Below are 144179 nucleotides of genomic sequence, written 5' to 3'. Positions count from 1 at the left end.
AGTTTTAGAGATGTTCAGGACCAGTTTATTACTGGCCACCCATTCCAAAACAGACTGCAACTCTTTGTTAAGGGTTTCAGTGACTTCATTAGCTGTGGTTGCTGATGCGTATATGGTTGAATCATCAGCATACATGGACACACATGCTTTGTGTAATGCCAGTGGCATGTCATAGGAAAAAATAGAAAAGAGTAGAGGGCCTAGAGAGCTGCCCACATTTGACATTAGAGAAGCTTCCATTAAAGAAAACCCTTTGAGTTCTATTAGATAGATAGCTCTGGATCCATGATATGGCAGAGGTTGAAAAGCCATAACACATACGTTTTTTAACAATAGGTCGTGGTCAATAATATCAAAGGCTGCACGGAAATCTAACAGTACAGCTCACACAATCTTCTTATTATCAATTTATGTCAACCAATCAACAGTCATTTGTGTCAGTGCAGTACATGTTGAGTGCCCTTCTCTATAAGCATGCTGAAAGTCTGTTGTTAATTTGTTTACAGAGAAATTGCATTGTATTCGGTCAAACACAATTCTTTCCAACAGTTTACTAAGAGTTTGCAGCAAGTTTATACAGTGGGGCAAAAAAGTATTTAGTCAGCCACCAATTGTGCAAGTTCTCCCACTTAAAAAGATGAGAGAGGCCTGTAATGTTCATCATAGGTACACTTCAACTATGACTTCAACAGTTTCCTTGGAAACTGTAGGAACAATGAGGAGGGCTGCATCTTGTGACCGAAGCGTACGTGTAGGTTTGTATGGCAGGACCAAATCAGCGCGATAGGTAGGATCAAGTCCATATAATGCTTTGTAAGTTATCAGTAAAACCTTGAAATCAGCCATAGCCTTAACAGGAAGAAAAAAAAGAAACAAAAGGAGGCTAGCTGAGGTAATATGATATTTTTTATTATTCTAATGAAGATTCTAGCAGCCGTATTTAGCACTAGATTAAGTTTATTTAGTGCATTATCCGGGTAGCTGGAGAGTACATCATTGCAGTAGTCCAGCTAGGTCCTTCACAGTTTTATTTGAGATGACTGTACAACCATCGAGATTCATTGTCAGATCTGACAGCAGATCTCTTTGTTTCTTGGGACCTATAACTAGCTTCTTTGTTTTGTCTGAGTTTAAAAGTAAAAAATGTGCAGCCCTTCATTACGAGGTATTGGTCTTTGTGGTTGAATTAATTTTTTTAATTCACTGCTTGACTGCGGGACATTACAGATAATTGTATACAGTATGTGGGGTACAGAGATGGCGTAGACACTCCAAAATAATCACACTATTATTGCAGACATAATCCATGCAACTTATTATGTGACTTCTTAAGCAAAATTTTACTTAAAATAAATTAAAAAACATAATTCCACTTTCACATTATGGGGTATTGTATGTAGGCCAGTGACAAAATAAATCTACATTTAATACATTTTAAATTCAGGCTGTAACACAGCAAAATGTGGAAAAAGTCAAGGGGGTGTGAACACTTTCTGAAGGCACTGTAGCATGCATAGGTCATCACCGGTCTGTGGAGATCTTCACAATTGCTGTAATAGTCTGTGCAGAATCTCAAATAGCATTGTTCACTTGCACCATGTACTTTTAGGGCTCCTGGGTGGCACAGCGGTCTAAGGCACTGCATCTCAGTGATAGAGGCATCACTACAGGCCTTGGTTTGATTCTAGGCTGTATCACAACCGGTCGTGATTGGGTGTCCCATAGGGCGGCGCCCAGTTGGCCCAACGTCGTCCGGGATAGAGTTTAGGACATAATTGTAAATAAGAATTTGTTATTAACTGACTTGCCTCGTTAAATAAAAAAATTAAAAAATGATGTAATATTCACTGCAAATCCAGGTAATTTGGTTCTGCTATTGGATGAAGTACAGTGATAACACATTAATCTGTTGTTTAAATAAACAAAATATCTGACATTCTTTTTCCATTTTAAATTGGTTGTGCATTTAGATTGTTGAAACCATAGTGATAACAATTTAACTAACTTTTGGCTGTCTTTTTGAGAGGGTGAATATAGGTTGTAATCTCATTGATTAACGTCTCATCCAAATATTACCCAATAATCCACGTTGGAATGATGTGGTGTGCCCACTGTGTTAAAGCAATTTTGATTGCTGTTTATCTCCTCACCATATCCTTAAGACACATCAAAAAATAGTTTGTTCTTAACTGACTTGCCTAGTTAAATAAAGGTTAAATAAAAAATAAAAAAATAAACCCTCTCAACCTTTTACTTGAAGGTTGTTGGTAGAGTATGTGATTGTTTTTGTAGACCTGGACAGAACCTTGTTGTTTGACCTGAGCTCTTCACAAACATGGCATCACTGTGTGACCCCTCTCACACTCTCTCACCCCACTGGGTTGAAGTGTGCTTTCACAACTCTAAAGTGCTTTTTGCTTGATTGTCCTTGCACTCTGTGTAGAGAGCCACTCGACAAGGTTCTGCTGCTGTAGTACAACTCCTCCACCTTTCTCTCTCTATAATAGGCAGAATATCAGTGGGCATAGTGTAGTGTTTACATCCCATCCTCAAGACCTCCTCATCTGGCAACATTTATGTCCTGGTTCCTCTGTATAATTACCTATAGGAAGAGCATGATGGTGCAGAGGTTGATTTCACACGGCCAGGTTGTCAGGCTCTCTCTCTCAACGCCAAGCAGCTTTTAATGCCAAAGATGCTATTTACTCACAGATCAATAAGGCCTGTTAAACATCATGTTCCAGGGGTCCTTCAGATGTCAGTGAGTGTGTGTGCGCGTGTGTGTATGTGCACGTGTTCATGCGTGGGTTCCTGTCTGCGTGTGTTCTTGTCTGTATGTGTTTCTGTCTGTGAGTGTTCCTGTGTGCATGGGTGTTATGTATGTGTGTGTGTGTGTTTGCCTCCGCAGTACTCGGCTGCAATCCGTCTAACACCAGCAACAATCAAATCTGCACAAAAGAACACTCCCTTTCTGACTCACTGAACAGTTAAACAATTGTAACAGTGCCAAGGAACGTTTAACGCTGTCTTCACTAAACAGCAACTAGAACGTTTTTCATGCCCTTTTCCTTTCTATTCTCCTCCACTGGAGTGTTAGCTCCTCGGAGCGCTGCTGTCTCAGGCTGCCAAAGCCATCATCTACATCATTCCCTGCTCCAACGGAACACAATTAGTACATTTCTATGGAAAACGCGAAGACATAATGGGAGCAATATGTTTTTTTTTTCCCTCTCTGCTGGCTGTGGGGAGAGAGTGAAACATGAAGGCACAGGCCTGGAATGACAGATGCTAATTCCATTAGCGACTCCTGAGGAGCACTTTGGGGAGTCCTCCGCTGGATTGAAAGAAGGTCATGAGGTGTAGAAGACCTATCTGAGTAAGAACACGGAGGGTGAGTTCTAGACCGACTAGGTGAAACGCATGTCCAGTTGGCCCTCCCACGCATGCTGCCTGCCTCAACTGGGACCACTTTAGAGATACCAGTTTTTTTTATAGTCAAAAGACTACAGTAGCCACAAGGCTCTTGACAATCAAAGAAACCATTACTGCAGTTGTGTAACATAGGAGTCAACCTATTTCCCTAGTGTCAAAATGAATAAACATTTATATTATGTAATAAAGTTTGTTTTCATTTCAAATGGAGCACACTTTGTTAATAGCATGTATTAAATTACATGAAATAATGTCTCACTAGAGCTGGGCAATATGGACAAAATTCCATATTGCTATAAATTGACACATTTTGGGGGGATAATGATAAATCAGTGATAAATTATGCTTATTAATACTTTTGGGGGAGGTGCTAGAGGTGGGCAATATGGACAAAATAAATTTAACTATTTTGCTCAGTAACAACAAAGACAACAACAAAACATTTTTTATCGACAGTTACTTTTATATAAGTGGGAGGGCTATAGACAATTTTATTCCAGTGCCAAGTAAGACAACTGAGATGGTAGACTATGAATGAACAAGTAAGCTATTTAATGTAACACACCCAGGAAATGCATGATTGATATTTTGATGTGCAACTTGTCAAAATAGGATCCAGAATTTGCTCTTCAGAGAATTTGCCGACTCTTTTGTGCATATTGGCCTATAAGGCTATACTATTCACCACCTGATGAAGTGGGAACTAGATTGCTAACTCTAAATGTGATATTGTTGCTAGATAGCCATGTAGGCAAATTGATTAAGCTGTCAATAAATATCAGCTAATGTCCTACAAAAACTTTCCAGCGCTAGGCCTAAGTTACTTGATGTACTTGATGAACCTTCACTGCAAATGGCTCACTCTGCTCGGCTCCTCTACAGGAGCGCATCAAAACCATACTAACTACAGCCTACTGTACGCCTCCATCACACCTACAGCGTCATTGCATTTTGGTATACAAAAAGTACATTCATTTCCTAAGGAAAGCTGCATTTGCCTTGCAGCATTGCGTTGCAAAGGAAGTTGCAGTGCGTTCTGTGTAGTGCATATGTTGGATTTATAAACTGTATGCGTAGACGGCTTGACAGAAATGTTAGCAGAAATGAATGTAGAACTTTTGTTGCACACAGATCCAGATGATGCTGCATACCATTTCTCGTGTGATCGAGGAGCTACTCCGGTTGTAAAGTGGTGCCATGACCTCATTATTAAGAGGTGAGAAATACATGATATATGCCTACTCGAAGAAAGCTGTGACACTTCTCTCTGTAACTAGAACAACAGTAGTACTTTGAAAACTGTATTTTCCCATAATTGCATTTTGAATAACGGTCATATGCTTGTGCTTCTCAGAATGCATCTCTCCCACCTCCATCCACACAGTCCGGAGAGTGCACACAGTCTGGAGTGGGAGTGAGAGTCGGCAGCTGACAGGCAGATACTTTCATAGCAGGAATCAACATAATGCATAGGCTACTACTGTTAAGTCAGGCTATTACAGTGTTGACCAAATAATGGTTTTAGAACACTCTATAGGAACTGTGTGTAGCAAAATCACAGAAAATTACAGATATAAGCAAAATGCTTCGGTAAGAGGAAGGCAGTGTCGGTGTCGTTCATTTTCAGCTTATTATACCAGTTATATGACTCACCCACATAAATTTACCTGGATGCACATGTATTAGCTTAGAAGTTTGTTTTATTGTTTGGGCTAGTGGCTTCTAACACCTGAGCACATGGTACTTGGTAAAAGCCTGCAATACAGACCTCCCATGTAATAATTAATATAACTCAGTGTTCATTGAGCAGCTTTGCTGCATGCGCTAGGCAGTGGAGACCAACTTCAGGACTGCACAATTTGCGGCAGACGCAGGCGGTGACTCTACTTCCGCCTACGGCGTCATTTTCCCCTGACCGCTGGGACACTTTTTTTAGCTATGAACCCAGCGTGAACCGGCAGAGTTCGCCCATTGGTTGTTTGCATCACCTCACCTTAGCTGAGGAACGGACCTAAACACTGTGAAGCAGGATGTGACGTCCCTCTGGTGTTACCTCTCCATGTCAAAGTTTCCAATATAAAATATCTAGAATCAGCTTCACCTTAGCCATTCATGACTTAACCATTGTTAAAGTAAAACACAAAACTGACCTTAGTATCTGGCAGCAACGCCATAGGACTGTTGTTACTGCTCTGGGTAGGTCTTGTTAGTATGCACTGATTTAGGATCAGTGGACCCTCCCCCAAATCCAAACTTTCACCACTGTGACAAAATATCTACCAAGCTGACATTAGATCAGTGTCTTGGGGGAACTTAATCCTACTCTGGTTACTGGAGTGAAGAGGAAGCACAGTATCATTTATGTCTAATAACACTGCTATCCTGGCAGGCCACTATGATTATTCACCCTGCCCCGTCTCTATGTAATTCCTCTCTCTCACAGTCTTCCATCCATTGAAACACCAGGTGGACCCAGCAATAGTTCCAAAGCACACTAGTACTAAATCCTCATCAATTGCCTTACACATCCATCCGTCCAAACAAAGTGAGCAATAGTTTGATTATAGCAGCAGAAATATGTTTGTATTTTTTATGACAATGTTGGGAAGACCTGCCTGAGAGGTAACATATGATTTATTTTAATTTGCCTACAGTGGGTGTCAAAGCTGTGCAGTCTGAAAGTGTTGCAAATGAAACACAGCTCAAATGGGTGATGAGACGCTAGGAGAATAGCGCCGACTTTAAAAATGTACCAGACATCTATTCAAAACGTTCTATTCTGGACACAATACATAATTGATTTGCTGATAATGCCCAAGAAGCATCTTTTCAGCACTGTGTTGTTATCTCTTATTGTGTGTTATTATATTGTGGAACCGGTGCGGTAGTTCCTCTAAAAGGTACACTTGTTCTCAAACAGGGATAATGTAAACTCCGTTATCACCATTTACTGAGTGTTTCTGCATAGACTGCACATTTAAAAGCAAGGGCTAATGTGTCACATTAAAATTGCATGTGGTAAAATTTCACTTTTTCCTGGGCACCACAAAATGGGCATAGAAGTTAGAAAGAATGACAGTGCAGGACTCCTCTTACATGCTTTGCATAGGCTGCCGTAAGTGACAGACTCAATGATTGTCAGTGATTCCAGCACTTTCTCAGTTATTTCAATGCCTCCGCTTTCAGTGATGTAAAAATGCATGTATCCTGTGAAAGAGCAGTAGAGTTAAAAGAGAACAGGGAAAATATCTCACCGTTTAAGAAGTGTCAGGCTGTAAAGAAGTGATTCCAACTATATCTAAGTTTCATAGACTAAGTTGCTATGTAGGACTTTTCTCAGCAAGTCTTTTGCGTCAAGTGAGTGTGCTGTCATGTTTAATAAAAACACTAACTTACCCTGACACATATTCCTATGAATACCCAATTGTGAGTACTTACTTTGTTACTTGTTGTAGCTGCATCCTCCCACAATTCTCTTGAAAAAGCTTACAGGTATTTTGCTCAATCTAACAATTCTCAATTTACATCAACAACATAGCTCAGGCAGTAGGAAGCTCTCTCATCCATTTATATGCAGATGATACAGTCTTATACTCAGCTGGCCCCTCCCTGGAATTTGTGCTAAACGCTCTACAACAAAGCTTTCTTAGTGTCCAACAAGCTTCCTCTGCCCTTAACCTTGTTCTGAACACCTCCAAAACAAAGGTCATGTGGTTTGGTAAGAAGAATGCCCCTCTCCCCACAGGTGTGATTACTACTAATAAAATGAGCCCTTAATTGATAATTTCCAAATCTAAGTGGAGTAATGGTAGAAGGTCACCACGGAAATAGCCCCAGGTGAGAAGTGGTCAAGTTGCGAGAGTCTGTCTATCAGAACCTGATCTATTTGCAGGACCACTCAAAAGAGGTGACTTTCAATCCCCAGCAATTACTCCAGTAAATGAATCAAACGCTGTGAGTGATCATAACCAACAGCAGAGCCAAAGGGCCTGCAGGACAAGTGTTGAAGAAACCTAGGTAGTTAGCTTAGCTGGCTAGCCCAGATGTTTAACTAGCTAGTTTAGCTATAAACAGGAAGATTGGTTGGAATGTAATACTAGTCTGTCACTTGATTCCAATAGTCAGCTAATCAAATCAAATCAAATGTTATGTCACATGCGCCGAATACAACAAGTGTAGACCTTACAGTGAAATGCTTACTTACAAGCCCTTAATCAACAATGCTTTAAGAAGTTTTAAGAAAAAAAAAGTGTTAAGTAAAAAATTTAATATAGAAAATGAAAGCAAACAAATAATTAAACACCCCCTGTACCAGAACGGGTACCCCCTCTACTGGTACAGGGGGTACCAGTACAAAGTCAATGTGTAGGGGCACCGGTTAGTCGAGGTAATTGAGGTAATATGAACATGTAGGTAGAGTTAAAGTGACTATGCATAGATTATAAACAGAGAGAAGCAGCAGCATAAAATGGGGTCTGGGTAGCCATTTGATTAGCTGTTCAGGAGTCTTATGGCTTGGGGGTAGAAGCTGTTAACCTCTTGAGAATATAGGGGGTGCTGTTTCGACTTAGTGAAAATTGGTCTCCAAATTAAACTGCCTAGTACTCAATTCTTGCTCGTACAATATGCATATTATTATTATTATTGGATAGAAAACACTCTCTAGTTTCTAAAACCGTTTGAATTATGTCTCTGAGTGAAACAGAACTCATTCTACAGCACTTTTCCTGCCAGGGAGTGAGATTTCAGAAATCTTGGCCTCTGTTCCCAGGTCAGTTTATAAGTCCCTGTGAATGCTGTGGGGCTACAAACACTGCCTACGCCTTCCTCTAGATGTCAGTAAGTGGTGACAATTTGAATGGGGTCGATTGCGCAATCTGGGACTTTATATAAGACCAAGATGCGGAAGTACCTTTCTTTTCTGCCCTGCGCTTGACGCACGATGGACGTCGGACTGGCCTCCTTCCAAGCTTTGGTTTAGCCAGTAATATATCTCCGGTCATGTTTTTACTCGTTATAGGTGTTAAAGACATCATAAGGTAGTTAATTTAAACCGACTTATAGCAATTTATATCAGTTTATTGCGATTTTCTGGCATTTCTTTGTGACGCACTTTCAAGAGTTGGACACTTTTCCGGTACATGCCGAACGTTAGTGGCCATTTCGACAGGACAAGAGGACATCTTTCGACCAAAAGACGATTAGACCGGAGAAAGGACACATTGCCCAAGATTCTGATGGAAGCTCAGCTAATAGTAAGAACTATTTATGCTGATAAATCGTTGTTCTGTTGAAAAATGTTAAACGCATAAGCCGCCATTTTTTGGGGGGTAGCTTCGCTTTGGCGCACCCTGTATTGTGCAGTAAGGTTAATTTTAAAAATGTAATTCAGCGATTGCATTAAGAACTAATTTGTCTTTCAATTGCTGTCCACCCTGTATTTTTTAGTCAAGTTTATGATTATTTATTGATTAGACTAGGTCACTCTCCAAGATGGCGCCTGACATTTTCTGGCCAGTTTGGCTACTTTTCTCATTGTATAACCACGATTTTTGTGGCTAAATATGCACATTTTCGAACAAACTCTATATGTATGTTGTAATATGATGTTACAGGAGTGTCATTGGAAGAATTCTGAGAAGGTTAGTGAAAAAATTAATATATTTTGGTGGTGATAACGCTATCGCTCTTTTTGCCTTGAATCAATGCTGGGGTAATGTTTGCAAATGTGGTATGCTAATATAACGATTTATTGTGTTTTCGCTGTAAAATACTTAGAAAATCTGAAATATTGTCTGGATTCACAGGATCTGTGTCTTTCAATTACTGTACGCTGTGTATTTTTAAGAAATGTTTTATGATTAGTAATTAGGTAATACACGTTGCTCTCTGTATTTATTCTAGTCGAGTTGTGATGGTGGGTGCAATTGTAAACTATGATTTATACCTGAAATATGCACATTTTTCTAACAAAACCTATGCAATACAATAAATATGTTATCAGACTGTCATCTGATGAAGTTTTTTCTTGGTTAGTGGCTATCACTATCTTTATTTGGTCGAATTGGTGATAGCTACTGGTGGAGAGAAAAAATGGTGGACTAAGAAAAATGGTGTCTTTTGCTAACGTGGTTAGCTAATAGATTTACATATTGTGTCTTCCCTGTAAAACATTTTAAAAATCAGAAATGATTGCTGGATTCACAAGAAGTGTATCTTTCATCTGGTGTCTTGGACTTGTGATTTAATGATATTTAGATGCTAGTATTTACTTGTGACGCTATGCTAGGCTATGCTAGTCAGCTTTTTTACTGGTGGGGGTGCTCCCGGATCCGGGTTTGGGAGGAACTAGAAGTTAAGAAACGTTTTGGACCTAGACTTGGCGCTATGGTGCCGCTTGCCGTGCGGTAGCAGAGAGAACTGTCTATGACTAGGGTGGCTGGAGTCTTTGACAATTTTTAGGGCCTTTCTCTGGTCCTGGATGGCAGGAAGCTTGGCCCCAGGAGGCCGAGCAGTTGCCATACCAGGCGGTGATGCAACCAGTCAGGATGATCTCAATGGTGCAGCTGTAGAGCTTTTTGAGGATCTGAGGACCCATGCCAAATCTTTTAAGTCTCCTGAGAGGGAATAGGCTTTGTCGTGCCCTCTTCACTACTGTCTTAGTGTGTTTGGACCATGACCATTTGTTGGTGATGTGGACACCAAGGAATTTGAAGCTCTCAACTGTTCCACTACAGCCCGTCAATGAGAATGGGGGCGTGCTCGGCCCTCCTTTTCCTGTAGTCCACAATCATCTCCTTTGTCTTGGTCACATTGAGGGAGAGGTTGTTGTCCTGGCACCACACGGCCAGGTCTCTGACCTCCTCCTTATAGTCTGTCTCATCGTTGTCGGTGATCAGGCCTACCACTGTTGTGTCATTGGCAAACTTGATGATGGTGTTGGAATCGTGCCTGGCCATCCAGTCATGCGTGAACAGGGAATACAGGAGGGTACTGAGCACACACCACTGAGGGGCCCCTGTGTTGAGGATCAGCATGACGGATGTGTTGATCCCTATCCTCACAACCTGGGGGCGGCCCGTCAGGAAGTCCAGGATTCAGTTGCAGAGGGAGGTGTTTATTCCCAGTGTCCTTAGCTTAGTGATGAGCTTTGAGGGCACTATGGTCTTGAACGCTGAGCTGTAGTCAATGAATAGCATTCTCACATAGGTGTTCCTTTTGTCCAGGTAGAAAAAGGCAGTGTTGAGTGCAATAGAGATTGCATCATCTGTGGATCTGTTGGGGCAGTATGCAAATTGGAGTGGGTCTAGGATTTCTTGGATAATGGTGATGACGTGAGCCATGACCAGCCTTTCAAAGCACTTCATGGCTACAGACGTGAGTGCTACGGGTCGGTAGTCATTTAGGCAGGTTACCTTAGTGTTCTTGGGCACAGGGACTATGGTGGTCTAATTGAAACATGTTGGTATTACATACTCAGTCAAGGACTGTTTGAAAATGTCAGTGAAGACACTTGCAAGTTGGTCAGCACATGCTCGGAGTACACGTCCTGGTAATCCGTCTGGCCCTGCGGCCTTGTGAATTTTGACCTGTTTAAAGGTCTTACTCACATCGGCTACGGAGGGTGTGATCACACAGTCATCCGGAACAGCTGGTGTTCTCATGCATGTTTCAGTGTTACTTGTCTCGAAGCAAGCATAGAAGTAATTTTTCAAATCAAATCAAAATGTATTAGTCACATACACATGGTTAGCATATGTTAATGTGATTGTAGCGAATTGCTTTTGCTTCTAGTTCCGACAGTGCAGTAATATCTAACAAGTAATCTAACAATTCACCAACAACTACCTAATACACACAAATCTAAATGGATGGAATAAGAACATGTAGATATAAAAATATGGATGAGCGGTGGCCGAGCGGCATAGGCAAGGTGCAATAGATGATATAAGGTACAGTATGTACATACGAGATGAGTAATGTAAGATATGTTAACATTATTAAAGTGGCATTATAAAGTGACTAGTGATCCATTTATTAAAGTGGCCAGTGATATGTAAGCAGCAGCCTCTCTGAGTTAGTGATATTTAGCAGTCTGATGGCCTTGAGATAGAAGCTGTTTTTCAGTCTCTCGGTCCTAGCTTTGATGCACCTGTACTGAACTCGCCTTCTGGATGGTAGCGGGGTCAACAGAAAGTGGCTCGGGTGGTTGTTGTCCTTGATTATCTTTTTGGCCTTCCTGAGACATCGGGTGTTGTAGGTGTCTTGGAGGGCAGGTAGTTTACCCCCGGTGATGCATTGTGCAGACCGCACCACCCTCTGGAGAGCCTTGCGGTTGAGGGCGGTGCAGTTGCCGTACCAGGCGGGGATACAGCCCGACAGGATGCTCTCGATTATGTATCTGTAAAAGTTTGTCAAGGTTTTAGGTGACAAGCCAAATTTCTTCAGCCTCCTAAGGTTGAAGAGGCGCTATTGCGCCTTCTTCACCACACTGTTTGTGTGGGTGGACCATTTCAGTTTGTCTGTGATGTGTACCCCGAGGAACTAAACACTGTCCACCTTCTCCACTACTGTCCCTTCAATGTGGGTGGGAGGGTGCTCTGCTGTTTCCTGAAGTCCACGATTATCTCCTTTTTTTCGCTCGTCTGGTAGGTTTGTGTCATTGGGCAACTCACGGCTGTGCTTCCCTTTGTAGTCTGTAATTGTTTGCAATGAGCAAACGAGCATCGGAGCTGGTGTAGTACGATTCAATCTTAGTCCTGTATTGAAGCTTTGCCTGTTTGATGGTCCGTCGGAGGGTATAGCGGGATTTCTTAAAAGCTTCCAGGCTAGAGTCCTTGAAAGTGGCAGCTCTACCCTTTAGCTCAGTGCAGATGTTGCCTGTAATCCATGGCTTCTGATTGGGGTATGTACGTACGGTCACTGTGGGGACGATGTCATCGATGCACTTATTGATGAAGCCAGTGACTGATGTGGTGTACTCCTCAATACCATCGGAAGAATCCCGGAACATATTCCAGTCTGTGCTAGAAAAACAGTCCTATAGCTTAGCATCTGCTTCATCTGACCACTTTCTTATTGACCGAGTCACTGGTGCTTCCTGCTTTAGTTTTTGCTTGTATTAGGTAGAACAGATTTGAGTTTCCCTGCATTAAACTCCCCGGCCACTAGGAGCGCCGCCTCTGCATGAGCATTTTCCAGTTTGCTTTTGCAGTATACAGCTCATTGTAGTGCACTCGGTCTTAGTTCACTTAGTTAATCTTTTGACATGTTCTGTTCATGTAATACAGTATCTCTATGATCAGACAATTATCTATCCTTTCAATATTGTTATGACGTGACCCATAATACCATCTTTGATGACTTGTGAAATCTTACTCATAATGGTGTTACAAATAATCAGGGAATTAAGGGCCTATATTTCAGAAGTAGAGCAGGTGTTTGGAAAGGAGAGAGAGCAGTGAATGTTGTTGGTGGAAGAATGAATTGTCGTATATTTATTCATGATGACATCTGTGTCACAATCCATATTTACCAAGGCTGCTTGTGTTTAGACCAGCTCTAAATCCTGTCGATGGAATATCACTCTAATTGGTAGTTTTCAAACCCATATCAAAATAAAAAATGAGCCCTGGAAGGATTCACTGTCAATTCTAGCTTAGATATTCATATAACAGGTTGGGGAATTGTCTCAGAGGTGAGATTCACACAACAACACAACAAAGCCAGGAGTAAGCCAAAGCTTTAACCTTTCTGAAATTCACCAATGCTCTTGTTTTGATGTTCTATCTCTCCAACATAAAAAATGGTTCCAAAAGGGTTCTTTGACTGTCCCCATGGGATAACACTTTTTGGTTCCAGGTAGAACCCTTTTTGGTTCCATTTAACCCAAATGGGTACTACCTGGAACCAAAAAGGGTTATTCAAAGGGTTCTTCTATTGGGACAGCCGAAGAACCCCTTCACAGCTTCTTCTTGGAATCTTTAAACATTTCTTTAAAACAGCAATGATAACTCCCCAGATGTACTGTATTAAAACTGTAGGCTACATCGCCATATGCAAGTCGAGAAGCTCAGGAGCATTGTGTCTCGTGCTACAGGCTTATTAGGGATTTCCCTTTATCGATAAAAAATCATGAACCCAAGCACCTGAAGCTCCACACCACCACCAACAACAACACCATGCATTCCCTGGTGTCTGTGGGCTGTCTTCACTGACCACTTATTAAGATGCTGGATGGGCCGTGCCTGTTAAACAATGATTACTATTATTCATCAGCTCTGACCACGCTGTGGCTGGGAGGGGGAGTAAAAGAAAGTGCTGTGTAGGAGAACCTTTGTGGTTATTTCCTCCCTTGCTGGACGGACTGGCAGGCCACAGCATATTAAGTGGAGGAGGGGAATGTTTTTTTTTCCTTCTCTTTTTACAGTCCTTCTTTCCTTTCAGAGATACCCCCCCCCCCCCCCATACCCCCTCCCACCCTCCAAAAGACAGACACACACACACACACACACACACACACACACACACACACACACACACACACACACACACACACACACACACACACACACACACACACACACACACACACACACACACAGCCCTGCCTGTAACTTCCCACATGTGTCTGGGTTTCTAAATCTGGCTGGTGACCAGAAGGCTGTAACTCAGCACTAGAAGCCAGTGTGGTGCAGAATCTCCAGTCCCCACCAGTAGCACAGCAGAGCGGAGTAGAGTAGCCTCCAACTTAACCTAACATAGCAGGCGTAAAAAGAGCCTCCAATGAGATGGCTGGGATAACAGAGTGCGCGTAGTGTACAGGAAATACCTCACGACTTGGGCAGGGACTTGGCTGGGGAGTGTGTTATTGGAAAAGCTGACAAGGGGGCTGCCTGGAGTCTGTCAGAGGAGGCCTCATGCAACTTTTTAAGAGGAGCTCAATCTCCTTTTATCTGCCTGACACTCCCTGACTTAGTGAAAGCTCACTGAGAGCCCTGAGAGAGAAAGAGAGAGAGAGATAGGAGAAGGAGAGAAAGACAGAGGGAGAGGTAAGTTTAGTTTTCGCTCAGTTCCTGTCCTTTGTTTTAGGGGGACATTTAAGTTTCCTACTCATAACTGTTGACTGGTGGGAGGGGGAGTATGCATGGAGAAGCCTGTTCTTTACTTAAAACACTATTGCATCATTGTTCTGAAGAAACTAAACACATTTTGCCTTTATCTTTTGAAAATAGTATTTTTAGTTTAGTCTCAGTAGCTCTCTGTTTTTGCTTTAGGTTTTTCCCGTTCACAAAAGTATATTTTAGAACCGCTGTTTACGGAGACCTCTGGACTGAGGCTGGAAATGAATGTGTTGCCAGGAGAAGTTACGAAGGTGGAAAGCCACAACTATTTAATAAAAATGAATTGCAAAAAAGATTTCCAAGGGAGTTGATCTGTAACCCTCGCGGCTGCTAGTGAGTGAACGCTGGGGCTGACCGGCCCACTTCCCCATATCAGTCCTGTCGGCATCACATTTGGTTTCAATTACTTTGCCCCTCTGGGATACGTGTTGCTATAAATAAGTAACAACGCACTTACTGTGGAAAGAGTTCAGACAGCAGCAGCCTTACTGTTCTGGGGGCCTACTGAGAGGGGCTACATACTTTATATTGACTAGTTTCAGCAGGGTAGGAGGGGGTTATGGCTACTGGTATGTCTATGTATAGCCTATGTGTATTGGCAGGGTTAGGAGGGGTGGTCTTTGGCAAGACTCTTCCCAAAATAGTGTTATGAACAACAGCTGCTGTGTGTCCATGGGGACAGTACTAAACCCTGATATAGCAGTAAGGATCCAAGCAGGTGTTGAGTGTTTATTCGCATTGTTGATATTTCCTGTGACCTCGTGAGTCATAAGCAGAGCGGCCGGTGTTAGGAATCCAAGAGGAGGCAGGATATGTAGATATTTTCTCAGAGAGAGAAAAACACAGTCAACTGAGATGACAGAGATGGGGACATTACTGTTATTCATTCTGTATAAAGCCACTGAATAAAATCACCCACATATTCCTACTGGACACACTCACACAATATATCACTCACTTTCTCTTTGAACATCCATACACATGTGAACACCTATTTTTGGCTCTCACATGTACAGTACTGTCATGTATTGTATGTTCTGTATGTACATTCACACATGCACAGTATTTCCTTAATGCGCAGTCTCAGCTGTGCATTGCAAACTATATTGTGCATTTTACTGTGACTTCCTGCATTTCTGTGAGCACACAAGCCAAATAGAAGGTGTCCATTCCTCTGCATCAGATGTGAATGGAAGGCCTATGAGATTCAACAGCTCCTTTCCAGTCTGCCCCAGAGACGGAGTTTACTGAAAATGTCTGAGTTTTTCTCACAAGGATCTATGCCAAGGCTCAGTATATAACACAGACACACTTCAAAGGGAGAGCTCCTTCTCATCTGCTTAAAATCTAGCTTGACTGTGCAGTGATGTTTTCTATGCTCACTGGAAACCAGAGTGCGAGAGAGAGAGATGAGAAAAGAGAGAGAAAGAGAAAAGAGAAAAGAGAGAGGGAAAAGTGAGAGAGAGATTGAGAGGGAGAGGAGAGAGGGAGAGATGCAGAGTAATGCTGAGTGATAATGTGCGGATTAGGCTTTTTAATAGGAGCCAATTGATCAGTGGTGTAGTGCTATTTTTATTTTAGGTTAGGGAGCAAAAATGTCTTTAAAAATTGTACCAACAGATGTAGCCAATTGAATAGCCTAGCATTATAGCTTATTATCACGGCACAGGCTGAGACCCAGATGCAGACACAGGAGGCAGATAGTACGAGTCTCAGAGTTTATTACAGTACAAGGGGCAGGCAATCGGTAGGTCAAGGCAGTAATAGAGTCGTAATCCAAATCAGAGTCAGGCAGGTGCAGGATCAGGGACAGGCAGAAAGGTCAGAACTGGAAGTTTAGGAAAAGCAAAAACTAAAGCACAGGACAACACGGTAACACGCTGGTAGGACTAGACGGGACAAAACGAACTGGCAACAGGCAAGCAGAAAACGCAGGTATAAATACACGAGGTAATGACAGACACCTGGTGGGGGTTGGAGACAATCACTAGACAGGTGAAACAGATCAAGGTGTGACACCTGGCGTCCTACCCTGGGACATACCTGGTTGACCGGGGTGTAGACGGTGGAAGTTCACAACGAGGGCTCGGACCAACGATATTAATGGTGGGGACCCAACTCCGGGCCATAACCCTCCCAGTCAACCAGGTACTGGAATCCACTGCCTGGAAACAGGACATAAAGGGCTGTGAGATAGGGGTTTAATTCTAGATACATGGAAAGTGGGATGTACATGGAGCGTGCGAGACAACAGAAGGCCAGCTGCAGAGGTATCTGGAGATGGTCTTGAGAAGAACGGCCCCGGCTGTCTTCCAGGTATTACGACAGCGAAAGACGAACATCTGGGCAGAAGGTGTGCTGACCTCTTCCTCTTGTTCTGGTAAGAGTGGGGGCTGATATCCCAAGGAACACCCAAAAGGCAAGAGACCAGTACCAGAACAGGGAAGGGTGTTGCAGGCATATTCCACCCACACGAGTTGCTGGCTCCAGGTGGTGCGATTGGTGGAGACGAGGCAACAAAGAGTCATCTCCAGGTACTGATTGGTTCGCTCCGACTGGCTGCTAGACTGGGGATGAAAACTAGAGGACAGGCTGGCCGATGACCCAATGAGGGTGCAGAACACCTTTCAGAACCGGGATGAGAACTGAGGACCGCGATTGGACCATGTCGACCGGAAGTCCATGGATCCGGAAGACGTGCTGCACCATGAGCTGGGCCGTCTCCTTAGCTGAGGGCAACTTAGGAAGGGGCATAAAATGGGTGGCTTTGAAAAACCTATCCACCGCCGTAAGGATGGTGGTGTTGCCATCTGAAGCAGGGAGACCCGTGACAAAGTCCAAGGATATATGGAACCATGAGTGGTGAGGAACAGGGAGTGGTTGAAGGAGCCTTGCAGGTTCTTATGGTCCATCCACACCAAGAATAGATGTTGTGCCCCTTCTAACCAGTGCCTCCACTCCTCCAACGTCATCTTAAGATGATGGGAAAGGAAGGCTCAGGAATGCAGCTTCTGGTCCTGGGCAGAATGCTGGGACAGGACAGCCCCCCCCCCCCCCCCCGACGTCCGAGGCGTCAACCTCATCCACGAACTGACGGAACGGGTCCGCATGGATTAAGATGGGAGCTGTAGAGAATCTCTGCTTGAGGTCTCAGAACGCCTGGTCAGCTGCTGGAGACCATATGAACGGAACATTGGGAGAGGTGAGTGCAGAGAGGGGGGAAGCAAGGGTACTGTAATCCCGGACGAAACAACGGTAGAAATGAGCAAACCCCAGGAAACGTTGCAGCTGCTCTCTGGATGTGGGTTGAGGTCAATCCACCACCGCTCTCACCTTGCCAGGATCCTTCTGAATATTCCCTGCAGTGATGACATATCCTAAGAAGGAGATGGTGGAGCGATGGAATTCACATTTCTCCTCCTTCTTGAAAAGCTGGTTCTCCAGGAGAGGCTGGAGGATCTGTCAGACATGGAGGATGTGCTCTTAAACTGACTGGGAATAAATGCGGATTTCATCGAGGTAGACAAACATAAATCGGTTCAACATGTCACGGAGCACATCATTGACCAGGGTCTGGAACACTGTGGGAGCGTTGGTCAGTCAGAATTGCATCAACAGGTACTCGTAGTGCCCGCTAGCCGTGTAAAAGGCTGTCTTCCACTTGTCTCCTTCCCTTATCCGAACCAGATGGTGGGCGTTCCGAAGGTCCCACTTGGAGAAGATGACCGCCCCCTGGAGAGGCTCGAAAGCCGAGGAGGTGAGTGATAGCGGGTAACGTTTTTTTTATCGTAATGTCATTAAGACCCGGTAGTCGATACATGGATTCAGGGTCTTGTTCTTCTTCTCCACAAAGAAGAACCCTACGCCGGCGGGGGAGGCAGATAGACGCATAATCCCTGCAGCGAGAGAGTCCTCAATTTACCCTTCCATCACTTTGGTCTCCGGACCCGACAGGGAATAAAGTCGCCCCGAGGTGGTGCAGTAACCAGGAGAAGGTTGATAGCACAGTCGTAGGGCAGAGGAAGAGATGTGGCGCAAACCTCCCGTAAGTCCTGGTACTCCGCGGGAACGGTGGAGAGACCCGAAGCTTTACCCAAGCGTTTCTGCAGCCTGGAGGAGTTATTGTCTGCGCCGACTGCAGACAATGTGCATAGCAAAATGGACTCCAACCCATGATGGAACCCGTAGCTCCATCGATAAGGGGGTTATGCCTCTGGAGCCATGAAAACCCCAAAACTATGGGTACATGAGGAGACTCCAGGAGCAGAAACTGCATAGCCTCACAGTGGTTGGCTGACATTCGCAAGTTGATAGGAACCATATTGTCAGTGACTCTGCCAATAGAGCGCCCATCCAGCACTATGACGTCCATCTGGATGGAAAGAGGTTGAGTGGAGATACCCAGCTCTGACACCAGGGTAGTGTACATAAAGCTCTCGTCGGCGCTAGAGTCAATACGCACTCAGATGGACTGGTCTCCCCACAACAGGGTAGCATAGAGGGAGTTACGAGTAGTGAGAGATTGGAAACTCACCAGTGTACTCGTAACAACTGATGAGCCAGGTCTTTTAATGGCAGGTAGATAACAAATGTCCCGTAGCGCAACAAAACAGACATCTCTTGGTGGAAACAATCTAGCCCTGCCCAGTTGAATGGGCTTCAGAGGAGGTGAGTCGACAGCTCATTGTGATTTCCGAGGGAACTCAAGTGATACATCTTTCCGGATGGTCAAGGCTATGAGGGATTCGAGGTTCATGGGCAGCTCTCGGGCTGTGAGCTCATTTTTATTCACCTGTGATAATCCATGAAGGAACGTATCGAACTGGGCTTCTGGGTTCCAGGCACTCTCAGCCGCCAACATTCGGAAATCTACCGCTCAGTCTGCCACACTACGGGAGTCTTGATGCAGTTGGAGCAGCTTACAGTAGTTTTTCCTGTAAAAGTTGTGTCATTCTGCAGCACACCTTGCGAGCTGCCGCAGAATTCTATGGCACGTTATTTAATTGTCAGCCATTAACTTCTACTTGGTACTCATCCCGGATCCGGGAGCATCCTCATCAGTAGAAAAGCTGACTAGCATAACCTAGCATAGCGCCACAAGTAAATACTAGCATATAAATATCATGAAATCACAAGTCCAAGACACCAAATGAAAGATACACATCTTGTGAATCCAGCCATCATTTCCGATTTTTAAATGTTTTACAGCGAAAACACAATATGTATTTCTATTAGCTAACCACAATAGCAAAAGACTCAACCGCATATTTTCACAATTTTTTTACCGCATAGGTAGCTATCACAAATTCGACCAAATAAAGATATAATTAGTCACTAACCAAGAAACAACTTCATCAGATGACAGTCTTATAACATGTTATACAATAAATCTAAGTTTTGTTCTAAAAATGTGCATTTTCAGGTATAAATCATAGTTTTACATTGCAGCTACATTCACAAATATCACCAAAGCAGCTAGAATAACTACAGAGAGCAACGTGAAATACCTAAATACTCATCATAAAACATTTATGAAAAATACATGGTGTACAGCAAATGAAAGACAAACATCTTGTGAATCCAGCCAATATTTCAGATTTTTTAAGTGTTTTACAGCGAAAACACAATATAGCATTATATTAGCTTACTACAATAGCCAACCACACAACCGCATTCATTCACCGCAAAGGTAGCGATCGCAAAAAAACAGCAAAAGATATAAAATTATTCACTAACCTCGACAAACTTCATCAGATGACAGTCCTATAACATCGTGTTACACAATACATATATGTTTTGTTCGAAAATGTGCATATTTAGCGGTACAAATCGTGGTTTTACAATGTGAATACGTAGTCAAAATGCACAAAATTGTCCGGAGAAATCTTGGACAGTCACCTAATCTAATCAAATAACTCATCATAAACTTTACTAAAAAATACATGTTGTACAGCAAATGAAAGATACACTAGTTCTTAATGCAACCGCTGTGTTAGATTTTTAAAAATAACTTTAGTATGACATACACCTTACGTTATAGCGAGACAGCGCCCAAAATAAGGGCGGAAAATATGACTAAACATTTTCAACAGAAATACGAAATAACATCATAAATTGTTCTTACTTTTTGCTGAGCTTCCATCAGAATCTTGTACAAGGAGTCCTTTGTCCAGAATAATCGTTGTTTGGTTGTAGAATGTCCTCTTCTCCTGTCGAATTAGCAACCAAAGCTAGCCATGTGGCGCAAACGTGCCCAACTTCACATAACGCAAAGAAAAGAAAATTCAGAAAATCGCAATAAACGTTCAATAAACTGATATAACTCGGTTTAAAATAACTACTTTATGATGTTTTTATCACATATATCAAATAAAATTAACGTCTAACGTCTATACCGAAAGCTTTTCAGAACGCAATCTGGGGTTCCTTCTCGTGCCTTCCAAGACAATGAAAATTCCAGACACGTCATTCCAAAAGCTCTTGTTCGGCCTCAGATCAAGCTAGACACCCCATTCCACCTCTCACTGCCTGTTGACATCTAGTGGAAGGCGTATGCAGTGCATGTAGATCCATAGATTTCAGGCAAATTAATAGGAAGGCCCTGGAACAGAGCCTCGATTTCAGATTTTTCACTTCCTGACAGGAGGTTTGCTGCAAAATGAGTTCTGTTTTACTCACAGATATAATTCAAACGGTTTTAGAAACTAGAGAGTGTTTTCTATCCAATAGTAATAATAATATGCATATTGTACGAGCAAGAATTGAGTACGAGGCAGTTTAATTTGGGCACGATTTTTTACAAAGTGAAAATAGCGCCCCCCTATTGACAAAAGGTTTTAATGCTAGTTAGTGCTAGTTTGAACACTAGAAGGCATCTTTGAGAAGCATTTGACAGTCTTCAATATTGGCTGTAGTAGAGAATTGAAAACCTTTTTTTGTAAGAACATAGTATATGGGATTGAGATATGTAGCTTAATTAATTTAATTAATATTATGGTGTTTCTATTCCAAGAAAAACGAAACCCTCAGGGTTTACGACATGAAAATATGGCGTTGTACAAAGTGACCGGTCGGGAGCAGGCTACAATACTAAGAGCAAATAATCCTAACATTTCCACACCTTAATTGTAGTCTAACTAGATTGTAGATTTCGTAAAAATAAAAAATCTCATTGATTTATCAAGACCAGTCCCCATGCTTGTCTCAGAGCAGCGCGAAACAGTGCTAAAATAGTTGACCACACGCGGGTAGGCTATTGCTTCAAATCCTATTGCTTCTAACTTCAATATGCTTTTAATGCCACAATGTCACAAATAATTTAACACACACAATTCTTAAAACTCTAATGCTTTAAATATTTAATAACTTCTGCATTCCGAATTCATATTCATTACATAAATAAGCCCACGTGCACCTTGATATTGGGGGTGAACCATGCGGCCAGTGCCTAACCGGGAAAAGGGGTGCACCATGCGGCCATGCCTAACGGGGAAAGAGGGTGTGCCATGCGGCCATGCCTAACCGGAAAAGGGAGGATGGAGCTGGTCGGGCGCAACCCAGGCGAAATGGAGATGAGGGGTCAACATACGTCGGCTAAAGCGATTTAATTCATGAATGCATTTGAAAGTTTTTAGTATTGTGATAGTGAGGAGAAAAATTCCTCTCAAGAGAATTAACCTTACAGTTACACCAACTGGTAGGCTAATCACACAATTGTACAAAATGGTAAGAGAAATGGTGAGGAAAGTTACCCCTCTACATACACATTTCTTTACCGGATTCTCAAAATGAAAATACTGGCAGATCAATAAAATGCCCTTGTACAGTAGTAGATCTAATTAAATTTAGAGGATTCTAAATTCATATCTAAGGGGATTTTATACAATTACAATGCAGGGTTAATAAAAAATAACTGTTTTAAAATGTATATGTATCTCAGAGCAGCGCGAAACGGTGCTGAAATAGTTGACCACGCATGGGTAGGCTATTGCTTGTTGGGGAGGATTTTCACACAGTAACCGGGCTATAAAACTAATTGTTGGATAACAGATCGGCTCTCGGAACTCATTAACACACGCTACTGTGTGTGTTTTGATATATTCTCTCTCTCTCACACACACACACACACACACACACACACACACACACACACACACACACACACACACACACACACACACACACACACACACACACACACACACACACACACACACACACACACACACTTGCTCTCTTGACCTCTGAATGCTCGGCTTTGAAAAGCCAGCTGACATTTACTCCTACACTCTAAAAAGAAAAGGTTCGTGGAGTATCCTTTAGGTGCTCTTCAAATTGAAACTGTGGGGGAACCCCACATATGTTCTTTGAAGATCCTTTGATAAAGGTTATTCGAAGCACCCCTTATAAAGGTTCCTCGAAGTACCTTTTGGGGGAAAAAAATGTAACTCCCTGTCCACCCTCCCTCCATCATAAAAAATATTTTAATAATAAAAATATTGACAGAATTGACTTAAATAATTCATTGTTTATTTAGTGGCACCACAAATGTGAATTAATATTTACAAAACAATTTACTGAACAAAACACATTACATTACTTAACCTTTATTTAACTAGGCAAGTCAGTTAAGAACAAATTCTTATTTACAATGACTGTCTACCCTGGCAAAACTGAGATGTGCAAGAGACATCACTGTAGGCTACTGTAGGCTACACAACGAGAACATATGGAAAAATAAATAAATAATGAAAAGTTAATTATTGAAAGCAGCACGTGTCGGCTCGAGTCCGATCATCATCAAGAGATATGCTGGACCCTATGTCAGAGAGATGTTTTTGGGACCACATCATGTTTATTGTCCTGCTAATAGCCCTTGTGAAAATGTGTACGGCCTTCAGGGCCGACTGAGAAGTTCCTTACTTTTCCCCCCTTCCACTTGCCTCATTTTATGTCATTTTAAGCGATTGATGCGCCCTTCGTAGTGCTGAAAAGACCGCACCAGGATCGCTCAATTTTGTTAAAGAATATGAACCAACTTGTGGTGCTGAAGGATAGCTGAAGGACAGCTTGGCGCATTTGGCCAGTTCATGGACAAACAAAACAATTTGCAGTAGGCCTTTAGCCTAATTATCACGCCCTGACCTTAGAGAGCCTTTTCATTTCTCTTTTTGGTTAGATCGGGGTGTGATTTGGGTGGGCAATCTATGTGTTCTATTTCTTTGTTGGCCGGGTATGGTTCCCAATCAGTGGCAGCTGTCTGTCGTTGTCTCTGATTGGGGATCATACTTAGGCAGCCTGTTTCCCACCTTAGTTGTTGTGATCTTGTTTTTGCATAGTTGCTGTCTAGCCCTGCAGAACTTTGCGCTCGGTTTTGTATTTTGTTGTTTTGTCGGAGTTCAGTATTAAAAATCATGAACACTTTCCACGCTGCGCTTTGGTCTCATTCATTTGACGACGGACGTAACACTAATAGGCCTTTGATTACATGGTATAGATATTTGTAGGATATAGCCTAATGTAAGGGAGAGCTTTACTGCGAGTTGGCATTTCATTGTATTGCGTGATTTGATTAGCTTCAACACATGGTTACAATATACCCTATTACAGAATACATATACAACAGAAAGGTGAGCTATCGATTCATACACTAATTGTGACTCGCCACCTGGATTTGGTCTTATGTAGCAAAATTTGAAATTGTGTTTTTTACATTAGATAAATGGACTCAGAGCTACAAAATGGTATATCATACACTGCATTTGAGGAACAACGGGAAAGTAATTCTGTTTTGAAAGTTGATCAACTTGTAAACTCACTTTTGAGAAAATCGTCTTTGAATGTTTTGCTATCTATTGTTCACACCCTCACCCTAAGCTTTAGCACCACCCATCTCTTTCACTCTGAAAGTGCACACTTGATGCTCTGGCCGATGATTTGTTTTCCTCTGGATAACATGAAAACAGCCTAACCAGCTCTGCTGGCAACAATTTCCTTACGCTTTTTTGCAGACGTTTACTGACACTGGCCATATTCAACAGGTGTTGTACACATGTCACGTAACGTCAGCTAACGAGCCAGCCAGCCAATGTTAGCTAGTTAAACAACAATGAACAGTGCCAACAATGACACAGTGCTGGGAGCTAACCAAATCATGATCAATGTTAGTTAGCTAACATTAGGCTCTATCTAGAACTGCAAACGGCGCTGGGAAACAAATAATAACGTAAGCTACGGAGCCAGCCAGCAAACATTAGCTAGCTAGCTAACAGTACAATTTAGCTTAAGACATATAGCTAGCTAGCTAGCTAGGTAAACAATGTACCTAGCTAGGTAAACAAAGTGTAAGTTCACACACGTCACGTTAGCTAACGAGCCAGCTAGCTAACGTTAGCTAGTTAAACAACAATGAACAGTGCCAACAATGCCACAGTGCTGGGAGCTAACCAACCATGTTCAATGTTAGCTAGCTAACATTAGGCTCTAACTGGAACAACAAACGGCTCTGGGAAACGAATAATAACGTCAGGTAGGGAGCCAGCCAGCTAATGTTAGCTAGATAGCTAACAGTACACTTTAGCTTGAAATGAAACCACTTTCTGTCAAAATTAGAAAACGTGTAATATCTGAAAATGTAGCTAGCTAACACTAGACTATCTTACCTGTATACATCATCGTGCATGCACGCGTCTCCCTGTCAGGAATGACATGCCCCTAGTTTGAAGATGTAATCCGGAGACAGGTGTTTTCTCCATCTCTTTAGCTATCATACTCTAATTCCACTGATTTCAAAACTTGGTCCTCCAGAAAGTGGAGAGCAACACTTATGCAGCTCCACTACACAATACATTTTTTTTTTTTTAAGTTGAGTTCGACAGGATTACCAACACAGACTGATGAGCTTCTATGGCAGGCCAATCCGAACTCCTCTCTCGGCATGTCCAGCCCACTCATTATCTCAGCCAATCATGGCTAGTGGGAAGGTTGCTCACTTTTTCTGTGGCTTAACCAACAAGGCTTGTAATTCTACAATTTATTCGTATTTACAGATGGCATCCAAGTTTTTTATTAAGGCACATTAAAGTTCACATATTCGAGAAGGCATTTCTGCCAATAAACACATTTTGATTTTTTGATTTTTGATTTAAAAAAAATAATTGCAACTAGTTTCCTGAATCGGGTAAGTTTTATGGAGTTTTATGAAGTGGAGTTTTGTGGAGTTTTATGAACATCAAGGCAGACACACTGGGAACTTAGATTTTTTTTCAAAATCAATAGACTTTATTTAGAATTTATCAAATAGATTTTACAGAAATAGTTTTACCAGCTCTGTGTATTCTCAAATTGAAAAAAGTGAGAGAGTGCCGCTCCTCTGTGCTACGGCAGCACTACGCCCTTGCTCTTGATGCACATTGCTTCCCTGTCAAGTTTGGCATCTTGCTGCAAAAGTAGTTCCTGTGAAAACAGCTCTAAACTACCCTCTTTTTGAACTACAGTACCAGTCAAAAGTTTGGACACACCTACTCATTCAATGGTTTTTCTTTATTTTTACTATTTTCTACATTGTAGAATAATAGTGAAGTCATCAAAACTATGAAATAACACACATGGAATCATGTAGTAACAAAAAACATGTTAAACAAATCAAAATATATTTTACATTTCAGAATCTTCAAAGTAGCCACCCTTAGTCTTGCACACTCTTGGCATTCTCTCAACCAGCTTTTTTATATATTTTTATTTAACTAGGCAAGTCAGTTAAGAAAAAATTCTTATTTACAACGATGGCCTAGGGACAGTGGGTTAACTGCCTTGTTCAGGGGCAGAATGACAGATTTTTACCTTGTCAGCTCAGGGATTTGATCTAGCAACATTTCTGTTACTGGCCCAATGCTCTAACCACTAGGCTACCTGCCTTCCCAGCTTCTAGAGGTAGTCACCTAGAATTTATTTCAATTAACAGGTGTGCTTTGCTAAAACGTAATTTATGGAACTTTTTAATGCGTTTGAGCCAACCAGTTGTGTTGTGACAAGGTAGCGGTGGTATACAGAAGATTTGGTAAGAGACCAAGCAAGACCAAGCGGCCAGCAGTCGCAAAAACCATCAACCACTATGATGAAACTGGTTCTCATGAGGACCGCCACAGGAAAGGAAGACCCAGAGTTACCTCTGCTGTAGAGGATAAGTTCATTAGAGGTAACTGCACCTCAGATTGCAGCCCAAATAAATGCTTCACAGAGTTCAAGTAACAGACATATCTCAACATCAACTGTTCAGAGACAGCATGAATCAGGCCTTCGTGGTCAAATTACTGCAAGGAAACCAGGACTAAAGGACACCAACAAGAAGAAGAGACTTGCTAGCGTGAAGAAACACGCACAATGGACATTAGACCGGTGGAAATCTGTCCTTTGGTCTGATTTTTGGTTCTAACCACCTTTGTCTTTGTGAGACGCAGTATAGGTAAATGGAGGTTCTCCGCATGTGTGGTTCCCAAATCAAATCAAAGTTTATTTGGGGTAAAAACTGTTGAGAAGCCTTTTTGTCCTAGACTTGGCACTCCAGTACCGCTTGCCATGCGATAGTAGAGAGAACACTCCATGACTGGGGTGGCTGGGGTCTTTGACAATTTTTAGGGCCTGGATGGCAGGCAGATTAACCCCAGTGATGTACTGGGCATGACGCACTACCGTCTGTAGTGCCTTGCGGTCAAAGGCCGAGCAATTGCCATACCAGGCAGTGATGGAACCAGTCAGGAAGCTTTCAATGTTGCAGCTGTAGAACCTTTTGAGGATCTCAGGACCCATGCCAAATCTTTTTAGTTTACTGAGGGGGAATAGGCTTTGTCGTGCCCTCTTCAAGACTGTCTTGGTGTGTTTGGACCATTCTAATTTGTTGGTGATGTGGACACCAAGGAACTTGAAGCTCTCAACCTGCTCCACTACAGCCCGTCGACGAGAATGGGGACGTGCTCGGTCCTCCTTTTCCTGTAGTCCACAATCATCTCCTTAGTCTTGGTTACGTTGAGGGATAGGTTGTTATTCTGGCACCACCCGGCCAGGTCTCTGATCTCCTCCCTATAGGCTGTCTCGACGTTGTCGGTGTTCAGGCCTACCACTGTTGTGTCGTCTGCAAACTTAATGATGGTGTTGGAGTCGTGCCTGGCCATGCAGGCGTGGGTGAACAGGGAGTACAGGAGGGGACTGAGCACGCACCCCTGGGGAGCTCCAGTATTGAGGATCAGCGTGGCAGATGTGTTGCTACCTACCCTCACCACCTGGGGGTGGCCCGTCAGGAAGTCCAGGATCCAGTTGCAGAGGAAGGTGTTTAGTCCCAGGATCCTTAGCTTAATGATGAGCTTTGAGGGTACTATGGTGTTGAACGCTGAGCTGTAGTCAATGAATAGCATTCTCACATAAGTGTTCCTTTTGTCCAGGTGGGAAAGGGAAGTGTGAAGTGCAATAGAGATTGCATCATCTGTGGATCTTTTTTGGGTGGTATGCAAATTGGAGTGGGTCTAGGGTTTCTGGGATAATGGTGTTGATGTGAGCCATTACCAACCTTTCAAAGCACTTCATGGCTATGGACGTGACGTGGGTCTGTAGTCATTTAGGCCGGTTGCCTTTGTGTTCTTGGGCACAGGGACTATGGGGGTCTCCTTGACACATGTTGGTATTACAGACTCAATCAGGGACATGTTGAAAATGTCAGTGAAGACACCTACCAGTTGGTCATTACATGCCCGGAGCACACGTCCTGGTAATCAGTCTGGCCCCGCAGCCTTGTGTATGTTGACCTGTTTAAAGGTCTTACTCATGTCGGCTACGGAGAGCGTGATCACACAGTCGTCCGGAACAGCTGATGCTCACATGCATGCCTCAGTGTTGCTTGCCTCGATGCGAGCATAGAAGTGATTTAGCTCGTCTGGTAGGCTTGTGTCACTGTGTCACTAAGACAAGTGTCAGAGCCGGTGTAGTGTCATTCAATCTTAGCCCTGTGTTGACGCTTTGCCTGTTTGATGGTTCATCGCAGGGCATAGCAGGATTTCTTATAAGCTTCCGGGTTAGAGTCCTGCACCTTGAAAGCGGGAGCTCTACCCTTTAGCTCAGTGCAAATGTTGCCTGTAATCCATGGCTTCTGGTTGGGGTATGTATGTACAGTCACTGTTGGGACGACGTCTTCAATGCACTTATTGATAAAGCCAGTGACTGATGTGGTGTACTCCTTAACTTCACTAGGGTATGTGGAACGCTAGCACCTCGTCAACAGCCAGTGAAACTGCAGGGCGCCAAATTCAAAACAACAGAAATCCCATAATTAAAATTCCTCAGACATACAAGTATTTTACACCATTTTAAAGATACACTTGTTGTAAATCCAGCCACAGTGTCGGATTTCAAAAAGTCTTTACGACGAAAGTACACCAAACGATTATATTAGGTCAGAGCCAAGTCACAGAAAAACACAGCCATTTTTCCAGCCAAAGAGAAGAGTCACAAAAAGCAGAAATAGAGATAAAATGAATCACTAACTGTAGTATCCTTAAAGGCTTCTTAGAGTTTCTCAAACGTGAGATTAGGCTCTGATAACAATCTTATTTGTATCCTGTCATCATTAATCCCACACACCAGCCGATCGCGTAGCATTTGCGATAATGTATTCTCATAGTTACAGTCCAATGCTAGTTCTCAACTCAGCCACATATTCCCTCACTGATTCAATAGGTTTTCTCATACGCGAATCAAACTTGAATCTTTGTACTATCTCACTGGGTTTGGGGTTGAAGTGTTTTTTTTAATAGCTCGACTAAATCTACGAATGACTTTTCTCCTGGTTTATCTGGGCTCAACAGGTTTCTCATTAAGCTGTACATCTGTGCACCGACAACGCTTATGAGTATGGATTTCTGTTTAGCGGCATCAGTTATTTCATTAGCAGCAAAGAAATGTTCCATTATTTCACAGTACTTCTCCCATTCCTGATTTTTAGGATCAAATGGTGGTAGCAAGCCTATTGTTGCCAAAGCCATCTTTTCCGATTCTCTCTCCCCTCACACAGTCAATAATTTGTCCTACCCGTATCCAGGGAATCAATCCTTCAGAATATTCCACCGCTCACTTGAGTCTCACCTCCCGCGTCGCACGCCAAATACTCCGCTAACTTCGTGGCAAAAAAAATCCAACGCAGTTCTCCATAGTTATCCTCATCGCCAAATATGTAGTATCCTTAAAGGCTTCTTAGAGTTACGACTCATGAGACTTACGTACGGTTTAGTATTTAATTGTAACTTAGAATTACATTCTCTTATGCACCTGGCTTAAAACTACCTGAAGCTTTCTTAATCATAGTTATATAGGCAGACATAGGAAATAGCTACGGATAGCGGGAAGCAAACCCCCGTCTTGAGTCAATACTGCCATCTATTGGTAAACATAAATATACCAGGTTACTACATTCCCCCCTTTAAAGCTAATAACCCAATTTAATTCCTTTCTGAGCTATGCTATATTCTTATTTACATTTTTTCAAAAATGATCTCCTTTAGGATCTGAAAAAGTCTGGCAGACGTCTCTCTCTAATAGAGCGTCTCAGAGGTGGTGTAGCTGGTGCCACCAGATCTTCACCCCTTGATGGTGAAACAAAGTCCTTTTGTTTGTGGAGACTTCACAGGAGGAGGTCGTCCCGGACTGGTGGTCTCAGGAAGTTGAGCATTGTTGGTCTCAGGTGGTTTGTCCAACTGCAACTCTGGGGTGACTTCCTGTTACTCTGACAATCTGCACACCGGCTAACCTCATTTTCCACAACGTGGTCCATCTTTGGCCACCAGACATATGACCTCGCTAGTCCTTTCATTCTCGACATACCTGGATGCGACTGATGCAACAACTTCAGTAGCAACCCTGTAGTTATCCCTTGTGGTGGGATAACTACTCTTGAACCCCACAGAACACATCCATCTCGAACACTCAATGCCAAGCGGCGAGTGTAGTAAGGCATGATCTGAGGCTCTGTCACTGTAGGCCATCCTTTCAGGATAAATTCATGCACTTGTGATAGCGTCACATCCTTTGAAGTCCATTGCCTGATTTGTGCTGTGTTCACCGGTGCATCATCCAACACATCGATCATCAAAACCTGATCATTTTCTTCTTCCTGAATGATGATTTGTTGAACGGGCAGCCTACTCAGAGCATCAGCATTCCCATGGTATCTACCTGGTTTGTAAATTATTCTGTACTCGTAGGCCCTGAGCCACACATTCCAACGTTGAACTCTTGTAGAGACCATTTGTGGTACTGGCTTTTGTTCATGGAACAGAGAGATCAGAGGCTCATGATCCGTCACAATAGTGAATGTTCTCCCGTACAAGTACTTGTGGAATCTCTGTATTCCAAATATGACAGCCAGTCCTTCCTTGTCCAGCTGAGAGTACTTTTTCTCCGCTGGCGACAACGTTCTTGACATGAACCCGATAGGTTTCTCTGCACCATTCTCCATCCGGTGGGATAGCACCGCCCCCACACCATACGATGAGGCATCACACGATAGGATGAGATCTCTGTCTGCTGAGTAGTGCATTAGCACTTCAGCTGATTGCAGTAACACCTTTGACTTTGCAAAAGCTTCTTCCTGTCTTTCTGACCATTTCCAGGCCACATCCTTCCATAGCAGTTGATGTAGAGGAGCTAAGAGGGTAGAGAGGTTCGGGAGGAAGCGATTGTAATAGTTCAGTAAGCCTAGATAGGCTTTCAGCTATGTAACGTTTGTCGGAGCTGGAGCTTCCACAACAGCCCTCACTTTAGCTTTGACAGTGTGTAACCCCTTGGCATCCACCTTGTGACCTAGGTACTGCACTTCATCAGCTATCAGTGTACACTTGCTCCTCTTCAGCCGGAGACCGGCGTCCTCCATCCTCCTCAAAACTTCCTCTAAGTTTCTGAGATGTTCCTCCTTCGTGACTCCCGTGACAAGAATGTTGTCGAGGTAAACCGCTACCTTGGGTATCCCCTGCAGAATTCCCTCCATAGTTCTTTGGAAGATAGCTGGTGCAGAAGACACCCCGAAAGGTAAGCGTTTATAGGTAAACATCCCTCTGTGGGTGTTTATGGTCAGGTACTTCTGTGAAGCTTTATCCATTAGCACTTGCTGATATGCGTGACTCATGTCCAGTTTTGTAAACTGTTGCCCTCCGGTTAACGTTGAAAGCAAATCCTCCACTTTGGGTATTGGGTACTACTGGTAATTTTATTTCCTCCAACCACCCTCTTCCTAGTAAGCTGGGGCCAGTACCTTCCACTACTAAGAGAGGCAGATTTTTCTTTTGTCCATGATATTCCACTTGAACATCAGCAACTCCAATCACAGTGATCTTCTCCCCTGTGTACGTTTTGAGTTTAATGGGGGTGTCTCTCAGTTTAGGCACTTCAACGGTTTTCCACTTCCTATAGAATTGGGACCTGCTCATCAGTGTGACACTACATCCTGTGTCTAGTTCAAACGGTATCTTCAATCCATTTATTCCCATTTCCACAATGAAAGGCTTCTTCATATTCGCCCCTTGTACACTGTACATTGAGAATGCTTCCTCTGCGTCTGCGCACTCACTTTCACTTTCTATCACTTGATTAGAGCGGTAGCTAGAGCAGTGGTTCTTAACCTTGGTTCGATCGAACCCCAGGGGTTCGGTGAGTCAGTCTCAGGGGTTCAGCGGAGGTCAAGACACACATCCGACTCATATGATTCGTGATGACACGCCCCGCTTGGCCATCATTGGCTGCAGGTGATCACGCTACATCGCTTGGCCTATCTGTGCTGCAGGGAATTTGGTGCGCTCAGTAGTCGACTTGTGACTGTCGTGATGGTACGTCTTGTGATTTCTTTCTTAATATTTTAATCCCTTCATACTTACTATGTCGAGCAAAAAAAGAAAGTGGTCGGACGAATATGTACAATATGGATTCACATGTATAACGGAACGTGATGGGAGTCAGCATCCTAACTGCATGATTTGCAATGCCAAGTTGAGCAATTCTAGTCTAGTACCGACAAAACTAAGAGAACACTTCCTTAAGCTGCATGGAGATGGAAAATACAAGAACACAACGCTCGCTGAATTCAAGGTGAAGAGAGCCAGATTCGATGAAAAGGCTACTCTGCCTGTTCTCGGCTTTGTACCCATCAACAAACCGATCCTCACAGCATCGTACGAAGTTGCTTACCTGATCGCAAAGCAGGGCAAACCACACACCATTGGTGAAACACTCATAAAACCAGCTGTGTTGAAGATGGCGAATATCATGCTGGGAAAAGAGGCTGAAGTTAAGTTATCCCAAATTCCTCTTTCAAATGACACCATCAGCGACAGAATAGAGGACATGAGCAAAGACATCTTGGCTCAAGTAGTTGCAGATCTGATTTCAAGCCCGGCAAAATTCAGCCTTCAACTCGACGAGACCACAGACGTTTCCAATCTAAGCCAGCTTGCTGTATTTGTGCACTATGTGAAAGACGACGTGATAAAGGAAGATTTTTTATTTTGTAAGCCTCTTACAACAACAACTAAGGCAGCCAATGTGCAGAAACTTGTGGATGACTTCTTCAAAGACAACAATCTTTCGTGGGATATGGTTTCTGCAGTTTGTTCGGACGGAGCTCCAGTCATGCTGGAAAGAAAGTCTGGTTTTGGTGCGCTAGTGAAAGCCGATGCACCACACATCATTGTTACGCATTGTATTCTGCACAGGCATGCGTTGGCAACAAAAACCTTGCCTCCAAAACTGGCAGAAGTATTAAAAATTGTAGTGGAATGCGTGAACTATGTGCGAACTAGTGCTCTGAGGCATCGCATCTTCAGTGAGCTGTGTAAAGAAATGGGCTCTGAATTCGAGGTACTTCTGTACCATTCTAACGTTCGGTGGTTATCCCGGGGACAGGTGCTGAATCGTGTTTTTGCCGTGCGTGTGGAATTAGCCCTGTTTTTGCAAGAGCACCAACATTGTCATGCAGATTGCTTAAAAAATTCTGAGTTCATTCTCATTTTAGCGTACATGGCTGATATCTTCGCAGCTCTCAATCATCTCAATCAAAAGATGCAGGGCGGTGGAGTCAACATCATCGAAGCGGAGGAAAACCTGAAGGCTTTTCAAAAAAAGCTACCGTTATGGAAACGACGAACAGAGAACGATAACTTCGCAAACTTTCCCCTGCTGGACGACTGTGTAAGTAAGATCGAAGATGTATCTGGAATCGGAGACATTTCTGTTCCCGCGGAACTGAAGCAAGCAATTGCCACGCACTTAGATGAGCTTGCAAAGTCTCTCGACGGATACTTCCCTACAAGAGAGTCATATCCAGCATGGGTGAGACAGCCGTTCACGTTTAGTGTTGAGACAACAGATGTCAATGATGAATACCTCGATGAAATCATTGAAATTCAGCAGAGTCAGGTTCAACAGCAACTCTTCAGAACACGCTTTCAACGTTTTGGTGTCAACAAATGGTAACGTAACCTGTTATTGCTAAGAAAGCTCTGGAGATTTTCATACCGTTTGTTACAACATATCTTTGCGAGCAATCCTTTTCGAGGATGCTGGACATAAAAACGAAGAAAAGGAACAGACTTTGTTGCGAAAATGACATGAGGGTGGCACTTGCCAAGGTGAAGCCACGCATTTCTGAACTGGTCTCTGAAAGGCAACAGCAGAAGTCACACTGATTTGCAGTAAATATTCATTATTATGTTTTTGTTTTTGTGTGAAAATCATGTTTTGATGATTTTGTTCTTTGAACACACGGTGTTGATGTTGATGCACGGTTCATTTTGTGCACCAGTAAAATATATACCTATGTTTTGAATTTAAAAAAATCATATTTTATTTTTCCATTTAAGAAGGGTTCGGTGAATGCGCATATGAAACTGGTGGGGTTCAGTACCTCCAACAAGGTTAACTTCTACTTCATCACAATCCCGGATCCGGGAGCACCCCCATCAGTAAAAAAGCTGACTAGCATAGCCTAGCATAGCGTCACAAGTAAATACTAGCATCTAAATATCATGAAATCACAAGTCCAAGACACCAGATGAAAGATACACATCTTGTGAATCCAGCCATCGTTTCTGATTTTTAAAATGTTTTACAGGGAAGACACAATATGTATTTCTATTAGCTAACCACGATAGCAAAAGACACAACTTTTTTTCCACCATTTTTTTCCTGCATAGGTAGCTATCACAATTTCGACCAAATAAAGATATAAATAGTCACTAACCAAGAAACAACTTCATCAGATGACAGTCTGATAACATATTTATTGTATAGCATATGTTTTGTTAGAAAAATGTGCATATTTCAGGTATAAATCATAGTTTTACATTGCAGCCACCATCACAACTCTCACCAAAGCAACTAGAATAACTACAGAGACCAACGTGAATTACCTAAATACTCATCATAAAACATTTATGAAAAATACACAGCGTACAGCAAATGAAAGACAAAGATCTTGTGAATCCAGCCAATATTTCAGATATTTTAAGTGTTTTACAGCGAAAACACAATATAGCATTATATTAGCTTACTACAATAGCCAACCACACAACAGCATTGATTCAAGCCAACAATAGCGATAACGAATAAACCAGCAAAAGATATTAATTTTTTCACTAACCTTCTCAAACTTCTTCAGATGACAGTCCTATAACATCATATTACACAATACATATAGAGTTTGTTCGAAAATGTGCATATTTAGCGGCACAAATCGTGGTTATACAATGAGAATAGTAGCCAAGCTGCCAACAAAATGTCGGGAGAAATCTTGGGAGAGGCACCTAATCTAATCAGTAACTAATCATAAACTTGACTAAAAATACAGGTTGGAGGGCAAATGAAAGATACATTAGTTCTTAATGCAACCGCTGTGTTAGATTTTTAAAATTAACGTTACTACGAGCGAGACCGCACCGAAATTAATGGCGGAATAGGAGTTTTACATTTTTCAACAGAACAACGAATTAACATCATAAATAGTTCTTACTTTTTGATGAGCTTTCATCAGAATCTTGGGCAAGTTGTCTTTTGTCCAAAAGAATCGTTGCTCGGTTGTAGATTGTCGCCTTCAACTTTGGAATTAGCAGTAAACATTAGCCATGTGGCCCAGACGTGCCCAACTCACTATAACGCAGCACAAAGAAATATCCGAAAATCGCAATATACTGATATAAACTGATATAACTCGGTTTAAAATAACAACATTATGATGTCTTTAACACCTATATCGAATAAAATCAGAGCCGGATATATCTAAGGCCTATAACGGGAGCTTTCCAGAACGCAATCCTGAGGTCTGTCTTGCGTCATGGCGAATGTTGAAAAGACTGCACCCCACGTTCCAAGCCCATTTATATGGCCTCAGATCTGCCTAGCAACTCCATTCCAATTCTCACTATTTGCTGACATCTAGGGGAAGGCGTATGCAGTGCATCTCGACCAATAGAAGACATGCAAATGAATAAACTGACCCCAGAACAGCCTGCCTGATTTCAGATTTCTCACTTCCTCACAGGAAGTTTGCTCCAACTTGAGTTCTGTTTTACTCACAGATATAATTCAAACGGTTTTAGAAACTAGAGAGTGTTTTCTATCCAATATTAATAATAATATGCATATTGTACGAGCAAGAATTGAGTACGAGGCAGTTTAATTGGGGAACGAAATTTTTACAAAGTGAAAACAGCACCCCCTATTGAGAAAAGGTTAAGAACCACTGAGCTAGAGCATCTGGAGGTATTCGGTTTTCTGTCCGTCCTCTTTTCTGCAGCCCGTGGCTTTTTTTTATTGTGGCACGCCCTCGCCATGTGGCCTATTATCCCACATGCATAACACTTTTCGTGTTTGAATTTACAGTCAAACGCTGCGTGTTTGCCTTTGCAACGATAACAATCTCTATTGGCTGCTGCACCACGGCTTTCTGTTCTTTGAAATTCTACGTGCTCAGCGCTGCTCTCTTTTATTGTATGGCACGCAGTTGCGCCCCTTGCCTGCAAATCCAGTGCATTTCTATTTGCGGACTCCATGGCCTGAGCCAGTTTGAGTGCATTCTCAAACGTGACATTAGGCTCTGATAACAATCTTATTTGTATCCTGTCATCATTAATCCCACACACCAGCCGATCGCGTAGCATTTGCGATAATGTATTCTCATAGTTACAGTCCAATGCTAGTTTTATCAACTCAGCCACATATTCCCTCACTGATTCAATAGGTTTTCTCATACGCGAATCAAACTTGAATCTTTGTACTATCTCACTGGGTTTGGGGTTGAAGTGTTTTTTTTAATAGCTCGACTAAATCTACGAATGACTTTTCTCCTGGTTTATCTGGGCTCAACAGGTTTCTCATTAAGCTGTACATCTGTGCACCGACAACGCTTATGAGTATGGATTTCTGTTTAGCGGCATCAGTTATTTCATTAGCAGCAAAGAAATGTTCCATTATTTCACAGTACTTCTCCCATTCCTGATTTTTAGGATCAAATGGTGGTAGCAAGCCTATTGTTGCCAAAGCCATCTTTTCCGATTCTCTCTCCCCTCACACAGTCAATAATTTGTCCTACCCGTATCCAGGGAATCAATCCTTCAGAATATTCCACCGCTCACTTGAGTCTCACCTCCCGCGTCGCACGCCAAATACTCCGCTAACTTCGTGGCAAAAAAAATCCAACGCAGTTCTCCATAGTTATCCTCATCGCCAAATATGTAGTATCCTTAAAGGCTTCTTAGAGTTACGACTCATGAGACTTACGTAAGGTTTAGTATTTAATTGTAACTTAGAATTACATTCTCTTATGCACCTGGCTTAAAACTACCTGAAGCTTTCTTAATCATAGTTATATAGGCAGACATAGGAAATAGCTACGGATAGCGGGAAGCAAACCCCCGTCTTGAGTCAATACTGCCATCTATTGGTAAACATAAATATACCAGGTTACTACTAACCTTTGATGATCTTCATCAGATGATACTCATAGGACTTCATGTTACACAATACATGTATGTTTTGTTCGGTAAAGTTCATATTTATATCCAAAAATCTGAGTTTACATTGGTGCGTTATGTTCAGTAGTTCCATAACATCCGGTGATTTTGCAGAGAGCCACATCAATTTACAGAAATACTAGATAGATCCACTTCTCCTTAATGCAACCGCTGTGCCAGATTTAAAAAAAAACTTTACAGAAAAAGCACACCATGCAATAACCTGAGTACAGCGCTCAGACACAAAGCCAAGCCATACAGATATCCGCCATGTTGTGTAGTCAACAGAAGTCAGAAATAACATTATAAATATTCACTTACCTTTGATGTTCTTCATCAGAATGCACTCCCAGGAATCCCAGTTCCACAATAAATGTTTGATTTGTTCGATAAAGTCCATCATGTATGTCCAAATACCTCATTTTTGTTCACTCGTTTAGCCCAGTAATCAAAATTCATGAGGCGCGATCACAAGGTGCAGACGAAAAGTCAAAAATTCCGTTACAGTCCGTAGAAACATGTCAAACGATGTATAGAATCAATCTTTAGGATGTATTTAACATAAATCTTCAATAATCTTCCAACCGGAGAATTCCTTTGTCTTTAGAATTGCAATGGAACGCAAGCTACCTCTCACGTGAACGAGCGTGGTCAGCTCATGGCACCTTACTCAATCCCCTCTCATTCGCCCCCACTTCACAGTAGAAGCCTCAAACAAGGTTCTAAAGACTGTTGACATCTAGTGGAAGCCTTAGGAAGTGCAATATGACCCCATAGACACACTATATTCGATAGGCAATGAGTTGAAAAACTACAAACCTCAGATTTCCCTCTTCCTGGTTGGATTTTTTCTCAGGTTTTTACCTGCCATATGAGTTCTGTTATACTCACAGACATCATTCAACCAGTTTTAGAAACTTCAGTTTTATATCCAAATCTACTAATTATATGCATATTCTAGCTTTTATGGCTGAGTAGCAGGCAGTTTAATTTGGGCGCGCTTTTCATCCAATATTCCGAATGCTGCCCCCTACCCTAGTGAAGTTAATGCCATCGGAAGAATCCCGGAACATGTTCCAGTCTGTGATAGCAAAACAGTCCTGTAGTTTAGCATCTGCTTCATCTGACCACTTATTTATAGACCGAGCCACTGGTGCTTCCTGCTTTCATTTTTGCTTGTAAGCAGGAATCAGGAGGATAGAGTTGTGGTCGGATTTACCAAATGGAGGGCGAGGGAGAACTTTGTACGTGTCTCTGTGTGTGTAGTACAGGTGATCTAGAATTTTATCCCTCTGGTTGCACATTTAACATGTTGATAGAAATTTGGTAGAACTGATTTCAGTGTCCCTGCATTAAAGTCTCCGGCCACTAGGAGTGCCACCTCTGGGTGGGTGGTTTCCTGTTTGCTTATTTCCTTATACAGCTGACTGAGTGCGGTCTTAGTGCCAGTATCTGTCTGTGGTGGTAAATAAACAGCCACGAAAGTATAGCTGAAAACTCTCTAGGCACGTCGTGTGGCCTGAAATTTATCACAATATACTCTACTTCAGGCGAGCAAAATCTAGAGACTTCCTTAGATTTCATGCACCAGCTGTTGTTTACAAATATGCACAGACCGCCCCCCCCTCGTCTTACCGGAGAGTGCTGTTCTATCTTGCCGGTGCAGCGTATATCCCGCTAGCTGAAAATCCATGTCGTCATTCAGCCACGATTCCGTGAAACATAGGATATTACAGCTTTTGATGTCCCGTTGGTAGGATATTCGTGATCGTACCTCATTTTATTGTCCAGTGATTGCACGTTGACGAGTAGTATTGACGGTAACGGCAGCTTTCCCACTCGCCTTCTCCGGGTCCTGACAAGGCATCCAGCTCTTTGTCCTCTGTACCTGCGTCGCTTCCTCTTGCAAATAACGGGGATGTCGGCCCTGTGGGGTGTTTGGAGAATGTCCTGTGCATCCTCCATGTTGTAGAAACATTATTTGTCTAATCCGAGGTGAGTGATCGCTGTCCTGATGTCCAGAATCTATTTTTTACCGTAAGATAGGGTTGCAGAAACATTATGTACAAAATAAGTTACAAATAACGCGGAAAAGACCCACATAATTGCACAATTGGTTGGGCGCCCGTAAAACTGCTGCCATTTCTTCCGACGCCATTTTCCATGCTTCCCACCGTGAAGCGTGGAGGAGGAGGTGTGATGGTGTGGGGGTGCCTTGCTGGAGACACTTTCAGTGATTTATTTAGAATCCAAGGCACACTTAACCAGCATTGCTACCATAGCATTCTGCAGCGATACGCCATCTCACCTGGTTTGCGCTTTTGGGACTATCATTTGTTTTTCAACAGGACAATGACCCAAAACACACCGCCAGGGCTATCTGACCAAGGAGAGTGATAGAGTGATGCATCAGATGACCTGGCCTCCACAGTCACCGGACCTTAACCCAATTGAGATGGTTTGGGATGAGTTGGACCACAGAGTGAAGGAAAAGCAGCCAACAAGTGCTCAGCATATGTGGGAACTCCTTCAAGACTGTTCAAGACCTGAAAAGCATTCCAGGTGAAGCTGGTTGAGAGAATGCCAAGCGTGTGCAAAGCTATCATCAAGGCAAAGGGTAGCTACTTTGAAGAATCTCAAATATAAAATACATTTTGATTTCTTGAACACTTTTTTGGTTACTACATGATTCCATATGTGTTATTTGATAGTTTTGATGTCTTCACTATTATTCTACAATGTAGAAAATAGTAAAAAAAAAAAAATGTGTCCAAACTTTTGACTTGTACTGTATATTGTTTTGTTGATGTTCATATTCCAGTGTCTTGGCAGACAATGAATAATTGCAAGTTTGTGAGTTCTTGTATTATTTTCTTCCTTTCTGCTTAGTTCTGGCAGTTTGATGAGCAACATACAGCATGTCCTGTGTCATGTAAAAATCATCCCAGTGTGAAATAGTTCGCAATAGTTCTGATCGTTCTGATTGTGTTCTGATTGTGACGTCATGCTGTAAAATTTCTCCCAGCGTAAAAATGTTACCAGTTCAATAATTGCACACGCATCTCTTTATGTGGATGGCTGTGCTCGTGCGGCTGTTTTTCTCTCACACCCTCCCTCGACCTCGAAAAACTGTTCTGTGGGCACGCTCATATGCTTCACACATCTGCCAATCAATGGTGAGCAGAAGTATTGACTCTGACCAACAGAAGCTTGTTGAGGCGTGAGGTCAGCTTATACATACCTGGACTCACGCGTTAAAATTCTGAGGGTTGATGTGCGTAGAGATGTTTTGTGATTGCTAAGACTTGGGCATTACTGTCGATTGACAGTGCATATAAATTATTTGTTTGTTAGTTGGTTAGTTAGTTTTAGCTAGCTATACAAACAAGTTAAAACTGCACAGCTCTGAGAACAAACCATCTCGACCAATTTACAGCTAATTATGCCAGTTAGCTAGCTAAATCAAGTTTGAGGGGGTGTGAGACAAACATCCGCACGAGCTCAGCTATCCACACGTAAGCGCGTGCAATTATTGACTGGGAACATTTTCAAGCTGTGAAAATGTTTACAACATGACTTCACAATCACAACACAATCAGAACAATTTATCAACTATTTCACGCTGGGAAGATTTTTACATGACGTCCTGGCTTGAAATTATGTGAGCATCTCCTCCATGGTTGCACAGAGGATTTTTTCTGGTCTCTCTCCAGATCATTAGAACTTCATTAGGGTGCACAAACTCACTGTAAAAGATAATTGGGGAGCAGCAGTCAAAAGCAATTGTCCTGAAGAGTCATTCACCCCTCTTGGCATGGGCACCAACAAATTAAATGTCAAGGTTTTATGATGAAGGCATTAATTGCGTCATATTGATCACTTCCTTCAATATTACTTCCTTTATTGCCTAACTACAGATAGTCACCTCATCCCTTTTAAATAGACCTCCCTGCACAGGCTCAATTTTGTCATTTTAAAAATCAATGCACAGTTTTCCTGACTGCTGTTCTGTCTTCAAAGCAATGCAAAATACTATTGAGTCTCATTCAGATCCCTTGAAGTCGAGTACAGTCCTTTTCCTCATATAACACCAAAGCTGCCAGAGGTGTTTCTCTCTGTAAGTGTATAGATACTAAGTAGAGTTGCATGTTGTCTATGGCCTTTCTCGGTCCCTCTCCTGGCCTGTCAGTTCCTCCGTGAGTATGGGGCAAACAGGGTCACCTCTGGCTTCTCTCTCTCTGTCTAATTTACTCTGCAAAGTCCTGTTAGAGAGTAGAATGACTGATTGGTACTAAAGGTAATGGTATTACTGTATAGAAACTGTCTCCAGTGCAGGATGTTACTGTGCATACTGAAGAGCTGTAGGTGAAGGATAAAGTAGAGGGAAAACCACCATGCCCTTATCAAATAACGGTTTCAAGTTCCACAAGACATACCATTAGCCTGAGAATATATTGCACTGTGACATTTCTCAAAGTGTAATAACAGTCGGTAATATATACAACGCCTGACCTGACCATGCAGACTGTACCACAATCTGTATATTCTTGAGATATAACAGCCGACCTGGGTGGAAGTATTTATTTTATCAGCCCTCTTAGGAAAATGTTTCAGGTTTGTGAGTCAGAGTGCTCCTGAAAAGCATTGGGATTGTGTTTTTGTCTCATATTGTCACGCCCTGGCCATAGAGAGGTTTTTATTCTCTATTTTGGTTAGGCCAGGGTGTGACTAGGGTGGGCATTCTAGTTTCTTTATTTCTATGTTTTCTATTTCTTTGTGTTTGGCCGGGTGTGGTTCTCAATCAGAGGCAGCTGTCTATCGTTGTCTCTGATTGAGAACCATACTTAGGTAGCCCTTTTTTCCACCTGTCTTTGTGGGAAGTTAACTTTGTTTGATGGCACATTGCCTTAAGCTTCACGGTTTGTTTTGGTATTGTTTATTGTTTTGTTGGCGACATCTACTATTAAAAGTATGTACGCTCACCACGCTGCACCTTGGTCCTCTTTTTCCAACGGCCGTGACACATATATGCAATTGCTTGACTGGCTACTTGTATTCAACCCTATTGAAGTAATTGCTCATTTAAAAAGTGAAATTGTCTTATGATTGTGGCCCAACCTTTTCGGTTGACATGGAATTGGATCCATTTAATACGTAAAACAAGAAGTGCTAAAGAAGAAAGCAGAAGTGTAGTAATAATTGGGTTGAGATCTCAAGAAAGATTAAATTCATTGGCTTTATCTGAAAGTCTACATGAAAGTGGCCAACCAAGAGATGTTCTTTTGAGTCCGATGTATTAATATGAAATACTTTTATCTGAGTGTTTGTGGTTGCTCTATTGAAAAATCCTAAACTCAATTAGGGATTTGCATCTAGAAGGACATTAGGAAATATGTTTTAATTTATATTGTAAACACTCTTATTTGATATGCAAAATCCCTATTAAATAGACAGCAAATGTTCCTATTCAAAGTAGCCCTGTTGATCTTAAGGTAATGGGGGAAATGTGTGGGTGAAGATACCAGGACTCTAAACCTACTGTAAACACTATGTACATGAACACTGGGAAAGGGAAGCACCTCTTGTCCCTGATTAATATTTTGTCATATTGTTGGTGAGAGAACTAGTGTGCCATCTGGTTAAATAAAGCCTTTAGCTGCTCCCATCCCCTGCAGGCCCTTTAATAGTGGAGAATTTCCTAGCAACAGAGTGTGTGTGTGTGTGTGTGTGTGTGTGTGTGTGTGTGTGTGTGTGTGTGTGTGTGTGTGTGTGTGTGTGTGTGTGTGTGTGTGTGTGTGTGTGTGTGTGTGTGTGTGTGTGTGTGTGTGTGTGTGCGCATATGTTTATGCCTGTGTGTTACTGTCTGTGTGTGTTTTTGTCTGTGTGTTCCTGTGTGTGTTATCTCTATGTGTGTGTGTGCGTACATGCGAGCGAGAGAGAGAGAGAGGTACTGAACCAGTACAAGGTTTCATATTCTCTGGCTCCATCTCAATCCCTTTGTAATTCAGGGGCTAAACAGAAACTATGAGATCCACATACTCTTCTATCTGTCAGCCTCCAAGCCCAGAAGCAGTATCAAAAACACTTACTCTTAAAGAGACAGTGTTAGTATCACGTTTTCAGCAAACCATTTACTGTAAGAGTGGATGGCCATAGCTATTTATGGATAGTTGATGGTAGTTATTGCTCCGTGTGTCGTTACATTTTAATTTACTGCATTTGGATGGCATGTACTGTATGCCATTTTGATTATACACCCACATTTGGCTGGAATGTCAGTACACCATCTCCTGATAGGCAACATGTGTGAACGTCACAGTATTATTGAGCAACAGACTCAGTTCAGTACAGCTCTCCACATCATCATAGCACTACTCCAGAGACCTCCTCTTGGATCCAGTTGTTGTACACTGTTCACACTCCACTGTGGCTGTGACCTGTTATTCAACAACCTGCCACAGCATTTATGACAATCTAATGATTAAGGTGTTAGAGAGAGAGAGAGCGAGAGAGAGAGAGAGCGAGAGAGCGAGAGAGCGAGAGAGAGAGAGAGAGAGAGAGAGAGAGAGAGAGAGAGAGAGAGAGAGGGGTGATGCACTTGACTCCCTCTGACCTGTCAACACACTATAAGCTGACCTGTGGGAGGGTTCCTTTGTTTTCTCTCTCTCTCTTAGATTCAGACAAGCTTTATTAGCATGAATTACAAGGCCACTTTCTAAAGCAGAGTGAGATAGTGACACAACAACAGCAAAATATAAATAATGGTGATTAGAGAAAGGGAACATTAGGAACACCTGCTCTTTCCATGACATACAGTAGACTGACCAGGTGAAAGCTATGATCCCTTAAGCTGTTAAATCCATTTCAATTAGTGTAGATGAACGGGAGGAGACAGGTTAAAGAAGGATTTTTAAACAATTGAGACATGGATTGTGTATGTGTTCCATTCAGCGTGAATGGCGCACATACAAAGTCCCTTTGAACGGGGTATGGTAGTAGGTGCCAGTTGCACCGGTTTGAGTGTGTCAAGAACTGCAACGCTGCTGGCTTTTTCACGCTCAACAGTTTCCCATGTGCATCAAGAATGGTCCACCACCCAAAAGACATCCAGCCAACTTGACAAGCATTGGAGTGAACATGGGCCAGCATCCCTGTGGAATGCTTTAGGCACCTTGTAGAGTTCATGCACTGATGAATTGAGGCTGTTCTGAGCAGTGTTGTAGTGGAGGGTATACGCAGGTATATGTCGTATACACACTTATTTTTCTGTGGGCATTGCGTATACTCACTTATTAACCAAATATTTATTGGGATATTTGTATTTCTGGATTTGATAGCATAAAATGCTCTTCAGTTTTTTTTCACTCAGGGCCTTTACAGCCAGCCTAAAAATCCCTGATTAACTTTTCTCCAGGCCCAGGTAATTATAGCTGGAACTGTGTTTTAGTGTAGTTCCACTATAGGTAAACTGGTACTGGTTTCACTGGGATCTGGCTTTCTTCTGAAAGATCACGATTTAAGTTTTTTCTAAGTTTACTATTAGTACCCATCTTTGGCAGTACTGCTGTACAAGGGACAGGCTCTGTCGTAATCTTTGTTCTGTGGGTGACAACAAAATTAAGTTGTCAGCGTACAACATGCACTTCATATGTGTGTCATGTAGGGTGAGGACTGAGTCTGCAGATTGCTCCAACATTGTTGGTAGTTAATTTATATAAATATTGTTGGACTCCACGTCTTTGGGGGAAAAAATCTGTTGTTTTGTTTCCAATTTTTATTACACATTTATTATTCATACTTTAGGATTTCAAGGTGTTATACATTTCCCCCCATATAAATTTGGAGGAGTTAGTATAATAGTTCATCGTGCCAAAATGAAGTCTACAAAGTAGACAAAACCTTTTCTTGTGTTCCTTTTGATATTTAGATTTATGAGTGTGGAGGGAGTAAATGTGATCTGAGGTGTGATGTTTGGGGAGGAAGCCGCTTCTAGTATTCATTATGCTGCAAAATATATTTTCCAGATTACTGCATACACAGATGCCTCTGTAGTTATTGGTGTCGAAATTGTCTCCTTTTTTTGTAGATGGGCGTTATTAGACCTTCATTGCAGATTCCAGGGAAACATCCAGTTTCCAGCATTAAGTTTAATAATTTAAGCAGTGTGTCCACCAGCTTAGGGCTGCTCAGTTTCAGCATTTCATTATGAATGTTGTTTTATTTTAAAGTTTTGATTTATTATTTTATTTCAGTAGCTCTGATAGTGAAGTTGCTCTGTCTCTCACCCTCTCTGGTCTATCTCTCCCTGCCTCTCTCACTCCCTCTATCCCTCGTTCACTCTCTCCTTAATCCCTTCTTTAATTACACATGTGGAGGGCTCTCTCTCCCTTACTTTGAGGCCACATGTCTTAAACACAGCGGAGTGCTGCTCCTTTCAACCCCTAGCCCATGTAAATCCTCCCAAACATTTTTGAAGTAGTGTCAGTTTGAAGCAAATTGAAATAGTTTGGCTGAGACTTTCACTGCCCTACTTGTGGTCGCTCAGATATTCAGCGAGTTCTCAATCAAGTAATATTATGGTAATTGTAGGGCTTGTTGACTTTGGTGATGTAAAAATCACTACATGGATAGAGATACATTTGGCCTGTACTGCAACAGTACTTCTTTGAATGAAGTTAGACTTGAGTCTTTGAATCCAATGGTATGTAACGCTCTGTTCTTTAACATGAATACAGAAATTTAGATGAGTGGGTGACTTCAGTACATGGGCCCTGAGATAATCAGAACACCATTAAACAATGATGTTCAGAGGTATCTTATACAAGTATATATCTTGGAGGGCATTGTAAGCCAAAAACAGTCATAGAGAGGGCCACACACATGCCTTGCCAAGTTGCCTTAATCAGGGTTATAAAGCTTGCTGATAAGCTTGTTTTGAAAAGCTCACTCTCCTACTGTGTTTATAAGAAAGTAAAAATACAGAGCATGTTGAGCTGATAGTATTCGTTGTGCCATGCAGACAGCAATCACAGGCTGTATTCTCACCTTCAGACCAGCGTTAGTTAATGAATTCTGTTGATTGTGTAGCTGGAACTCAATGATTTATGAATCACTGAGAGAACACTTTGTTATATTTGGAGCAGATTCAACGCTCATTAGGTTGTTGACTGTAATGCCATGACCTTTAAAATAAATCTGATTTAATTGGCCATGCATATCTACATTATGTAAAGTGGAACAGTGTGTCCGTGTAATAAGACAATGAGGCAAAGGAGACAATATGGCCTAGATAGCTCTTATAAATGTTGTGTGGTGAAAGTGAAGATTAGGACTGCTTGTGAATGGCAAAATGTTAATTAGTTAAATGTGCTCATGGCATATTTTCTTCCCATAATTGTGCATATACAGTAGATGTATTATATCTCAAGTCTGCTTCTTCCCAGCCTAAACTTACTGTAGACATAAACAATGTTAGGATCCATTCAGAAGCCTCTTGCACTAGACACAGTAGAGGACATTTTGTGTATTTTCAAATTTGGACAGGCATTGCCTCTGAATGGAGAACTGGGACAGAAGTTGGCAGAATCTGGTACCGAACCACATGTTGTCTATAAAAGAGCCTAGTGGAGAGATGCCCAGTGATTTGGCAACCGAGAAGAACCAACAACATTCAGCAATGCTTGGGATGCCTTTGATCAGAAACAGACTTTGTTTTGTGCCGCTGTTCTTTCTTTAGGCACTAACTAACTATCTAGCTGCCGTTAGACGGTATTGTGGCTGATGTACAGTAAGATGACACACCAGTGGGTCACTCAGAGATACAATTTACCGATGGCCTCCAACAGGGTTATGGTTAATACTCCAACAGTCATGTTTGCAGTAATAATACTGTGTGTGAATCCTGTTTCTCTCGGTCGGTTTGTTTCTGTACTGTACAGTGTGTACACACCACCTGGGGTTGCTGACAGCTGTATCCACATACATTTTTTATATCACCAGCTACCTGGTGAGATTGACTGAAAGGAACCTCCTCCCCCCTCGTTGAATTAGTGTAGGTTGAGTGTTGCTCTTGTGTCATGGTGGCCCTGGATCTGGTGAGCCACAGTCTGTTAGCATTGGTTTGAGCCAGTACTAACTTCCCCTATTAAATTAATCAAGCTCTAAGTCTGTATTTGCACAGTTCTGCTCTAAACTCAATGTTTACTTTGGAAATGGAAGATTAGATGCCAACCTGGAGGTGCAATACGTGGTGAACAAGACTTCATGGAAGGTAATAGAGTATTTGGTCCTGTTCTGATCCACACCCATGGTCAATTTAGTCTGGAGCACCTGTAGGGATGGAAGAACAAGTGCTTCCTGAGTGGCGCAGTGGTCTAAGGCATTGCATCGCAGTGCTAGTTGTGCCACTAGAGATACTGGTTTGAGTCCAGGCCCTGTCGCAGCCGGCCGCAACCGGAAGACCCATGGGGCGGCGTACAATTGGCCCAGCGTCGTCTGGGTTAGGGGAGGGTTTGGCCGGCCTGGCTGTCCTTGTCCCATTGCGCACTAGCGACTCCTGTGGCGGGCCGGGTGCATGCATGCTGACACGGTCACCAGTTGTACGGTGTTTCCTCTGACACATTGGTGTGGCTGGCTTCTGGGTTAAGTGGACATTGTGTCAAGAAGCAGTGCGGCTTGGCTGAGTCGTGTTTCGGAGGACGCGCGGCTCTTCGCCTCTCCCGAATCCGTACGGGAGTTGCAGCGATGGGACAAGACTGTAACTATTAATTGGATACCACGAAATTGAGGATAAAAAAAATAAGGGGAAAAAAGTATGGAAGAACACTATTTCATATGGAACTTTAGGACTGAAATATAAGAGCTATGCACAAAGTAAATGTCATGTTCTCCATCAACATCATCACCATCATCATCATAACAATGTGTCCCTGCACATGCCTACCGTTTACTATGCCCTACATACAAACACTGAAGTGCAACAGTACAATCAGATTTTTGGTTTTGCTGACTGGCTTTAGAGTTTTCATAAGGGCTGTCTAGTGTCATTTGTACCAGTTAGCGGTGAATGTGTGTGGTTGTCAAATGCGATTGGCTTTGGCGGCGGAGCCAGCCACTCAAAGCACTGTAGAAAGTAAAGTTGTATTTTGCACAGAGTTATTAGGCTATTATTATGGAGCTTGAAGTGAACAGTGCCTTCTCCCACTTTACAGGCGGACAATTAGAATCATCATGAATGGACACTATCAGCACATCAATGGTGCAGAGAGGGAGTAATTGATATATAGAAAGCTTATGGGACAATGAATCAGTTTGATTCCTAACTAAACTGTCTTTCATTGTGTCCGAACTCAATGGCTGACTACGGCTTCAACAGTAGAGCCAGAATGTACTGTTTGGGGCATGTTGGGTTCAGAATGCATAGGCTTAAGTCACTTACCCTCTTCTTCTTCTTTTTATCTTGCAGATGACCCAAGAACAGTGCACTCATAGGAACAATGTCCAGAGCTCAGAGAAACCACATGTGTACAAAGTGGGGATTTACGGCTGGCGGAAACGTTGCCTTTACTTCTTTGTGCTCCTGTTAATGATCCTGATCCTGGTCAACCTCGCTTTAACCATCTGGATAGTAAAGGTCATGAATTTCAGCATAGTAAGTCCTACTCCCTACCTGCCGGTCTCTTTTTATTTGTGATTTATTTTTATGACTGTTGGGGCATTGATTATTTGATTTGCTTAGAAGTGTGCTGGAATAATAGGGTTTTTCTCCACAGGGGGACTATAATGACGGGCTGGTAATTGCGAGCTGTGGCACTTTAGTACAGCGACTTCATTTTCACTCACAGTGGTCGATCTGCTGTGGTCTTAGTCCACTTAGCTAACTCCAAGCTAGGGGTCTCTCTCCTCCCCTCCTCTCTCCTATTTCTCCCCTACTTCTATCCCTGCATGTTAGTTTCCGAGTACCCCACTGTTCTTTCTTCTCTAACGGAGAGAGTTCAACTGAGGGCATGTTTAGTACAACAACCTCAAAGTACCAGTCTAGAACCAATGACACTGTCACTTCCTGCACAGGAGAGAGGTGACAGCGCAGGATGCAGGTTGGCATTTATTGTCATAGGGTGACATCAGCAAAGGAGAGTGGTGACATCAGGGCCATACACTAAAGTATATCATACATGTGTACCATTCACATTAATGCCGTGCATACAGTACTTAGCTCTAGACTGCGGAGTTTGACATTCATTTCCACTGTGATTCTCTGTATATCTGTTGTATGTCTGTAGCTCAAGCCCTGTGAGCCATGCCGTTTGAGTTTCTGGCTAGTAATCCTCAGCACCTGCGATGAGTCAGATACTTGTAGTGCTGTATGCCTCCCCTCCTTGTCTGAATAAACCATGAGAACAGGTTGATGTTTTACAGTGGAGTTTCATCTGAGTTGCACTCCGAGGTCTAACTGGTGTGTCCGTCTGCATCTGTGCTGGACACTGGGTGGCTATATAAGGGTTCTAACCTTTATCCAAATAGATGCAAGTGGGATGTCATGGCAAGTGGGATGTCATGGCAAAAGTGATCCAGTTAAATTGCAGTATAAAACTTTGATTTTACCATCATCCTTGTAGGGAAGGAACTACAGTCCCTTTAAAAGCTTAATGTATGTGGGCGGGGAGCTTGTATTCATGAGCTCTCCTTGAGCAGCACTTTGAAACACCCTTGTGGTCGTTCCCAGGTAAGAAGGTAAACCAAAAAGTATTATTTCCATGATTCCAAGCCTAAATAGTGTACCTCACCCCATTTTCTCTGCAAAATGCTCTCATGGTCAACAGAACTGAAAATGAACTGTTGAATATCAGACAAACAGCAGCAATACGCAAATATATGTATATTGTTTTGAAACTAATTAGAGAAGACAGTTCACTGATACACTTCTTCAGCAGAATTAGTAAAGCCTGAGTCACCTTAGAAACTTAGGCATAAGGGAATGTACATGAAAACCTGGACAATTTATTGGTGCTTCTGCATAAGCATTATAAATTACAATATGTATTGATCAGACATTTACTTGATCATTTACAATTGGCCAGCATAGCTGAAATATTGATCAACATGAACACTCATGATAAATAAAGATGAGAAATAATTGTGAGACATTTTTTGTTGTTGTTGCTATAAGCCTAATATAGGCACCCAGCCACCCTACTGTCACGAATATTTAGGTGTGGAAGGTAGGAGTCAGGCACAGAGAGCAGAGGGTTCAATAATAGACGATTTAATTCTCTCCGTCAAAAACAAACAGTTACGCCAAACACAGGGCGCAGCAACACTGACCCGCCCAAACACACAGGGCAAAAAGATCCGGAGAGAAAAAGAAATCCAACACCGACATTGAACACAAAATAATCCCGCACAAAACCCCAGCGGCCCTAACAAGCTTACATAGACCAGAAATCAAGAAACACAAAAAGAAACAGGTGCAACTAATAAGACTAAACCAACAGACAAGGGAAAAAGGGATCGTGGCGGCTAGTAGGCCGGTGACGACGACCGCCGAGCGCCACCCGAACAGGCAGGGGAGCCACCCTCGGCGGGAGTCGTGACACCTACAGTGTGCAGGACCCCATTAATTTGTACAATTTGTAACACTCATCTCTCGTCCGAATGCCTGAATAAAACGATACAAAGTAACAAAATGAGACATGTCACGTAAAAAAGAGATTGATGGGGAGGGGAGCAGGAGAGGACGGGGACTCATGTACCCCGCTTCAATCAAGCGGGCGTCATTCACCCTGAAGATTGAAGCGGGAGACTCCTCCAGCTATGGCCTCCTTGTCAGGCCTGGGATGGACATCTCGCACAGCTTCCCCTCGTTGAAGTGGAGATCCAGGAACCTGTCTACGTAGCCTGTAATGTTTTTGAAAAGGGACATTTTTAAAATCAAATCTAATTGTATTTGTCACATATACGTTTAGCAGATGTTATTTTGGGTGTAGCAAAATGCTTGTGTTTCTAGCTCCAACAGTGCAGTAATATCTAACATTTCACAACAATACACACAACCTAAAAGTAAAAGAATGGAGTTAAGAAATTTATAAATATTAGGATGAGCAATGTCGGAGTGTCATAGACTAAATACAGTAGAATAGAATACAGTATATACATATGAGACTAGTGTTCCATTATTAAAGTGGCCAGTGATTTCGAGTCTATGTATATGGGGCAGCAGCCTCTAAGGTGCAGGGTTACGTAACTGGGTGGAAGCCGCCTAGTGATGGCTATTTAACAGTCTGATGGCCTTGAGATAGAAGCTGTTTTTCAGTCTCCCGGTCCCAGCTTTGATGCACCTGTACTGACCTCTCCTTCTGGATGATAACAGGGTGAACAGGCAGCGGCTCGGGTGGTTGTTGTCCTTGATGATCTTTTTGGCTTTCCTGTGACATCGGGTGCTGTAGGTGTCCTAAAGGGCAGGTAGTTTGCCCCCAATGATGCGTTGGGCAGACAGCATCACCCTCTGGAGAGCCCTGTAGTTGTGGGTGGTGCAGTTGCCGACCAGGCGGTGATACAGCCCGACAGGATGCTCTCAATTTGTTAAATGGGTAGTGAATTGAATGTCCTTTTATTTACTGTTCTGAGTTATGATGTTATCAATTTGTTGATGTAGTGATCTACTCAGATCTACAATGTGTTTTCTGGTGTTTTTAAAGTGCTCAATTGTAAATATACAATATTTGGTTGAGCACTTTTTTGTGAAACTTTTCAATGTTTGTATATGGAATTTTTGTGTGCCTGAAATCCTCAATTGATTTGAAACGAATTAATATGACTTACAGTATGTTGGGTCTGTCTTCACAGACTTTACAGCATATCCCCCATTCTTTTTTGGGAAAGCTGATTTTGTATCACAGCATTCCTGCTGCGGTGGTTGCCTGGGAAGCTGTGCAGACAGAGTAGATGCTGAATTTTCTAAAATGCATATCATTACAAATTTGATGAAGTGAATTAATAATATGCCTGCCTCCTAAATCCAAGCGTTTGACTCGGGGGGAGGGGACCAGTAACTTTATGATCAACTTTGTCAATGTACCAGCTACAGTCATTTTTCATAACTGGGTCAACCTACTATGAACTGGTTTCATTCAAATATCATCCAATTTGATGAAAAACATGATTTTCACTGTTTGGAACCTTTAATTTAAATGATCCAATTGGTGATTAGAAAAGAATCCAGCCTTTTAGCAGTTGGACCATTGCTGATGCCCTCAACAACCCTCAGCAGCCACTAACCAATACATATTTCAGTAGGCCCTTACTACGGTATTCCTATTTTTCCTTAATAGTGTAACTAGAGACCGATCTATAAAGGCTTTAATACTTCACCAGTTAACTTCTCTGCGCTACGGATCCCTTTAGCGGGATCATTTTCCTAAACAACCGCTGAATTGCAGGGTGCAAAATATTACTAAAAATATTTATAATCATGCAATCACAAGTGAAATATACCAAAACACAGCTTAGCTTGTTGTTAATCCACCTATCGTGTCAGATTTTGAAAATATGCATTGCAGCGAAAGCAATCCAAGCTTTTGTGAGTGTATCAATCAATGCTAGAACAGCTAGCCCCAAATTAGCATGGTCACGAAAGTCAGAAAAGCAATAAAATTAATCGCTTACCTTTGATAATCTTCGGATGTTTGCACTCACGAGACTCCCAGTTACAAAATAAATGTTATTTATGTTCGATAAATATTACTTTTATAACAAAAAAACGCCATTTGGGTTGCGCGTTATGTTCAGAAACCCAAAGCCTCGTTCCGTTCGACGAAAATTCCAAAAAGTATCCGTAATGTTCGTAGAAACATGTCAAATGTTTTTTATAATCAATCCTCAGGTTGTTTTTAACAAACATAATCGATAATATTTCAAACGGACCGTAACCTATTCAATAAAAGAGAGAAAGAAAATGGAGAGCTACCCCTCTCGCGCGCAGGAACTAATCAAAGGACACCTGACTACTTTTGAAATATCTCGCACATTTTTCAAAATAAAAGCCTGAAACTATGTCTAAAGCCTGGTCACAGCCTGAGGAAGCCATTGGAAAAGAAATCTGGTTGATACCCCTTTAAATGGAAGAAAGACGGGCAAGGAAACACAGATTTAAAAATAAAAAAATCACTTCCGGGTTAGATTTCCTCAGGTTTTCGCCTGCAGAATCAGTTTTGTTATACTCACAGACAATATTTTGACAATTCTGGAAACTTTGGAGTGTTTTCTATCCTAATCTGTAAATTATATGCATATTCTACGATCTGGACCTGAGAAATAGTCAGTTTACCTTGGGAACGTTATTTAAAAATACATAAAAATCTCACCCCTATCGTCAAGAGGTTTTAACAGACCTCTTTTCTGGATGTTATGTATTCCTATGTGATTTCATACAGGGTGCAATGAACGGAGCAGGTTTCAAATCATATTCCTTGATGGTGCCAGAATTTATAGAATCATTTTGCATACAGTATCATTTTAACTTCTTATGGCTGCAGCCCGGCGTCGGTACACTTATGACAACAGCCACTTCAAGTGCAGGGCGCGAAATTCAAAATATATTTTTTTTAAATATTTAACTTTCACACATTAACAAGTCCAATACAGCAAATGAAAGGTACACATCTTGTGAATCCAGCCAACATGTCCGATTTTTAAAATGTTTTACAGCGAAAACAGCACGTATATTTATGTTAGCTCACCACCAAATACAAAAAAGGACAGACATTTTTCACAGCACAGGTAGCATGCACAAAGCCAACCTAACTAACCAAGAACCAACCAAACTAACCAAGAAACAACTTCATCAGATGACAGTCTTATAACATGTTATACAATAAATCTATGTTTTGTTCGAAAAATTTGCATATTTCAGGTATAAATCATAGTTTACATTGCAGCTACAATCAGAAATTGCACCGAAAGCAGCCATAATAATTACAGACACCAACGTCAAATACCTAAATACTCATCATAAAACATTTCTGAAAAATACATAGTGTACAGCAAATGAAAGACAGGCATCTTGTGATTCCAGCCAATATTTCCGATTTATTAAGTGTTTTACAGCGAAAACACAATATAGCGTTATATTAGCTTACCACAATAGCCAAAAATACAAGCCATTTCCCAGCAGTAAAAGTTAGCGATCGTGACAAACCAGTAAAAGATATATAATTTTTGACTAACCTTGATATTCTTCATCAGATGACAGTCCTATAACATCAGGTTATACATACACTTATGTTTTGTTCGAAAATGTGCATATTTAGAGCTGAAATCAGTGGTTATACAATGTGCTAACGTAGCTACTATTTCCCACAATGTCCGGATATTTTTCTGACACTTTTTCTGACACACATATTCTGACCAAATAGCTATTCATAAACATAACTAAAAAATACATGTTGTATAGGAAATGATAGATCCATTAGTTCTTAATGAAATCGCAGTGTTAGAATTCTAAAAAATAACTTCATTACGACATCCAGCTTCGGTATAGCTAGAGTACCCAAAAGTTGGGCGCCGACGACTAATTCACATGTACGACAGATATATGAAATAGCATCATAAAATGTTTCTTACTTTTGCTGATCTTCCATCAGAATGTTGGACAAGGGGTCCTTTGTCAAGAACAATCGTTGTTTGGATTTAGAACGGCCACTTTCCCTCTCGATTTAGCAAGCACACTAGCCAAGTGGCACGAATCTCTCCATCGTCAACAAAGTCAGAGAACGGAACACGGCAAAACTCCCGAAAAAATTTCAATAATCTGATTAAACTATATTGAAAAAACATACTTTACGATGATATGGTCACATGTATCAAATAAAATCAAAGCCGGAGATAGTAGTCGCCTATAACGGCAGCTAAACAGAAGGCAAATCCAGGTACCTTCTCGCGCTCTCCAGAAAACCGGAAATGGGGGACACGTCATACAAAGAGCTTGTATTCCACTTCAGACCAAGATAAACACTCAATTTCTTCTCTCACCGCCTCTTGACATCCAGGGGAAGGTCTATGAAGTGCATGTATACTAATACGTATCATGCCCATTTATAGGCAGGAAGTAGAACAGAGCCTCGATTTCAGACTTTCCACTTCCTGGTCAGGAAGTTTGTGCCAAATGAGTTCTGTTTGACTCACAGATATAATTCAAACGGTTTTAGAAACTAGAGAGTGTTTTCTATCCAATAGTAATAATAATATGCATATTGTACGAGCAAGAATTGAGTACGAGGCCGTTTGAAATGGGCACCTTTTATCTGGCTACTCAATACTGCCCCTGCAGCCCAAACAGGTTAATGAATAGACATCCGTGAATGCTTCTTGAACGTTTGTTTTAATGTAATATATTTGAAACGGCTACAAAACTCAGCAATTCTGACAATTTCTTTGGCATATTTTTACCACTATTCTGGCAATATTTTGCTAGATACATAACTGACATACTTGGGCCATCATGTTGTGTTGTCCTCATTATAACACACATTTTAAGCCATTATTGGTCTTATTACACCAATTATTCTATTCAGTTCTGGCCATTCAAAATCAATGCAGTTCCTCCCCATTGAAATACATGGCTGCTGGGACTGATTATAGACTAAATCTATGATGAATTTATATAGGGTCTCATTGTTCTGTGTAAAATGTGGTATAGTTATCAGATTCTAGGGTACACTCTTAGGTTATTTTCATACATAGTTCTGAGCTATAGTTCGAATCAGAGTTTAATTGTTTGTGACATTGTATTTTTTCACATTGCCAAATATCAAATAACTAAAATGCCTAAACAAAACCATATGTTCTTACATGTTCAAGTAATTTGTTTATTTGAAAAAATGCTCACGTTAAATGAATCTATGATTATCGAGAAGCATAACTTGTCCCAAACTTCATATTACTTACACTTTGGCGTTCCAACAACATGCAGGAGGAAACAGTGCAATAGACACTGTAACTGCGAGGTGAGTAGGCTATAATAAGTAGCCTATATCCCCAGTATAGACCCCGTCTCCCTTAATCTGCATCGGATGCGTTCATAAATGCGTTGCTACTCACAGAATGTTTCAGAGCGATCAAGTTATGATTCAAACAACCAATAATAATGCACACCTCTGGTGATTTTCCTGTGTTTGGTCTGGACCACGTTCTCACCTGCAGCGAACCGCACCGTGGTATGAATGAAATTGGACAGAGACCACCCTTTTTGAACAACCATGGTGAGTTGTTTACTGCACTCCCAAGTACCAGTCCAAACAAACAAATCTAAGGAAATACTCTCCAAACCAATTTGGTCTGAAAGCACCCGTAGCGCCTTTTTTTCAATCTAGAACCTAAAATGGTTATTCAGGTGTCTCCATAGGAGAACACTTTGAAAAACCCTTTTTGGTTCTAGCTATAACCCTTTACACAGAGGGTTCTACATGGAACCCAAACGGGTTCTACCTGGAACCAAAAATGGTTATCATATGGGGACAGCCAAAGAACCCTTTTGGAACCCATTTATTTAAGAGTGCACCATGTGATAACAGAGCACATCCCAATACTGTCCATTCTGGCTCCATAGACACAAAAATGCATAAATGTATGACCTTGGACCCCCCAAGGTGGGCACATATAGATGTCATTACCATTCCAATTGTTTCATACCTTAATATGTATTGTATTAAGTTAATACCTTATCAAATTGCCTTCGAAAACCCACAAAAATAACCCACAGACATGAAAATTATCATTAGACTTTGCCACCCCAAGTGGACAAATATGTGAAATTTGGCCTGCTGGCCCATGGACTATAAAGGTATTGCTGTCTCATGTACTTTAAATGGTCTCAAGGTCACAGGTTGTATGGAAAGAGTTTGATGACAGAACTGGAGATCCATGGAGGCAGAAGAGCAGATGGCTAATTTACAGATTTATGTTGTATTTAATTGCTCCGAAGCCCAACAGTGCTGCATGACACATCAAGGATGGGGTTTGGATGAAAGTCGAGTTACAGTGGGACTGTGAAAATGAATGCGGAGAGGGTGGTTGGAGTGTGTGTGTGTGTGTGTGTGTGTGTGTGTGTGTGTGTGTGTGTGTGTGTGTGTGTGTGTGTGTGTGTGTGTGTGTGTGTGTGTGTGTGTGTCTGTGCGTGCTTACATTATGTATTTGTACAAAAAGATGTCCAGTCCTGAACTAACTATCTTTGCTGTATATTTTTTCAGTATAACCCGGAATGACCCTTCAAACCATTCATCTGTTCTGAATGCAGAATTAGTCAAACAAAGTTCAGAAAGATTGCAAAGCTATGACCAGGATGAACACAAATGACAGGTGGCACATGTAATACTCCTCAGTATTTCAATAACATGTATTTTACTGACAAGGAAATGTAAATATATTCCCATTAAATGTTCATTAAATATTTCCATTACATTTCCATTCCCAGGTGATTGTAATGCAAAATAAGCAATTTTCAGACTGCTAGGTTTCTCAGGGAATAGAATTTGCCACTATTTTCCAGCTTGCATGAGATCATAATGCCACGCCCTGATCTGTTTCATCTGTCCTTGTGATTGTCTCCACCCCCTCCAGGTGTCGCTTATTTTTTTGTGTAATGATACGTAAGATATTTTCATCAGTAGAATGTTATTCATATCATAAACAGCACTGCCACAATACTGCCTGTTTTAATTCAAGCCTCCACTCTATCCATCTTCACAAGCAGCTTGTCAAAACGTAGAATGCCAGAGCTACAGGTCAACAGTGAATGAGTCAAATCTCTTCCGTTGCACGTTTCCCCACACACACACTCTCACATACACAGGCCTACTGGGCAGTTTCACCCCAGAATTAACTGAACTCTTGGGGAGGAAGCAATAAGTATCGGTTGAGAAGCTGGAGCTGGTTGTGTTTCAATGACAGAGTTGGTGAGGTCTCTGATCCCCTAGGCTGTCTTTTTATGAGCGTTTAGTAATTGCAGTTCTGTGTCTTCAAAGTACAACAAAGGAAGTAGCTAGCTGTAGGAGTCCGAGTCAGTGTCCAGTCACAGAGCTGGCTTGATGCCAGACCAAGCAGATTCAAACAGTAGGCCGTAATTCCTCAGACTCCCACTCTCCCTCTGAGACCTAGTGCTTGTCTGAACTCCTCGTCGTGTTAAATATGGATGTTCTAATGCAAGTGAAACTCTGGTCTATATTATGACAGATTAAAGTACCTTGCACTCCTTGCTATTGCAGCACACAATTACAAAGTTAATGAGAAAACGGAGACAGATCTATTGGCAGTAGTCATATCTGGGTTCCCCTGTTTAAATTCATATAATTTTACTGTTCTGGACTGGGCTAACAAGGTGAACTTTACTAACGTCATGTGTCAGCAGTAATGGTAATTAGCAACATTGTCCTTATCCTGGCTATTCCTGTAAAACTCACTCATACTAATAAACCTTCCTCATTAAGAGCAGGAAGAGAGATAAGTGGGGCATACAGATTCAGACACGTCTTGGCACGTGTCAGAGACAGATGAGTCATGCAGGGTTACATAAACCTTGTCTTTTCCCCAACCTCCTCCACTGTGCTTGCTGCTGCAGTATTTTTTAACCATGGGCAGAAAGGTTACAAAGCTCTTTGTCCTGAGAATCAGAGGTAGCCATCCTATTCAAACAGGAGCCTTGCTGCTCAGGTTCTATCTGCTCTCCATGCCAGGCCATCCTGCACCGCTGGCCTTGCCTGGGAGAGGCTTCTATCTAATGTGGTGAGAGGGGAGCATGGGTGGCCTCCCTGGAGCAGCTGCTCCACCCAAGACATCCATCCATAGCCCTCGCAGTCCTCTCTCTGGAACATGGATCATCGCTCTGGGCAGACTGATCTAGGGCTCAGGATGGAGCGGCAACAGTCCCGCTTTACGCTCCACAGGGCCAGAGACATATCATTCTCATCCCCAGGCCAGTTCTATGTTTTCTGGCCATGCTTTGTGCCACCACTTCACCCCACATTTGATTAGCACACCAATCTCTGATGAGGAGAGGACAGAACAGAAAGCCGGCACATTCACAATTCCCCAGTGTCACCATTGGGATGACCTCATTGTTCAGAAGTTTACTTTTTCTTTAATCCCCAGTACTTGATGCCAGCCTTTACAGAGTTCATCGTTTTCATTGGTGCTGCTTGTGCTCTCAGGCCTGGGCTGAGCTAAGCGGGGCGTGTCATATAAAGGGGCCGTGGAGCTTGTTCTTCTCTTCAGAGGCATAATTCCCATAAGGGGCACAGGGGCACATGCCCCCTTAGATTTTACCTTTAAAATTGTTTAGAATTATTTACATTTTGTTATTACATTTTTTCTCTAATACTACTTTTTTATGAAGTTGGCTTTAGCTAGCCCATATAGGTTCCATTTCAGGTTGTCAATCAAGTTAGAGTAGCTAGCTTGTCTTACGATCTAAACTGGCATGCTTGCTGGCAAGGTTGGTAGACTTTAGAAAAGCAAGCAATAACTAAATATACTGAATAAGACTCACTTTCCTTTCAATCGTTTATCCATATTTTAGCAGAGATGCAGAGAAGCATATTTAGTTCCTTAAAATAAATAACCACCAGTCAGGAGGATACAGACAGCTCCAGAGGTCTGATTAAATATGCAGAAAAATATATATATATTTTTTTTTTACATTGAATTAAGCTTAATGATTATGGCTCTAGATTGCAGGAAAAAGCGGTTTCAGGTGTTTGAAAAGGCTAGTCTCCAACTTATGCACAGGGGCCTAGCCCCCCTACGGACCACCCCCCAGCCATCCTCTCATACATTGTGCCCCCTCAGATTTTTGGGGTGCATAACTCCCCTGGTTCTGTTTGTTTATGGGAGCCAGTGAGGGGCCACGGTGGCAGCGCTAGTTTTCTGCCAGACTGAACATTTTGTCGTAGTCTATTAACCTCTGAGATGTTTATCCTATGTCTCTCTACATTCTCCACAGTCGTTCTCTCTGCTCACTACTATGTACTTTCTCTCGCTCTCTGATGCCCCATCTCTCTCTCTTTTGCTCTCTCTTTACTCTTTCTCTCTCTTTATCTCTCTCACACGGTCTCTCTCTATCTTACATTCTCTCTCATGGAACACTGCAGATTGTGTCTGAGCAGCAAGTCAGAGTTGGACAACTCGTCTTGTGTTGCTTTCACTGGCATGAGCAGAAAAGTCTATGGAGTATACTGTATAGTCTGGCTTTGTAATATATGTGGAATTAAATATACAACAAGCTGGAAGGCCACGTTTGTCATCATGTTGATTACCTGACAAATACACAGACATATGGTTATTTTATCTTCTGGTCCGCTTAATCAAAAGCAACTACACCATTACAGACCCAGCAACATTTGTCTCCACAATAAGACCATAGGTTCTACACATACTGTACGTGGTGCATGAATTGAGTTACCCCTCAATGCAAAGCTCTTGGAGACCTAGAAAATGAAAGTGCTGAATAAATGCAACCCATTCATCCATTCAATACATTTTTCTGCTCATTGATATCTGTCAATTATTTGTCCTCAAAATTTGAGGTTCATCGGCCATCACTGTAAATTTAACAAACCATGTTGTTTTGTCTCTTCATTTTGTTTGTTTGCAAAAATAAAACAATTAAATGTAATATACAGTACCAGTCAAAAGTTGACACACCTACTCATTCAAGGGTTGTTCTTTATTTTTACTATTTTCTACATTGTAAAATAATAGTGAAGACATCAAAAACATCAAAGCATACCACCCTGCATACCACTACTGGCTTGCTTCTGAAGCTAAGCAGGGTTGGTCCTGGTCAGGCCCTGGATGGGAGACCAGATGCTGCTGGAAGTGGTGTTGGAGGGCCAGTAGGAGGCACTCTTTCCTCTGGTCTAAAAAAAAAAAAAATATCCCAATGCCCCAGGGCAGTGATTGGGGACACTGCCCTGTGTAGGGTGCCGTCTTTCGGATGGGACGTTAAAACGGGTGTCCTGACTCTCTGAGGTCATTAAAGATCCCATGGCACTTATCGTAAGAGTAGGGGTGTTAACCCCGGTGTCCTGGCTAAATTCCCAATCTGGCCCTCAAACCATCATGGTCACCTAATAATCCCCAGTTTACAATTGGCTCATTCATCCCCCTCCTCTCCCCTGTAACTATTCCCCAGGTCGTTGCTGCAAATGAGAACGTGTTCTCAGTCAACTTACCTGGTAAAATAACGGTAAAATAAAATAAATAAATGAAATAACACATATGGAATCATGTAGTAACCAAAAAAGTGTGGTAATCAAAATACATTTTATATTTGAGATTCTTCAAAGTAGCCACCCTTTGCCTTGATGATCGCTTTGCACACTCTTGGCATTGTCTTAACCAGCTTCATAAGGTAGTCAGTCACCTGGAATGCATTTCAAAAACAGGTGTGACTTGTTAAAAGTTAAGATGGAAAGAAATGAACGTGTTTGAGCCAATAAGTTGTGTTGTGACAAGGTATGGGTGGTATACAGAAGATAGCCCTATTTGGTAAGACCAAGTCTATATTATGGCAAGAACAGCTCAAATAAGCAAAGAGACAACAGTCCATCGTTACTTTAAGACATGAAGATCAGTCAATTCAGAACAATTCAAGAACTTTTAAAGTTTCTTCAGGTGCAGTCGCAAAAGCCATCAAGCGCCTTGATGAAACTGGCTCTCATGAGGACTTCTGTCACGGTTTTCTTCCTGGGATGATGAAGGAGAGGACCAAAATGCAGCGCGGCTAGTGTTCAACATGATTTAATAAAGAAGAGACAATAACGTGAACACTATACAAAATACAAAATAACAAATGTGAAAACCGAGACAGTCCTATCTGGTGCAGAACACAAAGACAGAAGACAGGAAACAATCACCCACAAAATCCCAACACAAAACAAGCCTCCTATATATGATTCTCAATCAGGGACAACGATTGACAGCTGCCTCTGATTGAGAACCATATTAGGCTGGACACAGAAACAGACAAACTAGACACACAACATAGAATTCCCACCCAGCTCACGTCCTGACCAACACTAAACAAGCAAAACACATAAGAACTCTGGTCAGGACGTTACAACTTCCACAGGAAAGGAAGACCCAGAGTTACCTCTGCTGTGGAGGATAAGTTCATTAGAGTTTTCCAGCCTCAGAAATTGCAGCCCAAATAAATGCTTCACAGAGTTCAAATAACAGACACATCAACTGTTCAGAGGAAACTGCGTTAATCAGTCCTTCATGGTCGAATTGCTGCAAATAAACCATTAAAGGACACCAATAAGGAGGTGACTGCTTGGGCCAAGAAACACGAGCAATGGACATAGACGTTGGAAATCTGTCCTTTGGTCTGATGAGTACAAATTAGGTGAATGGATGATCTCCGCATGTGCGGATCCCACCGTGAAGTATGGAGGAGGGGGTGTGATGGTGTAGGGGTGCTTTCCTGGTGACACTGTCAGTGATTTATTTAAAATTCAAGATACACTTAATCAGCATAGCTACCACAGCATTCTGCAGCGATACACCATCCCATCTGGTTTGCACTTAGTGGGATCATTTGTTTTTCAACAGGACAATGACCCTACACACCTCCAGAATCTGTAGGGCTATTTGACCAAGAAGGAGAAGGATGGAGTGCTGCATCAGATGACCTGGCCTCCACAATCACCCAACCTCAACTCAGGATTGTGTCGAGGTACAGATCTGGGGAAGGCCATGAAAAAATGTCTGCAGCATTGAAGGTCCCCAAGAACACAGTGGCCTCCATCATTCTTAAATGGAAGAAGTTTGGAATCCCCAAAACTCTTCCTAGAGTTGGCCGCCTGGCCAAACTGAGCAATCGGGGGAGAAGGGCCTTGGTCAGGGAGGTGCCCAAGAACCCGATGGTCACTCTGACAGAGGTCTAGAGTTCCTCTGTGGAAATGGGAGAACCTTCCAGAAGGACAACCATTTCTGCAGCACTCCACAAGTCAGGCATTTATGGTAGTGGCCATACACAAGCCTTTCAGTAAAAGGCACATGCCAGCCCACTTGGAGTGCCAAAAGGCATCTAAATGACTCTCAGACCATGAGAAACAAGATTCTCTGGTCTGATGAAACCAAGATTGAACTCTTTGGCCTGAATGCCAAGCATCACGTCTAAAGGAAACCTGGCACCATCCCTATGGTGAAGCATGGGGTTGGCAGCATCTTGCTGTGGGGATTTTTTTCAGCGGCAGGGACTGGGAGACTAGTCAGGATCGAGGGAAAGATGAACGGAGCAAAGTATAGCAAGATCCTTGATGAAAACCAACTCCAGAATGCTCAGGACCTCAGACTGGGGCAAAGGTTCACGTTCCAACAGGACAACGATCCTAAGCACACAGCCAAGACAACGCAGGAGTGGCTTCAGGACAAGTCACTGAATGTCCTTGAGTGGCCCAGCCAGAGCCCGGACTTGAACCTGATCGAACATCTCTGGAGGCACCTGAAAATAGCTGTGCAGCGAAGCTCCCCTTCCAACCTGACAGAGCTTGAGAGGATCTGTAGAGAAGAATGGTTGAAACTGCCCCAATACAGGTGTGCCAAGCTTGTAGCATCATACCCAAGAATAACCAAGGCTGTAATCACTGCCAAAGGTGCTTCAACAATGTACTGAGTAAAGGTCTGAATACATATGTGAACCCTTTGGAATTATCTGGATTTCTACATAAATTGGTCAAAATTAGATTTGATAACTTACAACATCAGACAAACAAAGTCTGCTTCAACAAATAACACACACATTTATTGTATTTTTTCTTGTCTATATTGAATACATCATTTAAATATTCAGTGTAGGTTGGAAAATGTATGTGAACCACTAGGCTAATGACTTCTGCAAAAGCTAATTGGAGTCAGGAGTCAGCTAACCTGGAGTACAATCATTGAGACTAGATTGGAGATGTTGGTTAGAGCTGCCCTACCCTATAAAAAACACTCACAAAATTTGAGTTTGCTATTCACAAGAAGCTTTGCCTGATGTGAACCATGCCTCGAACAAAAGAGATCTCAGAAGACCCAAGAATAAGAATTGTTGACTTGCATAAAGCTGGAAAGGGTTACAAAAGTATCTCTAAAAGCCTTGATGTTCATCAGTCTACAGTAAGACAAATTGTCTATAAATGAAGAAAGTTCAGCACTCTTGCTACTCTCCCTAGGAGTGGCCATCCTGCAAAGATGACTGCAAGAGCACAGCGCAAAATGCTCAATGAGGTTAGGAAGAATCCTAGGTGTCAGCTAAAGACTTACAGAAATCTCTGGAACAAGCTAACATCTCTATTGACGAGTCTATGATACGTAAAACACTAAAGAAGAATGCTGTTCATGGGAGGACACCACAGAAGAAGCCACTGCTATCCAAAAAAAACATTGCTGCTCATCTGAAGTTCGCAAAAGAGCATCTGGATGTTCCAGTATATTCTGTGGACAGATTAAACTAACGTTGAGTTGTTTGAAAGGAACACACAACACTATCCGTGGAGGAAAGCACAGCACACCAACACCAAAACCTCATCCAAACTGTAAAGTATGGTGAAGGGAGCATCATGGTTTGGAGCTGTTTTGCTGCCTCATGCCCTGGACAGCTTGCTATTATCGACAGAAAAATGAATTCCCAATTCGCAGGAGAATGTAAGGTTCTGTTTGCCAATTGAAGCTCAACAGAAGTTGGGTGATGCAACAGGGCAACGACCCAAAACACAGCAGTAAATCAACAACAGAATGGCTTCAGAAGAAAATATATTCTGGAGAGGCCCAGTCAGAGTCCTGACCTCAACCCGATTGAGATGCTGTGGCATGACCTCAAGAGAGCGGTTCACACCAGACATCCCAAGAATATTGCTGAACTGAAACAGTTTTGTAAAGAGGAATGGTCCAAAATTCCTCCTGACCATTGTATAGGTCTGATTTGCAACTACAGAAAAATGTTATTTCCAATTAATGCAGAAGTCCAAGTAATTACAAAGGGTTCACATACTTTTTCTTGCCACTGTATGTAAATGTTTATTTTTATACATTAGCAAACATTTCTAAAAACATGTTTTTGCTTTGTCATGATGGGGTATTGTGTGTAGATTGATGAGGAAAAAAATGGATTTAATTCATTTTAGAATAAGGCTGTAACGTAACAAAAATGTGGGAAAAGGTGACTAAATACTTTCCGAAGGCACTGTATATACAACCGATGGTGACACATACACATATTTTAGCAGCTGCACACACAATGAGATAAAAGAACATTGACGAGCTTTGATTTTCCAATTCCCGTTAGTGTTTCAATGAGCTACACTAAAGGCTCCTCCGCTTTCCATTCCTGTATCAACTGAATAATAGTTTTCCCGTGAAGACCAGTCTCTGTCCTACATGAATTTGTCCACTTCGCTTTGAAACAACCCATTATCTCCCATGCAGCCTCCAGATTGCTGGATTCACTGCCTATTTAATTCTCACTCTGTCGATGATGTGTGGGCCGCTGACTGGCTGGCTCTCGCTCTGGACAATTAAGCCTCACTACACAGAAACAGCATGGAAAGGTCAAAGACAGAGAGCATGGAGAAATAGGCAGCTTGTTTTTCCACCATTCAGATGTAATTAATTTACAAAATGAAGAGTAGATTGGAGAATGGGCTGGAATTGGATTGTGTTTGAAAGTGTGAGGGGTGGATTGTAGGCCTACATACACAAGTGACTTTTCCACAACATTGTCCATATTAGGAGAGCATCCCCTTACACCACTTTCTCTCCCATGACTCGACACTTTAAAGAATCATACAAATAATATATTGTAAAGGTGCTGCATGCTTTCAGTCTCCTTCCTTCATTGTGTCATGGACCCCTTAGAGGTCTTACATCATCCTTGGTCTCCCTTTGAACAGACTTAAATGTACATAGAAATAACCACCATTCCTTTGTTTAGAGTGGAATGTGTTTGTACCTGCAGATAGATCATGTGACACGAAAAGGCAGGGGAAAATAGGAGTTTAAAGAGAAAGGGAGGTCATTGTCTCTTAAAAATGGAGATCAAAGACACTAGTGTTCTTTCCCTGAGGATGACTCATTGTACTGCAGTTTAACCGGTCAGTGGTGTTTGTGTAGTAGCCCCTGGATGACTCATAGTACTGCAGTTTAACCCCTCAGTGGTGTTTGTGTAGTAGCCCCTGGATGGTCATAGTACTGCAGTTTAACCGGTCAGTGGTGTTTGTGTAGTAGCCCCTGGATGACTCATAGTACTGCAGTTTAACCTGTCAGTGGTGTTTCTGTAGTAGCCCCTGGATGACTCATAGTACTGCAGTTTAACCCCTCAGTGGTGTTTGTGTAGTAGCCCCTGGATGGTCATAGTACTGCAGTTTAACCGGTCAGTGGTGTTTGTGTAGTAGACCCTGGATGACTCATAGTACTGCAGATTAACCTGTCAGTGGTGTTTGTGTAGTAGCCCCTGGATGGTCATAGTACTGCAGTTTAACCCCTCAGTGGTGTTTCTGTGGTAGCTGCTGGATGACCCATAGTACTGCAGTTTAACCTGTTAATGGTGCTTCTGGAGTAGCCACTGGTTTGGGCAGTAGCAGGACTATACACTCACTTAGAACCAGGGGCTGGAACTGGTTCAGGGAACATAACCGAAAACCGTAAAATATTCTTTTCAGAGGAACAGAATCAGAACCGGGAACTAAAGTGTTTATTTTAAAAGCATGGTAACCGGTTAATAACGCTATATTATGTTCTTATGCAAAGCGCTCACTCTGTCACACAGAAATGTATTCCAGTGTCTGCTTACCTGCCAGCTTAAAACCTTTGCCACTCTGTGTGTGTGTAGGCTACCTGCCTCTTCCCCTCCGGAGCATAGTTTATTGGGCAAGTGCAAATGTTGGTTCAGGAATGTTCTTTTAGGTGTGGGAGGGCCAAGAGACCTTTGGTGGCAGAACGGAGTGCTCGGGTTGGGGTATAGGGTTTGAGCATAGCCTGAAAGCAGGGAGGGACAGTTCCCTGACAAGCACCATGGTCTTGTCGTAGAGGTGAGCTTTGACTGGAAGCCAGTGGAGTGTACGGAGGAGCGGAGTGACATGGGAGAACTTGGGAAGGTTGAAAACCAGGCAGGCTGCAGCATTCTGGATAAGTTGCAGGGGTTTGATGACAAGCGGGAGAGCCCAGACAATAGTGATTTGCAGAAGTCCAGGTGGGAGACGAGTGCCTGGATTAGGACCTGCACCGCTTCCTGTGTGAGGTAGGGTCGTACTCTACAGATGTTGTAGAGCATGAACCTACAGGAGCGAGTCACTGCTTTGATATTTGCAGAGAACGACAGGGTGTTGTCCAGGGTCACATAAAGGTTCTTTACTCTCTGGGAGGGTGACACTGTGGAGTTGTCAACTGTGATGGAAAGGTCTTTGAGCGGGCAGGCATTCCTGGGAGGAAGAGCAGCTCCATCTTGTCAAGGTTGAGCTTGAGGTGGTGGGCAGACATCCAAGCTGAGATATCTGGCAGGCACACAGAGACGCATGTTGCCACCTGGGTGTCAGAAGGGGGGAAAGGAGAAAAGTAGTTGCGTGTCATCTGCATAGCAATGAAAGGAGAGAATGTGAGGATATGATGGAGCCGAGTGACTTGTGTATAGAGAGTGTATAGAGAGAAGAAGGCCTAGAACCGAGCCCTGGAGGACACTTGTAGGGTTCAGGTTGTTGAAGGCAGTGGATAGATCTAGGAGGATGAGAACAGAGGAGAGAGTCAGCTTTGGCAGTGCAGAGAGCCTCTGTGACACAGACAAGAGCAGTCTCGGTTGAGTGACTTTGAAGCCTGACTGGGTAGAGTCGAGAAGATCGTTCTGAGAGAGATAACAAGAGAGTTGATCAGAGACAGCACGCTCAAGTGTTTTGGAAAGAAAAGAAAGAAGGGATACAGGTCTATAGTTTTTGACATCAGATGTGTCGAGTGTTGGTTTCTTGAGGAGGGGAGCGACTCAGGAAATTGGTCAGGGATCAGTTGATGAGAGAAGTAAGGAATGGGAGAAGGTCTCCAGAGATGGTCTGGAGAAGGGGGGGGGGGGGGGGGGGGGGGGGGTCGAGCGGGCAGGTTGTCGGGGCGGCCAGAACTCACTAGTCGCAGGATTTCATCTGGAGAGTGAGGGGAGAAAGAGGTCAAGACGTAATGTTGTTCTGGGTGAGTAGGACACGAGGGCGAAGGATTTAACAGAAGGGAGAGATGATTGGATAGAATAGGAAAGAGTAGTGGGAGAGAGAGAGAAGATTGTGACAGCGCATGACCATCTGGGTAGGGGCTGAGTGGTTAGGGTTGGAGGAAAGGGAGGTAGAAAAGGAAACAAAGTAATGATCAGAGACCTGGAAGGGGGTTGCAGTGAGATTAGTAGGTTAACAGCTTCTAGTAAATTTGAGGTCAAGTGAAGTGCATGCCTTGTGAGTTGGAGGGGATTGGGAAAGGGTGAGGTCAAAAGATGCGAGGAGGGGAAAGAGAGAGTTTGAAAGAACTGAATCGAAGGCAGACATTGGGAGGTTGAAGTCGCCAAGTACAAGAAATTAGCTTATCAAGGGGTCAAGCTCATTGAGGAACTCTCCATGTCTCCGTAAGGGCAAAAAGTCAAGGGACTGAAGTGAAGCATAGGCTGTGATGAACTCTGCATTTTTGACCGCAGTTCGGCAGTTCCAAACGCTGCCAGAGACCCAGAATTCTACATGTGTTGTGTGCGCAGGGTACACTAAATTGGAAGGGTTGCCAAGGGATGGGGAGCATCTGTAAAGCCTACAGAGAAAGGAGTGAACATGTATAGAAAATAACTAGGTCAGATACTCAAGTGAGAGAGTGGTGTGTAGCCTTCTTCTCTTTCCTTCCTCGAACAACTGGCAACAGGTTTCCTTGAGAAACCAGGGAAGACTGAAGTACTAACACTAATTGCTAATTGCCAAGCCGAGGTGAAGAGCACACTTCCCTGTATTAATTGCTGATAGCCTAGGAGAGTAGCTACTCTCCCTCCAATACAGCCACTGCTTCCCAAAACAAGTCACAAATGCCCTGCCCCTTGGTCCTGGTTGATGGGTCAACAATCATCTGCAAGTTATGAGCAGTCAGCAGTTCACACACCAAGTAGGCTACTGGGAAGACAGGCAACACTTAAAGTAGATGGTCCTAGCTAGCAAATAGACAGTACTAGACAACAGATAAAGACACAAATTATACTTATCACTCCTGGAGATATCAGGAGTCCTCTAGCTATAGAATGAAGCCCTTTTCTCCCTAAACGCTGCACGTTGTCTCAATGCCAAACATTTTCTCAGATAGACGCTTTCTCCCAATTGATCTGTTGTGAATATCAATACTAGCATTCACAGATCAGAGTGTTATTACTTGGAATTATTTCTTGACTTGCAAGGCTTTTTTTCTCTTTTTACGCTTATTACAGGGGCCCCGAGAGAACAGGAGGTATAGATGGTTGACAAATCTAAAAGTTTTCAAAACAAGGGAAATGTATTTCAGATCTTTAAACCCCTTCCTCTACTTCTTTCTCTGTCTTTCCATAAAAACCTGACATACTGCACAGTTTTGAGTGTTCAAAATAATAATATGTGAAAAATAGACATGAATATATTACTTATCCAATTCAGCTTTAAACAGCATTGAAAATACTGTACATTCCCAGTGGATAGACAGGATGCCACTTCTGACGTGGCATAGCCTGAAGAACATGGTTTTATCATGGAGAGAAAAGCACCAGAAGGTAGAGATCAAAAGGTAGACAGGAGATAACTCTGACAACTTGCCCTATTATATAGGGCTGACTCTCTATCTGCAGGGGATGGGAGATAACATTAGGGGAATGCAGTACTATTCAACGTACTACCCCAATGGGCTAGTTGAAATGAAAAGCTGTAGAATCTTCCTCACAAATACATATTTTGGGATTAAATTGGCTTTACTCACTCTTACTCATACCACAAAGAATAGACAAAGCACTTCTACTGTATATGATGTAAAACATTTTGAAAAATACTATACCGTCTTTGACGTGCTTTCTACCCTGTGGTGAAACACAATAACCCTTGGGGAACAATGAATACCTATGCAGTCACACAGATTACAATTCCTTTACAAATGCTCTGTTTGGATGGGGATGGTGTACAGTGTATAATAGGGTAAATGTTTGGCATCTTCCATGTGAAATCAACATTAAAGCCAGGATAAAGGAGTGTGATAGGCCTGACTAAAGTAATGCCAAGGCCTGTGAATCTCTCACTCGACTTGATCAGGGGAGAGAGTAAAGGTTGCAATTGGTTTACAATCCCCCAGGGGTAAAAAAAAAACTACCTCTATACCAGCTAAGAAGTAACTTGTGACAGAGGGAGGGACCCTTCCCCTTTCCCACTCCACCACTACCTAGTGTATTGGAAATCCTGTACTACCCCAGCCCCTCTCCTCTACACACCTCTAGCCAGTCAGACGTAGCGTAATACAGGTCACCTCCAATGAATGAAAAGGTTATCTCTAGAGCTGCAGGAACATGTTATAGTCCAGAGGGAGGATACATTGTCATTGACATCTCCCTGATAAAATAGATGGGACAACCTGCTGCGCTATTGGCTATATTTTACATCACTGTGTCCAAGGACAGTGCAAAATATCATAGCTCGATAGAAACATATACCACGGAATGTACTGTAGAATAACTCAATAAAATGGCCTTTTGTTAAGTGTTAGACAGCGGATGACAAAGAGAGAAGAAGTGTTTTGACTGGGGGGGGGGGGGCACCGTAGCAGTCATATTGAAGAGGAGGACAGAGAGTGAATAAGACGCTTGCCTTTGTCCAGTGGATATAGTGTCTCTGCAGTAGGGGAGTAAAAAGCCTCCCCCACTCTGCTGTGGCAGAATCTATTACCTTGAAGCCAGCACTTCCCTTTGATGTTGTGCCTTGAAAACAAGGCTATTCAATCTCCCTGGTCAGATTCAATAAAGCCCGGGTGTCGTAAATTTCTACATGCAGGTTTTTATGGAATCCTGATCTAGTGGCATGGATCTGGGGGAGAGGCTAGGAGGCTAGGACAAAGACCTAATTTGAAGTGTCTTGGGAAAAAACAGAATGAATGCAAACAAAGAGTAATGAGGGCACTTTAGTTTTTGCTGTCGTCTAGGAGGGGAACAAAGTTTGCAGGTTGTGGTGGAAAGACGACTGCTCCCTGCTTTAGCGGTTTGGTCAGGTCAATTCCAGGACATTGCGTTTCATCAACATCCCAGTCAATCAATGTCCAAACTGTGTCTCTTCAACTCGGAGAGAGCGCTGTCGCACAGTCAAGGCTTGAGCGTGACTGTCAATGCCTCTTCCCAGAACCTCTCTCAGCCTCTCTCATATCTGCTCATGATTTTTTTTTAACTGTTTACAATTAGTGGCGAGAGATTAGATATTAAGGGGTGCTAATTGCACTGTTTGGTCTTGTATCACGAGCCATCCATTACAGCTCAGCAACCGTAGGGGAGGGGGCTCTAGTATGTTCTGGCACAGCGGTTTGACTATTCACATAACAATCAATGTCACGGCACGCCTCGATTCAGCACTCCTATAGGCGGCTCAGGGTTGTGTTGGGCGGCCCAGGGTTGTGTTGGGCGGCCCAGGGTTGTGTTGGGCGGCCCAGGGTTGTGTTGGGCGGCCCAGGGTTGTGTTGGGCGGCCCAGGGTTGTGTTGGGCGGCCCAGGGTTGTGTTGGGCGGCCCAGGGTTGTGTTGGGCGGCTCAGGGTTGTGTTGGGCGGCCCAGGGTTGTGTTGGGCGGCCCAGGGTTGTGTTGGGCGGCCCAGATGAATATGAAGTTAATAGGAAATCTATAGCAGCTGATGGTGACGAGTGGCAGATGGGAGGCTGGAGAAAAGTAATGAAGCCCCCTCTCTTATATCAGGGTCAGTAGTGGGCACACTGTTTATTTGCCAGGTTAAATAAACGGGACAGATATCAAAAGACATGCCAAACGACTGATGCATACAAACTTTTTGGCATCATGAACGTATTCATAGCCCTTGACTTATTCCACATTTTGTTGTGTTACAGCCTGAATTCTGAAATGATTAAAAAATATTTTTTTTACAGACAATACACAATAATGACAAATTGAATTGACTGAAAATGAAATACAGAAATATCTATTCACACCCCTGAGTCATTACATGTTAGAATCAGTCTTTTGCGGTAAGTCTCTAAGAGCTTTGCACACCTGGATTGTACAATATTTATACTTTTTTAAATTCTTCAAGCTCTGTGAAGTTGGTTATTGATAGTTGCTAGACAAACATTATCAAGTATTGCAATAGATTTTCAAGACGATTTAAGTCAAAACTGGAACTAGGCCGCTCAGGAACATTCAATGTGATCTTGGATATCAACTCCAGCGCATTCGGAAAATATTCAGACTCCTTGACTTTTTGCACATTTTCTTACGTTACAGCCCTATTCTAAAATGGATTAAATGAAAAAAATCCTCATCAATCTACACACAATGCACCATAATGACAAAGTGAAAACAGGTTTTTAGACATTTTTGCAAATGTATTGAAAATTAAAAAAACTGAAACACCAAACAGAGCAATTGGGGGAGAAGGGCCTTGGTCAGGGAGATGACCAAAAGCCCAATGGTCACTCTGACAGAGCTCCAGAGTTTGTCTGTGGAGATGTGAGAACCTTCCAGAAGGACAACCATCTCTGCAGCACTCTACCCATAAGGCCTTTATTGTAGAGTGGCCAGACGGATCATCCGTTCACCTACTCTGCGTCTCAAAAAGACAAAGTTGTTGGAACCAAAAATCTCAAATTTGGACTCATCAGATGCAGGACAGATTTGTCAATTGCTCGTATTTCTTGGCCCAAGCAAGTCTCTTATTCTTATTGGTGTCCTTTAGTGGGGGTTTCTTTGCAGCAATTTGACCATGAAGGCCTGATTCACACAGTCTCCTCTGAACAGTTGATGTTGAGATGTGTCTGTTACTTGAACTCTGTGAAGCATTTATTTTGGTTGCAATTTCTGATCTGGTAACTCTAATGAACTTATCCTCTGCAGCAGAGGTAACTCTGGGTCTTCCTTTCCTGTGGCGGTCCTCATGAGAGCCAGTTTCATCATAGTGCTTGATGATTTTTGCAACTGCACTTGAAGAAACTTTCAAAGTTCTTGAAATTTTCCCGGATTGACTGACCTTAATGTCTTAAAGTAATGATGGACGGTTGTTTCTCTTTGCTTATTTGAGCTGTTCTTGACATAATATGGACTTGGTCTTTTACCAAATAGGGGTATCTTCTGTACCTTGTCACAACAAAACTCATTTGCTCAAACGCATTAAGGAGGAAAGAAATTCCACAAATGAACTTTGAACAAAGCACACCTGTTAATTGAAATGCATTCCAGGTGACTAACTCATGAAGCTGGTTGAGAGAATGCCAAGAGTGTGCAAAGCTGTCATCAAGAAAAAGAGTGGCTACTTTGAAGAATCTCAAATATATTTTGATTTGTTTAGCACTTTTTTGGTTACTACATGATTCCATGTGTGTTATTTCATAGTTGTGATGTTGTAACGGCAGCCTTCCCTCTCTTCACTAGAAGAGAGAGTGTAGCAGGGATCGGACCAACACGCAGCGTAGCCAGTGCTCAACATGTTTAATTAAACGAAAAAACAGTGAACACTTACAACGATATAAAACAACAAAATGTGGCAAACCGAAACAGTCCTATCTGGTGCAGACAAAACACAGAGACAAGAAACAACCACCCACAATCCCCAACACAAAACAAGCCACCTATATTTGATTCTCAATCAGGGACAACGATTGACAGCTGTCTCTGATTGAGAACCATATTAGGCTGGACACAGAAACAGACTAACTAGACACACAACATAGAATTCCCACCCAGCTCACGTCCTGACCAACACTAAACAAGCAAAACACATAAGAACTCTGGTCAGGACGTTACAGTACCCCCCTCCTGAGGTGCGGACTCCGAACGCACCCCTAAAACTCAAGAGGAGGGTCTGGGTGGGCATCTGTCCGCGGTGGCGGCTCCGGCGCAGGACGAGGACACCACTCCACCACTGTCTTTGTCCCCCTCCTTAGCGTCCTTTGAGTGGCGACCCTCGCCCACGACCTTGGCCTAAGAATCCTCCCCAAGGCCCCCACATGATTTAGGAGGTAGCTCAGGACAGAGGGGTAGCTCAGGACAGAGGGGCAACTCAGGACGAATGGCAGCTCCGGACTGAGTGGCAGCTCCGGACTGAGTGGCAGCTCCGGACTGAGTGGCAGCTCATGACTGTAGGGCAGCTCATGACTGTAGGGCAGCTCATGACTGTAGGGCAGCTCATGACTGGAAGGCAGCTCATGACTGGAGGGCAGCTCATGACTGGAGGGCAGCTCATGACTGGAGGGCAGCTCATGACTGGAGGGCAGCTCATGACTGGAGGGCAGCTCATGACTGTAGGGCGGCTCATGACTGTAGGGCGGCTCATGACTGGAAGGCGGCTCTGGCAGCTCCTAACTGGCTGGCGGCTCTGGCGGCTCCTGACTGGCTGGCGGCTCTGGCGGCTCCTGACTGGCGGCTCTGGCGGCTCCTGACTGGCTGGCGGCTCTGGCGGCTCCTGACTGGCTGGCGGCTCTGGCGGCTCCTGACTGGCTGGCGGCTCTGGCGGCTCCTGACTGGCTGGCGGCTCTGGCGGCTCCTGACTGACGGACGGCTCTGGCGGCTCCTGACTGACGGACGGCTCTGGCGGCTCCTGACTGACGGACGGCTCTGGCGGCTCCTGACTGACGGACGGCTCTGGCGGCTCCTGATTGACGGACGGCTCTGGCGGCTCCTGACTGACGGACGGCTCTGGCGGCTCCGGGCAGACGGACTGCTCAGATGGCGCTGGGCAGACGGATGGCTCAGATGGCGCTGGGCAGACGGATGGCTCAGATGGCGCTGGGCAGACGGATGGCTCAGATGGCGCTGGGCAGACAGATGGCTCAGATGGCGCTGGGCAGACGGATGGCTCAGATGGCGCTGGGCAGACAGATGGCTCAGATGGCGCTGGGCAGACAGATGGCTCAGACGGTGCTGGGCAGACGAGCAGTGCAGGGGGCGTTAGGCAGACGGCCGACTCTGACCTGCTGAGGCGCACAGTAGGCCTGGTGCGTGGTGCCGGAACTGGTGGTACCGGACTGGAGACACGCACCTCAAGGCTAGTGCGGGGAGCAGGAACAGGGCACACTGGACTCTCAAAGCGCACTATAGGCCTGGTGCATGGTACCGGCACTGGTGGTACCGGGCTGAGGGCACGCACCTCAGGGCGAGTGCGGGGAGAAGGAACAGTGCGTACAGGGCTCTGGAGACGCACAGGAGGCTTGATGCGTGGTGCCGGAATTGGAGGCACTGGGCTGGAGACACGCACCACAGGGAGAGTGCGTGGAGGAGGAACAGGGTTCTGGAGACGCACTAGAAGCCTGGTACGTGGTGTAGGCACTGGTGGTACTGGGCTGGGGCGGGAAGGTGGCGCCGGATATACCGGACCGTGCAGGCGTACTGGCTCCCTTGAGCACCGAGCCTGCCCAACCTTACCTGGTTGAATGCTCCCCGTAGCCCGTCCAGTGCGGGGAGGTGGAATAACCCGCACTGGGCTGTGTTGGCGAACCGGGGACACCATGCGTAAGGTTGGTGCCATGTACACCGGCCCGAGGAGACGTACTGGAGGCCAGATATGTAGAGCCGGCTTCATGGCACTTGGCTCAATGCTCAATCTAGCCCGGCCAGTGCGGGGAGGTGGAATAACCCGCACCGGGCTATGCACACGTACAGGAGACACCGTGCGCTCTTCTGCATAACACGGTGTCTGCCCGTACTCCCGCTCTCCACGGTAAGCATGGGAAGTGGGCGCAGGTTTCCTACCTACCTTCGCCACATTACCCTTTAGCCTCCCCCCCAAGAAATTTTTGGGGTTTCTTCACGGGCTTCCAGCCACGCTTCCGTGCTGCCTCCTCATACCACCGCTCCTGGGCTTTAGCTGCCTCCATCTCTTCCCGAGAGCGGCGATATTCTCCAATGTGAGCCCAGTGTCCTTTACCCTCCAGAATTTCCTCCCATGTCCAGGATTCCTGTGTAGTGGGCCGCTGCTGCTCGTACTCACGCTGCTTGGTCCGAGTTTGGTGGGTGGTTCTGTAACGGCAGCCTTCCCTCTCTTCACTAGAAGAGAGAGTGTAGCAGGGATCGGACCAACACGCAGCGTAGCCAGTGCTCAACATGTTTAATTAAACGAAAAAACAGTGAACACTTACAACGATATAAAACAACAAAATGTGGCAAACCGAAACAGTCCTATCTGGTGCAGACAAAACACAGAGACAAGAAACAACCACCCACAATCCCCAACACAAAACAAGCCACCTATATATGATTCTCAATCAGGGACAACGATTGACAGCTGTCTCTGATTGAGAACCATATTAGGCTGGACACAGAAACAGACTAACTAGACACACAACATAGAATTCCCACCCAGCTCACGTCCTGACCAACACTAAACAAGCAAAACACATAAGAACTCTGGTCAGGACGTTACAGATGTCTTCACTATTATTCTATAATATAGAAATAGTACAAAGAAAGAAAGGTGTGTCAAACTTTTGACTGGAACTGTACATTTACAACAACAAAAATAATACATTGTCATTATGGGGTGTTATGTGTGTATTGATGAAGGAAAAAAACAATTTAATCAATTTTAGAATAAGGCTGTAATGTAACACAATGTGGAAAAAGTGAAGGATTTGAGTATGTTCCCGAATGCACTGAATATTTGGCCTTGTGTTTTAGGTGATTGTGCTGCTGAAAGGTGAATTTGTCTCCCAGTGTCTGTTGGAAAGCAGACTGAACCAGGTTTTCCTCTAGGATTTTGCTTGTGCTTCGCTCTGTTCTGTTTCTTATCCTAAAATGCTCCCTAGTCTTTCCGATGACAAGCATACCCATAACACGATGCAGCCACAACTATGCTTGAAAATATGAAGAGTGGTACTCAGTGATGTGTTGTGTTGGATTTTACTCAATTGTATCGCTTTATATTCAGAACAAAAAGTTAATTTCTCAGCCACATATTTTTCAGTTTTACTTTAGTGCCTTATTGCAAACAGGATGCATGTTTTGGAATATTTTTATTCGGTACAGGATTCCTTCTTTTCACTGTTAATCCGTACTCACTTTTATAATATCACACCCATTAAACTCTCTAAGTATTTTAAAGTCACCATTGGCCTCATGGTGAAATCCCTGAGTGGTTTCCTTCCTCTCCGACAGCTGCGTTAGGAAGGACGCTTGTATCGTTTTTGTAACGTTCGTCTTGTGGTGATTGAACGGACCAAGGCGCAGCGGGTGATGAATACATACTGAATTTATTTAACAGACGAAACACTGACAAAACACTAGAACACACTACAAAACAATAAACGAAGGCAACAGACCTGAAACAAACGAACTTACATATAGACGAAGAACGCACGAACAGGAACAGACTACCTAAAATGAACGAACAAACGAAACAGTCCCATGTGGTATACACAGACACAGGAACAATCACCCACAAACAAACAGTGAGAACAACCTACCTTAATATGGCTCTCAATCAGAGGAAACGACACACACCTGCCTCTAATTGAGAACCATACCAGGCAAACCATTAACCCAACATAGAAAACACATAACATAGACTACCCACCCCAACTCACGCCCTGACCAATTAAACACATACAAAACAACAGAAAACAGGTCAGGAACGTGACAGAACCCCCCCCTCAAGGTGCGAACTCCGGGCGCACCCCTAAAACTCAAGGGGAGGGTCTGGGTGGGCATCTGTCCGCGGTGGCGGCTCCGGCGGTGGACGAGGACACCACTCCACTACTGTCTTTGTCCCCCTCCTTAGCGTCCTTTGAGTGGCGACCCTCGCCCCCGACCATGGTCCAGGAACCTTCACCAACGCCCCTCTAAAATAGAGGAGACAACTCAGGACAGAAAGGTAGCTCAGGACAAAGAGGTAGCGCAGGACAAAGAGGTAGCTCAGGACAGAGGGACAACTCAGGACGAATGGCAGCTCTGGACTGAATGGCAGCTCCGGACTGAATGGCAGCTCCGAACTGGGTGGCAGCTCCGGACTGGGTGGCAGCTCCGGACTGGGTGGCAGCTCCGGACTGGGTGGCAGCTCCGGACTGGGTGGCAGCTCCGGACTGGGTGGCAGCTCATGACTGGAGGGCAGCTCATGACTGTAGGGCAGCTCATGACTGTAGGGCAGCTCATGACTGTAGGGCAGCTCATGACTGGAGGGCAGCTCATGACTGGAGGGCAGCTCATGACTGTAGGGCAGCTCTGGCAGCTCCTGACTGGCTGGCGTCTCTGGCAGCTCCTGACTGGCTGGCGGCTCTGGCAGCTCCTGACTGGCTGGCGGCTCTGGCAGCTCCTGACTGGCTGGCGGCTCTGGCAGCTCCTGACTGACGGACGGCTCTAGCGGCTCCTGGCTGACGGACGGCTCTAATGGCTCGGGACAGACGGGCGGCTCTAATGGCTCGTGGCAGACGGATGACTCAGATGGCGCTGGGCAGACAGATGGCTCAGATGGCGCTGGGCAGACGGATGGCTCAGACGGCGCTGGGCAGACGGATGGCTCAGACGGCGCTGGGCAGAAGGATGGCTCAGACGGCGCTGGGCAGACGAGCAGTGCAGGCGGCGTTGAGCAGACGAGCAGCGCAGGCAGTTCAGACGGCGCTGGGCAGGCAGGCAGCTCAGACGGCGCTGGACAGACGAGCAGTGCAGGCGGCGTTGAGCAGACGAGCAGTGCAGGCAGTTCAGACGGCACTGGGCAGGCAGGCAGCTCAGACGGCGCTGGACAGACGAGCAGTGCAGGCGGCGTTGGGCAGACGGACGACTCTGACCCGCTGAGGCGCACAGTAGGCCTGGTGCGTGGTGCCGGAACTGGTGGTACCGGACTGGAGACACGCACCTCAAGGCTAGTGCGGGGAGCAGGAACAGGGCACACTGGACTCTCGATGCGCACTATAGGCCTGGTGCGTGGTACCGGAACTGGAGGCACTGGGCTGGAGACACGCACCACAGGGAGAGTGCGTGGAGGAGGAACAGGGCTCTGGAGACGCACTGGAAGCCTGGTGCGTGGTGTAGGCACTGGTGGTACTGGGCTGGGGCCACGCACCATAAGGCGAGTGCGGGGTGCTGGAACTGGAGGTACTGGGCTGGGGCGGGAAGGTGGCGCCGGATATACCGGACCGTGCAGGCGTACTGGCTCCCTTGAGCACTGAGCCTGCCCAACCTTACCTGGTTGAATGCTCCCCGTAGCCCGTCCAGTGCGGGGAGGTGGAATAACCCGCACTGGGCTGTGTTGGCGAACCGGGGACACCATGCGTAAGGCTGGTGCCATGTACACCGGCCCGAGGAGACGTACTGGAGGCCAGATATGTAGAGCCGGCTTCATGGCACTTGGCTCAATGCTCAATCTAGCCCGGCTAGTGCGGGGAGGTGGAATAACCCGCACCGGGCTATGAACACGTACAGGAGACACCATGCGCTCTACTGCGTAACACGGTGTCTGCCCGTACTCTCGCTCTCCACGGTAAGCATGGGAAGTGGGCGCAGGTTTCCTACCTGCCCTCGCCACACTACCCTTTAGCCCCCCCCCCCCCAAGAAATGTTTGGGTGAGCCCCTCGGGCTTCCAGCCGCTCTGCCTTGCTAGCGCCTCATAATGCCGCCTCTCCGCTTTAGATGCCTCCAGCTCCGCTTTTGGGCGGCGACACTCCTCTGGCTCTGCCCAGGGTCCTTCTCCGTCCAGAATCTCCTCCCATGTCCATTCCTCCTTGAACCACTGCTGCTGTCGCTGTTGCCCGTTAAACCGCTGCTTGATCCGGGTTTGGTGGGTGATTCTGTAACGTTCGTCTTGTGGTGATTGAACGGACCAAGGCGCAGCGGGTGATGAATACATACTGAATTTATTTAACAGACGAAACACTGACAAAACACTAGAACACACTACAAAACAATAAACGAAGGCAACAGACCTGAAACAAACTAACTTACATATAGACGAAGAACGCACGAACAGGAACAGACTACCTAAAATGAACGAACAAACGAAACAGTCCCATGTGGTATACACAGACACAGGAACAATCACCCACAAACAAACAGTGAGAACAACCTACCTTAATATGGCTCTCAATCAGAGGAAACGACACACACCTGCCTCTAATTGAGAACCATACCAGGCAAACCATTAACCCAACATAGAAAACACATAACATAGACTACCCACCCCAACTCACGCCCTGACCAATTAAACACATACAAAACAACAGAAAACAGGTCAGGAACGTGACAGTTTTAGTGACTTGGTATATTGATACCCCATCCAAAGTGTAATTAATAACTTCCCCATGCTCAAAGGGATATTCAATGTCTGCTTTTTTATCTTAAACCCATCTAACAATAGGTGCCCTTCTTTGCAAGCATTGGAATTACCTCCCTGGTCTTTGTGGTTGAATTTGTGTTTGAAATTCACTGCTCAACTGAGGGACCTTACAAATACTTGTATGCACCGGGTGCAGAGATGACGTAGTCATTCAAAAATCATGCTAAACACTATTATTGCACACAGAGTGAGTTCATGCAACTTAATATGTGACTTGTTAATCACATTTTTACTCCTGAACTTATTTATGATTGACATAACAAATGGATTGAATACTTATTGACTCAAGACTTTTCAGCTTTTCATTTGTATTAAACTCAGCAACATCCCTTTTTCAGGACCCTGTCTTCCAAAGATAATTCGTAAAAATCCAAATAACTTCACAGATCTTCATTGTAAAGGGTTTAAACACTGTTTCCCATGCTTGTTCATTGAACCATAAACAATGAATGAACATGCACCTGTGGAACTGTCGTTAAGACACTAACAGTTTACAGACGGTAGGCAATTAAGGTCACAGTTATGAAAACTTAGGACACTAAAGAGGCCTTTCTACTGACTCTGAAAAACACTAAAAGAAAGATGCCCAGGGTCCCCGCTCATCTGCGTGAACGTGCCGTAGGCATACTGCAAGGAGGCATGAGGACTGCATATGTGGCCATGGCAATAAACTGCAATGTCCGTGCTGTGAGACGCCTAAGACAGCGCAACAGGGAGACAGAATGGACAGATGATGGTCCTCACAGTAGCAGACCACATGTAACAACACCTGCACGGGATCGGTACATCCGAACATCACACCTGCGGGACTGGTACAGGATGGCAACAACAACTGCCCGAGTTACACCAGGAACGCACAATTCCTCCATCAGTGCTCAGACTGTCCGCAATAGGCTGAGAGAGGCTGGACTGAGGGCTTGTAGGCCTGTTGTAAGGCAAGTCCTCACCAGACATAACCGGCAATAATGTTGCCTATGGGCACAAACCCACCGTCGCTGGACCAGACAGGACTGGCAAAAAGTGCTCTTCACTAACGAGTCACGGTTTTGTCTCACCAGGGGGGATGGTCGGATTCACGTTTATTGTCGAAGGAATGAGCGTTACACCGAGGCCTGTACTCTGGAGCGGGATCGATTTGGAGGTGGAGGGTCCATCATGGTCTGGGGTGGTGTGTCACAGTATCATCGGACTGAGCTTGTTGTCATTGCAGGCAATCTCAACGCTGTGCGTTACAGGGAAGACATCCTCCTCCCTCATGTGGTACCCTTCCTGCAGACTCATCCTGACATGACCCTCCAGCATGACAATGCCACCAGCCATACTGCTCGTTCTTTGCGTGATTTCCTGCAAGACAGGAAAGTCAGTGTTCTGCCAAGGCCAGCGAAGAGCCCGGATCTCAATCCCATTGAGCACATCTGGGACCTGTTGGAACGGAGGGTGAGGGCTAGGGGCCATTCCCCCCAGAAATGTCCGGGAACTTGCAGGTGCCTTGGTGGAAGAGTGGGGTAACATCTCACAGCAAGAACTGGCAAATGTTGTGCAGTCCATGAGGAAGAGATACACTGCAGTACTTAATGCAGCTGGTGGCCACACCAGATACTAACTGTTACTTTTGACCCCCCTTCGTTCAGGGACACATTATTCCATTTCTGTTAGTCATATGTCTGTGGAACTTGTTCAGTTTATGTCTCAGTTGTTGAATCTTGTTATGTTCATACAAATATTTACATGTTAAATTTGCTGAAAATAAGCGCAGTTGACAGTGAGAGGACGTTTCTTTTTTTGCTGAGTTTACATTTCAACATTTTCGAAAAATAGAACTCCACTTTGACATTATGGGGTATTGTGTGTATGCCAGTGACACAAAACCTCAAGTTAATCTATTTAAAAGTAAGTCTGTAACACAACAAAATGTGGAAAAAGTCAAGGGGTGTGAATACTTTCTGAAGGCATTGTATGAACATTGTCTGTACCAGACCTCACCCTATTAAGTTTCAACTGAAATTTTCCAAGATGAACTAGCTAGCTAGCTTGATAGACAATTCAATTTGGGCTAGCTAGCTAAATTATACAGCCAGCACTTTTTTTGCCTGTTACAATAACCAAACAGTTGGATAAATGTGATGTATGACACGATTAGATGTTGCATGCAATTTCAATGTTGTTTGAGTTGCTTTGTGTATCAGCACATTTGTTTGATATAATCTCATTGCAATACTGCTCACTGTGTCCATGTTGCTTGACATAGGCGTCAGTCAAGGTGAGCTCCCCATCTACTCAGCCTACTAGCTCCCTGCCCACTCAGTCTGTATTTTCAGACTCCCTCATAGTTTGACATAAGACAAAAAGTTATTTTTCTCAAATTTTGATTCACATCTTGCTTTATCTGAGAGTAGAATCATCTTTCAGGAGTTGAATTATTGCATTGAATCAAACGTTTGTTTTGATTTAACAGGGAAGGAATGAATCTCTAATTAGTGATAGTAATATGTTGTCATGCAGATTGCTATAACAGAGAGGTACTGTCTCTCCCAGTACAATACAATAATTTCCTCTGTTAGTCACAAAGGTAATGTTTTTAATCATCCCACTATTTGTTCTTGATTCTAGTGATGGGGGAATAAGTTACATGTTTATGTTCTCATTAGATAATAGCCCTGAGGTCCCTCAATATTAACATTATGAATCATAGTGATCTCAAAGCGCTGCACACACAGCTTGGCTCTGTTCAGCGGGTGGGTCACCTGTATTGATGAATGTGCATACTTTAGCTTAAGGGGGCGGACAACCTCCGGATTCTTATAAAAAAGAGTGTTGGGGCTCCTGCGTTGTCCTCTCCTCTTGACAGCATGGCAGATAAGAACTAGCGGCTTGACGGAAAAGACCCTTAAAAGCTGTTGACAAGGAGCACCGTTGTTTTGGCTGCATGCTCGGCTCCCGCTTGCTCACCGCTGTCCCTCAAAGTCACATCAAGAGATGAAATCTATATCTTAGCCAGGTCCACTGTCGCAAACACACCCACACAGGCAGAAAGGCAGGCAGGCATGCACACATGCATGCACACATGCACGCACACACATACTAAACATACAAGCTACACACAAGCCACACAAGCAACATCCCACATTCTCGGGCCCACAATTAATATTAAGCTCCCTGAGCAGTGACAGTCGTGCCTGGGTGTTTCGAGTGGAAATCAATTTACTCCTTGATGCTGCATAAACTCTGGCATGCAAGTGGAGGTTTGTTGACTTCCGACAGACCGGAGCAGTGTGGAGCGGGGAGAGGAGAGTTGAGTAGAGGAAAAAGAGGAGAGCGGAGAAGACACACCTGAGTGTTATGGGGCCCCTCTGACAACGAACGCCTCTCTGCATTATTCATGACATGCGTCCTGCCTGTCCTCCCCGGCTGCACCGCAACACTCCGCACCATACCACTCACTCAGAAGAGAGCGATAGAGGGGGTGGGGGGGGGCTGAGAGAGGGGGAATGTGGGAGAGAGAGAGAGAGGAGGGAGGAGAGAGAGGAAAAGGGAAGGAGAGAGACAGAGAGACAGAGGGTGCTAACACAGTCATGAAGAAGTAGTTGGCGTAACACTACAGTAGGTAAGGGATTATGGCTCTCTCACTTCAAATTGTCCAAGGGATGTCCAGGGTGTTAAGACCTTTCATCTGTTTTGTCCCAAAACAATCCCCCCCAGGGGGACATTTGTTGAACATTTTGCTTACCCATTAAAGCATTGGAATAACGTTTGGAGTATATCATGCAAACCAAATGGAAACCTGATGAAAAACTCTCCCTTTTCGTTCTGTGGACGTTTTTTGTTAGCTGTGTTACTCTCACATTGAGCTCTTTTGGGAGAGGTATGCAAGCCTCACAAAATCTGTGGAATTTGAGTTTCCTACCCAGAGTTCCTACCCAGTGCCGTCGCTACAGCAAAGCTCAGATGCTCTATCTCCGAGGATGTGAGTTTTTGTAACAGAGGGAGAGATGAAGGATGAAGAAGTGATTATATTTTCAACTATTCAGATAGTTTATGAAATGGAAGAGCTACGGGGGTAACGAGTCCATATTATTACAGTAAAATCAGGAAAGAGTGAATCAGCGTCTTTAATGTGAGTCAGTGGTTGAATCTGATGATGAAGACACTTTCCCCTATGGAGCAAAGGGGGAAATACTGCAGAGTGGCAAAATATATATCACTTGTTGTCAAATAGGCTATTATCTTCTTCAAAGTGTCTACGGTACTTACATTTAGCAGCAATATCATCTCCTATGGTTCTACAGGAAAGAGATACATATTCACGCCACGTTCAGGTCTCACTTACTTTAAACTTCTCACTATCTTGACAGAATTCTAATAGAGGAAGTAGAAAGTGTTGGGTAGAGGCGAGAAGGCGTTTTAAAGCATTCAGATACAGAAGGATTGCTCAAGTCTTGATCTCCATTTGGGAATGCTCCTCAGAACTCCTCAGGATCAAAGATGTTGGAAAACAAAGAGGCTCGGTTTCTCCTCATGATCACATGGAGGGATAGAAAGAGATAGAGAGCTCCTGTCTCTTATCAGACAAGGCACTCATCTTCACAGTGATTCACCACGCTTATTTATTGACCAGGGGAAGCAAAAGGTCAAAGTCAAACTTGTTGGAATCAAAGCCGCTCTGTGAACTCCTCTCTTGTCTCCAAAGCTCACTTCATTGTTGTTTAATATATCCTTTAGTCTGACATGACTCAGTAACACACAGGAACAGATAGGGGTTTTGTGAACACTGTTCCACTATTCAGTGACCGTCATTGGGTTATTTATACCTGTACTGCAGTTAGCCAATATATGCCTATATCGTCAAAGTTCTGTTGATCTATTTTTTTTGTATTCAATTATCCTTTATTTAACTAGGCAGGTCAGTGAAGAACAAATTCTTATTTATAATGACGGCCTACCCCGGCCAAACGCAGACGACGCTGGGACAATTGTGCGCCGCCCTATGGAACTCCCAATCACGGCCGGATGTGATTCAGCCTGGATTCAAACCAGGGACTGTAGTGACGCCTCTTGTGCTGAGATGCAGTGCCTTAGACCGCTGCGCCACTCGGGTGCCAAGATCAAGATCAACATCAAAATGTTTGCATCCAAAGAAGTATGGATGGGATTGTCATGACGTTGGGTTGGGGGTAGGTTTACGACAGTCATAAATACCTCTTTCCCCCTTTTTCTCTCTCCCCACTATAACTGATGTGACATAAGGAAACCCATGGGTTAACATAGAGATTCTGGGTAACATCAGAAGTTGGGGGAAATGAACTATATTCTGGTAATCCAACCAACTGTACATATGCGGTGGTACTTAAGGTATATTATGTCAGTTCGGTTGCCCTCTGACACATTCTCATCAATGATAGAATGACATAAACGCTACTGTGAAAAGTCTAAACGTCAGAGGTATCGGATTCACATGGAATTGTTGTTTAATTCAAATGTTTGAATATGACATTATTTGTGAAGAGATGAAATGTAATTTTAGCTTCCAAATGAGAGATCTGTGCTTTCATAAGTTTCTCTGCTCACAGTGGTCCGCCCCTGTGAAGAGGAATGGGTTATAAACCTTTCAGACACACCCCTCTCCCTCCACTATAAAAGCCATTTTCCCAGAAGATAACTTCCTGTTCCGGGTACTCTAGGATGACGATCCAGGGTCAGAATGGTTCAGATAATCACTATAGATGAAGCCAACATCAGCATGGACTTTGATTGTGAATGGTATGAACTTTGAACTCGTATTCACTACAGAAGTGATATCTCCTAGCCTTTGAGTTAGCAACAGCTAAACGCAGGTTCGGAAGGACAGTCCAAGTATCCCGTCTAATACACACGTGTTCCCGTGACTACCAGAGACCATCTCCAAAGGACAGAGGACTCGGGTTGGCGATACGGCCTTCCATCTACCACCAACCTACTGAAGCGCAGCTCAGAGTAAATATGTATTGCATTTTCTTCTTCAAATGGGCGGTAATTTAGAATGCATAAGATACTATATTTACGAGAGCACAGCTTTTGCCCTGTTCCGAGTCTCCCGCTCTTTCACTAAGACTCAGCCCCTTTTCTTTGTGTAACAAGCTGCCATATCTACTCCGCCCGCTAGGGACGTTTTCTGTATGACGTAATTTGTGATCAAGTTATGATTTAATTGTATATGTGTGATTCTGTGTGATTAGTTAGGTATTTAGTAAATAAATAATTAAACCCAATTTTGTATTGCTGATTCAACTTGTTAGCCAGGATTCTTGCAGATAATCAAGGACTTACAACTTTCAGATGAGACTGAATATAATGACGATTAATGTGACTGCTATTTAGTAAAATATTACTAAATCTTTAAGAGTTTATTCGAAAGATAACAGCTCTATAAATATTCTTTCGTGGTGTCCCTCTCTAGTTAATTAATATTTACATGATTAGTTCAATCAGGTAATATTAATTACGGAGAAATTATTTTATAGAATAGCATGTCATAGCAATTAATCTGGCATAGTCAAAGACACGACAGGATGAATTAATTATATGTGTGCATTTTGCATAAAAATTCAGCGATGTAACTAGGGTTTGAGTTCGGGAAGCATAGAAATGTAGTAATAGAGCTAAAACTTTTTTTGAAACGTCCCCCCCAACCCATGAAAAATACAGCAGGGTTGCAGTTCTTGACACATACTGGTGTGCCTGGCACCTACTACCATACCCTGTTCAAAGGCACTTAAATATTTTGTCTTGCCTATTCACCCTCTGAATGGCACACAAAAAAATCCTTCTTTAACCCTTTGCATACAATCAAATATTTCTGATCATTGTTGAGTGGTCCTTGCAGCGTACCATCTCAAATATGTAATTGGAACCGTATGATTCAACAAATCCATCTAAACAGTATTGTTGTCTGAAAACCATCTAAACAATGTTTTGTACTGATGGGAAATAAAGGTCTTGACAACTTAATTCATAAATTTCACCTTTTATTGTAAAAGATCAATGCAAACGTCATCATCCTAGCATCACACGGAACACATCCACAGCCAAACTCATTCCATATACCAGTTTAAATCACAGGTTGCGCTGACAAAAAACAAAACATAAGTTAGCGACCTAACAGCTAGACTTGTTTACAATTCACCACATCTCTGGTGAGCACAAGGGAGAAATGTAATATTTTTTAGAAAAGAGCTACTTGTCAGCTAAGCTTAAAGCAGCTAAATTGTGTTGTGTGACAAAACTGCACATTTTAGAGTGGCCTTTTGTTGTCTCCAGCACAAGGTGCACCTGTGTAATGATCATGCTGTTCAATTAGCTTCTTGATATGCCACACCTGTCAGGTGGATGGATTATCTTGGCAAAGGAGGAATGCTCACTAACAGGAATGTAAACACATCTGTGCATGTAATTTGAGAGAAATAAGCTTGTTGTGCGTATGGAACATTTCTGGGATATTTAATTTCAGCACATTAAACATGGGACAAACACTTTACGTGTTGCGTGTATATTTTTGTTCAGTGTAAAAAATTTGTACGAGGCACAAACCTCTGTGTCCTCATATGTAGTTACAGCCATGTACACATGGAATATTTATGTCTTTGTTTTATCAGCAACAGATGGAATCAACTCAACTCATACCCAAATAAATATTGACCATATCCTATTCCTTCTCTCTTTCTCTACAGGATGGTATGGGCAATTTAAGAATAACGGAGAAGGGTCTGAAATTGGAGGGGGACTCTGAGTTTCTCCAACCTCTGTATGCCAAAGAAATTCAGTCCAGACCAGTAAGTACTGCCACTGCACTTCCACCACCATAGAATTACGAAGGAAAGTAGTATCAGAGAGAGGTGATGTCATAGGCGATGGAGCGATAGATGCTCACTCACACTCTGCCTGGCAGTAATAATACCACAGAGCATGCATTGGATGAATAGATTGATAATGTGCGGGGCTTTATCTGATCTGTCTCGCACCAGCAAAGAGAGAGAGAGCAGGCCGGCCACAGTGGAGGTGAGCGGAATAGTAATTATTGATAGGGGTGAAAAATGGGAGAAGATAAATTGTCCAGTCCAGGGGAGATACAGAGAAAACACCCGAAGCAAGGAGTCTCTCTCTCTCTCTCTCTCTCTCTCTCTCTCTCTCTCTCTCTCTCTCTCTCTCTCTCTCGTCTGAGTAGGTGATATTAATGAGACCTTACAGAGAGACTGTTAATTCCTTGTATACTGTATTAACAGGGATGAGAGGGGGCATGGGGATCAAGGTTACTGCAGTCCAATAGACACATACAGTGTATATGCATGATACTGTAGTAGGACAAATAGTCTTGAAGGCCAGAAATGCACTTTCAATTAATTCATGAGGGGCCTAATATACTATATGAACAATATTCCCATGGAACCTATTAATTTGAATCTCATGTGCTGAACCACATTGTTAAAGTGATATGTCAATTCAGGAATATCAATATTTTGCTTATTTACTGTGTTGCTTAGGAACCTTGATAAGCATGGAGGGACATCATATTATCTCAAATATACATGAGATGCATTATCTTGCCGACTTTAAGCACAACACAAAGGCTGGCTGCTATCTTTAATTAAGAAGTTGACTGAAGCATGAAAAATTACTCTGGCAAGTAAGACAGATCCAGGCTTCAGACGTGATATGCATTCCAGATTGGCTGTTGAAAATGGAAATGATCTATAAAACATACAGTCCTAGTTACACACTCATGCTGAGCACCAGGGTCACTAATGGGGGTTTGTGTATTGTCGATTGCATTGTTTGTTTACCTGCTTTGTCTCCATAGGGCAGCCCACTGTTCCTGCAATCCTCCAAAAATGTGTCCGTCAATATCCTAAATGGAAAGAATCAGCTGGTCACACAACTTATTGCAGGTAATATCATACAACACAACAGGAGACAGTCACACATCCATGGAGGGTGTGTCCTAATATGGACACCGTACACAGCAATGCAAATCCATGTACTTGAACTAGAGTTCTATTCAGCAGACACAAAAATAACAGATATTTCAATCCATGTACACCTACAGCCAAACACTTCTCCCATGTTAACTGCAGTGACATTTGCCTTCTGGCTGTTGATTATCTGGCGAAGATAATGGATGAGTGAGTAAGAGGAATACAGTATGCTAGAGACTCCACTCTAGACACAGCAAAGCAGAAGCAATTGTCTGTGTGACGGTGTCAGTCGCCCTCTGCTCAGATCGCTTGTTCCTCGCCACTACATGAAACCATTTCAGGATCATCAGAGTCAATTAGTTGTTTTACTCTGCTGTTTGTTGTACTATAAATAACAGTTTGTTTTGGTGTAGGGGCTGTGTTTTTTGGTGTGCTTTGGTTTGTCTTAGTTATATTTGCCTGTAGTTATAGTTCAGTAATTGTCTCTTTGCATAAATCATATCAGGTATGAAGGTAAGACCCAGATGCAGACAACATCGAATTAACAATGGTTTAATAATCCAACAGGGGCAGGCAATAGACAGGTCAAGGCAGGCAGGGGTCAGTAAACCAGAGGTGGGGCAACGGTACCGGACGGCAGGCAGGCTCAGGTTCAGGGTAGGCAGAGGTCAATAATCCGGAAGAGGGGCAAATGGAAAAGGTTGGCAGGCAGGCTCAGGGTCAGGGGCAGGAAGAGTGGTCAGGTAGGCGGGCTAAGAGTCAGGATAGGAAAGGGTCAAAACCAGGAGGGCAAGAAAAAGAGAGACTTGGAAAAGCAGGAGCTGAGAACAAAAACGCTGGTTGACTTGACAAACAAGACGAACTGGCAACGGACAAACAGAGAACACGGGTATAAATACACAGGGGATAATGGGGAAGATGGGCGTCACCTGGAGGGAGTGGAGACAATCACAAAGACCGGTGAAACAGATAAGGGTGTGACAGTACCCCCCCCCTTCTAGGGGTGCCACCTGGCGTCCTACCTGGGCAGATACCTGGTTGACCGGGGTGCCGGCGGTGGAAGTTGGCGATGAGGGCTGGGTCCAGGATGTCTCTAGCGGTGACCCAGCACCTCTCCTGTGGGCCATAACCCTCCCAGTCCACCAGTTACTGGAAACCCCTGCTCCGTGGTCGAACACTCAGGAGACGTCTCACCGTGTACGCCGGATGGCCATCAATATGGGGAGGAGGGGTGGGCCTGGAAACAGAAGATAAAGGGCTGTAGGTGAATACGGAGGTTACGGGGTAACAAAAGACGGACAGCAGTGGGGCTAATGACTCTAGAGATGGTGAACGGGCTGATGAATCGGGGGGAAATATACGGGACTCCACCCCGAGGGGCAGGTCCCGGGTGGAGAGCCATACCCTCTGCCCGAGCCGATAGCGTGGAGCAGGGGTCCGGTGGCGATCCACTTGTCGCCTATACCTGGAAGTGGTCTTCAACAGAGCGGCCCGGGCTCTCTTCCAGGTACGGCAACAGCGGCGGATGAACATCTGGGCAGAGGGATTGCTGACATCCTCCTCTTGCTCAGGGGTGGGCGGAGGCTGATATCCCAAGGAAGGGCGAGAGACCCGTGGTGGAGCAAGGAAGGGTGTTGCGGGCATACTCAACCCATACCAGTTGCTGACTCCAGGTGGTGGGATTGGCGGAGATTAGCAGGAATTGAATGGTCTCGCTGTGATTCCCTGACACACGTAGGTTGATGGGAGTGGTGTTATAGGTGACCCGAACTACAGAGCGCCCATCCAGCGTTCTAACATCCATGGGAATGGAGAGGGGCTGAGTGGGGATGTTCAGCTCGGCGTCCAAAAACTCTCATCGGCCCCAGATTCAATGAGGACCCGGAGAGATTTGGACTGGTTTCCCCACAGCAGGGTGACATGAAAAGGGGTGCGAGTAAGCGAGCAGAACATTTCTCCATATGGCCCACCAGAGTACTCCTACCGGGGAGCCTGGTCTTGACCAAAAGTTCTGCAATACAGACAGCTCCTTGTGTCAACAGTGAAGAGGCGACTCCGGGATGCTGGCCTTGTAGGCAGAGTTTCTCTATCCAGTGTCTGTGTTCTTTTGCCTAGCTTAATCTTTTATTTTTATTGGCCATTCTGAGATATGGCTTTTTCTTTGCAACTCTGCCTAGAAGTCCAGCATCCCGTAATCGCCTCTTCACTGTTGACGTTGAGACTGGTGTTTTGCGGGTACTATTTAATGAAGCTGCCAGTTGAGGACTTGTGAGACGTCTATTTCTCAAACTAGACACTCAAATGTATTTGTTCTCTTGCTCAGTTGTGCACCGGGGCCTCCCACTCCTCTTTCTATTATGGTTAGGGCCAGTTTGCTCGGTTCTGTGAAGGGAGTAGTACACAGCTGTGTACGAGATCTTCAGTTTCTTGGAGATTTCTCGCATGAAATAGCCTTAATTTCTCAGAACAAGAATAGACTGACGAGTTTCCGAGAAAGGTCTTTGTTTCTGGCCATTTTGAGGCCTGTAATCGAACCCACAAATGCTGATGCTCCAGATACTCAACAAGTCTACAGAAGGCCAGTTTTATTGCTTCTTTAACTAGCACAACAGTTTTCAGCTGTGCTAACATAATTTCAAAAGGGTTTTCTAATGTTCAATTAGCCTTTTAAAATTATAAACTTGGATTAGCGAACATAACGTGCCATTGGAACACAGGAGTGATGGTTGCTGATAATGGACCTCTGTACGCCTGTGATATTCCATTAAAAATCATCCATTTCCAGCTACGATAGTCATTCACAACATTAACAATGTTTACACTGTATTTCTGATCAATTTGATGTTATTTTAATGGACAAAAAATGGGCTTTTCTTTCAAAAACAAGGACATTTCTAAGTGATCCCAAACTTCTGAACGGTAGTGTATAAAAATATTTTTACAATATTGACAAAAAGATAGATCTTAAGCCATCAGTGACGGAGTTGACAAGCCAATGATGGCATAGACAACAAATATTCAAAACAGACAAATATTTGTAAAATATTGAAAATTATTCACTTGAAAATCGCCAATGAAAATATAAACATTCTATTAGATCTTTCAGCACTCTGATGTAGTGCTGAAAGATTGGATCGGACAGAGTTTACAGAGTTGACAAAAATAGCATTTTTGGTCTTCATTCAAGTGATATACAAAGTAACAATTTTGTTTTTCCTCAATTGCTTTATGACTCTAAAACCTAATAAAAATGTAAATATTCGAACCAAAGTTCATATCTTATCTTAATCTATCATGCAGATGGCGTTGACAGTTTATGGTTGTGACAATGGTGATTTTAAAATTGTTTCTTTAAATCTATCAAAAGTAAAGAACTTTACAGACCATGAGTTGTCTCATTGCACAATGTAATGAGGACATGAAGAAGGGGTCAATGTGGTGTAGCTGACCAAGCTCTTTCATGATTCATTTAGGATTTTAGACAAATCTGACTGAGTTGACCAAGTCTCCTGACATATTTTTTAGGAAGCAGTTTTGAGAGGAATATTTTTTTAAGTTAAAGAGGGCTGTTGCAAGAAACGACATGAGATCCTTTTTCAGTTAATATTCATTATTGCCTTTTTTTTTACTTTTTGGGAGAGTTTGAAATTTGGATCATTGTTCCAGACAAGGGCATTTCCGGGCATAGAGCCCACATGGAAATTAATAATTTTGAAAATAATTAGAAAATTCCAAAAGCAAATATTTTCCCTTATAAAATTCACCTAAACGTCACTTTTAAGCAAACATTTTTTTTATCCAATTAGAAAAATAAAGTTTACATGTCGGATTAGGATTGTCCTGACTTGCAAGAATCTCTGAAATACAAGAAGTCTATCTTTGTTCATCATACAGGAGCCACCTGTTGAACTTCACTGACTTATCCTAACAACTTTTGCCCTGTCCAGGATCCAGTGGAGTGCGTGCACAAGGGAAGATGTTGGAGGTGAAATCCAGCACCGGGAAGCTACTGTTCTCTGCTGATGACCAGGAGGTGGTGGTGGGAGCAGAGAGGCTACGGGTGACGGGTGAGTTAATGGACCACTACATCATACTCAACAGTCTGCTAGCAGTTTATTGAACAACAGTTTTAAACTTGACTGGACTCACACTGTTCAAGTGTTTAGAGGCTGAATTGAAAGATCTAAAATGTGGTGTACTTTTGGATGAATGATTAATATCACTGTAATCACGTTACAATTAATTGAAATTTAGCAAAAACAAGCTGGCATTTTAGGGCTAGCTAACAATTTAATACATTTCACGGGATAACTTGCATTTGAAGACCAGCCCAACATAAATTATGGTAAATTAGACTATAAGACGTAAAAGAGAGTCAGAGTTCTATAGGGGAGGACGTGTGAGTCTGTATTATTTAGATTAGAAGAAATCATCCAACCATGTTAAACAAGAACAGATTCAGTCACTTTTTGTTGTTGTATAACATTGTCATTTGAGTTAGAAGAAAAAAAGGATGTGGACAGCCACTCAGAAAGTATGGACTACCATACGCTGTCCATGGTGCTGAAATTGCGACATTGAATCAATGAAAGGCTTTCTGTGGTGCCAGGGCATTTAGCCTATAGCTTTGCTTTGGATAATAGATACATGTTTATTGGTAGGCCTATTTGGTCATCATTTTAACATGTTAAATCTAACATTTCATGAAGCTATTACATGGTGTCGCAATGCTGCCATTTATTTAGACAGCTGGCTGGTGGCAATAATATAATTACTTGTTCAGTAATTAAAGTTGGAAATTCAAACATTACAGATTGTAAAATTAATTTTCGATGCAACAGCATAATAATAATCTACCAATAGATTTTTGAGAATTTACAACTGTCCTGTATAGCCTACCTGAACCTGCATGACATGAGCGGTCCTTGCACTTTCACCCAGCTTGGATAGAAAGTTGTTGTGCGTTAATCCAGTCTATTAATACCAGATAATACAGTCAGACCACCCACAAAACACTAGCTTTCTAGGTATTGTTTCATTATGCATTGTAGTTTACTATCTATAGCTGTATTGAGAATTTAGGTGCTATTTAGCTTCTATTTATAAACTTTTTAATGAAATTTACACATCAAATAGCTTAACAATGAGGAAAAAAGTTGTCAACTTCAGGACAAATTCAGTCACTATTTATTGTTGAAATGTTTTCACCGCGGCCTGTAGGTCCAGGTTGCGGGCCCGACTGTTTTCTATACTGAGTATTGCCAACCCAGAAAGTCTTTCCTGAGACATTGTGCATTATATGTCCATTGTGGTGCACACAATTTAAACGTAGTCTTGAATGATCCATGCCAAAACATAGCAGAGATAAGAGACTGTTGATATTGCAACCACACAACTCAAACGCCGGTTCACCAGTATGAACGAAATCACAAACCGTTTTTTTTTTGTTTAAGCCCTCAAGAACGGTTGTCCGCTAAAGTTGATCATCTGTTTGCATCTGACAATTTATTGGCTGTCCAATATCCAGACGACCTGTCCCCAGAGCTTCCTATACAGTTACTCTTTCCGTAATGTGTTGAGGACGGCAATTAAGGAGAATGAGAGGCTCAATTGAAGATGATGCTGAACTGCTGTACTTGAAGAACTGCTGTACACACCTTTCTGCCCAGTTTCCTTGATGTTGCTATGGCAATCAAGCTGTTTTTACCATCCCTGTAACTGTCGCTTCTGCAGAGAGATCTATTTTCTAAAACTCGTAAATAACTACCTAAGAAGAACTAAGAAGGCCTTTCTACTGAGGACTGTGGTTGCCAAGGCGTTTGATGAACCTTGTGGCCCAGGGCAGCCCCATCAAAAAGGGCCGCAGATAAATGGAGTAACTGGCAAATCATCATTACTACCACCTCTCTTTCTGTACCCCTCCCTCCCTCTCTCCCTCTGTACCTCTCCCTCCCTCCCTCTCTCTCTGCATCCCGCTGCTTAGCTGAGGTGGCTGGGGTAATGAACTCTGGCTGAGAGTTCTGATTGAAAGTAAGGGGATATCGGTGAACAAATGCCGTGGTCAAAACTATGACACCGCCAGTGCAATGAGTGGAGCTTACTTAGGTGTTCAAAAGTGAATATCAGACCGAGAGTCTAATTCTAAAAAGGCCTCTGTTGTACTGAAAGTGTTTTGTGCATACGTGTGGGCGGGCATGCAGGCATACAGTACGCGTGTGAATGTGAGTGCATGTATGTGCACGCGTGTGTGTGTGTGTGCACATGCATGTGTCCTGTGTCTGTGTACTTGCTTGTGTGTGTGCATGTACATGTCTGTGCGTTCACTCCAAGCCGTGCCAAACAACATGTATCAATAAATATAGCCAATGATCTCAGGCCTGGGCAAACTGCTACTAGCTTCTCCCTCTGTCATTCCATCCATCAGGCAGGATGAAGTGAGGCCAGATTCCTATAAAACTGACACATGCCATTACCAAATGAATACTTCTGTCCAAACCAATAAAATACATAATTATGCTGAGAATATAACTTTAATTGGCCCAACTGAGGTCATTGGAAATCTATGATAGAGCTTTCACTGCCTTCATTAGGCCTTTATTGCACTATCTACAGTGAACAGTGATCCAGGAACCCTCAGCTTCCAATGGGTAATAGGGGAGGTGTTTGGAATCGTGCTAACTTAGCAATTTGTCACTAGCTTTTTACAGATCTGGATTTCCCTCATATCACAGCTAATCAACCCCCTGAAATTATTGGATTATTTTTTACACAAGAGCGACAGGTGCTGCATCCAGTGAACAAAACTAGCAACTTTGGGATAAGAATATACTGTAGCTTTTGATTGCAGGCAAAAGGAAAAATGTTAATGTCATCAAAGCAATCTGCGACTTAAATGTGGCTGTAAATTGGCTTTTAGAGGCAAATATTAAATTTGATTGTTTTATACACGTATCACTATATTAAATATGATTGTTTTTTACATGCCTCTCTTTTTAACACAAGGCTCAATCAGTGCTGCCAGGTAAAACTTGATTACAGTGTTCTGTAACCTCTTCAAGATGGTCTCAAAGATGAGCGATGCTATATGAAGCCAGAGTTGTGTAACTGTGTCTGAAAGCAATGAAGTGGAAATATAAAGCTTGACACTTGAGGAAAACACAAGTGAAATATTTCTGACAAGAGCATTGTAGTGAAGTGAGTGATTGTGATCCTCGAGATGCCTCCCTCAGAATGGATTATTGTCCAATGAGAGACCCCCGAGAGACTGCATGGCTGTATTATGATATCAACACTTGATTTGGCTGTTTAATAAATCAAATTGTATTTGTCACATGCTTACTTAAAAGCTCTTAACCAACAATGTGGTTTTATGAAAAATAAGTGTTAAGAAAGTATTTCCTAAAATAAACTGAAGTAAAAAATATATAATAAAAAATAAAAGTAAAAAGAAGAAAATAGAAAAATAACAAATAATTGAAGATCAACAATAAAATAACAGTAGCACGGTTCTATACAGGGGTTCCCGGTACAGAGTCAGTGTGCAGGTTAGTCGAGGTAATTGAGATAATATGTACATGTAGGTAGAGGTAAAGTGACTGTACATAGATTAGCAGCAGCATAAAAAGAGTAGCAGCAGCATAAAAATGGGGTTGGGGTGGGGGGGGTCAATGCAAATAGTCCGGGTAGCCCTTTGATTAGCTGTTCAGGAGTCTTATAGCTTGGGGGTAGAAGCTGTTAAGAAGCCTTTTGGACTTAGACTTGGCTCTCCGTTACCGCTTGCCATGCGGTAGCAGAAAGAACAGTCTATGACTAGGTTGGCTGAAGTCTTTGCCAATTTTTAGGGCCTTCCTCTGCCTGGTATAGATGTCCTGGATGGAGGTAGCTTGGCCCCAGTGATGTACTGGGCCGTAAGCACTACCCTCTGTAGTGCCTTGCGGTCTGAGGCCGAGCAGTTGCCATACCAGGCGGTGATGCAACCAGTCAGGATGCTCTCGATGGTGCAGCTAAAGGACTTTTTGTGGATCTGAGGACCCATGCCAAATCTTTTCAGTCTCCTGAGGGGGAATAGTCATTGTCGTGCCCTCTTCACAACTGTCTTGGTGTGTTTGGACCATGATAGTTCGTTGGTGATGTGGACACCAAGGAACTTGAATCTCTCAACCTGCTCCACTATAGCCCCGTCAATGAGATTGGGGCGTGATCGGCCCTCCATTTCCTGTAGTCCACGATCATCTCCTTTGTCTTGATCACATTGAGGGAGAGGTTGTCTCTGACCTCCTCCCTATAGGCTTTCTCATCGTTGTCGGTAATCAGGCCTACCACTGTTGTGTCATCAGCAAACTTGAGCATGTTGAGTCATGCTTGGCCATGAAGTCATGGGTGAACAGGGAGTACAGGAGGGGACTGAGCATGCACCCCTGAGGGGCCGCCGTGTTGAGCATAAGTGTGGCAGATGTGTTGTTACCAATCCTGCTGTAATGCAATTCAAAGTTTACCTGTCTATTGTTGTTGTTACTCAACTGCTTCAAGTTCCACACTAGGTGGATAGTTTTTGTTGAGCAAGACGCCACTGTGGGGCAGAATAATGTCATGAATTGTTAGCTTGTCAGTTACAGCAAATGTTTTCACCTGTGTGAGTACAATTATGGTAATACTGAATAGTCACACAAACCATAAGTACAATAGCAGTTGTATACTGTACACAAGACCACACACTGTGCACTCTGGAGACCTTTAATCAAGATTTAGAGAACTGTGGCCAAATGGCATTGTGTGTTGTGTATACAGTCTCGTGAGCCAGCCCTGTACAGTACAGGAGCGCAACCAGCAGTCTACAGCGATCCTCATTGTCTTCCCTAGGAAACCAAACGTAATCAATTACACAAGAAAAACCATGAGAGAAAGGAATGAATTAGCCGGGAATGAGAGGACACAATGGAGCACTCCTCTATGGTAATTAAAATATGCTTGGAACAGGGAATTCCGGAATTGTCAATGGAGCATGCTCAATCGAGTATTCTCATATTCCCTCCATCCCTCTCCACCCCCCTCTCTCTACTCATCATCACAACCGTAATTAGCAGTAATCCACAGAATAATGACATTACCTGCTGCTGTTTTTTTTAAATATAATTATAATTAAAGGCTCATTTATTTGCCTCAATTATATCCCATTGGACTGCAGTGGAGCTGATTCAAATTGAATTACACACTTAATAATCACAACAGCACTCTGATGATTGTAGGAGGAGCCCTGAAACAGATAGTATTAATAGATAGCCTGGTTTGGAGAATTGCTCATCAAGTTATTAGCACGGCACAGATGCTAACGTGGCAAACCCAATTTTAGATGCTACAATGGGGATGTCAATATGGATTGAGAGAAGCAACGTGCAGAAAGTAGTCCCATCCGTCAGTGATGTGTCTGTCTCTCAGTAACCACATCACCCAGTGAATGGTCGTTACACCAGTCCAGATGTTTGATCTGACAAATGGGGAGACAATGCCAACTCCATAATATTTTTACAATCCCTAGTCTGTAATATGACACCCGTGAGAGAAAATGTGAAATGAGTCTGTTAAGCGCAATGTTTATTCATATCAGGTTTATGAGGAGAGCATGATACAGATACAGATATGGCCATGTGGCCAAACAACATTGCCTTTATTTACATCTCAGTCTACTGTATCTATCATGGTGGCCTTCAGACTTTCAGCTGTGATGTGTATTACAGTGTGTGGCTGCTGGAGAGCCACTTGACCTGACCTCAGTTTCCTCCTTCAGCCAGTCTCTAATTACTGTATAGGGCTAGGGTCACATCCACTCCTGGTGGGTGGCTACCTGGCAGTGGTGGTCCAGACTGCTGATGATGGGGGCATGACCCTACAGCACATGGCCAGCGGCCTCATTACAGTGGACTGGTTGACCTTGTTTGTTAGAAGTCAGTGTCAGGACTTTTTCTTGCTCCTGGTGCTGTATGTTGTAATTCCACTGCTACTGTGAACAATGACCAGTAGAGCACATGGGGTACTATGGTCTATAGCCTATGGCACTATGCTTCCTAGGGTTAGTTTAGTTTTCAGATGTCTGCTATAAAAAGAAAGAGTTAAGGAAATGCCCACTGCATTGCCATCAAAATTACAGCTGAGTCATTCCAAATTCATCCATTTCACTTCATTCTCTTCCTCATTTTATTCCCTTCCCTCCCTCTCTCTCCTTGTGTGTGGCTCCAGCTTGCAGTAATAAGATCATAAAGAGCAGCCGGGAGTAACTGTGTGACAAGTGTCATACATGAAATGAATATAGGGCGCAAGAGGGAGACTACATTTCACCGTCTGATCAGGTAGGAATGGGGAATGTGCTTTGCAGAGTGGCCATTGGATTTCTGTCAGGTGACCATGCTAAGTAGATGATAAAGAATCTATAAAAGCCAGTGAGTTATATCCACCTGCTTTACCTGAGGCTCTTCCTAGGGCTTGGTTTCACGGTCCACATAAATCTAGGCCTCCACTGGTCTGGTCACAAAGCTAGATTAGATTGTAACCATGGAGTCAGTACAGTCCTGGGGTTTTACAGCGCTGCGCACCCGGCAGAGCCATTTGCAAAATCATGGCAACATTGTTTGCCTTTCAAGTCTTGTTTCTGTCACTGACACCCTAAGACCTGCATTACAGACGGATAATGTGTTTCTTTTCATCTTTCGGATATATAATTCCTGTCAAGGCTATGTGAGAGGGAGGATGCTCTAGGTGTATACCTTGTCTCCAATAGCAATATTATCCAACTGCATCCACCAGTGATCCATAATAACTAATGGTATCTGTGAACATGGATGGCTTTGGTAACGGTCTAAAATGTAAGCCTGCAGCTGAGTATCTTTAAAGGTCCAATGCAGCCGTTTTTATCTCAATATCAAATTATTTCTGGGTAACAATCCTCCGAAGGTCTAGTCAAGGACACACACACACACACACCAAACCACACACATACATCCACAGCCCACTACACACACACCCGCAAACCCTCTCGACACGTACAAACATACACTCAATAGTGTGATCACACTGTTCCAGAGTGAGCTTGTTTTTTCACACAGCACAGTTATGAGTTCCACAGCTCCATGTATGGCTCCATGTTGCTGGGGTGACAAATGGCCTGGTAGCAGAGGACGATGCTATCGGCACCACACTGTTCTGTCATCCCGTTCCCTCTTCCTATACCAGGCGCCTGCTCCGGGTGTGAGCACTGCAGTTTGTACCTCTAAACCGGATGACCAGATGAAGGTAGAGTACAGTATAAGTACATAGAAAAATGGAAGGAGACATGTATAGTGAAAATACATGTAGATAACCTATGGGCCTACATTTACTTGCAATTGTGCAGTCAAAGTAATCAGCTACAAACTAAATATGTTCCGGTGTATTAGACATACATTTCACACCATTTGCGGTAGTGTACTTAAAATACTTGACTTCTTGCTTTTACAAACTATGTCCCACTGTTTAATGTATACTCCTCAGTCCCTGTTGAGCCTTGTTATTGATGCAGTGTACCCTCTTCTCCTCCACACCCCTGCCACTAATGCACCTATCCCACTCCTCTCTGACCTACTGCAAGAGGAGGCTGATGCAAAATGAATTTCATTATAATCTGCAGTCTACTGTACCACTGAGGATCCCTGGAGCACTCTTCAACTGTACATCACGTCCAAGAACCTCCTTCTCCCCAACACTCAAGTACACTTTTGTTCCAGGAGCAATAGCCACTTTCACTATAAAAGGTCCATCGGGTCTTTGGATACAAATGTATGCAATTCAGCTGCTAAATGGCACTGCACCCAAGGCAGATAGATAGTTCCAATTTTCCTGCATTCGGCCACCTGGAGTTTTCTCTTCCGGAGTACTGTGGCTGGAATCCTATTTATAGATGCTACAATGGCGCTTTCATTAATCGGAGACAAATAGCTGGTGTGTGTTGTTGTTCGGTAGCAGCCACCTCAGGGTAGTGTGAGGGAGACACTGTTTAGCTACCAGAGTAATGTCCCTCTCATTAGAATTGTATACTTCATGTTCTATTTGGTCTACATTACATACTACATTTTACACAGTGTCCTAACACTTTGTCAATCAGCTTTTAATTTTTTTTCTGATACACATCTATGCAATCCCTATTGATATGCATCTATGCAATCCCGATAGCTAAAGGCAATTTAAACATTGCTCGATCCTATGTTTGGATACAGGTCTTCTATCGTATAAGGAATGCCTTTGAACATTCTAGTGTAAATACAGCAGGACCTCCAGATATCAGCTCAGCAGCTGTGCTATCCCAGTTAGATCCTGCAGATATGGAAGACCCGCAGGCCATGTACTGTACTGTAATATTCCAGGTGAAGCTCAACCAGCTTCACCTGGAATGCTTTTCCAACTGTCTTGAAGGAGCTCCCACATATGCTGAGCACTTGTTGGCTGCTTTTCCTTCACTCTGCGGTCCAACTCATCCCAAACCATCTCAATTGGGTTGAGGTCGGGTGATTGTGGAGGCCAGGTCATCTGATGCAGCACTCCCTCACTCTCCTTCTTAGTCAAATAGCCCTTACACAGCCTGGAGGTGTGTTTTGGGTCATTGTCCTGTTGAAAAACAAATGATAGTCCCACTAAGCTCAAACCAGATGGGATGGCTTATCGCTGCAGAATGCTGTGGTAGCCATGCTGGTTTAAGTGCGCCTTGAATTCTAAATAAATCACCGACAGTGTCACCAGAAAAGCACCATCACACCTCCTCCATGCTTCACAGTGGGAACCACACATGCGGAGATCATCCGTTCACCTACTCAGCGTCTCACAATGACACGCAGTTGGAACCAAAAATCGGAAATTTGGTCTAGAATTTGCTTGTGTTTCTTGGCCCAAGCAAGTCTCTTCTTATTATTGATGTCCTTTAGTAGTGGTTTCTGTCCTCTGAACTGTTGATGTTGAGATGTGTCTGTTACTTTGTGAAGTATTTATTTGGGCTGCAAATTCTGAGGCTGGTAACTCGAATTAACTTATCCTCTGCAGCAGAGTTAACTCTGGGTCTTCCTTTCCTGTGGCGGTCCTCATGAGAGCCCATTTCATCATAGCTCTTGATGGTTTTTGCGACTGCTCATTTGCAAAATTTTCCGCAATGACTGACCTTCATGTCTTGAAGTATTGATGGACTGTCATTTATCTTTGCTTATTTGAGCTGTTCTTGCCATAATATGGACTTGGTATTTTACCAAATAAGGCTATCTTCTGTATACAACCCCTACCTTGTCACAACACAACTGATTGGCTCAAACACATTAAGAAGGAAATAAATTCCACAAATTAACTTTGAACAAGGCACACCTGTTAATTGAAATGCATTCCAATCGACTGGTTGAGAGAATGCCAAGAATGTGCAAAGCTGTCATCAAGGCAAAGGGTGGCTACTTTGAAGAATTTCAAATAAAAATATATGTATTTGTTTATGTCACACCCTGATCTGTTTCACCTGTCTTTGTGATTGTCCCCCCCCCCCCCCCCCCTCCAGGTGTTGCCCATCTTCTCCATTATCCCCTGTGTGTTTATACCGGTGTTCTCTGTTTGTCTGTTGCCAGTTCGTCTTGTTTGTCAAGTCAACCAGCGTTTTTGTCTCAGCTCCTGCTTTTTCCCAGTCTCTCTTTTCTCGTCCTCCTGGTTTTGACCCTTGCCTGTCCTGACCCTGAACCCGCCCGCCTGACCACTCTGCCTGCCCCTGACCCTGAGCCTGCCTGCCATCCTGTACCTTTGCCCCGTCTCTGGATTACCGACCTCTACCTGACCTGACCCTGAGCCTGCCTGCGGTCCTGTACCTTTGCCCCTGTTGCTGTTATAAACATTGTTCCTTCGACATGGTCTGCATCTGGGTCTTACCTTATCCTGATAGTTTAACACTTTTTTGGTTACTACATGATTCCACATCTGTTATTTGATAGTTTTGATGTCTTCACTATTATTCTACAATGTAGAATTTTTTTTTTTTTTTAAAGAAGAACCCTTGAATTAGTAGGTGTTTCCAAACTTTTGACTGGTACTGTATGTCTGGATAAACAACATCACCTCTCACTGGGAGGCCTGGTCCACACCGACTGTGCTATATAGCCTATTTAGAAACAAGCCTCTGTCTTTGTCGTCCTTTGCCCATATACTCTTCTTCATCACCTCCCTCCATCCCACCACCAGTTGCTATAGTAGCTATTAAGTGAATGTTTATGAGGCCTCCAAACACTAGTGATATATCCTGCTGCATGCTTCATAAGGCGCTGATTGATCAGCAGGAGACTAGCGGACCAGGGGGGTTGGAGGAGACGTAATGGAAACACATTGACAAAATAATTTCAGGAGGGACAATAAAACAAAATGGCTTTATCGATATTTCACTCAATCTGTTTATGGATGTTTATGGCCAGTGCATTATAGGATGTCACCGGGAGAGTCGGCCCAGTCCGGTTCCCAATGGAGAGTTTAGTGAGAGAGCAAGTGTGTGAGTGTGAGTGTCTGTTTGTGCAAACATTTGTGCGCATGTGTGTGCCTATGTATGAAAGTCGACTAAAGTTCATAAGGTGATGTGTAAATGAAAGTGAGAAGATATTGATCAAGTGGTTCCCATAGGCAGGCTATTGATTCAAGGCCTTGCATACTACAACTAAGCTCTGATTGTACTGCAGTTGTTAAGAAAGGAGGGAAAATAACAGTCACTGTTCGATCATACGCAGTACTGTCTCCTATGTTGAACTCCATTCTGTTACCAGATATCCAAATATACAGTATTCTGTATGTGGGGAATATTAAACATTCAGTATTACAGCGCCCATATTAGGACTGCATCAAGTTATCTTCTAGTTCCTCCCAAACCCGGATCCGGGAGCACCCCCATCAGTAAAAAAGCTGACTAGCATAGCCTAGCATAGCGTCACAAGTAAATACTAGCATCTAAATATCATTAAATCACAAGTCCAAGACACCAGATGAAAGATACACTTCTTGTGAATCCAGCCATCATTTCTGATTTTTAAAATGTTTTACAGGGAAGACACAATATGTAAATCTATTAGCTAACCACGTTAGCAAAAGACACCACTTTTCTTACTCCACCAGTTTTTTACTGCATCAGTAGCTATCACAAATTCGACCAAATAAAGATATAAATAGCCACTAACCAAGAAACAACTTTATCAGATGACAGTCTGATAACATATTTATTGTATAGCATATGTTTTGTTAGAAAAATGTGCATATTTCAGGTATAAATCATAGTTTACCATTGCAGCCACCATCACAACTCTCCCCAAAGCAACTAGAATAACTACAGAGAGCAACGTGTATTACCTAATTACTCATCATAAAACATATCTTAAAAATACACAGCGTACAGCAATTGAAAGACACAGATCTTGTGAATCCAGACAATATTTCAGATTTTCTAAGTGTTTTACAGCGAAAACACAATATAGCGTTATATTAGCTTAGCACATGTGCAAACATCACCCCAGCATTGATTCAAGGCAAAAAGAGCGATAACGTATAAACCACCAAAAGATATTAATTTTTTCACTAACCTTCTCAGAATTCTTCCGATGACAGTCCTATAACATCATATTACACAATGCATATAGAGTTTGTTCGAAAATGTGCATATTTAGCGGCACAAATCGTGGTTATACAATGAGAAAAGTAGCAAAGCTGCCCAGAAAATGGCAGGAGAAATCTTTGAAGAGGCACCTAATCTAATCAGTAACTATTCCAAAACTTGACTAAAAAATACAGGTTGGACAGCAATTGAAAGACAAATTAGTTCTTAATGCAATCGCTGAATTACATTTTTAAAATTAACGTTACTTCAAGCATACAGCGTGCGCTAAAGCGAGACCGCACCATAATTCATGGCGGAATTATAATCTGACATTTGTCAACATAAGTACGAATTAACAGCATAAAGACTGCTTACTATTAGCTGAGCTTCCATCAGAATCTTGGGCAAGGTGTCCTTTCTCCAGAACAATCGTCTTTGGGTTGAAAGATGTCCTCTTGTCCGGTCGAAATAGCCGCTAATGTTAGCCGCCAACTGGAGTGGTGTCCAACTCGTGAAAGCGCATGGCAAAGAAATCCCAGAAAATCGCAATAAACTGCTATAAACTGCTATAAGTCGGTTTAAATTAACTACCTTATGATGTCTTTAACACCTATAACGAATAAAAACATGACCGGAGATATAGAACTACTAAAACGAAAGCGTTTGCAGGACGCCATTGTGATGTCTTCATGCGTCAAGCGCACTGTTGAAAAGGACGGTCCTTCCGTTCCACGGTCCTATATAAGGTCCCAGATTGCGCAATCGACTCCATTCAAATTCTCACCGCTTACTGACATCTAGAGGAAGGCGTATGCAGTGCATGTAGCCCCATAGCTTGCATGGGTGCTTATAAACTGACCCTAGAACAGGGACCTCGATTTCTGAAATCTCACTCCCTGACAGGAAAAGTGCTGCAGAATGAGTTCTGTTTCACTCAGAGAAATAATTCAAACGGTTTTAGAAACTAGAGAGTGTTTTCTATCCAATAGTAATAATAATATGCATATTGTACGAGCAAGAATTGAGTACGAGGCAGTTTAATTTGGGAACTCATTTTTCCAAGATCGAAATAGCACCCCCCATAGGCTCAAGAGGATATTATCTTGCTCTCTAAATAAGGGTGTGAAAGTGAAGACAGTGAGGTATGCCTTAAATCTGCAATATGTAACTTTTGGGGTGAACCAACCAAATTCACATAGAAATGTGAGTTATAGATCTGTCATTCTCATTGAAAGCAAGTTTAAGAAGCAGTAGATCTGTTTTATATGTGCTTTTGTTATGCTTCCCGTTCTTAAGTTTAGTTTTTGCGTCTTTTACTTTCAGTTTTGTACACCAGCTTCAAACAGCTGAAAATACTATATTTTTTGTTATGGAAAATATATTTCACAGCGGTTTAGATTGTACAATAATTCTCTAAATAATGAATGCTTGTTTTTTCTTTTTCCTGGTCTTGATCTGACTACAGCTGCAGTCTGTCAACACTGAGTAACTTTATTACTTTCTCTCTAATGGGCTCTTATTAGCATCTATCAACATGTCTATGGACTGTGGCTAGCGGGGTGGTAGCAGTGTTTGAGAGAAGACTGACTGGGCTCTGCAGTGACAGAATGAGGAACTGATGTCGTGTTCTCTGATATACTGCACTGGTCATTTAGAACAGATTTTCTGGGTTTTTACTCTTCACCTTAATGCTGTGTTATGCATTAAGCCAAAACCATTCTAGGTTATGTCCCTCAGACTGTATGAATTCACATAACGAAACAAGCTTGATGAGACGGTACTTACGTAATGTGTGAGTTTATGGCAAAAGAGGCCCCTCAGTTGTAAATCCCAAATTGTGATATTTCAAAATGTTGCTTTGACACTACGGTATTCTGAAATACTGCTGTCTTGACAGCTCATCACACACCCATGTAGTCAGTGAACACTGACATTACATATGGACAGCCTCTATTGCTTTTCATGGATATGGGTGGCAAGTTTGAATAGTCTTCTCTTTCAGGCAGGGGGCTGAGTTTTTCCTCTGTCAGCATTGTTAAATAAATACAGTCCAAATTGTTCATTTTGACCATTAAGCTGGCACTCTATACTGGCCATCTTTCTCTCCATAATATGATAATCGGCAGGTAGCCTAGTGGTTAGAGAGTTGGGCCAGTAACCAAAAGATTGTGAAATCGAATCCCCGAGTTGACCAGGTAAAAATCTGTCATTCTGCCCCTGAACAAGGCAGTTAACCCACTGTTCCTAGGCTGTCATTGTAAATAATAATTTGTTCTTAACTGACTTGCCTAGTTAAATAAAAAATAAATAAAAAATCCTCATAAAAGCTGCATCATGACTCTTTTCCATACCATCTGAGCAAAAGGTAATGTCTTGACTGTGAGGCCTGGTTATTTACATGAAGAGCTCCTTGTTACAGTGTAGAAATATGTATGATTTTTTTTTCTGGTCTGTGAGTCGGTGGGTGACTTGTGACAGGCTTTTTGGGTTTGGGGATTGTGAGATGTCTCTTGTCTGTCATAGTCTCAGTAGTCTGTTGGTAGATACATGTACATATACAACAGCCTACAGTGTATAACTGCCGCTAGAGACAGTTGATGCATATGGGTTGCAAGCAGTGGTGGAAAAGTACCCAATTGTCATACTTGAGTAAAAGTAAAGATACCTTAATAGAAAATTACTCAAGTAAAAGTGAAAGTCACCCAGTAAAATACTACTTGAGTAAAAGTCTAAAAGTATTTTGTTTTAAATGTACGTAAGTATCAAAAGAACATGTAATTGCTAAAATATACTTAGGTATCAAAAGCTTTGCGTTCTTAGGAAACTATGCAGTATTTCGTTTTTTTTATGTATTATTTCTTACACTGTTACCCCAGGAAATCTTAAGTGTTAATTACATACAGCCGGGAAGAACTATTGGATATAAGAGCAACGTCAACTTACCAACATTACGACGAGTAATACAACTTTCCCAAAGCGGATCCTCTGTTTGGACAACCACCCAGGACAATGGATCGGATCCCAGTAGACGACCAAAAACAACGGCGCCGCAGAAGGGGCAAACGGAGCGGTCTTCTGGTCAGGCTCCGTAGACGGGCACATCGCTCACCGCTCCCGAGTATACTACTCGCCAATGTCCAGTCTCTTGACAACAAGGTAGATGAAATTCAAGCAAGGGTTGCCTTCCAGAGAGACATCAGAGATTGTAACATTCTCTGTTTCACGGAAACATGGCTCTATCGGGATACATTATCAGAGTCAGTACAGCCACCCGGTTTCTTCACGCATCGTGCTGACAGAAACAAGCATCTCTCTGGTAAGAAGAAGGGCGGGGGTGTATGCCTTATGATTAACGAGTCGTGGTGTGATCATAACAACATACAGGAACTCAAGTACTTTTGTTCACCTGACCTACAATTCCTTACAATCAAATGCCGAGCGCATTACCTACCAACAGAATTCTCTTCGATTATATTCACAGCCGTGTATATCCCCCCCAAGCAGACACCTCGACGGCCCTGAAATAACTTAATTGGACTCTATGTAAACTGGAAACCACATATTCTGAGGCTGCATTTGTTGTAGCAGGGGATTTTAACAAGGCTAATCTGAAAACAAGGCTCCCTAAATTTTATTAGCATATCGAATGCACGACCCGGGCGTTCAAAATTCTGGATCATTGCTACTCTAACGTCCGCTACGCAAACAATGCCCTCCCTCGCCCTCCTTTTCGGCAAATCTGACCACGACTCAATTTTGTTGCTCCCAGAATATAGACAGAAACTAAAACAGGAAACATCCGTGCTCAGGTTTGTTCAATGCTGGTCCGACCAATCTGATTCCACGCTTCAAGATTGCTTCAATCACGTGTACTGGGATATGTTCCAGATAGCTTCAGACAACAACATTGATGTATACGCTGATTCGGTGAGCGAGTTTATTAGCAAGTGCATCGGTGATGTTGTACCCACGGTGACTATTGAAACCTTCCCAAACCAGAAACCGTGGATTGATGGCAGCATTTGCGCAAAACTGAAAGCGCAAACCACTGCTTTTAATCATGGCAAGGCAACCGGAAACATGACCGAATACAAACAGTGTAGCTATTCCCTCCCCAAGGCAATCAAACAAGCTATGCGTCTGTCACGCCCTGGCCTTAGTTATCTTTGTTTTCTTTATTATTTTCGTTAGGTCAGGGTGTGACATGGGGGATGTATGTGTTTTGTATTGTCTAGGGTTTTTTGTATGTTTATGGGTGCTGTGGCTTAGTTGGTTAAAGTGTCTAGTCTAGGTGTATGTATGTCTATGGTTGCCTAGATTGGTTCTCAATTAGAGACAGCTGTCTATCGTTGTCTCTGATTGGGAACCATATTTAGGCAGCCATATTCATTAGGTAGTTTGTGGGTGATTGTCTATGTGTAGTGTTTAGTGTCAGCACTATTTGTTCTATAGCTTCACGTTCGTCGTTTTATTGTTTTGTATAGTTTGTATAGTGTTCTTCGTTTCGTTTTCGTCTTCAATAAAAGAAGATGTATTGTTATCACGCTGCGCCTTGGTCCTCCTCTCTTCCACAATACGACGATCGTGACAGCGTCAGTATAGAGACAAAGTAGAGGCGCAATTCAACGGCTCAGACACGAGACGTATATGGCAGGGTCTACAGTCAAACACGGATTACAAAAAGAAAACCAGCCCTGTCGCAGACACCGACGTCTTGCTCCCAGACAAACTAAACAACTTCTTTGCTCGTTTTGAGGACAATACAGTGCCGCTGACACGGCCCGTTACCAAAACCTGTGGGCTCTTCTTTACCACAGCCAACATGAGTAAAACGTTTAAACGTGTTAACCCTTGCAAGGGTGCCGGCCCAGACGGCATCCCTAGCCACGTCCTCAGAGTATGCGCAGACCAGCTTGCTGGTGTGTTTACTGACATATTCAATCAATCCCTATTCCAGTCTGCTGTTCCCACATGCTTCAAGAGGGCCACCATTGTTCCTGTTCCCAAGAAAGCTAAGGTAACTGAGCTAAACGACTATCGCACCGTAGCACTCACTTCCGTCATCATGAAGTGCTTTGATGGACTAGTCAAGGATCATATCACCTCCACCCTACCTGACACCCTAGACCCACTCCAATTTGCTTACCGCCCCAATAGGTCCACAGACAATGCATTCGCAATCACACTGCACACGGCCCTAACCCATCTGGACAAGAGGAATACCTATGTAAAAATGCTGTTCATCGATTAGAGCCACAAGGGTGCGTTCTGAGCCCTCTCCTGTACTCCCTGTTCACCCATGACTGCGTGGCCATGCACGCCTCCAACTTGATCATCAAGTGTGCAGATGACACTACAGTGGTAGGCTTGATTACCAACAACGACGAGACGGCCTACAGGGAGGAGGTGAGGGCCCTAGGAGTGTGGTGTCAGGTAAACAACCTAACACTCAACGTCAACAAAACAAAGGAGATGATCATGGACTTCAGGAAACAGCAGAGGGAGCACCCCCCTATCCACTTCAACGGGACAGTAGTGGAGAAGGTGGAAAGTTTTAAATTCCTTGGCGAACACATCACGGACAAACTGAAATGGTCCACCCACACAGACAGCGGGCGAAAAGGCGCAACAGTGCCTCTTCAACCTCAGAAGGCTGAATAAATTTGGCTTGTCACCAAAAACACTCACAAACGTTTACAGATGCACAATCGAGAGCATCCTGTCGGGCTGTATCACCACCTGGTACGGCAACTGCTCCGCCCACAATTGTAAGGCTTTCCAGAGGGTAGTGAGGTCTGCACAACGCATCACCTGGAGGGAAAACTACCTGCCCTCCAGGACACCTACACCGCCCGATGTCACAGGAAGGCCAAAAAGATCATCAAAGACAACAACCACCCGAGCCACTGCCTGTTGACTCAGCGAGGTCAGTACAGGTGCATCAAAGCAGGGACCAAGAGACTGAAAAACAGCTTCTATCTCAAGGCCATCAGACTGTTAAACAGCCATCACTAACATTGAGTGGCTGCTACCAACATACTGACTCAAATCTCTAGCCACTTTAATAATTAAAAATTGGATGTAATAAATGTATCACTAGTCACTTTAAACAATGCCACTTTATATAATGTTTACAAACCCTACATTACTCAGCTCATATGTATATACTGTACTCTATACCATCTACTGCATCTTGCCTATGCCGTTCGGCCATCGCTCATCCATATATTTATATGTACATATTCTTAATCATTCCTTTACACTTGTGTGTATAAGGTAGTTGTTGTGAAATTGTTAGATTACTTGTTTGATATTAATGCATGGTCAGAACTAGAAGCACAAGCACTTCGCTATGCTCACATTAACATCTGCTAACCATGTGTATGTGACCATTCAAATTTGATTTGCTTTGATTTTAAAAGTATAAATCATTTAAAATTCCTTAAATTAAGCAAACCAGACAGCATAATTTCCTTGTTTTTTTTATTTCCGTATAGCCAGGGGCATGCGCCAACACTCAGACATCATTCACAAACAAAACATGTGTTTAGTGAGTCTGCCAGATCAGCGGCAGTAGGGAAGACTGCCGCTTTTCTTGATAATTGTGTGAATTAGGCATTTTTTCTGTCCTGCTAAGCATTCAAAATGTAATGAGTACTTTTGGGTGTAAGGGGAAATGTGTGGAGTAAAAAGTACATAATTCTCTTTAGGAATATAGTGAAGTAAAAGTTGTCTTAAATATAAATAGTAAAGTAAAGTACAGATACCCCTAAAAACTACTTAAGTAGTACTTTCAATTATTGTTGCTTAAGTAAATTACACCACTGACTGCAGGTAGCCTAGTGGTTAGAGCATTGGGCCAGTAACTAAAAGGTCACTGGTTCAAATACCTGAGCTGATAAGGTGAAAATCTGTTGATGTGTCCTTGAGTAAAGCACTTAACCCTAATTTGCTCCAGGGGTGTCGTACTACTATGGCTGATCCAGAAAACAACACATTTCACTGCACCTATCTAGTTTACATGACTATAAAAACATCACATGGATGGAGTACTGGCTCCTGTTAAGTGTCTCTTAATGCACCCTCATCCCTGTGGGAGTTCAAACAAAGTGCATCTGACAATATTCAATTACAATTTATACTGTATTCCATGTGGCCTGCGTTATCTCCATATTGACTCCATTAATAATACTTTTCATATTCATCTGTTTCATGCAACTCTCATTGCATTAGCCTGTCTGCTGATTCAATGTTTGCTTCCTTACAAAAACATTTGATCAAATAATGTTTCTATTATTACCTTTTTGACAAATACATTTGTCACTGAGTGGTGAATAAGAACCCTGACCTAAACCCCCTAAAAGGGGAATGCAAAAACAAAAAAATAGCTTGAAGAAACCTTCTGAGTCATTTTACAACACAGAAGTCCAGTGACACAGTCTTATAGCCATTCCCTTCATCCCTGCTGAAGAGGTGTGACTCCTAGCAGCAGAGCTGTCAGAGTAAAACAATGGAGTAAACTTTCCCCACTGAGCACAGCTCTTCAAACCCAATGCAGAACAAACCCCCTGCCAAGCCTACTGAACATACGCCCAAGAGGCCTTTGGGATACATACAGGAAGACCAACGCTGCTGTGCTGTTGCCATTACATTTACATCAGGAGAACAGAAGCGCTTCCACCTGGAATAGACCATCAAGTTATCTAGAGTGCATTCGGAAAATAATTCAGACCCCTTGACTTTTTCCACATTTTGTTACAGAAAAAAACTGAAATATACCATTTACATAAGTATTCAGACCCTTTACTTTGTTGAATAAGCTTTGACAGCGATTACAGCCTCGAGTCTTCTTGGGTATGACACTACAAGCGTGGCACACCTGTATTTGGGGAGTTTTTCCCATTCTTCTCTGCAGGTCCTCTCAAGCTCTGTTAGGTTGGATGGGGAGCATCCTTGCACAGCTATTTTCAGGTCTCTCTAGAGATGTCCGATTGGGTTCAAGTGCGGGCTCTGGCTGGGCCACTGAAGGACATTGAGAAACTTGTCCCGAAGCCACTCCTGCGTTGTCTTTGCTTTGTGCACAGGGTCGTTGTCCTGCTGGAAGGTGAAACTTTGCCCCAGTCTGAGGTCCTGAGCACTCTGGAGCAGGTTTTCATGAAGGATCTTTCTGTAGTTTGTTCCGTTCATCTTTCCCTCGATCCTGACTAGCCTCCCATTCCCTGCCGCTGAAAAACATCCCCACAGCACGATGCCGCCACCACCATGCTTCACCGTAGGGATGGTGCCAGGTTTCCTCCAGACGTGACGCTTGGCATTCAGACCAAAGTGTTCAATCTTGGTTTCTTCAGACCAGAGGATCTTGTTTCTCATGGTCTGTGTCCGTTAGTTGCCTTTTGGCAAACTCAAAGCAGTCTGTTATGTGCCCTTTGCTGAAGAGTGGCTTCCATCTGGATACTCTACCATAAAGGCCTGATTGGTGGAGTGCTGCAGAGATGGTTGTCCTTCTGGAAGGTTCTCCCATCTCAACAGTGGAACTCTGGAGCTCTGTAAGAGTGACCTTCAGGTTTTTGGTCACCTCCCTGACAAAGGCCCTTCTACCCAGATTGCTCAGTTTGGACAGGGGGCCAGCTCTAGGAAGAGTCTTTGTGGTTCCAAACTTCTTTCATTTAAGAATGATGGAGGCCACTGTGTTCTTGTGGACCTTCAATGCTGCAGAAATGTTTTGGTACCCTTCCCTAGACACTTCCCTTCCCCAATTCCTTCGACCTCATGGCTTGGTTTTTCCTCTGACATGCACTCTCAACTGTGGGACCTTATATGGACAGCTCTGTCCCTTTCCAAATCATGTGCAATCAATTTAATTTACCACAGGTGGACTCCAATCAAGTTGTGGAAACATTTCAAGGATGATCAATGAAAACAAGATACACCTGACCTCAATTTCGAGTCTCATAGCAAAGGGTCTGAATACTTATGTAAATACGGTATTAAAAAAAATCATTTTCAAAAATGTCTAAAAACCTGTTTTCACTTTGTCGTTATGGGGTATTGTGTGTCTATTAATGAGGAAAACATGTAGCTTAATCAATTTTAGAATAAGGCTGTAACATAACAAAATGTGGAAAAATTCAAGGGGTCTGAATACTTTCCGAATGTCCCACATAGCTGAGGGATTACTTCTCTTTGCATATTTTCCCTTGCTGCTCTCCGAGCGAAAAGCTGAGAGCTGTAATTCAAGAAAATCCTTAAAGGAATAACGTCCCTGTAAATATTCTCAAGTATTCAGGTACCTAACCATCACCCTGTCGCTGTTATTGAAAATACTCACCTTATTTGTTTTTGAATAGGATAACTTTTTTACCGCTAAACTTTTTGAGGTGTTTTGGAGTCCCTGCCGTGCCACAAAGTGCTTTGAAACACATTTAGTTGAGGCCATCGATCTACTAGCAGCACCCCAACGTAAAGGTTATTCAATAGCATAGGGTGGGACTACAGTAGCTCAGAGCCTAAATGAACTCTGTGGCATAGGTGAGACCTTGTGGGACGTGGCGGCCATGGCGGCCCATATAGATCTGTAGCTTTAGAGATTATGTCCATTGATTTGGCATCACAGTGTGGTATTGAGCGACGGGCCGACGGCTGGCAGAGAGGGAAGGTCTCCTGGCTAATGTTGTAGTTCTGTGATTACAGGTGCCGAGGGAGCCGTATTCACCAACTCTGTGGAGACGCCACACGTCAGGGCCGAGCCCTTCAAAGAGCTACGGTAAGATAAATTTCTCTTTGAATCCACCCTGATGCACACACATAAGTATACATGCACACAAACACACACACAGCTATAACAGTATCTATTAACTTTCCCCTTTTCTATGCATTCATAATTAAATAAAATAAAATAAAAAATAAAATAAAATAAAAAATATATGGGGAATTGCTGTAGCATGTCTCTGGGTTGCTATTATAAAAGGAAGGAAAAATCACACGCGCGCAGAGGACTTACTGTTTAGTTTAGTTTGGGCTGATGCATTTGGGTTGATTGAAGATTACATGGCAGTTCCCTTATTCAAGTATTGCAACCACACTGCTCGCACTCGCCAACGAGCGTCTGCGTTGCTAAGCGCTAAAATAGAAGTCAGTTCTATGTGTGATGCTGAACACGGTGAAAGTCCTGCCTCTCCCATCTCCTCATTGGTTTATAGAAGCAGATACCTACGTGCCATCTCCTCATTGGTTATACCCACGTGGGTGACTGAAAGATGAACTGAGTTCGGTCGGTCGTCGTGGTAACTATGAAAGTTAGATGCCAATTGCCATAAAAAGTCCAAAGAAGAAAAAGCATGGAAGGAGGAGAGATGACTAGAAACGATTCGGTTGACCGTTTTATGTGTGGATTAATTGTCGGAGTAGAGGACCTTGTGCATTTCAGGTAAAATAACAACTCAACGTTTATATCCCAGGACAAATTAGCTAGCAACAGCAAGCTAGCTAAATAGGACAAATTAGTTAGCAACTGCAAGCTAGCTAGCTACATTGCCATAAATGTTTAATGCTTTTCAACAGGTCCACAAGTTAATATAAATGGTTCGGAGTTTGTTTTGATATTTCAACCTGCGTGTCGTGATCGCGTTTGGTGTGGGGGGACAAAATCAATTTGAGCACGATGGCTTACGCGTGCGTCCGGTTTGGGTAAGGTGTAAACCTTGGTGTGTGGCTGAGTGATGAGGGAGGGTGTGATTGGATTATTTCCTTTTAAATGATTCACTAACCCTATGCATACTGCCACTGACAACCATTACTATATATTCCAGCCAGATAAGTGGTGTTTTAAAGATTTCTGTAGATGTTCTGCTGACAGGGCCTATACTGCAGGTGTGTGTTCTGTCATCAGACTAAGGTTATTAGCTTGTGCTAAGCCACAGCATCAAAATCTTCCTTTTTATTGGGGTAGAGAATGATATGTGAGTCCCCACCTATATGCTAGCATACAGTATAAACATACATTTTTTGTAGTCAACTAAAATCACAGAATCGTTTTTAATAGTTTAGAAACAGCAGATTAGGCTCCACTCACATGTAGATAGATACATTTTACCCTTGTAGCAAATAATACAGTGTAACATTACTTTGGGGGGACTCCTGAGTGGTGCATCGGTCTAAGGCACTGCATCTTAGTGCTAGAGGCATCACTACAGACCCTTGTTCGATTCCAGGCTGTATCACAACCGTCTGTGTTTGGGATTCCCATAGGGCGGCGCACAATTGGCCCAGCTTCGTCCGGGTTAGGCTTTGGCCGGGGTAGGCCGTCATTGTAAATAAGAATTTGTTCTTAACTGACTTGCCTAGTTAAATAAAGGATAATTAAATACAAAAATTAGCTTTGGAACAGGCCTACATGATTGGACTTTCTTCCAATGCCCTGTAGCTTGGAAAGACTCGACTCTGTGAAGCAATTTACACTCCTCGAGCAATTAGCGCTCTATCCCGTCCAGTTGAGTGTTGATGAAGAACCATTTGGTTGCGTTGTTGTGTGGTCTCCGACATGTACAGATCAATGGCTGTATCTTTGGCAGAGGATGAGCCCCCTCTCCACCCAGATCAATGCCCGAATGCTCATCAAAATGTAATTAAAGGAGCTTCTCATTAACTAAAACAAACATATGAAGTACAATGGCAATATCAGAGGCGAGAGACGTAGAGAAGGGAGAGAGGGAGAGGGGAAAAGAGAAGTAGAGTGTGGCTGATGGCTGACAAGTGGTGGATTAGACATGGCAGGGAAGACAGATTTGTAGGCAGAGAGATAATGAGCAGTTAGTGCCACTTGGAGCGTTAGCCTCCACCGACACACTACCTCCTGGTGACTATACTACCACACCGCCACCCAAAACATATATGGACAGACACACACAAACACACTCTTCACCTTCCACCTTACCATCTACAACATGGGTGTCAAACATATAGCCCAATGTTTGGGGGTCCAATCCGGCCCGTGGGCGTTTTGAGATTATCATTTGGGTGGGGGCGAAACAAATTAAATATACTTTAAAATGACTAAACCCAAATTTAAACTGTGTAGAAATGATAATGGACCTACATTTATACCTACAGTTTTGACTGTCCAGCTCACTTACAATCACAGAAATGAAAACTAGACATTCAGGGAGTATCAAAAATTCCCAAAACAATAGATAGAGGACTCGTTGCAGACCGAATGGGGCCCCCGGGGCAAAATGTATTTGACACCCCTGCCCTAAAATGATGTTTGTGAAGCCACAGACACAGCACCTCTCTCCCTCCCCCTGGCCTTAACAGAGTGAGAAGAGAGAAGGGTACAGTGGGCCCACTCTCGTTGACAGTTGACACTGGTTATCATCCCTGCCTCCACATACACCAAACATCCTGACACCCATCAATCAATATGAACACTCTGTATGAACACGCATTTCGTTGCATCACCATGCTACTGTAGCAGCCCATGCATCATCCTTTACTTTCAGAACAGAGGAGGCCCATTCAGTGGAACTTAGATAGAACTGTACAGCTTCTTCATGTAAATGAACCGTGACTCATCAATCATTTACGGAGCTTTAGACATGATCATTTAACCTTTTACTGCAATGGACTAAATCAGGGTCAGACAGTGACTCTTGGTAGTCTTAAAATAATCTACTTTGAAACAAACATATACAACTCACAAACATGGTTATATATTACACTTTATATACATCACAGAAGACTGAAATATAACAAAATTGTTTGACATAGAAACACCGAATTTTTGGCAGGATTTTTAGGAAAAGGACAGATCACTTTGAGTGATGCTCCGGAGCTCAGCATACCATTCCCAGTGTAATTGTTGGTTGGAGGCTAAGGCTTTTCCACTATTTATGTGCTCTTTTGTAACAAGTGGCCAATTGAAAATGAAATATGGCCCAAATTATCCAATTACATTGGAAAGAGGGGTGAGCACAGTGGAGCATGAGTAAAATCTAATATTTCCATAATGTGTTGGAAACCTTGGCAGGCATCAATTCAGGATCCCATCATGTTCTATTTTGAGAGTCATATTCTCCTATTTAGAACAATAGCCGGCATCATATCTCTTCGGTTGATGATCATGTGTCATCCACATTACATGTCTTTCTATTGAATACATTTCTCACTTGTGGCAGCAGAAAGGAGGACAGGAATATTTGACAGATGTCCTGACCCGTTCTCTACACAGATAAAGACGAAACAATATGATGCCTAGCTTGAGAGCAAAAAACATCACAATAACTCCTTGAACATGGAATGTGTTCTCAAGAACGAATGTGACATAATCCCATAAAAGGCTTCCTTTGAAAATGGAGCCACTATTTTATCTGGCTTTATTATTTGACAGTGTCGTGACATGACTTTAACATTAACATTGACTGTTATTTATCGAATTAACTAAATATGTCTAATTGTTACCTGATTAAATGAATCATGTAACAATTAACTCATTAGGATCTGGGGCACCACGAGAGCAGTTCTTTAAAAAGTTACCATCTCCCGAATCAAACACTAAAAGATCTTTACCTATCACACCTATAAACAGTCAACTTATTAATCAAAACCTCGTATCATATCACCATTGTGGTGTCACAGTCGTAACCTCCTTGCATCTAACCAGAGCCTTACTTATGATTCAGTACCACACAAATTGGTTTAATTATTTATTTACTAGCTAATTAAATGGGAACACAGGATAAACATACACACTCTGCACTGGTTATTGACTGGAGACGTAATATGCTGAAAACAGGTCCCTAGCGGAATGACAACAACATGGATGCTTGTTAAAGAAGAGAAGGAGAGGCAGAGAGCGGGAAAGAGACATTTGACATTGCCACATTCAGAAACTTCTCTCACCTACAATAACCATATACTTTGTACACGAACCGCAGCCCTCTTTGAGCAAGAAATCATGAATGTATTTACTTGAAATGCCTGGGTTCGCCGGAGATCTCTCGGTGAACGGGGCAGCCTTGGAAAGGGTGTTGGGCCATTTCGCGGCACGCTTGTAAGGCTCTGATTGTCTGAAATAGTTCCAACAACTCTTCTACTGTTGTCCTTCTTTGTAGTCCTGAACAGAACTACAGAGTTGATTTTCATTCCATTCGCTCTTTGAAGATAGGCTTGCCGGCCTTTTCGATGATTCCCCAGTGGGGTGATGAGAGTAGAGTAATACGATGGTTTGAGGAAAGTAACAGGATGGTCCTACTTAAATTTGCTTTTGATGATACTTTACTTAGGACAGCTAATCAGCCGTACCAGTGATTGTCCGGGAGGTGATCTTATCATCTCCACCTCATGTTGAGATTCAAAGTTCGAACCATTTTAAACGTGTAGCAGCCACTTCATACATTTTCTGGTTCCTTCTGTTTTTTTTTTAACCCATTATTTATACATTTCGCTCGAAAGGGGCGGTTCCGGCAGGCTGGCACACTCCCTGACCTCACTCCGGGGCAGTGACTACTCACTGTGCCAAGTTATGGAAAACAATTATCTCTTATAACTTCTCAAATCACATCCTTCTCTTAACAAAAACACTTTCATCATGTTCCATATTACATGCACAACCCTTAGTATGGAAACTTCATCCGTGTAGTGGGTATACTTTCCAAGTTACAGTATTTCCTTTATAACATTTTTAATGACATCACAAAATAACAAACATAATGACATTAGTGTTCTATAGATCGCCTCTGACCATTCCCCACTTTCTACGTTAGAAATATTGTTCCAGTGTTCCCTTTTGAGCGTGTTAGAGTTTCAGCGGGAAAAGTCTGTTGCGACAAAGCACATTCCTTTGGTGAATTTTGAGAGCACAGGCCTGGATCTTCTCTGTTCATTTACAACAGGACGTGAGTTGTTAATCCCCACTAGTTCTTTCCTTCCCCCGCTATGGGTGAGAGGGGGTCTGATTGAAGTTATTCATTGCAAACCTGATCTGACCTATTTGGATTCTCATGGACAGTCATGACAACCATCATAACTGTTTTACCTTTGAGCAGAGTTTTGGAGGTGATTTGTAATCATTAAAACAAATTCTGTGTCTGTAGTTCGGCTGAGGAAGTAGGCGCTGGTGGAAATGCAATAGGTTTAGCGCTCCCATCCACACTGCACTAAGACCCAGACATGTCAAACAGACCCCCATTTCAAAGAGTAATTTGGCGAACATAGTGTGCCGTCGCCGATGTTCAGGTCACAAAATTATTTCAGAAAGCCACAATCACACTAATCACTGGAGATAATAAACTCTACTGTTATCCAACCAATTAACTCTATGATCACTTGTCCGGTTAAAGTAGGATCCATTTAATTTAATTTCTCACAGTTGACCACTGTATACAGATAATACTGTATGTATCAGATCATAATTAGCCATGATTAGGAGACATTGTGAAGGACACAAAAGGGAAAACACACCGCAAAAATATGGCGTACATTTACATTGTAATCCCATGCAATTTCTTTCAAGTGGGAAACCATATAATTTACACAATGGCATATTTGAACTCTGGTGATATGAACGAGGACGCATGAAAAGTCAACCTTTGATCTCAGCTGGAGATGTTGATGGTGGTGCATGCCACCAGAGGAAGGGAGGGAACAGAGAGAGAGAAAGGGAAGGGAGGGGGGGAGGCACTCTCTCTTTTGTTTTAAAGCATCCATCCCCCTGGTGGCATCTCATATTCTCGATGGATGCAAATGACCCCTTATCTTCCTGTTTTACGGGTGATGCTCAGCGGGGGGAGGGGGACTCTGTGATCCTGAGTCGACGCCAAGGATGCTGTTGCTGTAACGTTATGTCTTATAATCGGTTTATTTTCCCTCCAGCAGCATCTGAGACAAGCAGCACAGCCCAACCCTGAATACAGATAGCCAGGCTGAGGCTCACAATCACACGCTTTTCAAAGAGAAAGAGCACTTTGGGCTAAGATTAATGGGAATGATTGTTTGGATTTTCAAACCAATAAATACTTTTTAAATTCCTTTATTGTGATTCTAATCAATGATTGAATAGTTGTTGTTTGACTCTTTTCTGATCCAAACATGACAACAACACATGTCATGATGACAATGTTTTGTCCTTCATCTTTACAGTAGAGATAGTAAGCTGTTTCTCATCCTCCTACACTGATGTCGAACTCTAAATAAAGTTTTGTCCTGTTGTGTTGATCACCTCTGAGAGGACATGGTGTACCATCACAGCGTTATTCTGCTCATTTATGTTTTAGCAGACACACTTAGCGCTATTTTTACTCTCTAAGAGTGGACATTATGTCCAAAGCATTATGTCCACATGTACGCTCCCTGGTTGGTCAATATTTCCAATTACATACAGAGGTAGTGACCATCTCTTTGATTTTAAACATAATACAATAAGTATACATGCTGTAGAGTCCTATACCCCACTCTGGATATGTAGCCTATTTTGAATTTCTGCCTAGATTCAGACTGCTTGAATATTATAAGCATTTGATGATTTCCCAGTGTGGACAACATTGCACACCCGTCAAATCAAATCAAATCAAATTGTATTGGTCACATACACATGGTTAGCAGATGTTAATATGAGTGTAGCGAAATGCTTGTGCTTCTAGGTCCAACAGTGCAGTAATATATAACAAGTAATCTAACAATTTTACAACAACTACCTTATACACACAAGTGTAAATGGATGAATAAGAGTATGTACATATAAATATATGGATGAGCGATGGCCGAACGGCATAGGCAAGATGCAGTAGATGGTATAGAGTACAGTATATACATATGAGATGAGTAATGTAGGGTATGTAAACATTATATAAAGGGGCATTGTTTAAAGTGGCTAGTGATACATTTATTACATACTATTTTTTATTATTAAAGTGGCTAGAGATTTGACTCTGTAGCCACTCAATGTTAGTGCTGGCTGTTTAACAGTCTGATGGCCTTGAGATAGAAGCTGTTTTTCAGTCTCTCGGTCCCAGCGTTGATGCACCTGTGCTGACCTCGCCTTCCAGATGGTAACGGGGTGAACAGGCAGTGGCTCGGGTGGTTGTTGTCCTTGATGATCTTTTTGGCCTTCCTGTGACATCGGGTGCTGTAGGTGTCCTGGAGGGCAGGTAGTTTGCCCCCAGTGATGCGTTGTGCAGACCTCACTACCCTCTGGAGAGCCTTACAATTGTGGGCGGAGCAGTTGCCGTACCAGGCGGTGATACAGCCCGACAGGATGCTCTCGATTGTGCATCTGTAAAAGTTTGTGAGTGTTTTCGGTGAGCCAAATTTCTTCAGCCTCCTGAGGTTGAAGAGGTGCTGTTGCTCCTTCTTCACCACGCTGTCTGAGTGGGTGGACCATTTCAGTTTGTCCGTGATGTGTACGTCGAGGAACTAGAAACTTTCCACCTTCTCCACTACTGTCCCGTTGATGTGGATAGGGGTGTGCTCCCTCTGCTGTTTCCTGAAGTCCACGATTATCTCCTTTGTTTTGTTGACGTTGAGTGTGAGGTTATTTTCCTGACACCACACTCCAAGGGCCCTCACCTCCCTGTAGGCCGTCTCGTTGTTGTTGGTAATCAAGCCAACCACTGTAGTGTCGTCTGCAGACTTGAGGATTGAGTTGGAAGCGTGCATGGCCACGCAGTCATGGGTGAACAGGGAGTACAGGAGAGGGCTGAGAACGCACCCTTGTGGGGTCCCAGTGTTGAGGATCAGCGGGGTGGAGATGTTGTTTCCGTCGGTTGCCATTATGTGATTATAGTTATAACCCAGGCCCCTTTGTTGCCATTTCATGTCCTCATTTTCCAAACGTGAACAAATGAAATGGCAGTAATATACTAGAATATAATAATATGATATATAATATCATAATACAATTCTAAAATACAGTCAAGTAATATCACAGCAACACGTAATGGAAATCTGATATGATTCAAGATCTTTCATCTAGAATTCATCCTCCACTTCAACACTTGAATGTCTATGTAAAGGCAAAGCAAACCCATTTGATATTAATAAAGATGACAGCTAGTTATTTGAATATAAATTCTGCTTGTTGTTTGTTGGTCATGTGATCGATACTTAATTTCCTTTGTTGGGCGGCGGCTGAGGCTGGCAGGAGCCAGAGAAGACAGAGAGAGGGAAATGAACTGGAAGCTCTGCTACTGCAGTCACAGCCACAACCTCTTATCCCAGATCATTGTCTAGTGTCTCCCTGTCTCCGTTCCACACTCTGGTTCATATCTCCTATCACTGACAGAGTTATAACAACACTCCCCCAACAGATAGACATGGATAGCATATTCTTACACAATGGAGGCCCTATGTATGAACCACTGATACATATGGCAGCAAGCAGAAATCATTTTGGGAAATCTCAATTTACTGAATTTACCTTTCACTTTTAGTGTGTTTTAGTCACTTGATGTGTGTTGTAGTCACTTGCTGCAGCAATGAACAGGATAACAGAAAGGACACACGATCAGTTGGATAACGAAGCAAGCCCTCTATCATGTAGGAACTACCTTCCTTTATGTGTAATCAGTGAATGCATTACCATGTTGATTTAAATCTCTGTTGGTACACTCCACATTAGCATTCCAGAAAAATTCAATACACTCTCACAGCTATAATATGCTGACTGCGCAAGTGACAGGACTTCCGGTTTCTCATTTTACTGAATAAAATATCCACTTTTCAGTATGTTCAGACTAGAGGTCGACGGTTGTTATGAAAACTTAATCGGGGCCGATTTCAAGTTTTCACAACAATCGGAAATCGGTATTTTTGGGCGCCGATTTGCCGATTTTTATATTAATTTTTTAAATATTTTTTTTACACCTTTATTTAATCTTTATTTAACTAGGCACGTCAGTTAAGAACACATTCTTATTTTCAATGACAGCCTAACGAGGCAGAACGACAGATTTTTAACCTTGTCAGCTCGGGGGATCCAATCTTGCAACCTTACAGTTAACTAGTCCAATGCTCTAACACCTGATTACATTGCACTCCACGAAGAGCCTGCCTGTTAGCGAATGCAGTAAGCTAAGGTAAGTTGCTAGCTAGCATTAAATTTATCTTATAAAAAACAATCAATCAATGACTGTCATTGCTCCAATGTGTACTTAACCATAAACATCAATGCCTTTCTTAAAATCAATACACAAGTATATATTTTTAAACCTGCATATTTAGCTAAAAGAAATCCAGGTTAGCAGGCAATATTAAGCAGGTGAAATTGTGTCATTTCTCTTGCGTTCATTGCACGCAGAGTCAGGGTATATGCAACAGTTTTGGCCGCCTGGCTCTTTGCGAACTAATTTTCCAGAATTTTACGTAATTATGACAACATTGAAGGTTGTGCAATGTAACAGGAAAATTTAGACTCATGGATGCCACCCGTTAGATAAAATACGGAACGGAATAAACGTTTTGTTTTCGAGGTGATAGTTTCCGGATTAGTCAAAGGTATATGGTTTAGAGAGAAATAGTCGACGCGTTATAATTCCTTTAATAACTTGCGGCTGAACTTGAAAGGGGTTCCTTCGTTATTTTACCGTTCATGTCTTCCATAGAGAATGTCTTGATCTACTTCAAATAAGGTCTGTGTTTCGTGCAGGCTTAAACCGCCTCGACGTTTTGATACCCGTGTAAATCTCACTAGGATAAGGTAACGTTTGTCAACATATTTTCATAAATCCACTCTACAAAAAAATTATCTTCGCTTATATTTAGCCAATATTGATCAGAGTTACCTTGTCCTATGGATATCTACACAGTTATAAAATTGGCACGGTGGTGTAAGCCTACACGAAACACAGACCTTATTTTAAATGAATCTAAAAATATCCTATGGAATAAATGAAGGAACCGCTTTTCAGATTTTGCTAGAAGGTGTCATGGGAATTATGACTCGCACTTTGGTTGTCAATTCTTACCATGCCCATTATTAAAATAGGATTTCCTGCATATAGAAATTAAAGTTTTTGTTTTCAACATTCATCACAGGTAACTTAAACTCTATTTTTATTCAAACAGTTGAGAGTATTTGTCTCCGAGGCAGACTCTTCAGTATCATTGTCACTTCAGAGCTGTGTGTGTGTGTGTGTATTTATGTATTATATTAAGTTAAAATAAAAGTGTTCATTGTTCATTCGGTATTGTTGCAATTGTCATTATTACAAAAATGTGTGTGTGTGTATGATATATATATATATACTGTATATATATATATATATATATATATATATATATATATATATATATATAAACAAAATTCTAATATATCGGCCGATTAATCGGTATCGGCTTTTTTGGTTCTCCAATAATCGGTATCGGCGTTGAAAAATCATAATCGGTCGACCTCTAGTTCAGACCACATAATAGGGCAACAATATGTGAATATACGGACGTAGTAATCACAATATTTCACATTGTTTGTCTGCATGATTTAAATCTAATATTAATTTGCATGAGGACAATTCCACTTGACCAATAGTTATTGCTCTAGTATCCTCTAGTGCCGCTGGTGCCAATAACATCTATAGTGCCACCAACTGGTCTGGTGCAGCCATCTAAGGTTGCAGTGACTTTATATTCACACAGCTTCTAAGAATATATACACTGAGTGTAAAAAATATTAGGAACGCCTTTCTAATATTGAGTTGCACCCCCTTTTGCCCTCAATTCGTCAGGGCATGGACTCTACAAGATGTCAAAAGCGTTCCACCGGGATGCTGGCCCATGTTGACTTCAATGCTTCCCATTGATACACACAGGAAACTGTTGAGCATGAAAAACCCAGCAGCGTTGCAGTTCTTGATACACTCAAACCAGTGCGCCTGGCACTTATTACCATACCCCGTTCAAAGGCACTTAAATCTTTTGTCTTGCCCATTCACACCAAATGGCATACATACTTTAGGCTTAGGCTTAGGCTTAGGCTTATAAGTATTTCTTTAACCTGTCTCCTCCCCTTCATCTACACTGATTTCAGTGGATTTAACAGGTGACATATATAAGGGATCATAGCTTTCACCTGGATTCACCTGGTCAGTCTATGTCATGGAAAGAGCAGGTGTTCCTAATGTTTTGTACACTGTGAATTAGCATTTCCCTAGCTAGCTGAGCTGTTTTACAAGAAAACACCTGAGATGACTCAAATACTGTTGCTAGCAAGCCCTCCTTGGCGACAATGTTATTGGGGCGTGGGTATTATCAGATCCGAGGCGAGATAAACTATCCATCATATGTTTTGTGTTTTGGTAAGAGTTCGGAGTGACGTCATGCACCCAAAAAGCCTCACCCAATCAACCAACGGATATTAATGGCCATGTTCGAGAGGCTCAAAACCATAATGTATCATGGGTAAATTGTTACTGACTGATCTACAAATAATAATGAGTAGTTATTTATGATGCAAGGTTCTTTGTAGATCAGTCAGTTGGCATTCACCTGCACTGTCGGCTGCAGTGTCAGCTGCAATGTCGAACAAGCCCTTCGGGTATCCTACGAAAGGACATTTTCGCGACCGGATATGTGATAACCCAGCATCTCCCAAAAACAGATGTCCTGATACTGTATGCCAATGACAAACTTAACATGCTTCATCATGGTAATGTCTTTGATGAACCTAAAACGTAAAAATGTGATAGGCCATTGTGAAGTGGATTTACAAAGTATTTAAATGGACACGTAAAATCTGATTTTCTGATTGATCAATAACTCAGCCATCTCTTAACAAATCCGCTTTTCTCAAACTAAGTTAAGAGATCTACCATGGGCCTACATACATATGGGCATACATTTGGTATTGTTTGGAGGCGGAAATGAGGGTTTAAGTGAGACTGCTTATAACTGAGGCACCTATAGGCCAATCAGTACCATTCTTTCTGACAAAGTCAATCATGGCCTGTAGTTTCTGTGTGCCAAATTGGAAAAACTCTTACCAATCTACGCTTGACTTATTTGTCAAGAAAACAATTATTAAAGAATAACAATAGCTTTGCTGTGAACCCCTAATAAATCATCTCTACCCCATGGCTATGGTTCTTCTGATTTCTCCTGGGTATTCAGTCATTCATTGATGGAATTGTCTCTTCTCTCTCTTCCAGCCTGGAGTCTCCCACGCGGTCTCTGTACATGGAGGCCCCTAAAGGAATCCAGATCCTAGCAGAGGCAGGGGACATCCAGGCCACATGTAGAAGTGACCTACGCCTAGAGTCCAAAGACGGAGAGGTAGGGGGCCCATTCTCTCAACTTTTATCTTTGCATATTTTCTTACTCCTCCGTTAAAGTAGTCATTGATCTAAAGGATTTCACTCCATAGCTTTTATTTTCAAGTTATGTCAGATTAGTTAATCACTGATCTCATGAAAGAAGGAAGTCAGGAAGGAAGGAAGGAAGGCTGCATTAAGAGTTCTTAAACTGTGTATACTCTACATTTGTATATCTATCTGTCGATGTTATGATCTGAAGTGAATGTTGATGAGGGTAAAACTTCACTTGTTCTATTGTTGCCCTTGGGTTATTCTTCCAAAGTTTTATCAGACAATTTAACAGAATCATGGGACTATTTGATTTAACACATGAACAGAGGCCCCTCTCAATTTTATGGACTTGATGTGGCTTATATCAAACATTTAGTGCTTTGCCATCTTCCTCATGTAACTGCACCTCTGCTCTCACACTCCATTTGAGTTGCCTTCCAACTGTCCATTTGTCACCTGCCTGACTCGTGGACAGACACTTCACAAGACACCTCTCGCTCTCTAGGAGCCCCTTGGCACTTCCAACCGCAATTAGTGGTGAGGTTTACCTATTAGAGACCTGCTGATACCCAGCCCCCGGCCTCTCTCTCACTGCAGAGATTATCTCAATAGCAGATGTGTGGAGAAGTCAGCTGAGACTCCCTACTTAAAAGTGTTACAGGTCATTTGATAGGAATGCTTCCCTGAGGCGCCTGGAAATGACTCCTTTTACCTTTTATATTAAGAGCAGATCCTCTCCCGGCTAGGGAAATACAACCCCTTAAAAGTCCTGGGAGGGCGAGGGGGAGAGGAGGTTAGAGAGATGGGATTTAGACTGACTGTCTGGTTTGGTGGAATGGTAAAGTTGGGCGAGAGAGAAGTACTGTACCAATTCAAATGATAATACCGGAGTAAAGTGAGAAGTTATTGCTGGAATTGATTGGTAGCTTAAACGCTGGGTATGGATTTGTCAATCTTACATCATAAAGGAGTAAATAATTCAGCGTACAGAGATGAGTTGGGTGTGTGGCCGTTAAGAGGTTTTAAGTTCAATGTGGATATATTTGGCTGTTTTTGCTGCGTAATATGTAATAATATAATCAAGTTTAGAAAGGGTGGGGCGAGGGACACAGCTATATCGGTCGCTAATACAGGACTAGTAAAGGCACAGTGCACTCTTTTTTTCAATTATTCAATTATTTTTATTAAGATGTTTTTTTAATTCAGATTTTTCAGGGTGCTACAGCACCCTCAGCACCCCTACTTCCCGTGGCTATGCTAACTCCTGTTCGTATAAGATGGTTAGCATAGCTCACATACAGAAATCTGTGGTTGTAGTCAAAGTAGTTTTGAACTGTAATGCAGTTGATTGGTAATGATGACATGAACATGTGTTGGGGTTGACATCCATATAAACATTATACTCTGGTTTTTACCTCAACATAGTGTGAAATACACATATAAATAATAGCCTAAACGTAGGGTAATTTTGTTTGGGGGCAATGAGGAGACTCAGGATCTTTCCCCCACAGCCCTTTCCCCCACGTGTTTCCATGGCAATTCCAGTGTTTTGGTCTAGTTCGATTGACCTCTTTACCACATCTATATACATAAATAAATAACATGACTCTGTCCTCATTTAACCCGTTGTCTCCCTGTGGTCAGATCACTCTGGACGCGCGGAGGATCAGGCTGCTGCGTCTGCCTGAGGGCAAGGCCTCTCCCTCGGGGACCACTACCAGACAGACTGTCTATGAGGTGTGTGTCTGTCCCAACGGGAAACTCTTCCTATCACAGGCCGGGACAGGCTCCACCTGCCAGATCAGCAACAATGTCTGCCTCTAGAACACACACATGCACACACTAAAACTGAAACACACACATACATACATACATACATACATACATACATACATACATACATACATACATACATACATACATACATACATACATACATACATACATACATACATACATACATACATACACATCGAAACACACACACTAACACTGAAACACACACACTAACACTGAAACACACACATACATACATACATACATACATACATACATACATACATACATACATACATACATACATACATACATACATACATACATACATACATACATACATACATACATACATACATACATACATACATATCGAAACACACACACTAACACTGAAACACACATGCAGTGAAACACATACACAAATGCACACAATGCAACACATAGAAAAACGTATCTACACATACACAGAAACACAAGCAATCATGCATATACATTGACACTTAGGGGGTCTGTTCCTTCTAACAGCCTTTGACAGGAACTGAGAGGGATCCTCCTGAGATTTACAAAGAGACACTCGGAGTGACAATGTTCTGTTCAATGTCCTGAAGACAATTTCAGTACCAGAATCACTAGGGTGATCACCCACATTAGAAACCCTGCAATATCCTGCCATTTCCCCATCTCTCTGCTTCATGCCACCTACCACACATGTAGTGATAGAAGGCTCATTGCTATTTTGTTCAATTATAAAAATTTGAGCAGTTCTAAAAATATTGTAGCTTTTGAAATATGAAGAGTGTAACAATAGTGTTTTCTTTTGTGAATGATTTTGACTGTCAACGTGTCAGGCTTGGTTTCACTTCCATATCATGTCAATTCATGTCAACGTTGACTTTTTAAAATCATAAAGAAAACAAAAGCAGCACAGATTTTAAACCAACACCACTAAGAGAACATTAGTAAATAATTGTAAACATTGCATGGTGATGGTCTTCACAGGTGGTCACCCTACCAATTCCTCGTACTGGGACTGATCCACTCTGTTCAAAGAGGGGAAACTGTGCCTGTGCCTTATATCAATGCACTTGTGGCAAGGAGAAGCACATCACACAGACTTTATTTTGTCAACATTAGTTTTTCCTTTTGGCTCAATCCTTTTTGTGTGTAGAGGATGGGAATGCAAAGATATCTCTGACTCACCCAACTGCATGCACCCACACCCTCTCTCTCTTCTTCTCCTGTCGTCTTTTTCCAGCAGTTTAATGCCTTTGACAAGAAGATCAGGGCCGACATATTGGTAAATACATGGTTTTTGTTTTTGAAATATAAGCAAGAGCGTCAACTTTTTATACGGTTTATCTGTAAATACACATAATCACATCTGAGTGTGTCAAGGGCACAACCTCATGAAATGAAAAATCTGCTCTTTTTCTAAATTAAAGCTTTTATAATATCATGTGTTTTTCAAACAACAAAAAAAGATTGAATAAGTAAATATCTTGATATTCTACAGGTTAGCATGTTTAGTATACCATGTTTGCCAGTTGGGAAAGGTTATATTTCTTTTTCTTTATTTTGTGTAAACTTCTCACACATGGAGATCAACAATACAACGAAACGCTTGCCCATTTTGTTTGGCAGTTGGGGGTGAGGTCTTTGCATTCCTTGCGTGTGTCGTGTGGAATTTGTTCTATTAAGATTTTTTTTAATGTCTTCTATCGACTGTGTATTTGGCTTTACTTGTTTAATGATGCTCAGAGTTACAGACACACAAACCAAAAAGCGGAGGGGCCCCTACTATGACTTAAGACATAGTCATCTTGTACGGTACTCATTGAGTACTTGTCTTGTCCTTAGCTCCCATACACTGCAATCCTTCTGAGGCGATCTGAAGTGAACAGTGTCTGTGTTCAAGTTCATTACAGAGCAAAAGGATTTCCTAAAGTCCACTTTGCCTGGCATCAACATCTGCTTTTTTTACTCCATTTGAATGGGGCCGTTTGCCTCATCTTACACCACTTGTTATTAGCTCATCATCCATGCTGAAGAAAGCAATACAGTCTTCAGGAGGGTTTTTACCGCAGGGTTTATACAGCTCTGTCAATGTTGTGGAGCATTGTGCTACTGTATATTCAAGAGATGTTATGTTTTATATCGCCTCTGTAAAATTATATAAATATAATTTTTTTCTCCACATAAAAGCATTTTATTTATTTAGATTTCCGATGTGCACACTGTAAAATGCCACTGAGTATTGTTGAGAGTATATAATAAACTAAATTGCAAGATGACTGAACCATTTCCCCAGGCACATTGCATTTAATTTTGTCTGTTTTATAGTTATTATTGTCTGAAAAGCAGATCAGTTGTACTAAACTACAGCATTCTTATATTTCAGATGTTTTGCACCATCAAAAAGTTATGAGACACACACATACTGTACATACAGTGCCACATCACTTTCACAGTTGTCACAATTTTTTGCCTTAAAATGTAATCTAACAAAGGATTACATTGGAATTTTTTTCCTACTGGTCTACAAACACAGCCTACTTCAAACGGAAATAAAAAATGTTGAACATTTTCCAAATTAATAAAAAACAAAAAAACTAAGATGTCTTGATTGCATATGTCTTCATAACTCAGAATTAATACTTGGTGGAAGCACCTTTAGCACACCTTTACCTGGGCTTTTCTCTTTGAATATTTATTTTGATCCTAACAAACTCCCTAGTCCCTTTTGGTGACAAGCATATCCATAACATGATGCTGCCACCATAATAATTGAAAATACAGAGGATCAATGACATTGCATTTACTCCACAATACTGGCTTTTATACCAAGGCATTGTTGAATACTCGTTTCTGATTGGCCTGAAGGGCATTCTAGATTGGCATTATTTCCCTATAATGCACGATATATCAGCACAGTAGAATTCAATGACTATAGTTCATTCTTACATGTTTTGTTTGAACTGGTTTTGAAAGCAAAAACCTAATTTAAAGCATAATTGTCAGATTTGTAATATAGCAAGCTAGGACTGAAGGTTTGGTTGACTAAACTAGCAAGTATGTTTGTCTGTTTGGCAACTACTGTAGCTAACGAGGTAAACTGTCTAGCTACTTCAGTGGATGTTGAACATATTCCTACTGGAAAATGAACACATTTGTAGGGGCAATGTGTTAAATTATATCCATGGTAAAATAGTGATAATCAACTCAGGGCTCTATGCATTCTCTTGAAGCTTGCGTTTTCTGGAGCACACCTTCCACGTCGCTCATTATTTTCCATAGAACTCATACCCCCTCGCTGGTTATCCCTTACACATGACAAAGTGCAATGACGGAAGCCTGTGTTAAAAAGTTCACTCCAAATAATCTATTATGTTTGAACAAGGCCGTTAAGTAATACTGCAAGACAACATGACAAATAAATGTACTTTTAGGTCTAAATTAAAAACTTTAGGTTTGGGTCAAATCCAATACAACACAAGAGTGAAACAAAGTACTGTGGTGGCAGCATCATGTTAAGGGTATGCTTGCCACCAGCAGTGACTAGGGAGTTTGTCGGGATCAAAATAAATATGAAAGTCGCAAAAACCCAGGTAGAAAAAAAACCTGTCTTCTAAATACCTAACCCTGGGATAGTTGTATTTTTCAGCAGACAAAATGTCTTTCCAAGTTGTGTTGAGTGTTCCTGACTGGTCGCAGTCAGTCCTGACTTAAATCTGCTTGAAAATCACAGATAAGGTTTGAATATTGCTGTGCATCAATGATTTCCAATCAAATTGACTGAGGTTGAGCAATTTTGACAAAATCAATAGATATATGTTGCCATAAGAGTTGTGCAAAGTTGGTAGAATCTTATTCAAAATCATTCACAGCTGTAATGGCTATCAGAGGTGCTTCCACCAAATATTAACTTGAGGTGTGAAGACATAAGAAATCAAGACATATACTTTTTTTTATTGTAATTCATTTGGAAATTTTAATATTTTTTCTTTCAATTTGAAATTTTAAACAAGTTTGTATAAATCTGTCAATTTTTTATCTCAATGTAATCTATTTGTTATTACATTTTAAGGTTGCAAATTGTGATAACATGCAAGGGATGTGTAGACTTTCACTAGGAACTGTGCACATGCACGGGCACGCACACACACACACACACACACAAACACACGCACACAGTGTACAAACATGTGTGTGTCCAGTGCTAATTGACTGAATCAGAGTAGTGTATCAACACCACCCAAATTGACATTGACTTTAAATTACAATCACGCTCTAATGCTTCATTTACACGATACAGATTGAATAGAGCCCTAAGTATTTGCTAAGTGCCCAGTCACTAGTTGACTCTGCCACAGCCCCAATAACAGACTAAGGATTGTAAATCATTCAAAGCAGACCCAGTCCTCCAGTACTCTCCTGTCCACTGCACACATGATATTCTAACTATCAGTTATTGAATAGTCTCTGGGTGTCTTTGTCATTCTTTATGTAAGGCCATAATTTCTTCAACATCCTGAACTCTTGACTAGGGCTTTCCAAGGTCAAGATGGTATTTTATTAATTTAGGATGATTGCATGTAGTTTGAATGAAGAGTCACTCACTAGACATTGCTTCTGGTTCTGGGTACACAAATGAACAGCAATTAATACTTCCTCTAAGACTGTTCTAATAAGAGACACTGAAGCCACAAATGAATCATTGCCTTCGTTCAAGGCTGTCCTCTGAAACAAGTATGTTAGCCCATACTGAATGAAGATGTAGGAGCTCAGCTTATATAGGATGTGGCTACTTTCCAATCAGATTTTCCTAAAGGTCTTTATCAAACATATTTTACACATATCTTCAGAGGGATTATCTGACATGCATGACTTCATATGGATTATTTTGGACCGTTTACATGATTTGTGAAATAATTCCCCTGTGAATATGGTAATAAAAAAAGCTAACCCTCATAATAAAACCCTGCCAATAGAACCAAACCCACAAAAGTCTCAAAGGGGTCTATGAATTGACAGTGTCTATCTGGCAGTGGTTATTTTATAGACTGAGAGTGACAGATGGCTTCGAACATAGATAGACTTTCTCTGTTATGATGGGGACATAGTTATACTGTATGTTTAATGGGCTAACCGCCAGTGGCTCCAGACACATAATTATAAATATATCAGAGCTATCATTTTACAAGACATATTTTTTTGATCTTGTGTGCTAGCTACAGTATGTGTTGTCTCTCACACCTCTCCAGTTGAACAAGGTCTATTGAGATAAAAACAGGACTTTGAGTGCAATGTTTATAATATTCTAATTTACTTTTAATTCATTAAAATGGGTGTAAACACTAAATGATTAAAGGACATATATTTAGTGAGTTTTGAGAAATTGTGCATTCTTGTGTAATTTGTTTACTTCTTGGCTTCACAAAAATGTGTTGCACCATGTGTCGAGGCGATTTTGAACAGCAGTACATGTGAAGGGAACACAAAATGTTGATGAGGACATGTTGAAAACAAAACAGCACTCACAATCAATCACGTTTTCACTTCGTACCTTGCTTTGAGTTTGGCATGATGGGGCATTCTCCCACCTGTTTGAAAATAGTATAAATACAGCTATTCATTTGGAATGCAATCTCTGTTATTAACCCAGAAGTAAAATCTTGGGTAATATGGTCAGCGTGATTAACTTCTGTGTTCATGCATATTAGAAATTGAGAGTTCCACCAAAGACTATGTCTCCACTCTTGCAAAAGGATCCCCCCCCCCCTTCCAATCCATGTGGGCACATGCACTCAAGGCGAAGCAGTTTGAGCACCGCCTTCGCCGAATCCTGATACGTCCAAATAACCAGTGACGAAACCCCAAAAGCCTGAACTAATGCTGCTCGTTATCTCACGCATCCCATTTAGTCCCGGCAGATTCTTCAGTCTACATGCAGAATCTGCCCACGGGAGATTATTTTGAACGCGACATCGGTTACCTTTCTTCTCTTCAATCAAAAGAGCATATTGTTTCATATTTCAAGATACTGATCTGATATATCGCTTTCAAAAGTGAAAGCTATGTCATCCATGTTGTGGTATGACATTACTTTAGTTCACATACATTTATTTAGTCCTCTTTCAGAAGATTGAATTAAAATATTACATTTCAAAATGGTGGGTTGACACATTTTTTGCTAAAATGGAGAAATAATTTATTTTTCTTTGGTTGTTTTTTTACCATGATGTAAATGAAGAAGATCTTTGCACATTCTATGCAAAACAAATGGATATATACATCATTGTAATAATGCAAAGATGTATGTCAGTTAGCTATCTTCATTTTATTTCTGTATACAGTTTGTATTTATCAATTGAGCTGCAATCTAAACTGTATCAATAAACTTATTTGAAAAATAGTATATTCATGTGTGAGCATATTCACTCTGAGTACAAGGAAAGGGAAACATGATACTGAACATTTTGTCCATCATATAATTGTTCTATGTTTTTGTGTCCTTGTTTATGTTCTACCCTCCAGTAACTCTGTTAACACCAGGTAAAGCACATCTCACAGCACAAGTCACCTAAACACAAAGTAATGGGGAATGTAGAGTGGTTTTATCTCTCACATCTTATACATTAGTGCAAAGTGACCTAAGATAAATTATTGTAAAGTAGAGTGAGTTAAGTTGAGACATTTTTTACATTCAGCATCAATACATCAATAGAAATATAGTATTCTTTCAAACAAATATATCTACATATATTTCAGGATGTTGTCTATCCCTGGAAATAATCAGAATTCATGTAAACATAACCGTTTTGAAAATATAGCTTGTCAAAAAAAAGGGCTCTAGGGACAGGGTCAGTTGAGCTGCCTTGGGGTAAGTGGGTGAAGGTGTCCTGTGACAGTGGGTACTGGTGCTGGTAGGTCAAAGTTTAATTCATTGAATGGGAGTATGGTATATTTTAACTGTATGCTTAAATTCAGATATAGATCTCTTTTTTCAATATCACTTAACCGTTCATATCTTGACCAGTTGTCAGGGACAGGGATGTTGTTTCAGTGTGCCAATTCATTGGAAAGTTATCTGTATTTGAGGCTACGAAGCCCATTAAACTGGTCCATGAGATTCTTTATGTGTTTAGCAAGCTCAGACTCCACTGTCATCAGAGAAGACCGTGTGTACCTCTGCTACTCTAACATAGCCTCTCTTTCACACAGGTACATGCTCATTTTCTTTTTTGTCACTGTACCTCTTCAGTGTCATTTAGTCTATGTGTGCATCTCATGCTGCTACTCAAATTGAATTCTTCCATTCTCTCACTTCATTGGCTACTCTCTCAAAAACCTCAAGAGTATTTGGTATTTTATTAGGATCCCCATTAGCTGTTGAGAAAGTTGCAGCTATTCTTCCTGGGGTCCACGCAAAACATGAAAGAACATAATACAGAACATTAACAGACAAGAACAGCTCAAGGACAGAACTACATTCATTTAAAAATGGCACATGTAGTCTACATATCAATACATACACACAAACTATCTATGTCAAATAGAGGAGAGGAGTGTGTTGCTTTATCTGTTTTTTGAAAACAGGTTTGCTGTTCATTTGAGCAACATGAGATGGAGGGGAGTTCCATGCAATTATGTCTCTATATAATACTGTTTGGTTTCTTGAATTTGTTCCTGGATTTGAGGACTGTGAAAAGAACCCTGGTGGCATGTATGGTGAGGTAAGTGTGTGTGTCAGAGCTGTGTGTAAGTTGACTATGCAAACAATTTGCAATTTTCAACATATTCATGTTTCTTATAAAAAAATAAGTGTGCAGGCAGACTCTCCTCAACTCTTAGCCAAGAGAGACTGGCATGCTTAGTATTTATATTAGCTCTCTGATTACAATGAAGAGCAAGACGTGTTGCGTCTTCCTTAGCAGCACTTGACCACATGGCTGGACAATAATCAAGATAAGACAAAACTAGAGCCTGCAGGACTTGCTTTGTGGAGTGTGGTGTCAAACAATTACAGACATAACTCTCCCCATCTTTACAACCATTGAATCTACTGTATATGTTTTGATCATGACAGTTTACAATCTAAGGTAACACCAAGTAATTTAGTCTCAACTTGTTCAACTGCCACACCATTAATTATCAAATTCAGCTGAGGTCTAGAGCTTATGGAATGATTTGCACCAAATACAATGCTCTTAGTTTTAGAGATATTCAGGACCAGTTTTTACTGGCCAGCCATTCCAAAACAGACTGCAACTCCTTGTTAAGGGTTTCAGTGTCTTCATTAGCTGAGGTTGCTGACATGTATATGGTTGAATCATCAGCATACATGGAAACAGAGGCTTTGTTAAATGCAAGTGGCATGTCATTGGTAAAAATAGAAAAAAGTAGAGGGCCTAGACAACTGCCCTGCGGTACACCACACCCTATGTACATGTTTGACATTAGAGAAGCTTCCTTTGAAGAAAAACCTCTGAGTTCTATTAGATAGATAGCTCTGAATCTATGATATGGCAGAGGTTGAAAAGTCATAAAACATAAGTTAACTCAACAACAGGTTATGGTCAGTAATATCAAAGGATGCACGGAAATCTAACAGTACAGCTCCCACAATCTTCTTATTATCAATTTATGTCAACCAATCATCAGTCATTTGTGTCAGTGCAGTACATGTTGAGTCCCTTTCTCTATAAGCATGCTGAAAGTCTGTTGTCAATTTGTTTACAGAGAAATAGCATTGTATTCGGTCAAACAGTTTTTCCAACAGTTGTCTAAGAGCTGGCAGCAAGCTGATTGGTCTGCTGTTACAACCAGTAAAGGCCGCTTTACCACTCTTGGGTAGCGGAATAACTTTGGCTTCCCACCAGGCCTGACGACAAACACCTTCCTCTAGACTCAGATTAAAGATATGACAGATAGCAGTGGACATAGAGTCAGCTACCATCCTCAGTAGCCTTCCATATAAGTCTTCAATGCCAGGAGGTTTGTCATTATTGATTGATAACAATAATTTTCCACCTGTACCACAATAACTTTACAAAATTCTAACTTACAATGCTTTTCTCTCATTATTTGTTTTTTTATGCATGAATACGATGGCTCACTGTTCGTTGTTGGCATTTCCTGCTTAAGTTCGCCCACTTTGCCAATGAAGTAATCATTGAAATAAATGGCAACATCAAATGGTTTTGTGATGAATAAGCCATGTGATTTGATGACAGATTGATCATTGATATTTGCTTCATAATACAGTTTCTTCTTATTGTTAAGTTTAGTGACATCATTTCTCAATTTGCAGTAAATCAGCCAGTCAGATATGCAGCCAGACATATTAGCCACTCCTTTTGCCCCATCTCTTTCAACCATACAGTTTTTCAAATCCTCATCAATCCATGGAGCCTTAAGGAGAGGTATATCTATAATTCCATGTGTATAACTTGTATTATCATCTACATTTATGATGAGTATTTCTGTTGAAACGATGTGGCTATGCAAAATCACTTGATGTTTTTGGAACTAGTGAATGTAACGCGCCAATGTAAACTCAGATTTTTTTATATAAATATGAACTTTATCAAACAAAACAGGCATGTATTGTATAACATGAAGTCCTATGAGTGTCATCTGATGAAGATAATCAAAGGTTAGTGATTAATTTTATCTCTATTTCTGCTTTTTGTGACTGCTATATTTCGCTGGAAAAATGGCTGTGCTTATTGTGGTTTGGTGGTGACCTAACATAATCGTTTGTAGTGCTTTCGCTGAAAACCATATTTGAAATCGGACACTTTGGTGGGATTAACAACAAGATTACCTTTAAAATGATATAAGACACATGTATGTTTGAGGAATTTTAATTATGAGATTTCTGTTGTTTGAATTTGGCGCCCTGCACTTTCACTGACTGTTGTCATATCGATCCTGGTAGCGGGATTGCAGCCATATGAAGTTAATGCAACCGCTGTGTCAGATTTCAAAAAAACTTTACGGAAAAAGCAACCCATGCAATAATCTGAGACGGCGCTCAGAAATATAATAAAATTAGCCGCCATTTTGGAGTCAACAGACACCAGAAAATACATGATAAATGTTTCCTTACCTTTGATGAACTTCATCAGAATGCAGTCCTATGAATCCCAGGTCCACAATAAATGCTTGATTTGTTCGATAATGTCCGTTATTTATGTCCAATTAGCTACTTTGGTTAGCACGTTTGGTAAACAATTCCAAAGTCACAAAGCGTGTCCACTATAACGTGACGAAATGTCCAAAAGTTCCGTAACAGTCAGTAGAAACATGTCAAACGATGTACTGAATCAATCTTTAGAATGTTGTTAACATACATCTTGAATAACGTTCCAACCGGAGAATTAGATTGACTTCAGATGAGCGGTGGAACGGAGGTCCTCCTCATGTGAACGCGCATGGTGAAAGCATGGTCAGCTCGTGGCAGTGGTGACTAATTCCTGTCTCCTTCGGCCCCCCTTCACATTAGAGTCATCAGACAAAGTTCTATTGACTGTTGACATCTAGTGGAAGCCATAGGAAGTGAAAACTCATCCATATCTCGCTGTAATTTCAATGAGAGCTTGGTTGAAAATCTGCCACCCCCAGAAAAAATCCAAACAGGAAGTGGAACTTCTCAGGTTTTTGCCTGCCATATGAGTTCTGTTATACTCACAGACATAATTCAAACAGTTTTAGAAACTTCAGAGTGTTTTCTATCCAATACTAATAATACTATGCAAATATTAGCAACTATGACTGAGGAGCAGGCCGTTTACTCTGGGCACCTCTGTGCACCTTTCATCCAAGCTACTCAATACTGCCCCTGCAGCCATAAGAAGTTAATAGTTCTAACAGTCAGTTCCTATGTTTATCAATAATTTTATCAAGTGTATCGTCTGGATGCTCGTTATTAATCACAGCAGACAAATCTTTTCACAGCAAAAATGTTTGTATGATCTCTTATACACTATTTTAGGCCCAGCTTTTGGAACCGTGGTTCTCTTAGATATAGCCCAAAAATAATGATGACTGCATCCAATGATTATGGATAAAGCTTTAGAACAGAGTTGTACAGTATTAGTAAAAATGTGATCAATACATGTGGATGATCTTGTTGCTGTAGTGTTTGTTATCACCCTGGTGGCTTGATTAATAACCTGAACCAGATTACAGGTGCTAGTTACAGTGAGAAGCTTCCTCTTGAGAGGACAGATTACATCACATACATCACATCACATACATCACATCACATCACATACACTTCCTTCCAAGCATTCCACACACATTATTTAGATACTGACTGTTAGTACTTGGTGGCCTATAGCAACACCCGAAAAGAATAGGCTTTAGATGAGGCAGGTGAACCTGCAGCCACTGTATTTCAATAAAACTTGACATAAGATATTTTCTAAGCATTACTGAGAAATGGCTCTGAATATACAGTGCCTATCGGAAATTATTCAGACCCCTTCCCTTTTTGCACATTTTGTTATGTTACAGCCTTATTCTAAAATTGATTAAAAGTATTGTTTTCCTCATTAATCTACATACAATACCCCACAATGACAAGCAAAAACAGGTTTTTAGAAAGAAAAAAATATACCTTATTTACATAAGTATTCACACTCTTTGCTATGAGACTAAAAATTGAGCTCAGGTGCATCTTGTTTCCATTGATCATCCTTGGGACATTTCTACAACTTGATTGGAGTCCACCTGTGGTAAATTCAATTGATTGGACATGATTTGGAAAGGCACACACCTGTCTATATAGTCACACAGTTGACAGTGCATGTCAGAGAAAAAACTAAGCCATGAGAGATCCAAGACAGGATTGTGTCGAGGCACAGATCTGGGGAATGGTACCAAAACATTTATTCAGCATTGAAGGTCCCCAAGAACACAGTGGCCTCCATCATTCTTAAATGGAAGAAGTTTGTAACCACCAAGACTCTTCCTAGAGCTTGTGGGGAGAAGGGCCTTGGTTAGAGAGGTGACCAAGAACCCGATGGTCACTCTGACAGAGCTCCAGAGTTCCTCTGTGGAGATGTGAGAACCTTCCAGAAGGACAACCATCTTTGCAGTACTCCACCAATCAGGCCTTTATGGTAGAGTGGCCAGATGGAAGCCACTCTTCAGCAAAAGGCACATGACAGCCCACTTGGAGTTTGCCGAAAGGCACCTTAAGGACTCTCAGACCATGCGAAACAATATTCTCTTGTCTGAGGAAACCAAGATTTAAGTCTTTGTCCTGAATGCCAAGCGTCACGTCTGGAGGAAACCTGGTATCATCCCTACAGTGAAGCATGGTGGTGGCAGCATCATGCTGTGGGGTTGTTTTTCAGCGGCAGGGACTGGGAGACTAGTCAGGATTGAGGGAAAGATGAACGGAGCAAAGTACAGAGAGATCATTGATGAAAACCTGCTCCAGAGCGCTCAGGACTGCAGACTGGGGCGAAGGTTCATCTTCCAACAGGAGAATGACCCTAAGCACACAGCCAAGACAATGCAGGAGTGGCTTCGGGACAAGTCTCTGAATGTCCTTGAGTGGATACCAAGCATCACATCTGGAGGAAACCTGGCACCATCCCTACGGTGAAGCATGGTGGTGGCAGCATCGTACTGTGGGGATGTTTTTCAGCAGCAGGGACTGGGAGACTAGTCAGGATCGAGGAAAAGATGAATGGAGCAAAGTACAGAGAGATCCTTGATGAAAACCTGCCCCAGAGCTCTCAGGACCGCAGACTGGGGGTGAATGTTCACCTTCCAACAGGACAATGACCCTAAGCACACAGCCAAGACAATGCAGGAGTGGCTTCAGGACTTGAGTGGCCACATTCAGAGACTTGTCCCAAAGCCACTCCTGTGTTGTATAGCAACACCTCCCGTATAGCAACACCTCCCCATAAGCATGTTATATCATTCTATTGCTACTGCTGTATCATCAAAGGAATTTTCTCAGAAATTGCTAAAATATGAATGTTATCAGATGTTAGTAAGTTATTGATTTCATTAACCTTATTTCTAAGGCTACATATATTATTATGGGCTATACATGGGCTATTTTCAGCCCTTTCCTGGGTAGCTTCTCAGAGATAGACATAATATTGAAAAGAACAAACAAAGCAAGAGAAAAAAAAACTACATTTAGTAGTCCATTAATCAGTGGATGTGTGTATGCTGCTGGGTGCAAGCTACAGACCCATAGACTTGGCTCTCTCATTGCTTACAGGCTTTTGGGAGGGAGACCCCTGCTTGTTTTACGTTTGTATACATGGGAAATGACGATGTCTGCTCTGAAACAATAAAAATGCACCATATAATCAAGTTACATTTTATTGGTCACATACACATACTTAGCAGATGTTATTGTGGGTGTAGCGAAATGCTTGTGTTCCTAGCTCCAGTAATATCTAACAAGTCACAACAATCTAAAGTAAAAGAATGGAGTTAAGAAAGATATAAGCATTAGGATGAGCAATGTCAGAGTGGCATTGACTAAAATACAGTAGAATAGAATACAGTATATACATATGAAATGAGTATAGCAGTATGTAAACATTATTAAAGTGACTAGTGTTCCATTATTAAAGTGACCAGTGATTCCATGTCTATGGATATAGGGCAGTAGCCTCTAAGGTGTAGGGTTGAGTAACCGGGTGGTAGCCGGCTAGTGATGGCTATTTAACAGTCTGATGGCCTTTAACAGTCTGATAGAAGCTGTGTTTTAGTCTCTCGGCCCTAGCTTTCGTGCACCTGTACTGACCTCGCCTTCTGGATGGTAGCGGGGTGAACAGGCCGTGGCTCGGGTGGTTGATGTCCTTGATGATCTTTTTGGCCTTCTTGTGACATCGGGTGCTGTAGGTGTTCTGGAGGGAAGGCAGTGTAACCCTGGTGCAGACCGCACCACCCTCTGGAGAGCCCTACGGTTGTGGGCAGTGCAGTTGCCATACCAAGCGATGATACAGCCCAACAGGATGCTCTCAATTGTGCATCTGCATCAGCTTGTGAGGATGTTAGGGGCCAAGCCAAATTTCTTCAATTACCTGAGGTTGAAGAGACGTTGTTGTGCCTTCTTCACCACAATGTCTGTGTGGGTGGACCATTTCAGATCGTCTGTGATGTGTACGCTGAGGAACTTGAAGCTTTTCACCTTCTCCACTGCGGTCCCGTCGATGTGGATAGGGGCATGCTCTCTCTGCTGTTTCCTGAAGTCCATGATCAGCTCCTTTGTTTTGTTGACGTTGAGGGAGAGGTTATTTTCCTGGCACCACTCCGCCAGGGCCCTCACCTCCTCCCTGTAGGCTTTCTCGTCATTGTTGGTAATCATGCCTACAACTGTTGTGTCATCTGCAAACTTGATGATTGAGTTGGAGTCATGCGTGGCCACGCAGTAATGGGTGAACAGGGAGTACAGGAAGGGGCTGAGCA

The 144179-nt window shown here is 42.5% G+C and overlaps 1 protein-coding gene across 1 annotated transcript; it reads left to right on the top strand.

The window, feature by feature from the left end:
- The first annotated feature begins 49055 nt into the window (after positions 1-49055).
- LOC120056511 (delta-sarcoglycan-like) lies at positions 49056-129851 on the top strand. The gene is made up of 7 exons (XM_039004689.1): positions 49056-49241; positions 88806-88907; positions 89933-90020; positions 93995-94114; positions 115354-115426; positions 127794-127917; positions 129594-129851. Exons 1-7 carry the CDS (start codon positions 49056-49058, stop codon positions 129771-129773), a joined length of 873 nt encoding a protein of 290 aa, XP_038860617.1. The 3' UTR covers positions 129774-129851.
- Positions 129852-144179: the final 14328 nt, after the last annotated feature.

The sequence above is a fragment of the Salvelinus namaycush genome, chromosome 12 (genome assembly GCF_016432855.1).
Source record: "Salvelinus namaycush isolate Seneca chromosome 12, SaNama_1.0, whole genome shotgun sequence".
In the NCBI taxonomy this organism is placed as follows: Eukaryota; Metazoa; Chordata; class Actinopteri; order Salmoniformes; family Salmonidae; genus Salvelinus; species Salvelinus namaycush.
The sequence above is the reverse complement of the archived record's forward strand: the minus strand, read 5'-3'. Positions and strand labels throughout refer to the sequence as shown.

Bases quoted from the DNA above. Each gene is read 5' to 3' on its own strand.
- LOC120056511 (XM_039004689.1), top strand. From the start codon at position 49,056: ATGACCCAAGAACAGTGCACTCATAGGAACAATGTCCAGAGCTCAGAG. The intron at 88,908-89,932 runs GTAAGTACTGCC...TTGTCTCCATAG, and splicing joins AAGAAATTCAGTCCAGACCA to GGCAGCCCACTGTTCCTGCA. The intron at 127,918-129,593 runs GTAGGGGGCCCA...CCCTGTGGTCAG, and splicing joins TAGAGTCCAAAGACGGAGAG to ATCACTCTGGACGCGCGGAG.